The sequence below is a fragment of the Ixodes scapularis genome, unplaced genomic scaffold, assembly GCF_016920785.2.
Source record: "Ixodes scapularis isolate PalLabHiFi unplaced genomic scaffold, ASM1692078v2 PGA_scaffold1__304_contigs__length_218370807, whole genome shotgun sequence".
In the NCBI taxonomy this organism is placed as follows: domain Eukaryota; kingdom Metazoa; phylum Arthropoda; class Arachnida; order Ixodida; family Ixodidae; genus Ixodes; species Ixodes scapularis.
Genome location: NW_024609846.1, coordinates 105,913,191 through 106,044,173, shown reverse-complemented (window position 1 = coordinate 106,044,173; position 130,983 = coordinate 105,913,191). Strand labels below are relative to the sequence as shown.

Genomic DNA, 130,983 nt, shown 5'->3' with positions numbered 1-130,983 from the left:
ATGCACTGTTTTTCATCGTAGATCGCTTTACCTTGCGTTTGCCGGATGTGGTTGTGAAGTACCCAACTTCCAACCGTCACTTGGATGACTTTTAGGAAAGTCTCAGGTTCCAAAGTTTTTTTTCACAAGGTCGCCGGACTCCCATGTTGCAAGCACAATCTCTTCATCCTCCGGGATATCAAGTTCCTGGAGTGTAAGAAACTGGCCTTTTGGGCAGTGATCACAGTCTCCTTGAAGGCACAGTTCTGTTGCTGGGTCGCACAGAAATGCCGAGTTCATTTCACCAGTGTTGAATGTTGAGCCTGTAACGTTCTCTAGAGCCGCAATACAAAGATAATAATTGGCGCAGCGCACACAAACGCACCCTTCCTGGTGTGGAATACATTGGACCCATCTAGGGCGCAACGAATAAAATTTCGTTAGCCCAACGCCGGAATCGGGATGCTTGTCTTTGTATATACGGAAGGCCTCTCGTATTGAGCGTGTCATGAAGCGCTTTGGCACGAACGTTTTCTCTCCGTTGAGCATGACAGAGATGACGTCCTTCTGGTTGGGACTTTGGCGCGAACATTGTAGCTCGTCTTTCGTGAAGTACTCTAAGGCAGCAGACAGGTTCTCAGGGCTCACCTTGCACCTCGTGTAAGGATCCGGCTCATACCACACGCCATGCTTTTCCTTGAGTTTTCGGGATTTACTGATGAGGTACATTGAGGCCTGTGGAATCATCTTTTGAACCTCATTCTTCGTCAGTGTTGACGGCAGGAGTGTAAGCAGTTGACAACGTTCCCGGAGAGAGGGGGCGGTTTCAAAGGCCTGCCGAAAGTTGTCCACCCACTCAGTGCATGTGGAGCATGTTGGTTCGGACGACCCCGATGGTGCGTCCCTGTCGTACGCAATACGTAGCCTTGAGCGTATATTCTTGACAGCAACCTGCTCCAGTTCTGTCTGCTTTCTCTTGACATAGGCAGGCCTGTCCCGACTTCTTACGACGCTTGGTTGTCTCAGCGGCGACACATCTGTAGGTAGTATGCAGCGATTTAGATCTTCAATTGCTTCTTCAGCTGGCACAAATATGTCAGGGCACTGCTCTGAGCTTCGCATCGAGATCTCCTTAGTGATGTGCATGAAGCAATGGTAGCACAGGTAGTCCGTCGCACTCACTTTGGTGGAACAGTCAGGCGGAAGAATTTGCTTCAACGAGTTTAGGTCCAACTCGCCAACACTTCGAAAATTCCGCTGCTTTGGTAAAGTCTTTTTGTGTTTGCAAAAGTAATCTGCACAAAACACTCGTTCGGAGCTCCAGGACGTCTTCATAATGTATACATAAATAATAGAAATTAAACCCCAACTGATGGCATATAATTGCCAAGTGAAAGAACTACTGGGTGCACAAGTGACAAGTCCGAGGCTGAGGAGCTCACTCACTGCAAACGTACATTTGAAAAGAGAGGTCACAACTGAGGCTGTCGGCAAAGCTTGATCCACGTCAAAGGAAGAAAGAGGGAAAGTCTCCAGACAAAAAATTGTGGTCAGCGGCCTTCGAAAAAGACTTTCCGGAATCGCACTGTCGTCCCTCCACGCGCTGATATGAAAGCACCCGAGCTTCTACCACGTGGTTCATGACACAGCCTGAGCCATGTCGGCGACCGGTTCGCGAGGGGTTGGCGGTGGGGTTACGTTGATGGTCACTCGGATTAGCCCTTGCTGTACTGAGCTACCGCCTGCAGTGCCTTATCGCCGGCTGGTGTCAACAACGAGAACACACACACCCTGTCTACACCAAAACTACAAGCGTTCACCGCACACGCGTCGCCGCCGCTTTTAAGCTTTTGTGAAATTGCTTTCTTTTGCCGCGGAGAACCGCCTTATCTTAACTACGCGCCTGAAATCCTTCCAGGCGGGCGTACACAATATCAAGCGTTTCGAGAAATGCCCGTAGAGTAGAACTATGGGAAAATTCGGAGCCCGCGATGTCGATATCGTCGCCGTTGTGTTAGTACGCCGTCGCGTACTGCAGTCCCCCGTTGGGGGAGGGGGGGGGGGGGGCTGTCTTACGACGATAACATGGCGACAGCGTTTACACTCTATGTATTTACGCGAAGCTCGAGTATTTGGGGATAATGCTGCCGGTTGGTGTGCCCCTTTGTGCCTGATATTATCGCCCGTGACGCCAGCGAGTGAGATGGCGACAGGCATGACTGCTCAGTAAACAGGCGTCGGCGGCCATGTTTTGCTGGTTGAAGCGAACCCCCTTGTCCTTGACAGTGAGCGGGGAAATGCGAAAAAAAGATTTTATCGGCCGTTTTGCCAGAACTAGCGACGAGTGTCGTCTGCGGTTTCCGGCAACTATTTTGCCATAATCGTGAGCTTAGCGAGGAAATGATTTTTGCTAGCCACAGAACACTACCACGCAGAAAGGGAATGCTTGAACATGTTTTTGTTCTGGATATATATCAGGGATATATATGAGAGAGAGAGAGAGAGAGAGAGAGAGATGAAGGTAGAGCGGAAGAGGGAATAGCATATAGTGTCGCAGGAGAATAAAGTAAACAAAGTTGCTAGTGGCCGATGGCTGCATGATCTTTTCTCGGATCACTAGTCCGTAATATGATACCTCTTTGTACATAGTAGTTTCTCCTTAATTTAAGTGTGTGAACGTTTTCTTTAGTTATCATTGGCCTCATCTGAATAAAAATATATAAAAGATGTGTGTTGGTTTCATGAAACTGGAACTCAGAGTCAGTTCTTGTATAAAACACTGCTACGTGTAGGCTTTGAAAAAGGACCCTACTTTGGGGAGTTGTATCTTCTTTCTCAATAAAATGATGCAACATGTTTTTAATTGAAATGAATGCCGAAATAGAGTATAACAGGTTACCTAAATTTAAAAAAAATCGAGGGTGGTGTTTTTTTTTTTATTCGCATCGGAATTTTTCTTTGTTTGATTTTTTTTTCATGTTTGACTAAATATATCCTAACTATTGTATCACACAGATACCTTAGTTATTTTTTAAATATTAGCTATATATTAGTAGAATAATATTTGCAAATTATATCATAATGATTAAATTATTTCATGAGATACAGACCTCCAAAGTCTGCCATTTGTCGTTCGAGCAGGCATGTTTGTCAATTTTTAGAAAAATAAATAAATTTTAAATAAATATGATTACTTTATATTACAAACAAGCTATACCCATAGTTTGCGCCTAAAACGTATTAGAGTTCTCCTAATGTTATCGCTTTAGTTATTCACTCTCAAACGGGCCCCCTCCATCAGTGCGCGTTAATGCAACTGTCCACCACCTCATGCCTTACGATTTTTCCTGTCCCCAAGTATTTTTTCTAGTCAAAACTAAGTTTGGATTCGTTCATACCAGACACTAGACAATAACATATAAAAACATCAGTTGATTTGAAAATGTCGACTAGCCATCCTTTGGTCGATCTTATCTGAAATCACCCTATTATCACTGAATCAGCAGAATTCTGAAAAAAAAAAAATCAGTAGATCTACTGATAAATCAGTAGGAGTGGCAACACTGGTCCAGAAAGAGAAAAATCAAGAAAACAACGTACCGTTGCCAGAGTAAACGCTTTTCAAGTCAATCTCCCACCAAAATTACGCGAGTGAAAAAGGCGCTCGTCTTTATCAGTCCGCGCATCCGCGGACCAGGAGCGGATCGCACGAGTCGATGACGTACGTGCCGGTCACGTGGTACACGGTCCGCGGACAAAAATCGCGATTCGGTCCGTCGTGTGAATCGGCTATTAGCAACCGGAATCTAAAAACGCGTCCAAATGGAGCGCTTTTACAGAACGCTGTAAAATGCTGCCCGGCCTATATCCGACTAAGAATAGTTGATTTAGTGGTTTTCGATGATGCTCTACAAGTTTTAACTGGGTCCATATGCCTATTTTCACTCATTAAAAAAGTTAGTTAATGATTTTTATTAAATTAGCCGACTTATCGCAAACATTAGCCACCCACATAATGTCAGCCTGGCCGTATAACCCACCAGCACAAACCGCGTAAGTTTAGCTTTCACCCACCTCAGCGCAGCAGAGGTGGGTTGCACTATCTCTCCACGGGGCGCGGTGCCGCCGGGGCTAAGATGCGCTCCGATAGCAAACCGAAACTTAAAAACCCGTCGATTTTGTGCGGTTTTTCAGAAAGCCGTAAAATATTTCGCGTGCCTTCTATCGTTCTGCAATTTCTTGATTTGGTGTTTTTCGATAATGCTGAGCAATTTTCTAATTTAAACCATGCCCTTAAACACAATATTAAAAAGTTAATTACGCAAAACAATTAACAACTGAATTATCCCGGACTTTAATAATTTTCCTAAATGGGCCCCTGGACCATGACCACAACGTCAGAAGCCTTGTTTTGTTGCGATGAGTAGTTCTCGCAGGAGCGATTTGGCCTGCGTTCTCTAAACACCCTGTGTATATATATATATGTATGTTATGGAATGTTGTCTGAAACATGTTTAACTAACGCCTCCTGAGTATTTATACCAGTTTTAGAGTTGAGTAGCTTTCGACGAATATTCAAGCTTATGTTTGAAATTGAAAGTTTTTGAATATATGACCATGTTAGATGACATGTAGTAAAGTAATGATCTATGCCAGTTCAAGGGTGTCCACAAGAACAAATACTGTGGTTGTGTACATTAAATCTATAGAAGTAAAAAGAAAATCTGCCGTGTGCAGTAATAGTTTGTGTGATGTTCCAAGGAGGAAGCCTAATAGGTTTGGGATTTGTTGATGGTATCCATTTAAATAATTCTGTGTTTTTGCCATCGTTTTCCCGGCAGCGCCACTATATGAAAAATACGCTCAATGCACAATATTAGTCACTAGTACACAGTTGAACACCTTGGATTCACTCCGCCATCTATCACATCTACTCATTCCTTGACGTCACTGATGTCAGGGGCTGATGAACTATCTTTTTCAACGTGGCACGGGCTGCTTCCAAAGTCGTTCTCGCCGAGGAACGCCGTCCTCTTGACGTGACCCGGGTTTTTGTCGCAAAGCTGTCCGCTTTTGTGCGCGGTAGTTAGTGTGCGACGATATGAGAATTCAGCGATCGTCTCGCCGTCCAACTTAGTCGCCGCTCGCCCTGCCTGCACGATCGCGTAAGCCTCGTTGGACAAGACCGACGAAAGCGGTGCCGATCGCTTTTCTTTATTCGTTTAGTGTTCGCCATCGAGACGAGTCGCATTGCCAGATCGTGGCGATGCGAGCGTTTTTTCGTGGTAGTTTGTGTGACGATGTGAGAATTGTACAGTCGTGTTCCCTGCGCCCTGTGCCTTCGCTTGGAAAATCCCATCCCGTCGAGACTTCCCCTACTTCGATGCCTTCCCTTCGTTTATTTAGTGTTCGCCCTGGTGACAAAGAATATCGCAAAATCGTCGTAGTGTACGCGTTTGTTTGCGATGGCGTGAAAATGCTGCGGTCAGACCACTATCGATGCGATACGCTGCGTAAAATACTCGAGTGATGCCACCGCCGTTCTGCCTCACCGGACTAGGTCTGCTTCCCTGCTGTCTTTATAATAAATGAAGGATGCCAACTGGTATTGCTGTCTTTAATAAATGAAGGATGCCAACTGGTATGGCGCCTTCAAAGCGATATTTATTTATCCGTGAAGCTATCGCTATCGCCGAGTCTGGTCGTTCTGATCAGTCAGAGGTAACTCAGGTAAGCAGCAGTTGCCTGGTCCCACCAATGTCACACATGATCCTGCTGAGACAACGTAAGGTAGGAAATCTACGAGCATCTGGCTTCGTGCGAGATAGCAGAGGCACCTTAGCCGCCTCGCGATGATGTCGTCCCGTTCAAAGAGCAGCAAGCTCTCGTCCGAAGCCGACGTTGCCGAGGTCGCCATATCGCCCAATTGGCGGAGCAGACCACGCTCTGTGTGTTGTCATAACGCGCACGACTCCGCCGGCTCCGCAATCTCCCGGTGATATATGTCACAGCCCTTTTTGGGCCCTCTGACTAAACGAGGTAGAAACGCGTTGACGTCATCAAGTGTCGACGTTCATAACTACGGTACGCTTGGCCATAGAAAGGCCGATGACGTCGCGGGCAAGACAAAGGCAGCTAGCTTTAAATCTACGCACTAATCATTCGAATCAGAGCTCGGAGTTCTGACGTTCCCGCGCGCTCTCGCCTCCTCCTCTCCTTCACTTTCTCAGCGCATTGCCATGAGGCATTCGAAGCACGGGTCTCGCGGTGACTCGCGTTCGAATCTGAATGCAGATTGTCCTTTGTGCGATGAATGACGAGTGCGACTCCGGCTTAAGGCCCCTGACGTTTAGAGTTTCTATACAGAGGCCGGAGGCGATCTGTAGCATTGATCTGACGTTGTCAGTCCCGCCTCTTGGTGCTTACGTGTCGCTTTGTCACCAAAAGATTAAACACAAGCCAGAGGCTCTCTGCGACAGTCGTCCCTCGTTGGACAATGACGGGGACCACGGCTCGCTTGTTTAGTATCCCTTCTTCCCGACCATCTGCCACGGCCTCTCCGGAATATCGAGATCCTGTTCTTCGTTGTTCCTCGTGCTACTAATAAGCTACGCTTCAGAGTAACGACATTTACCCATCTTCCGGCTTAAAATCATGGTTGCCAGTAATCCTAAGCTTTATCTGAAATCACAGGAAACGATTTTCCGTCCACCAAAAATGTTTATACAGTTCGCGACAGAGACCAAATTTAATGCTCAGGAAATTGCTCCTTTGAATCATTACGATCAGCAGTTGCGTCTGCTCTGCCCAAGCACAAAGATGGCGTCACCTACTACAATATCGGGGAACAGAGTGCTGATACTCTAAGCGCAACTCATTTTGTGGCTCTAGTTGTTCCCTGCCGCCAAGTCCAGCCGCCTCTTCACGTTCATAGAGTCTACGTCCATGACCAGCTCATTGTTGTTGGTCGTTGTCATGGTTTTGAAGACTCCTGCAATCTCCGTCGATGCATCCGGCGTAGGCGTGCCCGTCGCTAAAACCTGATCTGCCTTTTCATTTTCCTCAGTCGCACCAGTAGGTGGCGAAGCATTGGCAGCCACTTCCGCCGCTTTGGTATTGTCTGCGTCGCCTGCTGTTTCGTCCTGCTCTGGCGCCTCTAGCGGTTTCGGCGACGGCGTTGCAGCCTCCTCCGCTTCCATCTCGTGCGTGACGAGGTCGAGGCTTACATATTGAACGCGGCTGACTACGGCGCTAATGTATTAGCGCACGCAATCTTGAGCCACATGGCCAAAGCCTTGACACAGTCCGCACCGTGGTAGATGACAGACTCGCCGTATGTGACTTGCCCTGTCACCTGTGGCACCGCAGGCATAGCGTGGTGCCCACCCGTGCACGACAACCAGAACCGTACCTCCGTGGAGCCTCAGCTGGTGAGGCAAGTTATCCAGTGTCACTCGATCCTTCTTTGAGTGTTAGTCTGGCGATCCTTGTATTTGACCTGGTGTCTTCAAAGCCATCAACTCTCCACGTTTTTCTGGTTACCTCCTGAAGAGCCCCAAACCCTCGCGGAGAGCGCCATTTGGGACGCCAAATGACGTTCCAGTGAAGTTCGACACGGATGTCTTTTCAGTTGGGAGCCACATGTAGTGAATGCGCAGTTTTCCTTTCACCGTGAGCCTGCCCAGTTTCAGCAGTCGTTCTTTTGCCGCAGCACTTTTTAAACTTCAGAGCCATACGTGAGCCATCTCGCACGCGCCGAGCCCTGCCACGTCCTTGCGTAAGTCTGCCTTGTTCAACGGTCCCTTGTAATCTGCAATTCGTAATGGCCTAGCTGGCATTAACAGCACAGTGAAGGTAGACCTGGTTCTTCGCTTTGTCTCCCACCAGCAGAGTGGCAGCACAATTCCGTAGTCTGCCGGGATGCAAAAAAATTCCGAGGACACCTAAGCACTTATTATGAGTTGTGAATACGAAAGCATATATGTCGTTCTTCCGCTCCCTTAGGTCGTCTGCAGTGTAGTGGCGTGGATGGCCACGTTTCGACACTGCCGAAGTTGCCGAGCGCGCGCTGAAAGCGGCGGCCGAGCTCGCGCTCTCGTGAAGCGGCCGCCAATGGCTATCTAGGAGCCGTTCTGCGCAGCCATTAAGAAAATAAGCATTTTTTTGCGTTTTTTTTTTTTTTTTTGCGGTTGCAGACGCCGCTCCATGGGATAGTTAATGCTTTCGCATTAAAGGCACCATCACAACGGTCTGCAGCGACCGTTATCTGTTAGGAGCGAGCTGGCACTAGAGCGAGCCATATCGAACGTCCGTTCTTCTCGGCGACCATGCGCGCGATCTTTCTGAGCGGTGCCCACTGCATGCGCTCTCTGAAAAGAAGAAAGAAAGAAAACAAAATGTCGTTATATCACTGTCAATGCCAAGAGCTCGTGCCGGGAGACGCGCGTTCACACGCTACGGAACAAAACAAGAACAAAAGCGTTGGGAGCATTTTCAAAATGGTCAGATGTCTATTTTGTTTCGAACGCTCTTGTTCACGCAGTCCACGGTGCGTGAACGCGACGCCGGTGACCAAGGACTTCGCCGTGACGTGTCGCAGCTATCGCTGTGACTGTATATCGTGAATTCACACAGCACTGCTCAATTTCAGTTGATGGGGAACATATCTCTCAAGCACAATACCTCTAGGCTGGGTGCGTCGTACGTTATTATTAGGATTCTGTACAGCTAGAGGATGTGATCACATAGCTAGTTTAAGAAGTTATTCTCGACACCGTGACGTGCTCCGCGTGGTCACCCACAGTTGCTGTTGAACAATGTCCACGTAACAAAAAGGTTAAGAAAAATTAAAAAAACGTAATCGCAGTGGTTTGCGATAACGCAAGTGTGATAGTTGGCGAACGCAACTCTTTGAGGATCAGACTGTACACATGCGTGGACAGGAGCTTGGAGACCATAAGGTGCATTTATCACTAGTTGCACAAATCGCCAGCAAAACCGCCTAAGCCTACCGCGGTATCTTCACTGTATTGTGGAGAATGTCGCGAGCCACCCGAGTTGCAAGAGTATCTTCAAACCGCCAATAGGAAGGGCTGACTGCACCCACTTACCGGCGACCCGTGAAGAAGACACTGCGTTGAATGCGTTCTCCAAGAATGAAACACACCGAAGTTGATTTTCTGCAAGTCTCCGAACAGGACAGAATTCCTCAAATTTATGGCTTATGTTTCGAACTTCTTCGAAAAGATGAATGCTCTGTTGTAAAGCAAAGTTAACTACTGTCGGGCAACAAGAAAGCCTAAAGTTCCTCAATCCTCAGCCAACTATTACATGCGATCGCAAAGGAATTCAAACGACTTTGAAAAGTTGAATGCCATGAATCCGCGTTTCATGGTGTTCTTCTCGTTCAATTTCACCGTTGCTCCGGGGAAAAAGTGGGTTGCCCCCTTCTGCAAGGGCAAGACTGTTCACGTTTCTGTTAGAATATATGGTATAGATGCTTCATTCACGCGCTGCTCTTCCCTGGGAGTAGCATACGTGGCACAGAGGTTACTTACCCCGGAGTGACAATTCCCACACCCTTTCTCTTCTGGAGCGCAGCACACTCATACGAGCCAAGGAGACCAACGATCCTTCGGGAGGACGAGAAAACGAAGCCACAAAGCAAGTTCGCACGGCTCCGTTCGCTAAAAAATAGGAAAAAGAAAAGAAAGTGGGAGAGCGAAGGCGGCGAGACGGTGAACGGGCGTCGGCTCTGACGCGTGACGTAAGTGGCACTTGGTTGTGGGCGCTCGAACAGCGGTCTCTGGAAGCCTTCGATGAGCCTTCGGCGGCCGTCGAGCGCCGTCCTGCTCGCCGCTGCTTCCCGTGACATCACGGAGACGACGAACCCCGAGCCGCCTTATTTTTGGCTGATCTCTTCTCCTGCCGAGCGGGTGGCCCAACAACAATAACAACACTCAAAAAGAAAGGACGGGGCAAGAAGAAAGGCCAGTGGGGGAGGGGGAAGAGACGGCGGCCAGGAAACCCCGAGTCGCGCACAACGTCGGCAGCGGTGCAGACGAACACCGGCGCGCAGACGACCAGGGGTCTTGCCCAAGTGGCGCGGTGGGTGCGTGCGCGCTACTCCGTGGGCGTCTGTTGAAAAACGGCTCTCTCCTGGCGTGACTCGCGGCGGGGCAACGTGTTCTGTTCGCCCTCGGGGCTTCCGCTCTCTGACGTTTGAGACGAGGGCGCGAGTCAACGGAACGAAAGAAGAAACCTCCCGAGTCCGCGTCCCGGCCTCCGGAACCACGAGACATGCCACGCTGCCGACACCGGTGTTCGTCGCCCGACGGCGTGCTCCGCGAGGCGCCGTCCCGCACCCGACACCTGACGCGGCAGCGGCGACCGACCAGTGCACGATGAGCGGTCCGACCAGACTAGCAGTGGCCGTCAGCGGTCCCTGAGTAGTCGGGCCCGGAGCGATCTCCTCCGAAGGGGTCGGCGTCGCCGTCGATCACCACGGGGGACCGGCGACGAGCCATGCGCGGCGGCGGCGGCGGCGGAGAACCACGATCCCGGTGCTCCAAGTGCCGCCACTACTGCCGCGCAGGCACCACGTCGTTGGTGTCACACTTTGGGCTGTGCAGCCTCGTGGTGGGCTACTGCATCATGGGCGCCTTCCTCTTCGAGTTCCTGGAGGCCGGAAACGAGAGCAACAAGCGGCAGGAGATGATGCAGTGGAGGTCCGGCCTGGCCGAGACGCTCTGGGAACTGACCGCTGCTTCGCCGCTGCTCGACGAGGCCAACTGGACGAGGGAAGCCGTGGCGAGGCTACGGCGCTTTGAGGTCACCCTCGTGCAGGCCGTGAGAAAAGAAGGTTACGACGGCAAAGAAGACGCGCAGCTTCAATGGTCCTTCACGGGGGCCCTGCTCTACTCCATCATTGTCATCACCACCATCGGTGAGTTGTGCCGGGCCGTGCAGCCCGTGGACGCGTGCACTTTGGGCCGGTTTGCTAGAGATTGCGTCTCAGTTGAGACTGGATGAGAGAAAGCACTGCCAAAGCCACCGCACGAGCTGAGCGGGACTCAGACCGCGTCTCAAGACGCTCGCGCACCCCAGCCTTTGCAGTGCTTTTTTCATCCAGTCTCAGCAACAAGTACAGCTCTGACCTCGCGCTAAGCGCGTACTGACGGGAGCGTTCACCAGCTTTGTATCGCACCGTCAAAACTGTTGCTCATGGCAGACGATAAGTAGCTGACGACACGTGAGCAGCGTTATATCAGCACTTCGCTGCGTGTGAGAGCCGGCCTTTAAGCTCAGACTAGAAGCTCGGCCTTCAGTGCGAGCTCGCTGGCTTCCGCAGTTTGGTGAACGAGTTTGTACCTCAGCAAGCTACGACTTTTTTTTTTTTTTTTTTCCAGCATTTCGCTTCTGACTAGAATGAGGTTCGAGGTTTAGGCACGTGGATAATGAAAGCTCTCGAGTTGATAGCTCGAACGATAGCAAGGCAACGTTGATTATCTTCCCAAAACCCAAATGTGCGGAGGAACGATCCTCATAAAGAAAACGCAATGTGCTCTAGCGCATATTGCATTCTAAGGAACAGTAGTAAAATATCGTAATTATGACATCGATGAACTCTAGGAATGCACATTTTGTCTTTTGGCACTCTTAATAGACCGATCTCACCAGCTAGTTTGAGTACGCCACCGCTGCCGACATGCATCGTGGGAGCTGTAGTCTTTCTGCACGCGCGACAACCCTGCTGGAGGTCTGCGCGAGCAGAGCACTAGGCGGCATGAGCTCTCTCGTGAGCTGGCGTCTGCCTCCTACTGTAGTCCTACGAACTACAGTTATGGCGGCGTCACGCATGCGTGGAACGCTTGGTGAGATCGGTGCTATTCTCCATCTCATGTGTGTTTAGAAGGAGCAGGTGCTTTCATTGCACGAGCGTTTGTTTGACGAAGGTTTTCATTTTAATGAGGCGCCTTTGATTGCTCACGTGTTAACGTTGAGCACGTGTTGACTTCACAGTCTACTTTCTTTACAAAACTTATCATCGAAGTTGTAGTCAATGATAGACAGTAAAGTTATCTAATTATTCACATGCCACTGCTGCATGAAGCTTCTTTACGGGGAACAGCTACAAGAGGTATAGGAAAGGAGCGGACGTAACTCAAGTCCCGACCAGGGCGCACCTAGCGGCACACAGATAATTTTCATCGGTTGATTCTTTTTGGCTGCTCCACTTAGATTACGTTCGCTCAAGTTTTGCGCCACAGAAAAAACTTGTGGAATTCGTAAGCACCTTATTAAATCCAGTCGTAATAATGACGGTTACACCCGTCCCGCGTCATTCGTCACAATTTCTTCCCGCTAGGTGGCAGCGAACAATTAGAGAATCTGTATTAAAGAGAGTTTGCAACAGCGCGATGGGGGTCACGTGGTTTATCGGCTGCATTTGCAATACGAGCTACAGGTGCCGAACGCGTTGGCCGTCCGCGAATGTCTCCACCTTTCGCCGGCTTTCCTCCTAGCCTCGCAATAACGTAGCGCATGAGCACTTGCGACCAATCTCCCGATGGAGGCGCCCGTCATTTAATTGAAAACGCTCCCCATGGTTTGAGTCATACCCTATCAACAATCTAGGCTCTCTACGAACAAACAGAGGCGACGCCGCCGGCATGTAGAAGATCGTGCATCAGGCGTGGGAAGGCAGCTTTGACAGGCTGGGAATTGCGTGTGCTTGCTCCACGACCTACTTGCTTGCTTAATCGAGCAGAGACACGGCGAATCACAAAACGATCCATTGGTCGAGTATTTTCCCTTATCATTACAGTCGGTACTCCAAATATTAAAGGAGCACATATTCACGCTCATGTCCACCGTGTAGCTCACGAGTTAAGTCATAACGACTGGGACCACGTGCACGGCCCTAGCCACATCGCAGCTGTAGGGCCCTCTGATAGTTCCTCTCTTTGATGTTACGCAAAACATTTGCCTCAATGTGACAGTGAGTAAGCAGACGTACGTATTGCCGGAATGGATTGATAAAAATTCTTTTAAACTGACTTGAAGGGTTATATCGGAATCTCTCGTTTAACAGCATCTAATTGCGACGGGGTGTGGGAGAAAAGGGCCGGAGGGGGGGGGGGGGGGGGGATAACAGTCATTCAATGTGTTCGTGGCTGCTTATATTCCAATGTGTCCCTGGCTATGTATCCTGTGTGGATAAAGTCGCAGTTCGATTGTGTATGGAAACAGCACTGTGAAATCTTGCAGTGATTACGCCTCCAAAGTAACACCATTGTGGAGATGACGTTCTGGCACTACTCTTATTCGCGTCGATGAAAATCGAACCAATACTACTAACGATGTCATGGCGATCTCTTGGATAATAGACGTTTTCTGTTTCCTGTCGTTTTAAGTGGCGTGGGTTCCGTATCTGGCATGCGGGACGAAAAAATAATAAAACATTTCAGCCTGGAATATGCGAGAAAATACAGGTGAGGCAAAACAAGGATGTGTGACAGTCACGCATTATTCGTAAACACCTTCCAGCGGCGTGGAGAGATCAAAACGATGTTTTACCACATACCAGAAGTGACGAAATTCAAGGTGGCTGCGCCCTTGTGGAAAAGGTGAATAGACCCCATGCCTAAAAAGACGCCCCTAGTGCCGCACAGAGGAACTAGGACAGGCCGCCGTGCTTACGTCACTACAGCAAACGGCACGCGCTACAAAGCTGTTGCTTCCCAGCATTTCACGCTCGCCGATGTGTAGTGTCGGCTGGCCACACCGGATGGCTAGAACGAGCTTGGTGCGCGAGCTTGTTTGTACGATCCCCCAAAGGTCACCCTGGTGGTATGCCGCACCGCCTGGTGATAGTTACGAAATGGCAAAAGGGTGAGCAAATGGGCGAAGGAAAGAAATCATCACGGCCTCCGAGAGTTTACGCGCGCTCTACTCAGACCTGTCCAAACGCTCGGCTGCCCAGCAGAAAAAAACGAGCTGAGTCAGTTCTCTGCCCGCGGCGCTTAGAACCAAACCAGAAACGGAAACAGAATCGCCTCACAGCGCGCTGTCAAGTGTGAGCCCACGTTAGTGCGAGGCCGCGGCATGTAACTTGCATCTTCATTCTACTCATCTTCAGAATAGAGAAAGGTAAGTCGATCTTTGTTGACTCGTACTTTTTATTCGCTGTTCCCGTTTTCGCAAAAAAATCAAGAAATTAATCGATAGTTGTTAATACAGCACGAGTTTAGTCTGTCAGGATATTGCGACATTCTTACCCACTGTAGATGAGCAATTTAGCCAGTGCAGTACGACTGCTAGCCTGGGGTCTTTATCGTGCACCACGCACGTTAAAGACCCCGCCACCGGCGGCCATTGGTGTCAACCAATGGCCGCCTGTGGCGACACTCGGCCCCGCTGCCGAGGCCGCGGTTCGCGATCGACTTCCGGGAGGAAAATTGAAGCAGACAGGAACCAGTCTACTTTTGCGGTGTTCCTGTTCATTCCTGTGGGAAAACGCGTAAGCATTTTGTCTCTTAGCAGGAAAATAGCATCGAACACTTTTGTTACTTGGGTCGTACCAGATAGTATGTACCTTTATTAACATTGTAAAAGTGTAATTGCTTTAGTTAGCACATTTTACTTCATTGGTGAACGATGTTTCACTTCGCTATATTTTAGGCAGAAATCTGTGTTTCACAGTAGGTGTGTAAAAACAAGCGACGATACTAAGCAAAATAACAACCGAAAGGAATATAGAGTGTGTTCAAGGTTCGCCAGCATTCCGGTGACGCTTATATATTGCTAACATGCCAGTCCTGACTGACATTATGTGCAAATGACCCCACCTTGCATTGCTTTCACGAGAGGTTAAAAACCTTCAAAACGTAACCAATAAAGTACGTGGGCTATGAAGGATGTATTTTTATGTTTTTTTGTTTTTTTTTTATGGCCGGCAGCTTTTATCAAGCGCTTGTTCTAAAAGATTTCGAGCGCGCGGGTGATGTTTTGAACGTAGAACGAGCATCTTCGCACAGAGCAGGAAGAATAAATTCATATTTACTTATTGAATATCGGACTATATGACATGGCCTTCAATTTATTTTGATCGTACATGCACAGGGAGTTACTGATCCAGTGTTACTGCGTAGTTTGCCGTCTCTCTTGGTTTTCCAGATGTCCTCCGTTCGTTTGGCACGTATATTCCCCATGCTGAAAAGCGCCGACGTCGTGTTCGCGCTTACAGTGTCCGACAATGCACATAAATACATGTACGAAGCCGTTTTAGCACAATTTTTAATGTATTGAATTTAAACAAAACAAGACCGCCGTAACTGACTACTCATTTTGTTTACCTGTTTGAGAAATGTTCCAATGTGTCTTGTGCGTACGAATTACTCGAGATATTTGTTTCTTTAATCGAGAGCAGGGAGAAAGTGCCGTCACTTTTTTCCATAAAAATGCATTACTGGAAGTCATTTTTCGGCTGGTTGCTGTCTGCTTTAATTTTTGACAGCCAGTTGAACCTCTAGCGCGAATTATAATAACGCTCTGGTGTCCTTGGATCTGTGTCCTTGCCGATCACTGACGTATACACTATAAATACATCGCTCGTTTTTAGTACTCGTGAGCCGTACCAAGTTCAGGCCGAACGGTGACGCTACCCTCCTTTCCAATGCATTGTTAAAGCACATGCACAAACATTGGCGGACCCGGATAATTGGCGTAACAGGTACTGTATAGGCGCACACTTTTGAAAAAAAGTTGTTTATTTCCGGTGATTTCGATATCGGTTATGAACATCTGTTGCAGCGGACGTTCTTATAATATACTTTTTTTGGGTGTGTGGAACTACCAAAGCATTAGAGAGAAAGAATGCCGGGAACGTATGTACACGCGCCGCACGCAAAGGCGTCTGCAGCAGTAACTGTTCGAAAGCAAAACGATAAAATAAATTGCACTTTGCACGTGCGTTCCTCGTCGAGTCATTTTTGTTTTATTTCCTTCGAATGTTTTATAGGGGGACACAAGCGCGCGCAGCTCGCGTACCTACATTCCCGGCATTCTCTTCGGTGCTCGGGTAGTTTAACGAAAAAAACAAATGCACTGCGTGTTTCACGCTGAAAGCCTGTAAAGACCGCAGCAATACAGCATTGGTCAGATCATTCCGCTGTGGCGGTGATACAATGTGGTGTATCTGAAGGCTCACTGAACTCCTCCCCTGAAAAAGTACGATATCCCCCTTCGCGAACACGCTATTTGTTTATCCATCGTTTTATAAAAAACCATGCGGTATCTCATGATCACTCAGCAGATGGAGTGCAAACATCCGCACTACCTACTCGTAGAGTATGTCCTCCAAACGTTTGCCGTGACCACAACCCAGTGCACAAGCTCCAGATCTCAGCCCGCTCGTGTTTGGGGGTTTGGAATGCGAGCAAGCCGTGCTCATAACACGCGTACGCTAGAGTTGGCATTGGCGTGAAGACCGCTTTAAAGAAGTGGTCTATATGCCATTCCACTAAAGGGCTCCTGGCATCTGCCATTCTATTCGTGACTCCAGCGGATCAGAGGGGTCGTTATTCTAGACAAATATGAGGGCAGAAAGTCGTGCCGTGCATGCCATGTGCTTCAGGGGTGGTCAAGTTACGCTCGCGAGCCGCATGCGGCTCTTCGCGTGTTAAAGTGCGGCTCGCGGCTCCCTCCCCTACCCCCCCCCCCCCCCCCCCCGCACACACACACACACACGTACCTACCCCGCTCCCCCGCCTCCCTCCCGGTCACACGAGCACTTCCCCAAAAAGAGAAATAGACCCCGTTTTAAATCGAAAGACTGGTTGCGGTTTGGTATACTCCGTTTCACCTTATGTTGTACCGCGGCGAAGGCTAGAAGCGCGAGCTCATAGCGTTGGCAGCTGCCCTTTTTGCACGAGAGCTTGTGCCGCCGAGATGTGCCATAGAGCAAGGAGCTCGCGCCTATAGCCCTTCCTGCGGTACAACACAAGGTGAAACAGAGTATATAGTCTTGTGCTACTACATCCTTACGTGCACTTGGATTGCTTTTGTCTCAGATAGATTGAAAGTAGTTCGAGTTTCGTTTATTGCTCCAAACAAAATTCCCCCTTCCACCCCCCCCCCCCCCCCCCCGCGGCTCTTGGAAGTTTCGTGTGTTTGTTTGCAGCTCTTAGGCCGGGTCGGCCTGGCCACCCCTGTGCTATGTCAACGCGCAGCTTTCGTTTTTAAGCAAGCGAGCATTGACCTCAAAATTTTTTCTCAAATTTTTTATCATTACGTTCAAAACCTGCGGCAGTATGTTGGCATAAGCGTGTTTTCAGAGACTTAGCCTTCATCTGGAAAGCGAGGGAAGGACTACGTACTGTCCTTTTACCGCGCTGATTAGCGTTGATAAATGCCCAATGTCTGGTTGATAAACGCGCAATGTCTGGCGACTCTGTAGTTACAAACTACAGAATCGCCGGGACAACTGTTTGCCCTACACTATACACGAAAACAGAGATGGCAGTAATAACATTACTGTAATGACATTACAGTAATTAAATTACTTTTGGGAGTAATGAGCAATGTAATTAATTACTTTTGTAGGCTAGTAATTTAGTAATGTAATGAATTACTTTCAGGCAGTAATTTGCAGAAAATTGCTCATTACTTTTGAAATTACTTTTGTACTAAATTAGAAAATTCGTTTGCAAGCTTTAAGAAAGAAGAGAAAAATTATTTTGCATGGTGAAATGTCGTGAAAGAGCATGAAAAGAAATAATCGACGGTCACCTTAGCACAACGACTTGGACGAAGAGCTCGACAGACGCACAATGGCGGGCTGGAAAGGCGAAGAAGAAAAGCTTGCGTGTAGACATCGCTGGAAGGCAACGGCTTGCGAACTCCAGGCACGACCGATTCACGGCGTCGCGTCATCACGATGATATTATACTTGGTTCATTTCTAAGCTGACAGTGCTGTGGGAGCTGCAAGCTAACCATATTCAATAGAACACCTTCTTTTAATTACGTGTCCCGTCCCTTTCTCTGCGCGTGGGTAGGAACGAGAGCGTGGTTAAATGGCGAACGATGGATGTGAGACTGCTCCAACAAGCACGTAGCTTCCACCATTCATTCCTACAGTGCGTCAGCGTAAGGATGAATGGCTCATAGGCTACAAGGGGACGGGCACATCAACAGCGAGTTAAACAGAATTTAAAACTTGTGAGGACAGAAAAAAACGGATCCCCAGCCTTGTACTTTCATCAAGCAAGGTCAAGCTGTAAGCTTCTACTATTGTGAACAACAAACGACCGGAATAAATAGTTAATTCCAAATGCCTTGTCAAAGCCCCAGAACGTTTAGTGCGTCCTCGAACAAAGCAGGTGCCGCTCGCAGTATGCCTCGCTTAAAGCCCCTCCATCCTGGGAAAAGTGGCGCCATTCATTGTTGTAGACATGCTCGAGGCACGTGCCGCGCGCCAATTCTGGGAAATTCATGGTGTCTGAAACCCAGCTCAGTGCTCCGCTGTGCCGCCATGATCTTCCCAAGGGCTGCACGTTACACGTACCGCGTGCATCGACGCACCTTGCGCTACTTTTGAAACATGAAGGGGCTTTACCGCCGAATTCAGAAACCTCACTCAAACTACACTCAAACTGAAGGGCCCCTCCACTTCCCCGAGGAAGGCGCAAGGGCCGGCGCTGGCCAATCGCGACGGCGGATCCGTCCTCGCGATTGGCCAGCGCCGGCCCTCGCGCCTTCCTCGAGGAAGTGGAGGGGCCCTCTGTTTGAGCGTAGTTTGAGTGTAGCTCGCGCCATTCCACAATTGGTGACGCTTCTGCTTAGCAATTATCCAGGCCCTTTGTGTGACAATGCGCAAAAACTTGGACTCTTCGGGTGTTTCGAAAAAATGCTCTTTGAAAGGTATGACCGCGAATAGGTCAACTATACTCGGCGACAACTTTTCTTTGGAATTCAGTGGGGGGTACAGGCACGCGTTCCCTCTTGCATTTTGTGCGCTGAATAAAGCTGCGCGCGGGCTCTCCTCCTCTCCTCTGCATTGCCAAGAAACGTTATCGCCGAGTACAGTGCACTCGGGAGAATAGAATTAGATTGCGTCCGGAGGCGTAAGGGAAACGTTTCACGTGACGCCTCCTTGTAAGAACGAACTACCATGACCCGAAGTAACAAACTGACAGGGACTACAACTTCTAAATCAGGAAGACTAAAACCTATCCCCCTTTTAGTAAGAACCTTCACTGTTGAAGGAACAGCGGAACCGGTGAGCCGACTGTCTTTCTGGGTCACAGCTAAAAAAGCTATATTGATCATGTTTAATGTTTATGCCCTATGCGCCAGCAAAACCACTGCTCAGCATGGTTCACTTTCAAGAACATAAGGATGTTGCGGTGTAAACACGAAGATCTGAGTTTGGTACATATAGACCAACTTAGCTTTTTGACGTGACATTACTGCGGTGGCGCTGCTGTCGGCGCTGCGCATGCGCAGCGCCTCGCTCCACCCGGATCTGGTTCCTGCATACGCTTTGTGTGGGGTTAACGAGGGCTTGTTTTGTAAACACTGTGTTTGTGTATATAGTAAATAAAATGAGCACGAATTATTGTCTTAATGTATGCAAAAGTAATGTCAAAGTAATTTCAAAGTAATTTTATTACTTTTGGAAAGTAATTGTAATTTCATTACCTTTAGTTTGTGATAATTTGTAATGTAATTTAATTACATTTTTGGAGTTTTCAGTAAAGTAATTAGTAATGTAACTTAATTACTTTTAAAAAGTAATTTAGCCATCTCTGCACGAAACACAGAGTGAGGCAGCTCATTCGTTATGCCATTATGAGTCACGGTTTTTCCTGCAGCCGTGTCGTTGCTGCCAATTTTCGTTGCCGTGGACACAAAAACTTCCCTCGCTTTATTTTCTTACCTGTCGCACCAATCGCTGACAAAACGCAATCACGGAAGTCACGGGAGAAAACAAGAAATCGCAAAAGGACCTGTTCCGGCCAATCGAGTGTTTTCCCGCTAGGTGCCGTCCGCTCAACTAGAGTGGCGAAAGGTCACAGACAGAATGAGAACGGCAGGGCATATCTCTCGGCTCATGAGGCGCATGCGAGACGCCGATGCGTTATATACGGGTAGAAACTGAGGGAGAGGAGGAGAGCGCAAGGGTACGTCGGAGCACCCCGAGCTCTGCTTGGAACGATTAGTGGGTAGACGCAAAGCAAGTTGGCTTTCTCTATACTCCTTGTTCGAACGCAAACGCCGGACATCGGTGTTCGACGTTCCAACGCGTTCGAACAGTGAATTCAGACAAAAAGAGCTAGCTTTGCGTCTACCCGCTAATCATCCCAACCAAAGCTCGCCGCCCTGGATGGACTGAGATGGGACAAGAAGAGGGATCGGTGGCCGAGTGGGCTAACGCGTCTCAGCTTGGAGAGTGGAGCGAAAGCTTGCGCTGCAGAACCTCCTGCGTTCGATCCCCACCCAAGCCGTGCCCGCTCCGATCTGAATGAGCTTCGTACCGGCACGCATTCGTGTAATCACTACTGCGTGGTGCACGTTACAGACCCCGGGCTAGCCGTTGTACCGCGCAGGCTAAATTTCTAACCTACAGCTAAGAGACAAGTTATCCGTTGAGGCGTATTAGCATCAAGGCTCTCTAAACGTACGTGCAACACAGTCTTTAAATGGAACGACTGATGGTACTCCCTGCCATTCTAATCCGCCCTTTTGGCTTGACAATGCCGCAAGCAGTCGCCGTTTGACTGTTTTAATGGCGCTTTCTGTACCTTTTTTTTTTTTGTAGTTTCGTCAGCTCCTTTTTGCCGACCGAGCGCGGAAACCCGGGGGAGGGGTGGGGGCATATCGTTTTTTGAGGGCTCGACATCGCGCCACCACAACTTTCGCTCCATTGCGGTGTGCGCCGATGTTGAGCTTGCATTGGGGTGTAACGATGGACGGACCATTTCGGCGTTTATAAATTCACAGATAATGATGACGATGGAAACTTTGGTTCCATCATCATCATTTGTGATGGTAGAAACGTTGTTCCCACCATCACAGTTGCTAATGATCTGCGCTTCGACAGTTCCCACTTCACCTCTCTTTGCCTGTGACCCTACCTGCTCACACGTTCCTTTTATCTTTATTTTCGCAGTACCCAGACGGTCGTGCTTCCTTGCAACTAATGATAATAATGTTTTCTCTATTTTTATACAACCACAAGATAGTCAGCTTTAATGGGTATGTGATGTCTTACCGCTGTATATGAGAAATTTAGTCAGCGCAGTACAACTGCTACCCTGGGGTCTTTAACGTTCTGCACGCAGTAGTGATAGACCGCCATACGCCGGTACGATGCGCATCCAGATCGAAACGGGCAGGGGTGGGGATCGAACCCATGATCTCTGTGTTCTGCAGTGCGAGCTATCGCTCCACGTTCTCCGAGCTGGTGTGCGCTATTCCAGTCGGTCACCGATCTCCCTCATTGCAGCTGGTTGTTTATTTTGTATTGAGAGGGAAGGCGCAAGGACTTAGAGGTATGACTTCTAAGACGAGAAGACTTCACCAGACGGCGACTTGGTAACTTTTCGACAACAACCGACATGTCAGTGAAAACAAAATACCACGTTTTTTTTTGTTTTTTGTTTTTACATTAGGTTATAAGATTGAATTAAGGGGTTAATTTGAATGTTTAGAAAGGTTACGACCTTTCGAACTCATTACGTTCTGTTTGGACAGTAATCAAACTTTAAAAATATTTTTTTTTTGCGCTATAAAGTTTTATTACTTTCGAACGTTCAAATGTTTTGTGCTAAGGAATTAAACGATTTTCGAAGTTCCGAACTTATGATGCCTATAAATTCAACAGTTTTCGAACTGTAGATTTTTCGAAGTTCAAAACCTCGAGGAACTTAGAACATCCGAACAAAAGTTCGACGAAGTTCGAACCGACCTTCCCCCAAAGACATGAATGTGTGGAGTGGAAATGGCACGGCAGCTTCATTTGGCCCCCAGGTGGTGCCACCAACGACTCGCTTTGGGGTGGCCTCGGCCTCGTTCCCCGTACCTAAGTTTTTTCTTCCGATTTTCGCACTGACCCTCTGCTGTGAACAACTTCGTTGGTTGCCCCGTGGTCAACGGATGCCTGGTCCGCGTTCGTTGTTTCTGAACGCAAATCTCTCAATTTTTGCGTGCAAACGGCTTGTCGGAGAAAGGCGTGCTACAGCAAACGCTGGATCAGCGCTTGTTTTGTTATCATTAGTGGCCGGCTGCATTTTCGATTGGCCAACGTCTTCATTGATCAAAGAACAATGGTACGAGAAACCGACAATGTCGTGAGTCGTGAGAAGTCGGCAACGTCGTGAGTAGAATACAGCTGACCTTGGCCTGATCTGCTGTATTTTAGGGAGCCGGGGTGCCCCCAGTTTTGGCTAGTTGCGGGCTCCTCAACCTTGAGCTGTGACGGGTGCTGTGGCTGCGTCTCCGTGCCCAGTGTTTTCTCCATCCCGCGAGCCATCTCACCAGAAATAAACGCCGAGATTCTAAAAACTTTCGTGTGGCCTGGGTGCCTTTATGTTCGCGTGTCGTTCACCAGACTGCCCCAAGGCTTTTCGCTGAGTCGCTTAACCAGCTCAGCGCTTGTTTCGTCAGTTACGAAAACAACAACAACATGTGGTAGTGGTTGTACCGTATGCACCACGGTGCATCATGAGAACGAAAAATCTTTACGGTGCTTATCTGTGTTTATCCGATAAACACGAATAAACACGGTGAAATTTGAATGCTTAAAACTTAAATTCAAAATGTCTACAATTTATGGAAGTTTTTCCTCAAAGAAGTTCGAAACCTTCAAATTATTCAAGCATTATTAAAAAAGAAAAAGAAAAAAAGCGCACACAGATTTTAAATGTTTAAAAGTTATAAATATTTTAAACTTGATCTAAATAAATTCAAAATTCCGAGCTTGAACTTCCCGAAAACTTCAAAAAGGTAGAGGATGTCAAGATAGAGTCTAATGGAAACATTATAACATATCTTTCTAAAGGCAAGAATTACAAGAATCGCGTGCTCAACGAAAGCCGCAGGAGATGCAAGGGCGACCATGATGCAAGGTGGAGATATGAACCATAGCCTTCTCTATACTGACAAAGCCTGGCATATCGCCATGAGACGCGGCCGCCGAAAGTGAAAAGATAGAGCGGCAGAACAACGGATGAGAGGAGAGTCATGTAACGGGCGCCCCGCTGCGGCGAGACGCCGAAACACACTTCTCCCGAGCGATGGAATCTGCGTTTGTGCTCCTCGCGTTCCTCGCGCCTCCTCGCCGCTGCAAAAGCTGTGCACTCACTACCAGCTTCCCGGAGAAATGTTCTGTGCTACAAAATCCTCGCGCTCTAATCTTCGACGGGGCGCTCTATAGCTCCGTCGTCGAACTGCCAGGCTTTGTGAGTATAGAGGAGGCTATGTATGAACCGATATGAAACAACTCGCGCTCGACAAAACCTGTAACCTAGCCAACGTATTGTGTGCATGCCTAAACTGGAACCGAAACGGAAGGAGACACGAGGCCACTGAACCGAAACACGAAACGTAATAATGTCCAGTCCGACTCCCCGCTTGTGTCATTTATATCAGTACGCTTCGGTAAGAAACCTAAAGTTAAAACTCACTATTGTTTCTGGGCTCTTCAGCGTAAACCGCGCACTATATATAGATTATAGACAACATGAAGCGCCCAGACGACCTAGCAGAATTTAATACAAAAATTGTGGCAACTGTATAGAATATTAAAAAAAAATATCAGTGATGTGTTTTTTTGGTTTTAATTGACCGATGTTTTCTTCTAAGATGGAACCTTTGAACTTAGAAAACATTCTAACATCCGGCCATGTTTGTTTTTTGTGGAGTGTAAATATAAAACATGGCCTTGGTCGCGCCATGTTTGGCTCAAGTAAGGGTGTGTGTCACTAACATATACCCTCTTCGTTGTTTTTGTTTCACAAAGGTTTTACAACATTGTTTAACGTTATCCTTGGGTTATCCGCCGACAGTGCCAACCAGAACAGTGGTGCGCTCAAATGCGTAAAGCAAAACTTTTGTAATGCACTTTTTTTTTGCATTTTAAGTGTTTTTTTTTTTTAATTTAATTTATTTTTCTTGCTTCGAAGCTCTTGAAAGAGCGCCTCCCTGCTCGATCTGTTAGCTTTTGCCGGCATTTCACCGCCATTTTCAATTCTGGACACCTTCTCTTGTGTTTCTCATTTGACGCCGAGCTGTCGGCATCGGGTCCTATCAGTGGTGCAACCACCCAAGAATCAGATTGAGAAATACCAAGTAAATTCATCATGTCCACAGGTCGCCTTATCTAATAGTAATATCCCGTCTGTATTTTGTAAAACATGAAATGCTTTTTAACGAAGTACCGCAATTCCAAATTTCGCCCTTCCGTGCATTTCCCGCTAAATTTAGCGGGGACGTTGACCTTACATAAGCTGACATCACGGAATCTAAACACCAGTTAAGTTTCCCTTCTAGGTTTGGCGGGCAAATTGGGGACTTTTCGTAGATCGGTTTTCCCGTCCCGCAATGCTCTCCGCAACGCGCTACAATACCCGGAACTGTATACAGTCAAGGCCATGGGTGCGCAGGCGCAGTAGCGGTTTCTTCGTTGCGGAGGGCTTAGAGGAGGGCGAAACGCGGTCTACGAAAACTACCTATTGACGTCACGTGACCTATGCACCGTCAGTTTCCCAGCCAATTTTAGCGGGGAATTTCACGTCATGTGACACAAACACCTTCAGTTGACCCGGTGAATTGCGGGGGAAAAAATTGGTGGTCATTCACTCTGTGAAGGTGGATGGATGACCAGCGAAGCTGTTCAGCACACGACACAGACGTGACACAGAATTTTGAACAAAGGTACGAACACATTTATTGTCTTGATCGGTGGTCATCCTGACGAAAGGTACACGTGCGCACGCCGCCGCTGACATTCTCGTTGCCGTTCCCGCCGTTGCTCTTCGGAGGCGCGTTGCTCTTCAGGAGTCCGGACTATACGAGGCATCCCCCGTACAACGAGAAAAGAGAAGTGAAATTGAAAATGGAGAACGGCAACGTACGTGTCCTGTTTTTTTATATACATTCGCATGGACGACTATTACCGCCCCGAGGAGCCGGAGGAAACAAGACACGCTGTAGTGCCTTCATACACACGCGCGCTTTTGCTTGAGTGGTGACATCTTAGCCATTTTTCCGCCCAATCGTTTTTATATGCATTTTTATGTGCGCGCAATCCGGTGTCACTCAGCTCGAGCGCGCAGCTTTGGCTAATGCATAGACGCCATTTTACCGCCCAAGTCACGCACCGAGTGCGCCAGAGCGTCACGCTCTGGCACATTTAAGGAAACAATGGATGTTTTCACTTTGAGACAGACAGACATGTAGGCACCCTAAGACACGCGCGACGGGACCCCCACTCCTGGAGAGCGGAAAGAAAGAAATCTAGGCACGCAAGCGGCTTGGAACGACGACAAAGAGAGGGCGGTGCGAGCGTAAAGCTTTTAAAGACCCTTCATGTTTCCAAAGTAACGCACAAGTCTGTCGATGCACGAGGGACGTGCAAAGTGCAGCCCTTGGGAAGATCATGGCGGCACAGCGCAGCACTGAGCTAGATTTCAGACGCCATGTTCTTCCCAGAAGTGGCGCGCGGCACGTGTCGCGAGCATTTCCACAACAATGAATGGCGCCACTTTTCCCCGGTTAGAGAGGCTTTAAATGTTTCTGGTCATGCACACGAAAATTACTAAATTAACCCAGCTTCAAGGAGAATGCGGGGAATGGTGTTCCACGCGCCGCACGCGCACGCCTTCCTCGTATAAAAGATTCCAAGTAAATAACCAAAATAAAGCGTTGACGAACGCGCTTGCAAGATGCCATTTGTTTTCGGCTTTTGCTTTAGAACAGTTACTGCCGCAGACGCCGGCACGTGCGTGCGGTGCGAGCGTAGAGCTTTTGGTCACGCACACGAAAAATTCACGGAAACCCTAGCCATAAACAGCTTCGCTGCAAAAAAAAGAAAAACAGTTTTTTTTTATTCTCTTAAAGGTCTAGTCTTCTGTACAAATTTAAACAATCCGTTTTTAAATACTGCACTTCATTCATTATGGGACTTTAGACACGAAGCTCGCTGTCATTTCTTTTGTTTCTGCTCTAAAAGCAATATGCAAAGAAAACACTTTGTTTCGCGATTGTCTCGTGAAGGTTGCCATAACCCTCCAAACAGCTGCTCGAAACCTTGGGCGAGCGACTGTGTTTGTGTAAGCTGGATCCGCTCGCGGGAAGAAAAGAGGCGTCTCTCAAAGAGCACCCGAGCGGAGCCTCCAGCTGGCGCGCACGCTGCGAGCAATCCGCGGGAGCCCGGGACCGTTTGCGCACCCATAAACTAACACGGGCGGCCCCAGAATTGCTCTTCGGAGAGCCTTCTCTCTTCCACAAAAATGCACGTATTCTAGGCGCTGCTGATTTGACCGCGAACGAGTTCGGCATAAAAAAAAGTTCCACTTTCTGTCGTGGACAATATGCTCGGAAAAGGTCCTTCCCGTTTCTTTGGCCTACCTGCCGGTTTCTCAGAAAGATGTGGTCCGAGCTAGAAATGTACAGCGAAGTCGAGGTTCCATATACTTTGGAGTACTTGGCAAATCGAAAGGTATGGGGACCGCAGACGCAGATAATGGCCGGTTCCGGTGTTTCAGCTCATAATGTCCGCGTGAGCACGCGTGAGGTCACGACATTATGGACTTTTAGCAAACCGTTACCGTGTTCCGCGTACCGCCCTACCGGAGCCTTTGAAGCATGCTTTTAAGCGCACGACCCCCGCGGTCACGGTATCACCCGGGCGGGCGCTTAGAAGCACGTTTCAAAGACTCCGGTCGTGCGGTACGCGGAACACGGTAACGATTTGCTAAAAACCTCTATTAAAGAACAGAAGCGATCGAAGCACCGCGGAACAGCCGCGAATCATGATTGCTTCACGATTGAACATTTCCACGTTGAAGAATCATGCGTCTACACTTACCTGGTATTCCGCGGTCCGTTTCCAAAAATCGGCTTCTGCGCACTCTCATTTTATTTTTCTGCTGGGCCAACAACCTTACCTACTGTAATCAAAGCCCGTGCACTATAAAAAATTTGGGTTGTGGGTATCTTTATGCAGGCTTGAAGTTAGTCTGCCTCAACGGGCGATTTGTCTCTCAGCTGTAGACGAGCAATTTAGTTAGTGCAGTACGACCGCTAGCCTGGGGTTTATAACGTGCATCACGCAGTAGTGATACACGACCGCACACCGGTACGATGCTCATCCAGATCGAAACGGGCAGGGGTGGGGATTGAACCCAGGATCCCGGGTTCTGCAGCGCGAGCTTTCGCTCCACGTGCTCCGAGCGGGTGTGTGCTAAACCACTCGGCCCGACCTTTTTTTTTTTTTTTTTTTATTACATGGGATTTGGTCAGAAAACACAAGGCACTTGAAATCACGGTACACGAAGGTTGGCGTTAGGTGTCATGTACTGGCGTCGACATACATTTCGTTCATCTAAAGTCACACCATCGTGGGGGTTTAGTTCCCCTCATAGGTTCGAGTGCGGTTTCACAACTCAACAAAGTATTCTGTATTGAATAATACGTCTAAAAATCCGGAAGATGAATGCATCGATTTAAGGGAGCATACCAGTCTGGGCGTTCACCGAGATGGTCAAATACATTTCGTACATGTGATACAGTTTCTATAAAATTCGACTTTGTTGTCCGGGGAACATCAGCATTTCTGTCAATCATTCTCGTTTTCCAGAGACTATGCAAACCCGTCGGCCACCGATCTTCCCGTGCACTATATCATCTCGACTCCATCACAGTGAGATCGAGCGCACGCACAGATTGGACACCGATTGTTGCGTCAGTGTTCGGCTGGGCCTCGTGTCCAATCAGCGCATCGAAGGACGCTCGGCGTCGGGCTCGGTTCCAGTGGACCTTTTGCCGAATTATGCAATTTTACGAATTTTGATTGTTCTAGGCAGTGTTAGCGGGGCTGTTGAACGCGTTCCGAGCATGCGCAGTAGTTCTCTTCTTCTGCGGATTATCAAGACGTCCACAGCTCAGTGACTTAGCATATTTCGCCTGGGTGATATGCGGTGCAGAGCTGAGTATTTGCCATTCTCCTGTTCCAAATCATGATATGGTTCACCACCAACACCACCCCGCAAGAATACGCCTGGTTAACAGCTAACGTCAAAAGAATTACCGACAAACCATACGCCCTAGTTTTTTGTTTGTCATTGCACATTGCTTATTGTTGTGGGCTGTCACATCTACCTTCATAGTTGTTTTTGTTTTATTTTTCCTTGGTCGCAATATTTGTGTAGAGTTTTTGGAGAGGGTAGGTGGGATATCCGGCAGGGGCCGATGTTGAAGGAGCTTGTCTAACTCGAAGATTCGGATCAGAAATTATAAGGAGCCCACACATATCTGAACTACATTTTTCTATATAGATATTAGGGTGTTTAAGTGCTCTTTATTTTTCCCGAGTAGATTCATTTTATGTTTACATTGATAGGTTAACATGACCTCGGTGCTTAATTGTTAACGCCGTTATTCGCAGTCTCATGCGCATTTTGGAGGATTTTTTGTTTTTACTTCGATCGATTAATTTTATCCTTGCATATTTATACTAATTATAGACGGAAATAAAATTATTTATTTTCATTTGCTTCCTATTACCCCGAGAATGCGTATCGCGTTCTCGGTAAACAAAGCAGACGCGGTGAAATCGTGTCCTTGGTTCTTCCCTGGCCTCCGCGATTGAATCCTTCCCTCAAGTTACTTTGAATTTGACCGATACATCTTCCTCATATTGAGCCCTTTCTTGCGCGCAAGATTCGAGTAGCCATAAGCGGCCTTCTGTTTCCTCGCCGACATGGGCCAGGCGCTGAAATAGTAACGGCGAATTCACATAATGACTGCACTGCGAAAAAACAACACTGCCCTGTTTATATAACCGATAGCACGTCGCGCAGATACAGTGACGAAGCGAAGCGAACAAAAAGCAAATGTAACAAACAGATAGGGATGTCTGCAACCCAGCAGCTGCGCACCGATGCACAGCTGCTGTAACGTGTTTACACACAAAAAAAAAAAAAAAAAAAAAAAAAACTGGGGAAAAGAAGGAGACCAGAGTAAGCGTGGATGTCAAAACACCAAGCTCCAGTTCGAATGATTAGTAGCTAAACGCAAAGCTAGTTGCCTTTTGTCTTCACTCGCTGTTTGAACGCGTTCCAACAGCGAGTGGGAACAACGGCAGTTGTAGCTTTACGCCTTCCCAGTAACTGTTCGAACCGGAGTTCGGTTCGCCGACCTATTCCCGCTCGCTTTCATTTCCTCCTCACCCCCGGTTTCTACCCGGACAGCTTGGTTCAGCTGCTATCGGGCAAAGGGACATGGGTAAAACACACGCACCGTGGGAGGTGCGTGTTTTCATCGAAGGCACGCGCTAACGGTGAACCTCCGCCGTGTTCAAAACCACCTCGGAAAAATGAAAAGCCGTCCAATCTACTTCGTTTTACTCCATGTCCAATACTGCAGCCGCATCTAAGATCCGTTGGGGCCAATGGAGCAGCGCCCAAAGTGCACCGTCACGGCGCTCGTCGTTTTTGTGCGTTTGGTACCGCCAACTACACGAATCACGCGTGGTAAATGCCTATTTGTCTTGCTTTCTTTTTTTTTTTTTGCAGGATTGAATGAGTTAGAGATTGCAATCGCTCAAAGACTACGATCGCGTGAGAAAGCACTTTTAAAGCTCTACTTGATTGGCTCCATGTCGAATCGTAGCGTCGGTTGGGGTCAACGTGCAACTAAGTATGGCATTTGAACGTCATCACAGGGCGATCGGGCACGGACGCAGATGTGACACGAGTGCTGCGCGTCGGCGTTCGGCTTGGCCTCGTGTCGTCGGGCTCGGGCTCGATTGCCGAGTCGGCGCCATCCGAGTGTGATGGAGAAGTTACGAGTAAGTCGAAAAGGCTGTTCGCAGACTTTGACAATTAAGGCCGGTACTGACTTTACTCGCTTTAGACGTCTCCCGTCGCGGGGCCTGCTTGCCCTACACCTGAGATGCGCGACGTCCAGCCTGCTAACTAACCGCGACCCGCAATACCTACTCGTATTGACGACCCGCAGCTGCCGTCAAAAAAAGACGCCGGTGTTTGAAGCAGACTCCAGGTGCCTCCTCGCTCTTGACACCAAGAAAATTATTTTAAAAAATGAGCGATTTTTTTTATATTACTTTGATAGTGGCGCATGGTACTTCGGCGGCATTTCCAAAAATCTGTCCCGCGCGCCACGGAAAAGGGTAATGGTCCTTTAGATTTTCGCGGTTGCTATCCTAACCTACGAGAAAGTTTGTTTTAAATTAAATAAAAATGCGAGACGTTTCTTTCGACCTTACGTGTCTAGACAGAGCACGTTCGTTTTGCAGCGAACGTTTTGGGGTTGCTAATTGCTCGTGCCACCGCTTATAACTCGTGTGTTGCATGTATGTATAGACAGCTCGAAGTTGGTCAGCCTCAATGGGCGACTTATCTCTCAGCTGTAGACGAAAAATTTACTCGGTGCAGTACGAACGCTAGCCTGGGGTTTTTCACGTCCACCATGCAGTAGTGATACACGACCGCACGCCGGTACGATACATATCCAAACAAGCAGGGGATTGAGCCTAGGATTCCTAGGTTCTGCAGCGTGCAGCTTTGGCTTCACCTGTACCGAGCTGCGGTGCACAAACACACTCGGCCATCGACCCCCCCTTCCCCCTGCCATCGCTTACGTGTCGAGACTCGTAAACAGCGACTTTTGACGATAACGCCGCTGGTTGTTGATCACATAGTTGCTCATGACAGCCAATGGGAATGAAGTGCAGCCCGCGAGGGTTCCCGCTGCGGTGCTAATCGCTGACACTATACGGCGAGCGAGTGTCTCAAAATGCATCTTCGGTGCGTCGGAACGCAAGGCGGACCGTGCCAATCAAAGGGCAGCATAGAGAACGCCCGATGACGAGGCAGCCAAGCGCGTTTTGTCCTTAGTCGACGTCGGGGGAAACAAAAGCAGGTGTGCGCGTTTGGGGGTTAACAAACGCACGAGGTGTGGAAGGGGGTGAGGGGAACAAGAGAGGCGTCAAGAACGCCAAACTCTGATTGGAATGGTTAGTGGCTAGACCTAAAGTTTATCTCCACCGCACTCGTCGAACACGTTAAAATGCAGAACGACTCCATCCGGCGTGTGGCTTTCTCATTCGAACTCGTCTTGCGAGTGCAGTGGAGACAAAGGCAGCTAGCTTTAGGTCTACCCACGAATCATTCGAACCAGGGCTCGGCGTTCTGACGTCCCTTCTCGTCTCCTCCTCTCTCTCAGTTCCTCGACGCATTGCAAAATTGCCCAAGCATCAAGGAGAATGCTGAGAACGCATGTCTGTGCGCCGCAAGCGCTCACCTTCCCTGTATAAAAAGATTCGAAGTAAATAGCCCAAATAATGAGTTGACGAAGGCGCGTGCAAGATGCCATTTGTTTTAGGCTTTCGCTTAAGAGCAAATGCTGATGCAGACGCCAGCACGTGCGGCGCTTAGACCTACTCCCCTTGCATTCTCCTTAACACTTGGGTAATTTAGCACTAGGTCCATAGACCTTTCGCTAAATTACCGAAGAATCAAAGAGAACGCTGGGAACGTAGATACACGCGCTGCACGCGCTCGCCATCGTTATACAAACGATTCAAAGTAAATAACATAAATAAAACGTTTGTGGAACGCGCGTGCGAGGTGACATTTGTTTTAGGCTTTTGCTTTTGCGCCCAGCGCGTCTACCTACGTTCCCGGCATCCTCCTTGATGCTTGGGTAATTCGGCAAAAGCTCCATTGCCGTGGCCACAATAATTCGAGATGCACCAAGTCATGAAATCCGCTGAACTTGACAGCCGATATACATCAGCTGCCAAACTTAGCGGACGGTGGTCACGTGACATTATTATCGTGACGGTGGTCACCCCAATGACTTCAGCGTGATCTCACAAGTGCACACGGTCACGTGACTGCCGTCCGCTTAGGTTTACTGACGTGAAACGCTTCGTTTAGTGACGGTATGATGCCTTCAACGCGTTTCTGACTGGTTGTGTTTTCCGTTCCGCGTCCTCAAATGTGATCCCTCGATTTGCGCATGATGACTATAGAGGTGCCATGCTGTTGTCCGCCGCGATCCTGGCGGTCAGTGGAGGTGGGCACGGCGGACGCCTCTTCTGCTGCAGGTCACTCCCCCGCTTGACAGTTCACGGAAGCTTTATCGGCCAGCAGTTGGGCCACTGCAACTAGGGTGATGCCATTTTGTTGTTGTAGCCGATGACGACAGCAGCCGCTCACGAGGAAAGTACAAAAAGACATAGTCGGTAACAAAACGCCACCGTATACCACAGTCAGCACCAAGAGCTCGAGCCTACAGAGACTCACGCACTGCAGAACAAGAAAGACACGAAAGCGTTGAGAGAAAAATGGCCATATGTCATCACCCTAAGCCATTGGAGGTAGGGAGCTTCTGGAGGCTCCCTACCTTTAATGCGGGGATGTAGTTTCCATACTACACATTCTATAAATTTGTACCGGTCTTGATCAAGTACAGCGGGATCATTTTTCTTAATTGTTTTGATATCATATACCTTTTTCACCCTGTTCGATCACCCACTTATCCCATTTGAACCTGTGTTCAGTTTTATTTCTAGCTCTGGCTTTTACAGTAGATTAAATACCCACGATAATGGCGAGCGACATCCCATTCTAACAGATTGTGAATGAATAACACAGTTTGGCGCACTTCGGCCTAAGTAGCATTTTGAGCCATAAAGCTTCCAAACATCATCATCATCATGCCCTAAGCAAAGCGCATATGAAAGCACCCTAAGCGCGACGAGTGCTCCTGGCTGAGTGAACATTCATACTTTTCGCCGGACCCTGTACTGTCAGCTGCCAGGATCGCGACATCCGACAAGATGACATGCCGGTTTCTAGGGGTGTCAACACTTGTTGCCACTTCGGGACCAGTTTCGATGCATGGGCGGGATGGGACGCTGAAGCACCAAGTCGAGGACGCGTTCCAGGCACCAGTAACGCTTGAAAATGGCTATCCTCGCTATTCTGCATTAAACCAAAACAAGTATCCTATGTCAACGGTTTACACACCAGTGTTGCGGAATGGGCACCCCCATTCCATTCCAATTCCATTCCAGGGAATTAGAGTTTTCGATAATTCCATTCCTTTCAACTCCTAGGAATGGAGACACTGGGCCCATTCCCACTCCTGGAATGGCTGAATCGTTCCATTCCATTCCTCTAATTCCTAAACGTTAAAAGTGTCACTTGACAGCTGCATTACGTTGCAGGGTTGGGAAGAAATATTCAAAAATGTATTTAGAAATACAAAAACTAGAATAGATGAAAATAGTTGCTAAGATACTGATAGTCAAGTCTCAAATATATCTGTAAAATGTATCGCGATACGTATCGGAAATACATTTTAAAAAGAGGCAAAAAGTCTTTGGAAATACAAATTTAAGAATACATTGTAGGGAGGGTAGAGATAAAATACTGATAATGCAATATATTTTTCAAATTTCTTTGAGACGCCAACTGAGATGAGGCTTTAAGTTTGAAGTGAAAGTTTCTTTCTTTTTTTTGTTCCCGAAATTACTTTTCCTCAGGCTTGGCACTTCGCCTTGATGGTAGTGGTTCCAGACGAAGAGTCCTCATGGGTTTAAAAAAACGTTCCATCAAGGATTGACCGTGGTCCCTTCCCTGGCATCCTGTCTGACTGACCAGTGATGCGAAAAGACGTCGACCCCTTAAATAAATTCGATCAAAACATCACCACTTCCCTGTCCAATAAGGGCGCCCCTGTCAGCACTGATGACATGACGTCACGGTGGGATGAACTAGTACTCTTGAATCTGTAAGTGTTGCCTTGAACATGAAACTTTACCCACGCTGCTGTATGAAAGGACAATACGTACTTTCGTTGTAGGTGACCTCGTTGAAGACCACGCAGGCAGTTGCATTTGGAATTTTTGAGAAAAGTGGACCACTGAAGCATCCTGAAGCACATGTCTTATCTTCTGTTACGGTGGAAAAATCGATACGGTGGCATCCTTCTTGTGACGGTCCTTCCTGCCGACTCTCCAACCTCGAACGCATGAATGGCAGTCTTCAAGTTTCGCCTAGCATCATTCAAACAGAGACCTCGTGGATTGCGACCTGGGATGGCCGGCACAGGTGCGAGCTCTCCGAGAAACAGCGCGCTCGAGACGGGTCGCAGGTGTACGATGTCTGGGTCCGCACAGCGAGGCCATGTCTGGCCTCCTTCCTGGGTGTCGGATCACCAGAGGGGGTCACGTTCACGTCGGCTGATGACGTACCCTTGAGCCGTGCAATATTACAGGCGTACACGAATTCGGATATGCGTTGAACTCAAGGAGGTTAGAAGTACTATGAGGGGGCACGTTGCAGTATTGGTGAAGCCTAGTCATAAAAAGTTTAAACGATTTTGTGCCCAGCGTGACCGCAGATTTCTCTGGCGATTGGTGCGCGTGACATGTCACGTGTGAGGTGGATGGTTGATTGTAGCAGGAGTCCTTGTAGGCTTGCGCGCGCTCCGTCCGGTTGATTTTATCAGATCGAAGGCTAGACCGTGGTGAGTTCTAGTACCCCATAGCAAGACGAAGGCTAGCTACGGTCACGTGATGTGGTCACGTTGGCATGATAAGTGAGGAGAGTAAGGAGGAAAATGAGAAAAAGGCGAGGCGTCAAGGGAGCATGGCTTGTGGAGGCTACGCGGCCGACGTCATGCCCTCTCCTACCCTTCTATCCTCCTTGGTTAAACTTCACTGGTAAAAGGCGCCAGCGCCGCCCCCCCCCCCCCTTTTCCCCCCTCTGTTTTTTGCTTTGACGCTTGTTTTTTGTATTGCATTTTTTTTTGCGTATAAGTCTGTTAGGGCTTTATGCGGGTTCGCAGTTTCCCGCTCATTTTATTTCTGAACAACCGACTCCCTGACTGGCTCGTTATAGCTAAACGTAAAAAAAATAAATAAATAAATATGTATATATAAAGAACCTGGCTCATTCCATTCCCATTCCATTCCGGGCAAAAGGCATCTAATTCCATTCCCATTCCATTCCGGGGTCGCGAAAATGCGGAATGATTCCGGAATCATTCCAACTCCGGAGTGGCAACTCCGCAACACTGCTACACACCGCCCGATCCGGCCGTCAGTGGCTTGTATGCTCGAAAGAGTTTTCACGAAACGTGCTGCGCCGTCCGCAGCGTCAAAAGGAATGTCGGGACGCTAGGTACAACCGGTTAGCAGATGACAGAGGCAACGCGAGCAGGCAACTGCAGACGAGCAACTGCGCTACCCTCCCGCTTTCTTCAGTGTCACGTGGTAGATGAACATCTGTCCGGCGTTCACGGGGCAGCAAGCGCTCAGCAAGTTCTGCCCTCGGTGCCCTCGCGTGCTCGTAAATGGCGCATCCCGAGCAGGCTGCTTGTAAGCGTGCGCTTTTTATCGGTTTTCTCGGAGAAGGGGCTTTTCCGATCGGTGGGCCGGTTCTTTACGACTGGCTTCTTTCTGACTCTGGAAGCTGGCACGAACGACGACTCTGGCGTAAACCGGGGGGGCTTCGGCTTTCAGCTCCTCGCGCTCGACCATTTATCGACTCCCTCTCTTTCTCTTTTCTTCCTGTCTATTGTATCCGCCAGCATGCACCTTTATTTCACAGCTGTTGCAACAAACCGCTCAAAAAGAGATACATATAGGGCTGGTCTGACGATCCTTCGACGTCTCAAACACAGCTCAGAGCTGTGTTTGAGATGTTGTGATTGTTCCGTTTTTTGCCTCCTTCTCGGGTTTTAGTATATCGATCGATTGAAGCTCGTAATCAATCAATCAGTCATGTTTTATTGTGCCCCAAACAGCCAACAAGCCTGAGGAGGGGTGCACGCGTAAACGAGGTAAACGAAACTAACGAGTAGTCATGAGTGAAACACTTCACGCAATCACGACGTAATCTCGACTTAATCACATAATCACGACTTACGAGTACCTAATCTTAAGTGAAACATTTTTTCTCGATTTCAGAACTAGGAAGAAATCCACGTCAGGGTTAATTATCATGTCACATATAAGTTGATTGCGTGTCAATGGAGTGGAAGATTCTAAATCACATGGGTAAACAAAAAGAAGCCGTAGAGTGTTTTGTCCTCATGGAACATGAAATGAGATTCCACTTGAAACAGAGGAGAATAAGCAACAGGGACGAGGTGAAAGAAACTAACTTATACATGAATACCATACAGCTCATAGGTAGTACCTTATACATGAATACCATTTAGCGAACTATTCTCTCCCCGAGACAAGCGAAAGACCAAAAGTGCGTAAGAGACGCATAAAATCATTAAAAAGGCACTCTCCATCTAATATAGCGATTATATACAATTCTTATAAAGCGTCCTTGTTCAGACACTGATCGAAGCGCTTGACTGATGGTTAAACCATGTTTAACAATTCATTACAGGTTTAATTTGTTTAATGATACTATAGCGCAATGAAGCTAACAAGGTGGCAATCTATTTTTTATGGAATCTCGTGACTTCCAAAGGTTGAAGACGTCTGTCAAATACCGAATAAATACATAGATAAATAAAGGATCTAAAATAAAATAAAGATCACTCCGGGTTACGGAACCCCGACCGAACGGGACAATTCCGCAGCACTAAAAATTATTCTAAAAGAAGGGCAGTTTGCACGCGAATTTGCAATCACCTTATTTTAATAATTTACTTCGAATATTTCATAAATACAAAGAACCGCGCGCAGCACATGTACCTACTCTCTTAGCACGGCCCTTGGTGCTTGGGGGACTTTTGCACCTGGGTCCCTAATGTGCAGAGTGTCCCCCCAAAAAATTGACAGGGTTTTTTTCACCGCAAAAATAAACTATGCATCGCTGAACGCTCATTCTGCACCCGAAGGTAGCGCTGGGGGTCCGAACCATATGCCAAAGTTTCAGCGGAAACCGATATCTTATTTGAAAGTTATAAACGATCTTCTGGAAATGTCAATGGGAAAATGGTGGCCGGCGGAACTCTCGAATATGGTGCAAGAAACCGAAAACGGGCAAAAATGGGACCCATTTTCTCATTAAAATTTTCAGAAAATCACTTCTAACTTTTGAGTAAAATATCGGTTCGTGCTGAAACTTTGGCATCGGGTTCGAACCTTTAGCTCTACCTTTCGGTGTAGAAGGAGAGTTCGGCCATGCGTAGTGTTTATTTTGACAGCTACCTTTCTTTTTGGTACCACGTAGCCAAAAATAGTCACCTCTGCTTTTAGAATGTTAGGGATCATATCACGCCTGACTCGGGATTTTTTTTAATCCGCTGCGTATCGTTCGATTGTTTTGTTCTCTGGTTCGTGTTAGGCTCGAGTTTTGTAGTGCCGTATGGAATTCGCTGACGGTAACTGATGCAGCAAGAATCGAAAATGTTCAGAGACGATCTATTCTCATTGTGTATGAGAGATATTTTCAGAGATATTTTTAACTATGAATACATCCTTAAAGAGCTTTATTTACGCGACCTGTTAAAAAGAAGAACTGCTCGGGATCTTTTATTTTTACGTAAAGTGGTTCATGGACGTGTAGATACTAATTTGTCGTCATCATTACAATTTTATGTGCCGGCTCGTGCTTCTAGATGTTCACGCATATTTTATCCATCTATTGAAGCAAAATTGTCACCATTAATAAGAATGCAGAACTGTTTGAAATCACCTGTCTCCTCCTGGTGACGTATTTTCAGATTTGTCTGTTTTTAAAAGGGAGCTTCAATAGCACCTTTTTGGTTCTTAATCTGCATGGCATTCTCGTCGAATGTGATTATTAACCTGGACTGTGTTTTGATTTTGATTTATGTGCCACCATATTCTGACCGGCTGGTTGTTCTGGGGCATCAAAGAAATAGAGCATTATTATCATCATATCATTACCATAGTTTATGTTTGCGAAAAAAAAAACTTTAAATGTGTTTAACAGCCTGTACACGGCGCGACCGGGTGGTGCACGATAGACCCCAATCTCAAAAGCCCCGCGTCAAATGCCCCCTGTGTCAACAGCCCACGTCTTCTATGCGTCAATGCACACTGGGCAAAGGACAGCAACTCGTTCATCAAACGAGTCCCTTTACCTATTTTTTTTCCTTTTGCTCCTTTTATGAACGAAAGCTAGGCTAGGGCAGCGGTTCGTTGGTAGAAACACTACTCGTACCGTTACAATTCGCCGATAGGCCAACCTACTTATTTACAAAGTCTACTTACAGCCCGTGTATGGTTACGGGGACACTTAGATTCCACAGAAACGTTGAATATTTTGAAGAAAGCCATTCAGGTTTTGGGCAACGTCCGGCAGTCGTTGCTCCAGATTTTTGAAGCTCTCGTCCTTGTCGTTCCACCTCTTGTGTCGTTTCCTCGCCTGGCCACCGTTGGATAGCTGAAGCAGGGACACCCGACTGGTAGAAAGCTAAGAAATTTCAGATATGATCGCCACGCCAACATTTGGATGAACTAAAACATATCTGTATTCCGAAGGACACTTTCTCCCTCTGTCAGGACTGTTAAGCTGCAGTTGATGGCATGATACTTTTGACAGCGCCAATCAGTGGTTCCGTTTTTGTTATGGCGGTGTAAAACATGATATATGTATCCATCTAGATAAAGCGCATCCTTGCCCTTCTGCGTTCGAAGTACCTCCATGGTAGCTGACGGTCTGAGACGCTTGCTAACGAAACGTGCCCTTAAATAAGTAATCGGAAATAAACAGCGTGCAAAAATACAGACAAGAACAAAGGGAAGATGCTAACGACGAAAGCACTGGACTCACTACTAAACATTTATTCAAAGAACACCAACGAAGTAAACCGCACTATCACTTCAGCAAGTGCCAAGATCAACGATTTCTTTTTTGCCTAGAAAAAACAATGTTTGGCTGACATATGCACCTTGCTCCTCTTTTATTATTTCTTACGCTTCCAATAATTCCCTGGTGGCTTTCTCTGTGCCCCTCCCGATGAGGCTGATGTTGAATTTGGGCTGACATTTACAAGCAGTACAATGTAGAGGCAAGTGACTTCAGCGGTCGACCGGAGTGACCAGTCATGCTCACGGGCTCGGGCATTAATACATCGGCCAGTTTGGCGATGTACACTCTTCCGCAACTTAGCGGGATCTTGTATACCACACAAGCCACACAATGTGAACGTCAAACCGCAATCATCGGCGGGGGGGGGGGGGGGGGAAGGGGGGGGGGGGGGCCCAGATAAAATTACCAGAGAATTATTGAAAGCGTATGCAATAACCACTACCACGGGGGCAAGTAGAACGGGGTCATTGAATGCGGGGATTTCGGCATGGGGACGAATTAAGGCGGAGATTTTGGCATGTGGGGCAAATAGAGCGGGGTCATTGAGTGCGGGGTTTTTAAAACGCGGGGCAAGTGACACGGGGCTTTTGTGATGGGGATTTTGCACACGGGGCAATCGTGCTACACTCGGCGCGACCAAGGGACTGCCGTGTAGGCGGTCCTTTTAGGTAATGTACCACCTAATGAAGCTGTTTTTCTTTTTTTACGTTGGAAACGTTTTTTTTACGTTAACTGGTGAACGTACAAAACGCTCCCGACGTCTAAAAAAACAAAAACAAAACAAAGCCGCAACCACACGAGGTGGTAAATTGCCTTGAGTAATTTTTCAGTCGTCAGTGTAACAGTATAAAACAGCGAAAGGGCGCTTATAATCTTGATCTCAGATGTGCTATTGTCAGTGAGTCATAATAGTCAAGCTATGTGCTAAAAATATCGCTAAATCCGAAAGCAAGAATCAAAAAGAAGTTGACCAGACATTTTGTTGTAGCCAATCGTTGACTGACTTACTTTACGCTGCGTCAACATTGACACAGACTTTTTTTTTTTTTTTTTTTTTTTTATCAGCGTCAAGTTTGCGCACGCTAGACTATGCAGGCTTCAAGCGGAAACGATATTACTTCAAGGACAACGTCAGCTCGAAATAATGCAATTTAAGCGCTTTTTTATGACTTTTATTTTGTGCGTTGTTTAAGCAACACTTTTCTTTTGCCTAATCAGCTCACTCAATGGGCGCGTTCAGTAGCGGCCCCGGAGTCAAGGAGTCACTGACTCCTTCCACTGGACGGCCAAAAGTCACTTCCGGTGCACGTAACTCCGGGGCTTCGGAGTCAAGCTCCGAAGCACGGAGTCCGGAGACGGTGCACGTAGAGTCAAAGGAGCTAAAATGACGTCATTTCCTGACTGGTGACGATTTCCGGCGCTAAAAGAGTAAAAAACAAACAATATGGCGGGATAAGCTGCTTCGGCTCTGTAGCGGGTGCGCGGTTTGCTCGCTTTTGTTAATGAAAAGTGCTCAAGGTAAGACGAATAACGCGTTCGAATATCTTTTTGAGGTAAGGCTCTTTCGGAAAATGCATTGGACCGTATTTTGTTTGGTCTGAATATGCTAATAAACAACGCAAACGTTCATTTGACGCGCCGTCTCTTGATCGCCGTTGCACGGAAACTCGGTAATATTGACGATAGTCCTGTCCGCGCTCAACAGAGAAAAACAGGGTATGAACGCGACTTTGGAAGCCGGTTGGACACTCACGCAGAGCATGATACCGATTAATGTTTTGTTTGCGTAGCTAAATCGGGGTGCACGTTGGCTGAGGCTCGCTTCGGCCGACAAAACCTTGATCGCCGAGCGCGGCCGAACTTCCCGTCTGTATACAAATACATTTTATAGGAAGTTCGTTACGAAGGGCAGAACAAACTTATGACAGTATAAAAGTATCGCAACCGGCGGGGTAGATTCGCTGAGCTCGGTATTTTGCGTGTACTGACGACGATTTTTGTCGGCTTTTATAACAGTAGCTGACTTTGCACCGCCAAGCGAGAGGCTCGATCGCGTTGCATTGCTTCGAACAGCAGCGCTGATGTGTACAATCACTCGCTTTTTCTTTAACGACCTTGTAAAGACTTCTTCGATACCGGCGTCAAATAAAAGCGATCGTGCTCGCCATCGTCTGCTTCCAGTTTATTCGGAGACCGTCTGGCACAGGGGAGGAAGCGGAAGTTGCGTAGAAGCAGGTTTGGAGCCGCGGGTTTTTTTGCCGTTCAGTAGGCGCTCCGATGACTCCGACTCGAGGCACTCCGTTCGGAGGCAAGGGAGGCGCTACTGAACGCGCCCAATGGCAAGACGATGACTACGCGTTATACCGAAGGCCCAATTAACGACATCCGAGTATTTTCTCTCGAATGCAAAATGACCTCGAGTCGTTCTGTTTGATAGGAAATAAAATGCGTAATCGGCGTATAAGTTTAGTATTCTGCATTGAGTTCGTTAACGCAGGGTCGTTCTAACGCCTCGCTTGGCGCTTTTACGCAGTTAACATTACTGTGTTGTCACAGTTAGAGCCGGATTGAGAGATTTCAGGGCCCTGGGCTAAACTAGATTTTGAGGCTCTCATGGTGATGAGGATGAGGAGGATGACGACAACGAGGATGATGATGGTATGGCTTGTAACTAAGTAAATTTGGGGGATATGACCCTTTTTTGAGCGATGTTATTGCTCAAAAAAGGATCATATTCGGTGAACACAGCGTAAATTACTATTTTAAGGTGAATGAAACGCAGAAATCTTAAGAACTCTACGATTGTAAACATTTTACGCATCAATTTTTTTACCCGACATGTTTCTTGGGTTTATTTTTTTCCCGCGATCCTCAACCTGGGCCCCCCTCGAGAGTTGGGGCCCCTGGGCTGAAGCCCCCTTACCACATACCTTCATCCGGCCCTGGTCACAGCCACAATTCTGCGTTCTTACTGTGACAAAAGAAATTTGGTGGTGCGAACGGTTAGTGTAGACTGTTGTTTGGACGAGCCTGGAAAGAACCGCCGACCAACAATACGAGATCAAAATGGCGTTTGTGCGTGCCCCGTATCCGCGCCTCCAGGCCGACGGGAACGGTCGTCCAAAATGGGAAACTGGTCGATGAGGGTCCTCCGCTCAATTGTCATCATAATTTGTCATCACGCGTCAAAAGAGTTTGACGCAGAGTCTGCGTCAAACCCTGGATGTGTGGCGGACAAAATAGGCGTCTAAAAATCCGAATGCCTCCTTTTTTTTTTTTTAATGACGTCGCACCTTGACGAAGGTGTGCAGGCGGAAGAATGCGTTGACGCACCACAGTTTGGAGCCCCACAGCTTGGAACACGTGGAGCGAAAGCTACCACTGCAGAACCCAGGGATCCTGACTTCCATCCCGACCCCTGTCCGTTTCGATCTTGATGGGCATCGTACCGGCGTGCGGTCGTGAATCGCTACTGCGTGGTACATGTTAAAGACCCCAGGCTAGCGGTTGCACCGCACCGGCTAAATTGCTCATCTACAGCTGAGACACCAGACGCCCATTGAGGCTGAGTAACTTCGGGCTGTGGAAACGTACACTCGGCATAATTACTTTGACATTGACACTGCGGAATCACCGATGAAGGAAAAGATAGTACTACTTCTGCAGTTGTTCGCACACTCCGGAACAGGTGACTAAATACCGATACCTCGTAAAATCGCTGCAAAGCCGTTACAAAAAAAAAAAAAAAAAAAGGAAAAAGACAGAAGTTCGGTGGTTTTGTGTGCAACGCGGGACGAAGGTTTGCTCCCCGAACTCATACAAGAGTTAAATTTCTCACCCCGTCAGTTGTTTCTGTCCTGACAGCCATTTTACGGGAGATGCACTCGTGCCATTGTAACTCACGCTGTTTGGTTCACATGAATACATATAGTGCACCTGCCAAACTGCACGGCAGAGACGCAGTTGACCTATTTGGAGGCAAAAAACCTTTTCTCTTTTTTGAACTAGATGCTGGCGTGGAAGAAGACACAAACATTTTCTACGCTTGTTTTTTTATTTTTTTGTTAGGAGTTCGAAACTATCTAAAACGAGTGAAGCACTGCTTGTGCAGTTTCTGCCACGCTAGTTTCAAACGCAAGTTAAGGACACAAGTATAGCCAACGCTCTTATTTTCTTCGCACGAGAAAGTTTCCCGCATGTTCCCTCGTGCGAAATCAAGCACGAGCAGATTTGACATGTTAGAAGATGTCAGTGATCTGCGACGAAATACACCTGAGCAGTATTCCATCATGATTTGTGTAATCCCGTCCATACTTCTTCGTTGGCGCGTTAGATCTAGTCCGCTCAAACTATGGACAATGTTGCGTATCAGAGTAAACCGACCTCGCGTCTTCCCGCGCTCTAGGCAAAAATCGTGCACTCGCTCTATCACCACCATATCCTCCATCGAGATGTTATAATGTTCGAACATAACAACCGATGCCAACGCCGCAATCTTCGTTGAATCCCCCCCCCCCCCCCCTTTTTTTTTTTCCTTTTTTTTGTTGTTGTTTATTTCCTTAAAAGAACCGCACTTATTCTTTGCCGCAGAAGGTTTATTTGAGCGCTTTTGTGTTTATCGCATTTCCTAAGCTCGACCTCGATAATCTGAAGGCCCCCTGTTGTTTTTATTTCGCGCTAGCGACGTGCTCTTCTACAGACCCCCTCTCCCTCTCCCCCTTCCTTATTTTTTGTTGCGACGATCCTTTGTGCGATTTCCTTCTTCCCGCCCCCTTCTTTCGTCCGTGATCGTGGCAATGCCAGACGCCCGACAGCAGTCCACAAAGGAGCGTCGGAGGCGGAGGAGGTGGGGGCCGACTTGCCGAACTCCACTAAATTTAGACCCAACTCGGCCGCCCCCTCTCCATTCCCCCCTTTAGCGAACTACATTTTGTTTGGTTTTTTTCTTTCGCCATGACGTCAGTGACCACGTCAGCACTAACAAGAGCTTCTTTCCTGAGCTGAGACCTCGAGGCAAGTGTTCCGGCTTCGAACCCCCACCCAGCACGCAACCTTTCTCTCTCTTTCTCCATCACTCTCGTCGTCTTCTGTCTTGTTTGTTTTTGTTTCCTTGTTTCCGCATGTGGTTTTTTTGTGCTCTTTTAAAGTTTTTCGTCTTAAGTTTTTTTTGTTTCACGTCTCCTTCGGCTCTCCCATTGTTCTATTTCACCTCTTCTGAGGACCACGAATTGTTTGTCTTCTGTGCACTGTTTAGCGGCCTACTTTGTTCGAGCTAGGTCGTTTTCGCTTAAACACAATTAGGTAAGGATAGCTTTAAACGAGTCAAGCTGCCACTGGAAACAGCTCTCTTTGCTGTCGGTCTTTATTTCTTTTAAATACTTGTCTCTCGGAAGCTTTATTGGATGAAAATTTGTGGACATTTGATGCTTTGTTACCCGCTGCAGAATTCGTCGCAATTCAATCAGCGAAATATAGCCTCAATAGAAGACAAAAAAAAAAATGCTATTGCATTTCGACGACGACGACGACGTACTCAGTTAGTCAACAGTCTGTCGCCGGAGCCAGCCAGAAGTCCGTAGTTTCCTTGGCTACGTGAAATCAACCAAAAAACTCCAGTTGAAGGTAGTGATGTCGCGCCTTTCAACCGGTTAATCGGTTTGCAACACTGGTCTTGGACTGAATCCTGTAGAGCTGTCTTCCCCTCTTGCACAGCGGTTAAGCACAAAGCACGCTTTCGGGGCAGCGCACCTTTTCGTCTTGATTAAATAATTTCTCTCTCTCTCTCTTTTTTTTTTTTTTTTTGCTTGAAAGGGTAAGGAATTTATAATGAGAATTCAGTTAATGCAAAGGTGCAAGCGAGCTGGAGAAGAAGGACGACTATAATTTCTGCAGAAGGGGAACAAGGGGTACAAATGACAAACACAAATCTCCGAACACAGCTAGGTGACTGGTGTGCTACCGAAAAAAACCGCTTGGTCCTGGTATCGAACCAGGGACTTCTCCATTTCCGGTGGGACGTTCTACCGACTGAGCTTACCAGGAGTTAGGCATCAGTAGAGCAAACAGGTTTTATCAGCTGCCACCCGTCTAACACCGTCCAAAGCGAACGGCCTGTATTGTAAGGTTATAATGGTAATACAAGTAATGCAATGGTGCAAACGATCGGGACAGGAATAACGACAATAATCCTTGGAGAAGGGGGAGCAAAGGGGACGAACGACCAGCACAAATATTCGAACACAGCTAGGTGACTGGCGTGCAACCGAAATGATCGGCCTGGTCCTGGGCAGAAATTGAGGGAGAGGTAGAGACGGAGAGCTCGCGGAGACGTCAGTACACCGATCTCTGATTGGAATGATTAGGGGGTAAACGCAGAGCTAACTGATTTTGTCTTCATTGTACTCGTAGAACGCGTCATAACGCGGAACGCCGGAGTCCGGCGTTTATCGTTCGCGTTCGAAAGGGTTCGAGCTGTGAAATAGAGACAAGGGAAGGTAGCTTTGCGTAAACGTTACTAGAACCCTCAGTTGGGAAACTCACCGTTGAAACCTGGGCCGTTGGCGTCCACCGAGACCGAGCTAAACCCAACAACAGCGCCACTCTTTATCATTTGTCTTTACTGTAGTCACCTTGAGCTTTTAGAAAGCATGTTTTTCCATAAAAAAACAACTGAAAAAATCATTTTTCAAGTAAATTTAATTGGAGTTAAGGGAAAAATGAAGGGCGCGTGATGTTTTCTAAAATATTTAGTTGGCAAGGTTTTGCAGCACAATTAATATTGTTTTTATACAACGATGCCTCAGCGGTGATTTCAGGTAGCGCGTCCTGACTTAGGTGCATCTTAACTTCGGTAGTAATTAGCGGCGCGTCCGTTTGGGCGAGGGGGTGGCACCTTAAAGCCCCTTCCACAGTATCAGTTTCGGCTCCAAATTGGCCGATTAAAGCCAAAATAGAATTCACGTGCAGTTCCTTGAGTTGCCGCTAAGGGAGAAATGGCGGCGTTGTGATCGCCATAGCTCGGTTCGCGAGTACGGATCGGCGCCACTTTTTCCGAGCAGTCTCTATGGCAGTTTCCTAACTGAGTGGTTTTAGTAACGTTGCTTTGCGTCTATCCCCATATAATTACAACCTGAGCTCGGTGTTCCAGGACAATAATCTACATGGCGGGACCAATCGGGACAGGGACACCGCCACCGATGCGACTGCTCAGCGATGGAGAGCTGGCCGGTCGCAGCAAGCCGAAATATCTCGGTCTCATGGTACCGCCGTGTAGATTAGAGCCTGTGAAGTTCTTGTGGGCCCCGTCTCCTCCTCTTTCTCAGTTTCTTTACGCCTAGAAAATTGCCACCCTTTCATGCGCATAACCAGCCTTGGATATACATTGAAAGCAGATTTATGACGCTGCAACGCGCACATTTCAGCGGCGCTCGAAGTTGTTCACATTCTTGCGAATAACTTCACACCAACCCAACCGAGTTGGTGTAAACTTCTGCAATACTCTATAGACCATGATAAGTGTAATAACAAAAACGGCTTGACATAAAAATAACAATTTAATTAAACGTTTCGCCTCCCATGCGGGAGGCATCTTCCGTAGAGCACAGAGCGAGTGAGAGTCGCACAAAAAAGTTCGGCTATTTAGGCATAAAGTTTGCGTACACCTCCGGCAGGGGGCCACGGTTCTTGTTTACCAGCGATGAATCACTTCCGCGTTTGTCGTTCTGGATGAACCAAGATTCCAGCAGCTTCCTTGGTCCCCACCATATATCCCTCGCCAAGGTCGATGCCTTGTCAAAGTCAAATTGATGTCCTGACGTCCATGTGTGGTCGACGAGTTCGGACTTGAAGCGGGTGGCGTTCGTGGAATTGGCGACATGCCGTGCGTGTTCTTTTAGTCTTGTTTTTCTTTTTCGTCCCGTCTCTTCAATGTAGGAAGCGTCACATTCCTTGCACTTCATCTGGTAGATCACGCCCCTTTCTGCCTCTGGCGGGTCGGGTCCTTTGGCTTGGAGATAACATTGGCAATTGTTCTGTAGGGTTTGTATACAGTTCGTACCCCTAACGGCCTAAGGGCCGTTTGGGGTTTCGGAGTCATTGGGACGCGCCCTTAGGCCGTTGGGGGTACGAACTGTATACAAACCCTACAGAACAATTGCCAATGTTATCTCCAAGCCAAAGGACCCGACCCCGCCAGAGGCAGAAAGGGGCGTGATCTACCAGGTGCAGTGCGAGGGATGTGACGCTTCCTGCATTGGAGAGACGGGACGAAAAAGAAAAACAAGACTCAAAAGAACACGCACGGGATGTCGCCAATTCCACGAATGCCACCCGCTTCAAGTCCGAACTCGTCGACCACACATGGACGTCAGGACATCAATTTGACTTTGACAAGGTATCGACCTTGGCGAGGGATCAAAGGTGGGGACCGAGGAAGCTGCTGGAATCTTGGTTCATCCAGAACGACAAACGCGGAAGTGATTCATCGCTGGTAAACAAGAACCGTGGCCCCCTGCCGGAGGTGTACGCAAACTTTATGCCTAAATAGCCGCACTTTTTTGTGCGACTCTCACTCGCTCTGTGCTCTACTGAAGATGCCTCCCGCATGGGAGGCGAAACGTTTAATTAAATTGTTATTTTTCTTATGCCAAGCCGTTTTTGTTATTGCACTTATCATGTCTTCGTCCGGCTTCTGGAGTATTTTTGCATCTATAGACCAACACGCGTCCCTTTACGACAGGGCGCTGCGGTGGCGCCGCTATTGGTGGGGCTCCACTTCACGCGAATATTGTTCCGGGGCACGGGCGGTGTCCACACATCGGGTGGGAACTGCGCGCTTGCCCACACATCGGGTGGGCCTGCTCGGGAACAGCGCGCTGGCCTTACTGGTCTCAATGGTAATAGGCTGAATCGCGTATCGAGGCTTGTCTTGCTGGGGCCGAGCGGCACCACCGGCTAGCATCGCTCGGCGCCAGCTAATACGTGGGACTCTATGGGAGAAACGAGGAGAACTGTAATGGGGCTTACTTTAATAGGTTGTTCTCGACGAAGATTCTTTTCTCGTGCTTCCCGGGAATGACTGTTAATATTCTGGGGGAAAATATCAAAAGCGTTAGAATACCGAATTTTTTTTTTTTTTTTAATAAGTGTTTTGTGGGTCGGTGGTTGCGACTTTGTTGGGCGTAAACTGTGATGCGGCTCAATGGCACGAGGATTGCCGAGAGTTGATGTGGAGTCGTTCGGGATCTCGAAGTCAGAAGTCAGAAGGCATTCACTGGAAACGTTCGCATCGTTTCAAGGGCTTGTACGGAGTACTTCTAGTGCGAGCTTTTGCTTTGAACTGCGCAGTGGGGGCTTCTGTGATGAAACAAAACTCGGAGCGTGCCTTTCATTTGTTGAACGTGTCATTTATTTAGCAACTGAAGCTAGCGACGCAGGTAGAGTCGGTGGTGTTTTGACACAACAGACTTTTTTAAACATGCGTTTTAACGATTGACAAATACCGATTTAATCTTCAAACACCCGATACAATGATCGCTGAACGTCATAAAATACTCGCCTTCGAGCACCGCGTAGAATGTTCAATATTCCTCCTTTTGTGTCTTTCTCCCACAGACTTCTGTGTATTACCTGGTGTCAAGCAATGGCCGCCGTTGGTGCCACCGACGGGATCTCGATCCGTGATCCAGCCTACTACAATACACATCAGTAATTGGCCTATAAACCGTTTCCGTGTGACAGTTGCCATGTTGAAATATAACGTAGTTAAGTTAAGCGACAAAAACTAAAGTAAATAGTTTAAGCATAACCAGGATGAGAAATAATAGCTCCCCCCCCCCCCCCCCCCCCGTCCCCTGAAAAGCAGAACTATTAGGACGAACCCCTTGAATTCTAGCGCCTTCCAATTTACAAATAAAGTTATTTGCTATTTGGCTCCAACTCACGCTACATCATAATTCAACATGACCGCTGCCACCAAAAAAACGGTATATAATAATTAAAAAAAAAAGTTCCCCGGCTGCTGCCCCTTTTGCGACTGTAGCGACTTCTATCAACCAAAATGTTCTGCCACCTGCCTGGGTTGTGGAAACCCGGCCAGCGCGACTCTCCGCCTGCGTTGTATTTGCAATCCGCCGGCCTTTTTTATGTTTACTTTATTGGCCTATTAAAGGTGCTTACCATGTTTGTTTTATCTTCCACTGTGAGACTCATAGCCTGCTTTACCTTCGCAGGAAACGAACGAAAAAAGCAAACGTCGACCGGCACGCTACGCGGGCCGTTCGACGTTCTTCGAGGATTATCTCCGCTTAGATAATATCTGGGAAGCCTTCACGATATTCGTGAAATATAGCAGATCGGGTGCGGGGTACGGGACGGAACAGACACATCCGTTTTTTTGCTTCAGGGCTGTGCAAAAAAACAACCTCTTCTGAAAACGTGTTCTGAAAAAAGTCGGGATTCCGTCCAATCGTCGTGAAGTGAATGTCGTGAACACTAGATTGGATATGCTGTATCAAGTGATATCTTTCTCAAATGAACCCTGTTCGGATAACGCGGCACCGTGGGATACGCGCAATGTCTAGTTTGATTGATAAGACCCGCTCAATTTCATGTTTTAAGCGGCGAGTACCCGTGCCTTTCGGCTATTTTTGTGTGGTGAAATATTTTCCACAGTTAAAACTTTTGCAGAATGACACGGCTGACTGTATGGCGTCGTAAAAAGTCAGCATAAAATGAAGCATACATTGGCATTTTATTTCGCTGTGTCGCGCTCGGACTCACTAAAAATATCTTTCATTTGTTTGTTTTTGTTTCCGAAATGGGTACAATGCTTTCTTACAAGCCTCGGGGAACTCTATTTTCGATAAAACACGAAAGAAACCATTAAACGCAGCAATTTCACTTCCACCAGTGTCCGGAATTACGCCTAAGCAAACTGCACAGCCTACTATGGAGAAAACTCCACAGTCTAGCGGAGTCTGGCAACACTGACGTACACCCGCGAGGGGGAAGAGACGGGGAATTAGGTCTTTAGTTTTTTTGTTTTTTTTTTCTCGATTACACAGAGGTCATCCTGGTGATATCCCACACCACCTGATGATAGTTACGAAAATTTCAGAGAGTGAGCAAATTGGCGAAGGAAAGAAATCATACTTTTGGTTCTTAATTTCTAGGCTAGGTGGCGCAATCTACCGCCCGATATAAAAGGTACAGTTTTTAGCATCCATCCATCCATCCAACCAAGGAAGCCTTCTGTAAACCGCGTTCACACTTGCTAAAACTCTCTTGTCGCCGGCCGAATTTACTGGGCAGAAAAAGGCGGCGCCGTTTACATTTGTTGACACCCGTCGCGTTCGCGCGGCTTCGGTCTCTCGCGGAGTGGGCGAGACAGCACCCGAGGCATGCGGTCACAGGCTAACAAGCTCTTGCTCGCATTCCAGATCTTTGCATCGTGGATTGTGCAGCCGGCAAGCGACAATGTGACGACAAGTCTGGCTCAGCAGTTTCTTCACAACGCAGTTCCTATCACCAACTGCGCTGAAGCCACCGGTCTTCCGCTGACAAAGAGGAGTGCTGGACTGTGCCCGTTGGCTTGGCCGGCGCTTTTGCGTGAAATACCATCGTCATCGACACTGACCGAAGCTGCCTGCGCCGCCCCTTCAGCGGTCCCGCTTAGTGGGCGAGACAGCACCCGAGGCATGCGGTCACAGGCTAACAAGCTCTTGCTCGCATTCCAGATCTTTGCATCGTGGATTGTGCAGCCGGCAAGCGACAATGTGACGACAAGTCTGGCTCAGCAGTTTCTTCACAACGCAGTTCCTATCACCAACTGCGCTGAAGCCACCGGTCTGCCGCTGACAAAGAGGAGTGCTGGACTGTGCCCGTTGGCTTGGCCGGCGCTTTTGCGCGAAATACCATCGTCATCGACACTGACCGAAGCTGCCTGCGCCGCCCCTTCAGCGGTCCCGCTTAGTGGGCGAGACAGCACCCGAGGCATGCGGTCACAGGCTAACAAGCTCTTGCTCGCATTCCAGGTTGGTAAAAAACCTTCCTACTCGAAAGTAAAAAGTAACTATGTTTGCCTTGTGGTGCTGCCTCGCCCGGGAGCGTTGTGTGAATGTGTCGCTGCTTGTTTTGACTCGCTTTGCATTCTTGTCCTTTTACTCAGCGGTGATGTAGAGGAGAACCCGGGTCCGCTAACTGAAGAGCAGTTAAAGGCGATTCTTGATGGCCAAAAAGCCCTGAACAGTATTATGAACTCGATCAAAGAGAGACTAGAACAGCACATAACGCAAACTAATGAGAGGCTCTCATCTATTGAAAGAAAAGTTGAAAAAATCGAAACTCAAGTTAAAGCTACCTCGGATTCAGTTCCCAAACTTGAAGCGTGCGAGAGGGTTGTTCACCACCTCAGTAACCAAGTCTTGACATTAGGTGACAGGATCACTGGACTGGAAAATTATAATAGACAAAATAACTTAATAGTGTATGGACTCGACGAGGACACGTCAGAAACAAACGATCTGCTAAAAGAAAAGGTGATAGTGGATATTTTTGAAAACAAACTTGGGGTGAAAGTGTCTTCTACAGAAAAAATACATCGGCTTGGGAAACAACATGAAACGAAAATTCGGCCAGTTATGATAAGATTTTCTTCACGCAATGAAAAAGCTGAGGTTATGAGGAACGCATACAAGCTTAAGGGTTCTGTCTTATCGTTATCTGAAGACTACACTTTTGAAGTAAGGGAAAAGCGTCGTCATCTCTGGGCATACGCGAAGGCTCAAAAGAGTGATCCAAGCAATAAGGTCAGATTAACCTATGATAAACTTATAATAAACGGTCAAATGTTTACTTGGAATGCTGAAATAGAAAAAGTCGTTGCCGTGAAGCGTGCATGACGTCCAAGTGCTGTTAGAAAAATTGCGCGAAGGAATGTTATAATGTTGCTGGTGAATTGCAGAAGCGTTAAAAATAAAGTGGAAGACTTGTATGGATTGATTAGCTCTGTAAAAGCCGATATAGTTCTGGGAACAGAGTCCTGGTTAGATAGCTCTATATCAGATCACGAGGTGTTCCCTAGCGTATTTAACGCTTATCGAAAAGATAGGTCATCACATGGGGGAGGCGTCTTTATACTGGTTCATGATTCCTTGAAAAGCTGCCAACTAGACGTGCCAGGCAATACTGTCGAATCAGTGTGGTGTAGTGTTGGGCTACCTGATAACAAGAAATTCACTGCTGGAGTGTTCTATTGACCCCCTAACTCTGACTCAGCTGTCATAGAGGTACTTCACGACCTAGTATCCAGTGTTTCGAATGACTGTGTAGTGCTTGGAGGCGATTTTAATCTACCAGATATGATATGGGGCGTGGAACTTTGTGCATGTGGAACCATGGGCCAGTTGAATCTCGATCTCAAATGCATGGTAGACAGCTTATCACTTAAACAACATGTTCTTGTACCTACACGGAATCAAAACACACTTGACTTGTTTCTCTGCAACTACCCTACCGTTGTTAAGCAAACTGATGTCATACCCGGTATCAGCGACCACAGTGCTGTTGTCTCAACTCTTGACTTTCGGGTTTCGCGCAAAAAAGTGAGTACGGGTAGAAAGGTGCTGTTATATGAAAAAGGTGACTATGAAGGGATCAGTTCTGAACTTTCGAACAATTTCCTTTCCTTCGAATGCCTTGCTGAGGAGATGAGTGTTCATGACATATGGGTGGTCTTTAAACAAAGAATTATCAGTTTAACTGAAAAATACGTTCCAAGTATAGACTCGTCGAAGTTAAAAAAGAGAGAAAAACCATGGATTACCGGTGGCCTACTGCGGCTGATAAAGAGGCGCAAGCGTGTGTTTGCACGGTATAAAAAAAAGAGCTCGGTGCGAAATCTAAATAAGCTAAAAGAACTTGCGTCATTGTATAAAATAAAGGCGAAGGAAGCCAAAGAAAATTATCTGCAACGGCTGGAGGACGGGATGAAAGCAAACAACAAACAGTTCTGGAAGTACACGAGGCGCTGTGGTAATGATCAGATTGGGATAGGAGACGTGATGGTCAACAACGAAATAATTACCGATGACTGGCAAAAAGCTGAAGCCTTCAATCAATATTTTCAATCAGTTTTCTTGCCTCCTGAGAGCATCGACTACGATAGATGTCAGGGCACGTTCAGTGCAATGCCACCAGTTGAACTTGCTATAGGAGGTGTGTTGGAACTTCTAAAGCATATAGATGAAGCTAAGGCAGTAGGCCCAGATGGGATCTCTCCGAGAATTTTAAAACGTTGTGCAGATGCGATCGCTCCATACCTTTTTGTAATATATAACAAATCGTTGAATGATGGTTCATGCCAGACGACTGGAAAGTGGCACACGTGGTGCCTGTGCACAAAAAAGGGCCCAAAAAAGAAATTACGAATTACAGACCGATCTCACTGACATCTATATGTTGTAAATTACTGGAGCATGTTTTATATTGTCACATTATGAAGCATTTAAACTGTCATAATTTTTTCTTTGACTCGCAACATGGGTTCCGAAAGGCGTACTCGTGTACTACACAACTAACTGAGCTTTATCATGATTTAATCCCCGCAGGGGGCACCTGTGAAAGCAGGTGTTTGGAGAGTGGCATCTCCACGGACCCCGAGCCATGCGGGTTCGCCCGCCCACGTCTGACTGTGCGTGGCTTTCCCGTGTCTGGGGAAAAGGGCATCCTGGTGGTTGAGCTGAGCCCGGGGCAGGGTTGGACCCTTCGGGGCCCCCCGGGCGAGGCAATACACCACTTCGGCCCCCGCTTCTCATAGACGGGAGTCCTGGTAAGGCCCGGCCAGGATGATTCAGTCTAGTCGCCTTTTCTTCTACTATCCCCTCCGATCTTTCGCTTTTACCTTTCCTGTTTCTTTCACTTCCTTCTCATTTCTTTTGCTCCTTTTTCACCCCTCTTTGGCGGCAAGGGCTAACCTTGGGTGGCAATAGACCTCTGTCTTGACCCACACTTGGGTATAGTTTCCCGGCAGCACTGTTAGCGTAACGTCTCCAGCCAAGCCCTTCTTGTTATGGTGCGTTACCTAACCCCTTGTTGGGCTCGGTGGTGGGTGGTGCACCGCGGATTCCGAACACTCTTTGCCCTTTTATGGCGCCCCACCCCTCCAAACCCCGTTCAGGGCACGCCCTTAAAAGGCGCTGCCCCGAACAAAAAACCATCGACAAAGAATATGAAGCAGAACCGTTCAATAAGTTTTTCATCGTTCATTCGCTGGATGAACAAAGACCTGTTTCCAAGCTGTCACCTTTTATTGTAGCAAAGGTGCTAGAAAACCTTGTAGGGTTTTCCTACAAGGCTAAAAAACAGCACACTGGAGACCTTCTCGTGGAAGTGAATACAAAAAAACAAAGTGACGCACTTCTTAAACTGACTACCATCGTTGACGTGAAGGTGTCGGTGAGTCCTCATCGCACACTAAATACTGTCCGTGGAGTCCTCTCTGAGGACGACTTCTTGCACACAAGTGAGGAAGAACTCCTCGAGGGACTCCAGGGTGCCGGTGTCGTCGCCGTGAAACGCATTATGTTTAGGAAAGATGGCGAACAAATTCCTTCGAGACATGTTATCCTGACGTTTGAAAGACATACCCTCCCCGAGACAGTCAAGGCAGGATACTTGAACTGCCGCATTCGCCCGTACGTCCCCAACCCCCAGCGGTGCTTCCGTTGCCAGCGTTTTGGTCATGGAACACGCAGCTGTCGAGGGAAGGAGACGTGTGCGAAGTGCGGTAGTCAAGGTCACGTTTCCGATACTTGCGAGGCGGCTGCGGCCCTCTGCGCTAACTGCGGTGGACCACATCCTGCTTATTATCGTGCATGTCCCTCTTGGAAGCTAGAAAAGGAAATTCTTACCATCAAAGTTAAAGAAAACATATCATACCCAGAAGCCAAGAAGCGGTTGTCCTTTTTGTCAAAGGGGAGTTTTGCCGAGGTGGTGCGCAGGGGCCCTGCACCACGCTCGGAGTCAAGGGCCACCCAGGTCTCTCCCGAGATCTTGGCGGCCGACTGCAGGGCCCCAGCTCCCCGACAGGAGCAGCGGCTGCTTCCTCCAGCCCCTGGTGGTAGCAAGCGTGCTGCTCCGAGTCCTTCCAGGGACAGGCCGGCAGCAGCCGCGCCTGCCCCCTCTCCTAGGTCGCCCCCTGGGGAGACGGAGCGAGTTTCTCGCTCTTGCTCGCTAGAGAGGGCCCCCCTACCGAAGGAGCAGCATGGTGCCCATGCAGCTCCTGTGAAAGGAGGGGACCAGACGAGCTCAGACGACCCGTCGCCCAGTTCGTCTGCAACCCCCCCAGCCGGTCGTGGTCGGGGTTTGCCCCCCCGCACACCTGGCCGGACAAGTGCTGTTCTAAAAACAACGGACACCTCTCAGGAGGTGGAGATGTCAACAGATGCTGACAATCTGTCCACTCCTGGGTCCGACCAGGACAATATGGAGTGGGAAACGCCCTCCAGTAAACATAAAAAGAATAAGAAGCCTGTTGTCCCACCCAAATGATGATCCCAATGTCTTCCACCTAGTTTATGTTGACTTTACGGTCTTAATTATTTTACTAAGTTTATTTTTAACTTTTATATTTACATACCTTTTATAGATGACTAAGTTACATTTTATGCAATGGAACTGTCGCGGTATTTTAAGAAATATTGATGATGTCAACTATTTTATGGATCAGCTTCGACCCATCGCTCTCGCCTTGCAAGAAACCCATCTTAACACAAATTCTTTTAATATTTTAAGACGTCATCAGGTTTTTAGAAAAGATCGCCCCTCTTCCACCCCTTCTGGTGGTGTTGCAGTGGTCGTACAGAGGGGAGTTGCTTGTTCTCAAGTCCCCCTCTGCACGCCCCTGGAAGCTGTTGCAGTACGTCTCCTTCTAGACCGCCTTGTAACAATTGTTTCCTTATACTTGCCACCTAATGCTCCTTTAAACCTTCAAAAGCTTCAGGGACTTATAGGACAGCTCCCACAACCGTTTTTAATTTTGGGGGATTTTAACGCTCATCATCCTATGTGGGGTAGTACCCGTCAAGACTCCCGTGGTGGTGTGATTGAACGTCTTTTATTGTCTTCGGGGTTATGCCTTCTTAATGGGAGAGAGCCAACGTTTTTTAGTGCGGCACACAACTCATTTACATCCATCGATCTTTCTATTGCTTCACCTTCATTGCTTCCTTGCTTTTCCTGGAAGGTTCTTCATAACCCTTTTGGAAGTGATCACTATCCAGTTGTTTTAGAGAGTACCGTTCCATTGCCTAATCTTTTAAAGAGGGTCCCTAGGTGGAAATTAGACAAGGCAGACTGGGCGCTTTTTAATCTTCACTCCACTTTAGATCCTTCGCTTCTTTCGTCTATGTCCCCTGAGAACGCTACACTTTATGTTACTGAGCAGATACTAAAGGCTGCTCAGCAGTCCATTCCACAAACATCTGGTAATATACCCAAGAAATGTAAACCTTGGTGGAATAAGGAGTGTGCGACAACCCGGGCGGACCAAAATAGGGCATGGGGCCGATTTCGTAGATACCCCACTCCAAGCAACCTTGTTGAATTCAAGCGACGAAAAGCCAAGGCTCGTTGGACTAGGAAGCAGGCAAAGCGGAAGTCATGGATGAAGTATCTCTCTTCTTTAACCAGCTTTGTCCCAGCTAAAGAGGCCTGGGACCGATACCGGAAAGTAAATGGGGATTACAGGTGCTTTGCCATTCCAACATTTAATGCTCCTTCTTCATCACTAAAAGATATTGGTAACATACTCGGGGAACATTTTTATAATTCGTCTAGTTCGGCCAACTACAGTGTTACCTTCAGACAGTTAAAAGCTCGTGCAGAACGACAAAAGCTTCTCATATCAGGAGAAAATTCAGCATCCTATAACCAACCATTTACGAGATGCGAGCTTGAGATGGCTCTTAATGTGACAAAGCTCTCGGCCCCTGGTCCTGATGGAATTCATTATGAAATGCTGCACCGCCTTTCTCCGGAGTCCCTTGAAAATCTTCTCCTGTTTTTTAATCTTTTGTGGGAAAAGGCATGTTTCCCTCAGGCTTGGAAACATGCACACATCATCCCCCTCTTAAAGCCTAACAAAGACCCCTCACAACCATCAAGCTACCGCCCAATTACACTGACAAGCTGCCTTGGGAAAACATATGAAAGGCTTATAAACAGGCGACTGGTCTACATGTTAGAAAGCCAGAGGGTCTTTGATAAAAATCAATGTGGATTCCGCCAAGGTCGATCTACCCTTGACCACTTAGTTCGCCTAGAAACTGTGATACGTGAAGCATTTGTAAACAGGCAGCACTGTGTTGCAGTTTTTTTCGACTTAGAAAGGGCATATGACACAGCATGGAGGTATGGGATTCTCCGAAACCTGTATGCCTGTAATATTCGTGGCCGTATGCTGCGAAGCATAAAGGAATATCTGACAGACAGGACTTTCCAAGTTCGTCTCGGCTCAGCCCTATCTGATTCCTTTGTTCAAGAAAATAGAGTCCCCCAAGGGGGTGTTTTAAGTGTGACTTTGTTTTTGCTAACAATGAATTCACTCGCACAACTGCTGCCACCCTCTATATCATATTCTCTTTATGCTGATGATATACAGATTTCATCATCGTCTTGTAACCTTTCTAGTTGTGAGCGCCAGTTGCAGTTAGCCATAAACAAACTGTCCAAGTGGGCCGACGAAAATGGGTTCAAGTTCTCTGCTTCAAAAACAGTCTGTGTCCATTTTTCTCTGCGACGCGGGCTGTCTTTGGATCCATCCCTGGAATTGAATGGAACTCCTATACCTGTTAAGAAGGAGCACAAATTTCTTGGTGTAATATTTGATAGAAAGCTTAATTTTATTTCCCACCTTAAAGCGCTCAAGCAAAAATGCCTTCAGTCAACAAACCTTCTGAAAGTTTTATCTCACAAGTCTTGGGGGTCTGATAGAAAATGTATCCTACAGCTATACAATGCCCTTGTACGATCCCGTCTTGACTATGGTGCAGTAGTGTATGGATCGGCTCGGCCCTCTGCCCTTAAGATGTTGGACTCGGTTCATCATCTTGGCTTGCGACTGGCAACAGGAGCTTTCCGGACATCCCCCGTCCTTAGTTTGTATGCAGAATCCAATGAGCTGTCCCTGAACAAACGACGTACATATCTTAGTCTAACATATGCTTACAAGATTCTGGCCGATCCTCAGCATCCGACTTACTCTTCCCTCACAAGGTCAAGGTTCTATCGCCTTTTTGAAAATAAATCAAGCATTGTAAGACCGTTGAGCTTCCGCATTGAACATCTTCGCTCCTCGCTGCATCTTTCTCTGGACCAGGTCAGCCTTGTTCGGAAAGTGAACGGTATTCCACCTTGGAAAACACAGCGAGTTGAATCCGACTGGTCTCTCGCAAAGTTCAACAAGCATGGCATTTCCCATGCTGTAATTAAACAAGAGTTTGGAGAACTGCAAAATAAGTATGATGGTTATCTTCATGTTTATACAGATGGTGCCAAGACTTCATCTTTCGTCGGTTGCGCCGTATACTCTGAAAGCTTCTCCAAGGTTCAACGACTTGATTGTATCGCCAGCATTTTTACTGCGGAGCTCTATGCGGTATCAATGGCGATTGAATATATTATCAATAGTAAAATACTGAGGGCAGTCCTGTTTGTTGACTCTCAAAGTGTGATTCTTGCAGTTTGCTCTCTTAAAGATACTAAAAATATGCTTGTACAACAAATTCGATATAAACTTAACTCTGCTTTGCATGGGGGTCAAAATATAAAATTTTGTTGGGTGCCCAGTCATACTGGCATTGATGGCAATGAAGAAGCCGACAAACTTGCAGGGTCTGCCGGGAACCTTCCACAATCGCTCTCCTGTCTACCCTATCAAGATATTAAACCCTTGGTGAAGTCCTCAATTCTTCATTCTTGGCAATTGGAATGGGACATGGAGTGCGATAACAAGCTTCATGTTACCAAACCTACATTGGGAGTCTGGGAAAGTTCTTCATGCAAGAGCCGACTTCATGAAACGTTGTTGTGCCGCCTGAGAATTGGACACTCATTTATAACTCATAGGTATCTGCTTTCGGGAGAAGATCCACCTGTGTGTGATCAGTGTGGTGACAGGCTCACTGTTTTGCATATCTTGTGGCAGTGTCCCGGCCTTCAGTCCAAGCGCCACATTCATTTCCCTGAATTTTTCCAATATCATATCCCATTTCATCCTGCTCTCCTTGTGGGAGAGAATCCTCTAGTCTCTTTTGAACGGGTAATGGAATTTCTTAGCAGTATTGGCCTTTTACACCGACTCTAGCCTTTTGGTCAATCTTTTGTAAAACTTCTCCTTTAATACAATGGTCTTTACAATTAGTTTGGCGCAGATGGCCTCGTAGCTTTTGCGCCATTAACCCCCAAAATCTCTCTCATCATGATTTAATGACGGGGGTTGACGGAGGCGGACAGATTGATTGTGTTTTCTTAGATTATAAAAAAGCGTTCGATACGGTGTCACACTAACTATTATTATACAAATTAGAGCGCATGAATTTTGACACGACAATCCTAAATTGGATAAAAGCATATTTGTCATCACGTCTTCAGCGTGTTGTTTTAAATGGTAAAACTTCAAATACCGTTATGGTAACATCTGGTGTACCGCAGGGGTCCGTTTTGGGTCCATTGTTGTTTCTGATATTTGTTAATGATATTAATGACGGTGTAAATTCACAGGTACGATTGTTTGCCGATGATTGTGTTGTTTATACATGCATAACAGACGAGGGGAGTTCCACGCGGCTGCAGTGTGATCTGAATCGAATAGAGCAATGGTGTAAAAAGTGGAAGATGGAGTTAAACGTTAAAAAATGTGCCCATGTTAGTTTTACCCGCAAAACCAAAACAAAAGTTGAAACATGTTACCAACTGAATAATGAAACCGTAACAAAACAGCAAACAGTTAAATATCTTGGCGTCACTCTGTCAGCTGACTGCACCTGGAACGCGCACATTAACGACGTTGTTATGAGGGCCGGCAGAGCGCTTGGATTTTTAAAACGAAATTTAAGAAAATCAACTAAATCTATCAAAGAGCTCGCCTATCTATCTTATGTGCGCCCAGTGCTAGAGTACGCCTGCACCGTTTGGGATCCTTCTCAGCAAAACCACATTGTTGCTTTAGAAAGAATTCAGAGTTGTGCCGCTCGTTTCGTTTTGGTGCGGTACGGCCGCTTTGAGAGTGTAACCGACATGATAAAAGAACTGGGATGGTCTACATTGGCATTAAGACGAAGAAATTTGCGCTTGAAGTTTTTATACAACATTTATAACAATAAAACTGGCATTAATAGCTCATTTTACTTATGACCACCAAATTATGTCTCAAAAAGAAAAGACCACATTCATAAGATTAGAGAATACCGCACCAGGACGGAATTGGGCAAAAATTGTTTTTTTGTTAAAACAATTAAGGAGTGGAATGCCTTGCCCAGTGCGATTGTGTGTGCCGCGAATTCAGAAATGTTTTTTCAGAGTTTATTCGCCCCCTGCGATAATGCCTGATGGCGCTGCAGGACAATGATGAATAAAGAATAAAGATGTCAAAGCAGACTGCCCCTAGCTCGAGTGGTCGCAGACTTTCTCTTGCAGTTCACGCTAACCCGCGGTGCCGAGAAAGCGCCCAACATTCTCCCGTCGATACGAAAAGGCAATAATAACATAACGAGCAAACAAAGACAACGTGCGTACGTACCACTCACGTTAATGTTGGTGGGCACTATCTTCGCTGCTCAGATGTTGCTTGTCGAGTAGGGTTGAATAATTGAGTCTCGATCAGTATTTCCGCCAACACAACGATACCAGCGAGACGGCGCCATTCGCACAACTTGGGAACTCCGACAACTCTGGCGGCAGCCGACCCGGGCGGCTCGGCCGGCTCGACCAGGATGTGACGCCAGAAAGCGCCATTTCCTCTGTGCGTTCCGATTGGCCGCGGCGACGTGGAAACGTTTTCTGCGTGGGAAGAATCAGTCCCGGACCGATTGCTCCGGCAATCGAATATTCCGTTGTCGGCTTGGGGATTCCCCCTCGCAGCGTCAATTTCCCCGCGTATTCGCCTGCGAATCCGCCAGTGTGAATGAGGCATAAAAATCGCTTCGTTCGAGACAGCCGCTAGAAACGAAAGCGTTAGGGCGTCTCCTTTGGATACCTGGCCTCGAGCACTCGCTCGTTGCCTTCCGCCGTGCGTTGGCTGTGCGTGCACGCTCGAGGCTCACGAGACGTCGAAGACTCATCGAAGGTAGAAAGGTCGCGCTGGAGGCGGGAAGACCGAAGGACCTCACTGCCGTTCTCCTCTTGAGCTATATGGCTATATGCCACACTTGGTTTGGTAGACGCCTGCAAGTGGGTTTGTACAGGTTTGTTGCTCACTGCCCCATTAGTAATTTTTTTCTTTTGTTTACAGAAAAATACGGCCAGTTCTTTACTCAAGGCGCCAACGCCTTCAACTGCGCTGACCACGATGCAACACTACCACCTCCAAACCCGCGACGTTTTTTTTTTTTTTTTTTTTTTTTTATTTTAATTTAATTTCCGCGCACAAGTGACGCGATCACCTTACGGGAGATTATGACAGGCAGCAGAGGGGCCGTTCTACAACCAAACTCCTGTTTCTGATCAGTCACACGATGAAACCAGCCGCGTTTATTCCAGTCGCGTTGCTTAACTTGGCGATACTTCTCTGTCATCATATAATGTAGCGCTTTAGAATAGGGGGCCCCAAAGCTTGGGGGCCCCAAAGCTTGGGGGCCCCAAAGAAATAGGGGCTCACCACTGCGCATGCGCCGAACTTAAACTCCGTTTTGGGTTTTGGGTTGGGGCTCGCCCCCAACGCGAAATTCGAGAAGTGGTGTGGGGCCCTATACTTGCTTGGGGCCGGGTTGCGTCGGCAAACATGGCGGCGCCTTTTCCGCTCGCTTCGGAGTAAATTCGTCATGGCCGCTGCAGTATTAGCCAATTACATTGACAATGAATGGTGCAACCGGCTTTTGCTTTGCTTTATCTCGCTCAAGTCACAAAGAATGAGCGGTGGGCTCGCCCCATATTAAAGATCGTCCCGTATCCTGGCCGTTCCTAAGCCTAAAGAGACGCGGTAATGGACCTTTTCCAAATACCGACGGCACCAGGCGGTGGCTGCACGAACTAAAGGTCGAGGAAGTGACCTACCTGCGCTACCATCGATAATGGGAGCTACGTTACCAGTTGCTTCGCTCCCTGAGCAGCGTCGCGTGCCCAACGCAACGAGGTAGGCCTAACGCGACTTTAAAGAGGGAAATCCGTAGCGCTCACCCAAACGTCGTGTTTTTCTTTCCGTCCACTTTCTTTTTTTGTGTAACACAATTATATATATGCTGCAATTACGTGTTCTACTCGTCGATTTACAGCCTCATTTCGAATTTCCTCGAATTTTCGTGCCGACTTCCACCGCTTGGCATCGGGCGCTCGCGCGTGCGCAGAACGCTTCTCGGAAAAGGTCCATTGTTAACATGGCGACGTATCGCCACTCCGTGGCTCGGAGAGGATTTCGTTGGCGGCACGTTACCTGAGCTTAAAAACAAGGCATCCAAGTCGCAGCAGCTCAGATCTAAATAAAGCAGCTGCTCGCAGAGTATGCTCGCTCGCGTTAATCTCAGTTGCGGCATAGTTGAAGGAAATCTTCGGCGACAGACGGTGAAAGCGCACACGAACGCTTCAAAAAATCCTAGAACGAGCGCCAAATTGGAGCTCTACGGATTCGATTGTTGTGACTGAATACAGCCAACAACATTTATACTGATTTTAGATTGTCTCTTGTTTTAGCCGGCGTGATTGGGATTGACTTTAACTATTATTTGCAAACCAAAAGAACTTACCAAGCGCATATGTTTTACGTTTTTTTTAAATATTTTTTTCTTTTTTTGAGTATTACGCTCGTTGGCCGCATTGGCGCTGCAAGCGGGAAACGTAAATGCGCTGCGCAGCATTGCAAAACCCCTATTCTATAAGCCGTCGACGCCAACCTTGTTGCGTTTGGGTCCCCCCATTTCTTCAGAAAACCCAAACGTTGGGGCCCCCTATTCTAAAACTTTCTAATATGCGCAGAAAAACGGCAGTCTTCCGAAATTGCTGCTAAATAATAAACACGTTGGGTTTTAATTTTGGCCTCATTATGTATGTCCCTGAGCGAGAATATGAATCATCATAAAATTATCAGCTTCGGTAAGGTGTATGATACGTAACCGTATTTCAGTATTATTTTGCGTCCCATTTACCTACGGCACAAGGAGACCTTTTTTTTCTTCTTTTTAATCGAAAGTGGCGGTCGCTGTTATGTAGCACAAACTTATGGCTTGGTCTAAAAGCTCCAATAATATTCAAAGTCTGTGCAGTAGAAGTTTGACGTCATCACAGTGAGATCAAGCGAAGACGCTGATCGGATACGAATGAGGCGTCACGTTCGGCTGAGCCTCATGTCCAAGCACGCTCTGCATCGTGCTCGGGCTCGATTGCTGAGTTTTCGCCATCCGACCGTGATGATGGTCCATGTAGGAAGAGGGAGAGGGAGAGAAAGAGAGGGGTGCTTCCTGTTTCAACTAGCTCGGCAAGCACCAGTGTTTGTTTGCCGAGGGATCAAAATAAGCCTTTTGGCCAATCGAGCGATCTTCAGAACTCCCGTGTGTTCAAAACCATGTTGATTTGTGGCGATTTGGTGACTAGTGTTTAGTATTTGTCAGCCTAGTGTAATTCATCTCCCAAAATTTCGAAAGCAATGAGACGGCCTCGGGAGCATGGCTCTCGAAAGAATCTGCTATCCGCGAGTGTTTGTGCTAACCAATCTTTTCGCAAAGCTACGCTCTCGCGCCCTCGCCTCCGCGAGTGCTGCACGCAACTTGGAAAATAAAGATAGACGAGGTACTTACGTCAAGCAGCAGATATTGGTTTGCCCTTACCCTTACCTCTACAGGAAACGTGCATTGCAAGCGCGCCAGCGAGAAAAACCAAACTACGTCAACAAACCGGCAGGCTGGAGGAACGGTGGCCAAGTGTGCTAAGGCACTGCAGCTCGGAGCACGTATAGAGTCAAAACCTGCTGTGCAGAAACCGGGGACCCTGGGCATGTTTCCCACCTCTGCCAAGCTTGATCTGAATGAGCACCGCACCGACGTGCGTTTGTGTAATCACAGCTACGTGATGCATCTTAAAAAGAAATGCAGTCGTAATGCACTGGTTAAATTTCTCATCCACAGAGGAGTCACCAGCAGCCCGCTGGGTCTGATCAACTTCCTGCTGTCTAAAACTACACACACAACACACTTTTTTTCATAACATGTGTGACCGTAACTAAAAGATTTAAGTGATGCAATCAGGGATATACGGGTTTCGGGTCACACAGCAATTTCGTTTAGTTTTGCCCTAGCCTCTCGGACGTTTTTGCCTGGAATAAAGAATATACACTAAAGCATATGAAATTAAGAATCAGCTGACATACAGTGGGCAGATATGTTTTTTCTGCAATTTTTGCCAACCCCATGTTTTAGCTCCTTACGTCCGTGATCACTGACAAATAGAGAGCGACACGGAAAAGCTTCGGTTGCCTCGCCTCCAGGCGAGCTTTCTACCTTCGGCAACGCTTCGAAGTCTCGTGCTACCTTGAGCACGCACGAGCAGACAAAGCACGGCGGAAGGTATGGAGCGCGTGCTTGATGTCGGACGTTCGAAAAGCACGGCCTTACCTTCTCACTCTGTCAGCGACTATGCGGACAGAAAGTGAGGAAGAGGAGGAGACGAGAGCGCGCGGGGACGTCAGGACGTCGAGCTCTGGTTGGAATAATCAGTAGGTAGACCTAGAGCAGCATGACCTAGAGCTAGCTGCCTTTGTCTCCGCAGCCATAGCCTCCTATATACCGACAAAGCCGGGCAGATCACCCCGAGAAGCGGCCGCCGAAATGGAAAAGGTGGAGTGGCAGACAACGAATGAGAGGATGGATGGAAGGGTGGATGAATCCGGCTGAGCCCTTTGGATCGGGCGGTAGTTTACGAGCTTAGCTTAGGACAGCCACGTGACTGGCGCCCCGCTGCGGCGAGGCGCCGAAACACACTTCTCCCGAGCGAACAAGTGTGTTTCGGGTCCTGGCCGCTACAAAAGCTCTGCGCTGACATCTAGGTTCCCGGAGAAATGGCTCTTAGATGCTCTGTGCTAGCAGATCCTCGCGCTCCAAATCTGCGACCGGGCACTCTATCGCTCCGTCGTCCACCTGCCAGACTTTGTGAGTATAGAGAAGGCTATGCCACAGCACTCGTCTGGCGCGGAACGCCGGCGTTTGACTTTCTCATTCGAAAGCGTTCTACGAGTGCAGTGGAGTCAAAGGCTAGCTTTGCGTCCAGCCACTAATTATTCCAACCGGCGCTCGGCGTCCTGACTTCCCCGCACGCTCTCGTCTCCTCTCTCTCTGTCTCTGCCCGAATAGTGTGCACACTCACGGCCCATTTGGCCTTTGCGCTTCGCTTCGAGACAGCGCGTTTTTGTCCATGGCACAGGCTACGGCAACATCGCCCCCAAGACCCCCCAGGGAAAGGTGGTGACCATATTGTACGCGATCATCGGCATCCCTCTCATGTTGCTGTGCCTGTCCAACATCGGCGACGCCATGGCGCAGAGCTTCAAGTTCTCGTACCGGTACATCTGCTGCTCCATCTGCCACCGGAAGGCCGTGCAGGAGGCGAGTTCATCACCGCGCGACATCTTGTGTTCTTTTTCTTCATTCGGCGTGACTATGCACTGTGTTTACAAGCCACCTGTTTACTTTACGCCGTTTCACTTCATGTCCGACCGCGGCGGACGCTACGACCCGATAGAGCCAATTACCGACAAAGAGCTAATCACGGGCCGTCAAAAGCAGTCTCAGCGAATGCGCCGATGTCGCGCGCTCTTTTCGGTACCTGGTTGGTCCAGCCTGTAACGGCGTACGCAGAAAGACAACGAGCGCCGTTTTGATCCACACTGCCCAAAACCAAGTGTGCGTGTGGGCACAGCGTCTGCTCAGAAACCAGGTTCCTATCTTCCCTTCACGTATATGGGATACAAAAAAAGAACACCTGCAGCTTAAGAAACACGAGGCGTGGCTTATGCGGAGCGAAAGTTCATCTGCTTCTTTTTCAGGGATTGTGGGGACGTCAGAACGCCGAGCTTTGATTGGCTCTGATTGAAGGATAGTGGGTCAGACCTCAATGCTAGCTTCCTTGAGGTATACCCACTATCCTTCACTCAGAGCCAATCAGAGCTCGACGTTGTAACGTCACCAGAACCACTAAAAAAAAAAAGCGAACGACCTTGCCCTTTTTATGGAAGGAAACACAAAGAAGAGATTACGAGAACTCAGAATTCAAACGTTTATTGCAGGCCAAAGGACGCTATGCCCGTCGCAGTTTTCACCACCAGCAACAGCAACAGCAGCATCAACAGCAGCGACAGTTGCAACAGCAGGCCATGAGTCTGCGCCAGTGTGGCCCTGCTGGACACGGTGAGTGGATCTTCCGATCATCCGCGTGCAACCGGTGCACCGGGTAAAGAGCAAGATACATGCACGAAAAAAGGCATAGCGACGCTTAGAGTATCGGCAGTCGATTCCAGATTTTCTTGTGGGCGCCGCCATTTTGGTGCTTATACTGTACTCTGTTGAGGGTTAAGAAGAGCAGAGCAAGGCTCCTCCCGGAAAGTCCTCCACTCTCTCCGCTTTTGCAGAGTGAACGCGAGACAGGAGGGGAGTCGACTCGCCTTCTCTCTAACCTTCTCTTTTAGTGTTCGTTCTGCTAAGTTGGAAAGAGTGGAGTGCTTTTCAAGAGTAGTTTGTTCTGTTTTCTTAACCTGCAACAGGGCATAGTGCTGAGCGGGAACAATAGACCTTTCTGAAAAGTCCAACTAGGCCTCTCGTCAATCCCACATTGCACCGTGCGGCGTGGCTTATTGTGGGGCCGTTCTGGTGCTCAGACCGAGTTCAACACTCGGTACGTCCTGGAAGTGGCTCAATTCCTTTATTGAAGAGCAATCCCACTTGGGAAAATTTGTTCTCTCTGACGTGTCATAAGCAACACTTTCTTCTTAAACTTCTATTTTTTCTTTGCATCATATTTTTCCGCCAGAAAAAAAAAATCGTGACATCAGAAGAATTCGTTTTTGGAATCAGACGATCCCGCTCCGCGAGCAGAGTGGTGTCGCTCGGCGTCCCAAACAAGGAGCGTTTTTCTTTGCATGTGTTGTCACCCACGTTGCACCCCGGCGCAAGACACCACCGCTCCGGTTTTTTTTCTTTGCGGTATTTTACATCGTTTTGAGCCCTTTGTTTCTTCGGCACAGCTAGCAACCACACAATATTGTATTGCTTAACACAGTACGCAAAACAAGAACAAAATAGTCACACTAAAACGCGCCAAGCCAGTCTCGCAAAATGGTGCCCAACTGGACTCCTGGCCCCGTTGTGACTGGCAGCTCCACCTCAAGCCCCTGCGGCAGAATTCGTCCACACGACTCTTTTAGATCCTACGGAGAGGCTGACGCGTTCTGCACACCTCCCAGTTCTAGTGCACCCTGCCCTGACTAAATCGCAGCGCGGTGAATGCGGTGTGTAACTAATTTCCCTATGGATGTTCCTAGGTGGTATAAATTATTCCGTTTGTTTTGCTAAGTAAAGTTTCGAAACTCATTCTTGTTTGTGTTATTACGGATAATTCCCTGTTGCAAGTTTTGTATCGTATGTTCAGCTACGCTTAAAACATACTGGTGTGCCAGGTAAATTGCATTTCATACAGCTAAAGCCGCATACTTAATCAACGGTATTGTGTGTATACGTCTTCACTGCCACTCGGACAGGAGCACTGGCGCCACCGCCCAGTTACAAGGAGCTGGGACCCAGTGTGGCCGGACCTGCCGCTGGAATCGTGGGGGCGGGCTTGTCGGGTGCCTTCCCGTCTCCTCGGTCCGGCCCGGCCCGCAGGCAGGCCGACTTAGAGGCAGCACGAGTGCCCGTCATCAGCAACAAGTACGCGCTGGGGGACGACTCCGTCATTGTCTCCAGCCCCGGAGCGCCGGACTTCCGATCTCAGGCCAGACGCAAGTAAATGCATTTTCGTTCGGCGCTGTTTGAGCACATCTCATGTTGTCACGTAAGTCCGCCAAGGGGAGCACGTCGATAGGGAGTGTTCGGCTAAAAAGCTTTATGCATTCCAGTGATAGCCCGAGATATTTTTGGTGGCGCCCTTTCTTTTTTGTTAAGACCAGGATTTGCCTCTCCGTGACGTCAACAGTTCTGATCCTGACTGCTTATCATCGGCTGCGATGGACAGGTTCAATGGTGTGTGTAAAAATCACAGTGTCAACTTGGAGCCATTCTAGTTTTAAACCAACACCGTCCAAGACAACAGTAGAGGCACCTTATTTTAGTCAATGAATGGAAAATTACTCCTACTAAGGTTGTCATAGCGAGCGTCAGCAGTAGTCAAGATAAGATCTAGAAGAAAAAGCTTCGCTTCCAGCCCACGTTCTTTGCCTTCCGTCGTGCTTTGGCTGCTTGTGCACCGAAGTATTATCGAGGGTAGATGGCTTGTGCTGGAGGTGAGCTTCTACTGCAGATGTTTTGTTGCAACAGACTTTGTCAACGCACTTAAGGCAGAACGCGGAGCCTTGGGGTACAATGTACGCGTTCGTATTATTTTGGGTTTTAATGTGTTGGCATAAAGGCTGGTTCACACATTGCAACGGTTACGATCGCATGCAACCGAAACGACAGTAACGACCAAACCACCGCAACAAAAGTGACTCATCGATTGCTTCGCGAAGCTACGCCTTGCATCGCTTGCCATGGTGTGTACGGCGAACAGCTGTCCCGGTGACTTTGTCGTTACGGTTGTTTCGGTAGCATGCGAATGCAACCAACGCAGGTGTGAGAACCAACCTTAAGAACTCTCGTTTTGACGAAAACTCGGTGTTGTCTCCCGTCTGCCTGTGCCGGGGAGAAAGGGGAAGGAGGGGGAGAGGGTGACGCATGCGACGCTCCCATTGGTTCGAAGCGCTGATGTCAGCACGCGTTAACTTGTGCCTCTCTTCCAGGCGCTGACAAACTGACAGACAACGTTGAGCTTTCGTCAGAAAGAGCCCTCTCGTTTTCGGCAAAGTAACGCTCACAGCTTTGCGCGGAGCCAGAGAAAGGGAGACGCCGCGTAATACCTCCTAGACAACAAAGCTGTAGTGCTGAATGAGATGGCGTCATCAGAGAAGGACATCGCTGGACACAGATTGGAAACGAGTGCTGCGTCAGCGCTCGGCTTCGAGTCAAGTTTGAGCCGAACGTTGACGGAATGGTCGTGTCCAATCAGTGCAGTGTTGGCCTTCTCTGATGGCGCCATCTCATTCAACGCAATGGCTTTGTTATCTAGAAGGTGTTGCGCCGCGGCGCGGTGGAATGCGGGCGTGCTCAGTTGTCGGTCTTCCGTCGCCGGTTGTTCTTTGCTCTGGGTTACGTAGTAGCAGTGCGTAGGCTGTGGTGTGTGTGTATAGTTAGGACGATGGATGAGATTCAGTCTACAACTGCTTTAGATGCGGTTCCTTCCACGAGTGGTATGAATCTGGTTCTTTCCACGAGTGATCGTATTTCAGGGCATCGACGTATTGACAGGAAGAATACAGAAGAGGGGTGAACAAAATTACAGGAAGATCCATTGGGGGATTCTTCAAGAATCCGTTATCATGACCCTTGGGAAACGCCACACACGACCCCTTTTGGGAAACGCTAACACTTACCCCGTACCGAGGCCTAAAAGAGGCAGAGAAAATAGAGGAAGCAAAAAAGAAAGCCAAAAGAGAAAAATGAAGGAGTCAGCGTTAACGTTTCCAAGGGTACGTGGTGTTTCCAAGGATCATGCTAACGCATTCCTAAGAATCCACCAATGGGTCTTCCTGTAACTTTTACCAGCTTGTTTTGGTTTTTAAAGATGAAAGGCGGTTACAAAATATTGTAACTTTTTTTTAATTGGTGTACCCACATTGCTTGCTTTAGTGTGTTCTGTTAGGGATCTCGATGGCAATGCACCGCGGTACTGTTCACAGCAGCTAGCTTGGAAACCTGAGTGTTTCATAGATGCCGCATTCAAACTCGAGCGCAGTGATTCTAATGACACTCTTTCGTATGTGATCCATGTGTCCACGCTTTTGAAAGATGTAAACTAAGTTTATTTGCTTGGCGTTTAATTTTAAACTGACTATTATGTGCGTCTTAGAAGTGCATCCTCCTGGAGCACAGTAGTGGATGCTCACAGTTCACATAATTAAATTGAGTTGTATGTATGCACATCCAGTTTAAATACTCCGAGATGTTGTGGCTGCATATCTCTAATCAAAATCATTTAGTAATTCGTATCTGTGATAATTCAGAAAGACCATTTCATCATCTCCCCTGTTTGGTGGGGTGGTGCTTTCTTTTAAGCGAAGCAGTCTCTTCCCGTTCGTTAGATGACGCATCAGGCAACCGCCATCCTGTGCTCGGCAGACCAGAGCATACGAAAATCGGGAATAACCTACAGTGATTATATGCAACCGTTAAAGAGATGATCTGGCACCAATCTCCACCTCACGGCTTTCCAGTCGCAGGGCATGGCGCGACGATGGTGACCTGGCCGATGACGAGTCGGTAAACACGTTGGACGACGACGATGACGAAGACGACAACGAGGCCGTCGGATCCGTGCCCATCTGGCTGTGCTGCGGCATCGTGGTGGGCTACATCTGCGGCGGCGCCTGGCTCTTTTACTCCTGGGAGGGCTGGGGGTACCTAGACAGCGCCTACTTCTGCTTCGTCACGCTCACAACCATCGGCTTCGGTGACCTGGTGCCCGGAACGGCCCTCTCGGACGACCAGCAGGTCACGCTTGCCGTCTGTGCCGTCTACCTGCTCTTTGGCATGGCCCTGCTGGCCATGTCCTTCAATCTGGTGCAAGAAGAAGTTACCCGGTCGGTGAAGTGTGTTGGCAGGAGGCTCGGGATTCTATCGGAAGACGATGATGACCGGTAGACCGGTTAATCTGACTAGTTTTCAAATGAACAGATGGTGTCCGCTCGCTCGGTCTCATGCAAGTTTGAATCGCAAGGACGACCTTGAAAAGTGTCGAAACTGAAGATGTACACAGTGGGCCATGAGAAAGACGTGGCTGCCCGCGCTCTGAGTTCCTTGAGGGGCATCCTGATCTCTCGTGCAAGCTGTAATAAGAGCAGTTGACGACGAAACATGTCCAGTTTCCAAGAGTGGAGAGTGCATCGAAGTGAATATTGGGAATGAATGCCCTGCGTGGAAAGTTTCGAACGAACCTGGGATCAAAGTGGCCGGTCCTTGTCTTGAAGATACAAGGCTTTGCGTTGTCAGCCAAACAAGTCAAGACGGCCCCAAGGAGGGAATGTGATGTAGTTTGTGCCGTTCAGTTCAGAATAATGAGTGCTCATAAATTTAAGCTCGTACTAGCGCGCCGTTGACGATGAACGTCACTGGGATTTGACTGTTCTGAATTCAGCCCAATATTCTGAGCTGAGTTTGTGTGCCCTTCGGTGCCTTTCCTTTAGTGCTGGCGTCCATGCAAACGTGATTGTGAACCACTGACCTTTTGTGCACAAGAGTGGACAATATGGACAGCATGGCTGTTACGGTGGTGCTGTGAAAGGGCTACTGTCTGCCTTATACATATGACTCACCCTAGAAAGCGTTGGTGAACTACAGGAACCAAAAGGCGACTTGTCTCATATATACCTCTTTTTATTGTTTGTGACGTCACCACAACATCGTCTGCAGTAGGAGACGAACTGGTCACTATTTTTCAAAGAGGAGTGCCCTGTATTTTACAGAAATAAACGGGTCTTAAAGACTGAGAATATTTTGCTTTAATATTGTTGAATTCTATTGCACGATGAGTGCACATTAGTCGCACCGCATTTCTTTCATCTATTGTGTTTACGTTAGATTTTCGAGAACGGTGTTTTACATCTGTTAATTTCTGCGGAGAGAGCAGATTCGATTATTGAGAAATTACGTTCGACATTTCAGCGGCCCTGGACCGCCGTTCATTACTCCCGTAGGAATTATAATATTTTTTTTTTTTTCCTTTTTTACCCTTATTTGTTTCTGTCTTACTATCATGATTGATATTTCCAGCTTAAAAAGGGTCAAGATCACACAGGTAATTAGTTGACAACAATTTTCTAAACAAAAGACGATTGTGTATTTTGGTTTCGTATAGAGCTTTCTGAGACACGGGTTTGTAAACAAAGAAATTGTAATGGCGGCGGATTCGGTACTGCGTACACTGAGCATTCGCACGAAATATTACCTAATTTGACCGCAGACTTATGAGGGGGGTCGCGCAACCTTCGAATTATCTTGAAGTAATAAAAAGTACGATTTGACAAAAAAAAAAAAAGCAAAACAAGATTGTCCATCAATCTTCAACATCGGGGTAAGGTAGGTTCGGTAATACCATCTTTATGCTCTAAATCCTTCCGTTGAATGCTTAGAATAAAAGGTTCGAGTGCGGTTTCTGTTTTCATAGGCTTCTGCATGTTTCTAGCGCGGGTACTCTTTAGGCACCCAGTTCATCTGCATTTCCGTGAGTTCATGTTGGGGCTTTGGTACGTTTTGCGAACAAGCAACTAACTTGCAGTGGCAACTATACGATGCCTAAAACGCGCCTCGACTGGTGTGTTTAGCGTCCTATGCCGCCCATACACCAAAAGTGCTCCCGAAGTAACGACGAAGGACATCACCAAAGCCGGAGTGTTATGCTGTCAGTTGTCACGATCCCGGCAGTTAGACGTATATGTTCCGAAAAACAAAAATCGCCAGATACACCTAAGATTGCTTACGTGTAAGAAGGCGAGAACATTCCTACACGCAGCGCATTCCTACAAGCGCAGTGCGTCACGTTTTCCTTTTTCACATGGCGCTCCGGCGGTGACATCACGCTCCCTCGCTGCGCAGGCGCGGCGAACCTCGACGGCTTCACGGCTTCCGTGACGATGCATATGTGTTGCAGTGCTTTGCTTTGCGTTTTATTTCTGATGCACGTCCGCTTTGACCTTGAGCCGGCTTTTGTGACGAAGCATTTGGGTTGCTGTGCTTTTGGCCAATGGGACTTTAGGTGCCATTTTCGCTGCTATGGACAAAACGGCTACAGACAATGCCTGCTTCGTTCCATGTGCAGTTAACGCTGAATGTCGATGTCACCGCGGCGTCCCAACTTCTGGTTGCCGAAGCTTCCGTGGACTGCCACGCTGGAGAGCGACCTGCAACGGAACAGGGGTCTGCCACATTCACCACCGCTGCTGGGACGCCGCCAGGATCGCGACCGGCGATAGCATGACACTTCTTTGACGTCATCAGGCGGACGAGGAATCACTTTTTTTTTTTTTGGACGCGGTAAACGTTAGTCAGAGACGCCTCCTGGGCACCACAACATGTCATTTCGTGTTTTCAATATGTTGCCCAAAGCCGTGCTTCACACTCTCACTTGCGATTCTAACAATGAAAGCTTGTCGTGTGAGATAGCAGATGAGCATGTATCTTCGCAGCCTGCTCATCCACTATCTCGCTGGCGCCTCACTCTTACTGGCTGGCATCAGTGATCATGTGGCCCTGAAAACAAGAAACGGCGTTTTATTTGTCCGAAGTCGCGCTGCTATAGTCTCGGCACATGAATGATTGCACCGGGATATATTGGCCCAAAGACGTATCCTACGTATGGCGATTTCGTCAGGTGGTGACCTATTTCTCCAAGAAGCGTTTCTATAGATTTAGCCTCCCATGATGGCTGCGTTCAACACTACCACTGCAACGTGACTTATAGAATCGTTCAACTTTAATTGACACATGTTGGAGACATCAGAACGTACCGGCTATCTCCGAAAGTTCACCGAGTCCTACAAACACGAAGAAAGACGGTGTCCACATGTGTTTGTTTGTGTTTGTCCGTCCTTTCTCGTTTTCTTCCTCAAGTTTAACTATCCATACCAACCCGCTCGTACTGTCCTTACGATGTCCACGTTTTAAGCGTTATCGTATTCAAAAGTTATTAGGGATTTCCTCAAATTCTGCCGTGGGAAAATGGGATCCGTTCCCGATAGTTGACGCCATTCAGCCCCATGTGTTCATGGGCGTCAAGGGATACCATTTTCTAATTTTCCAAGATCGCTTATAACTTTTAAATAAGATAACGGTTAGTTCAGAATCTTGGTCATCTGGTCCGGGCCGCTAGTTTGGGTGGAAGCTGAGCGTTCAATTAATGCATCATTTATTTTTACAATAAAAAACAAACAAATCAATATATATATATATATATATATATATATATATTTCGGATCGTTTCTGTGTCTTCACGTTTGTGTATTGCGGAAGTGAAAGGACAATGCCCTGGTGATCTGTGCGATGTGCGGTGAACAAACCCTGTTGTTTGGTTTCGGAAAGAATTGTATATAATAGGTCAATGATGTGGTGACTTTTTATGTCTTACTAATATGACAGCTAATAGCTAGCGACTCTAGTTTACAGTTACAGTTTTATAAATTCAAACAATATCCAACGTCTGTGCCTCTTCGATATTGAAAGACTACTAGGCCTGCTGATTAGATTTGATATGTTGCTAGTGGTTTCCCGCTGTTATCAAAACATAAATAACTATTCAAAACATAAATAACTATTCCAGTGTGAACACGCGGGCACGCGTAACCAGAGCACTGCGGAAGCCAGCAAGCTCGCGCTGAATGCGGAGCTTCTCAGCTTAAGGGTGAACGGGATGTAGTGTGCTGTAAGCCGGAAGACAGCGCTTGGGGACACACGGCTTGGGCGCCCGTCGCAGGTGGTGTGCAGTTGCCGCGCTCCGTGTTTGGCCTCGCGTCTCAACGCCGAGTTGGCCGAGTCGTCGTCGTCGGGGCTGGAACTCCCCCTGTCGGAGCCGGGGACACGCATTATTCTTTTCCCGTCCCACGTGCTTCTTATTTCTGTTTGAGACCAGCGTTCCGGAACTGCGCACGCGCGAACATCCATCATTTCTGGCGTTCCTCGCATCATCCGTCAAGAAGGGGGAGCCGGACCACGTGACTGACGCTCGTCGCCACGAAAGAAAACCCTCAAGAAGTTACGACGACGTTAAAACCGTGCACTCCAAAGAAATAAGATAAATAGAAACTGCGGAGCAAAGAGGAGGGAGTCGTTTCGACGACGACGTGGGCTCGGTCTTTATGATACCGCGAGCATTCAGAACGTGCGGCAAGCCAGGAGTGCATGGAAAGAAAAAAAAGCCGTCTGCTACGACTCCCTAGATGTCAGCCGTTCTAGATTTTTAAGAAGTGTACACCAACACGCTGTTTACAAACAAGCCCACGTTTTCCCGTACCAGTCTGGGCACTGGACATGCGCAAAAACCAGATTCGCGTCTTTAATTCGCGTGAGGCTTCAGCATCATCGTAGTGTCTAGAACTAGATGTTAGTCGAGTTGGCGTAGAAAAGCGCCGGAAAGAACAAGGACAAGGACGAAGTAGGACGACACTGATTCTAGCCATATGTAAAAATGAAATAACCCGAGAAACTTATGAGGCATGCGCGAATTTCGAAACAATGGAATGGATTACAAAATATAAACATCTATAGCCCTTTCAAAGAAAACATTTCGATGGTATTCAACGAGCTTTGTACAGATATGATAATAACTATATTTGTTGTCATGTCAAGAAAAAAAAACGCGTTTTGCACATTCCACACGCAGCGCGAAGCAGTGCTTAAAAGATGGGGTTGTCGGGGGACGAAACAACGCGTTCGGCTCTTGAAACGTACACGTCTTGATAACCCAACACATAGCTAGTCTAATATGCGGCTACAAATATCTTGATTCACCGTATAAAAAAAATAAAAAGAAAAGAGACTATGCACAAAAAAATCAATTTTTTTTTTATAAGGTTTTTGAGGGAAATACAGAGTATAGACACGCCGATAGGGCCTGTACGTATTATACTCGTTCTTTCCGAAGAAACAGCAGTTGAGAGTGCGCCTCCTTGTGTTGCCTCTCTAAGTCTTGGTCCTCGGTGCTTACGGCGCATTTATACTTTTTTATCCGTGAACAAACTAGCCAAATTATCCACTTCGCTGCCGTTTAGACTAACACACGCGAGCGTGTACCTCGCTTAGCAGCACATGCGAAGGCTCGTTCACTCTTTCCAGCAACGTCGACAAAATCGTGCTACCGCTATAGCAAAAAAAAAAAAAACAAAAAAAAAAAAACGCAGGGAGTTATGTTTATTTTACTGACACACCTCGGTCAATAGTATTTGCAGAATTTGCCCCTAAAAAGGACCAAGGACGAATCGCGAAGTCAATGGGCTATACTTTCTTTGTTGACAAATCAACTTTTGAGGAATTACTTTTCATTATGTATAACTAACCGGTAGAGATTTGATTGTTTGATTGTGTAGTAGTACCTATATTATCCGTGGATTGATGCTAAACAACTATATTACCATGCTGACCTTGCTGTATTTAATTTTTTTGTCCCTAACTGCTGGGGTATGTTGGGGTTGAGAGTTTGTCAAGCCATCTAGCGCGACTTTCTTTTTTTTCCTCAGTCTTATTATTACATGCAATAGGAAATAAAGAATATTACTGCACACCTACTAAACTCTCTGACGTCACGCTGCTGCGGTGGCGCTGCTGTCGGCAATGCGCATGCGCGGACGATTCACCCCACGCTAATCTGGTTTCGGTGCACCCGTAGCGCCTACATGTGGTATGGGCAAACGTCGACTGTTTGCACAAGAACAAAACAGCGTGCCGGACTACATGCATACCTACATTTTATTTACAGTCTTTAACGTGCAATCTGTGCCCACAAAAGCAAATAAGGCTTGTGCGTGGGGCGCGGAAGGTACGCTCAGGTAAACACACATTCGTGTTAAAACGAAATGTGTGCCTTTGGCACGCCCAATAGTTTCATTATAATAGTTGTGGGAGCGAGTGTCTCACCACGCCCAGGAACCGCTGCTGACCGCCCAAAGTGGACAGCGTCCGAGGCGCGCAACAGCGGACGTAGGACAAGCGCAGGACCCAACGTTACTAAAACACTCAGTTGGGAAACTCCCATAGAGACAGCTTAGAAAAAGTGGACCCAATCTGTCCCCGAGCACCGAGCTAATGACGAACACCACGCCACCATTTCTCCCGCAGCGGCCACTCGAGAAACTGCACGTGACTTCTATTTTGGCTTTAAGTACAGATACAGCGGTAGAGGTTACAGGGGTGCCACCCCCGTCTCCCCAGCGGACACGCCGCTTTCAACTACCGAAGTTAAAATGCACCTAGGGCGGGACGCGCTACCTGAAAGGCCCGCTGAGGCATAGTTGAATAAAAACAATATTAATTGTGCCGCAAAACCCTGCAAACTATAGATTTTAAAAACATAACGTGCCCCTCTTTTTGTACTAAACTCCAATAAATTTCATACAAAAAGAGTCTTTTTCGTTTGTTTTTACGCGAAAATAGGCTTTCAAAAAGCTCAAGGTGACCATAGTACAAACAAACGAAAAAAAGTGGCGCTGTTGTCGCATTTAGCTCGGTCTCGGTGGACGCCAGCGGCCCAGGTTTCGACGGCGAGTTTTCCAACTGAGTGTTTTAGTAACGTTGGCAGGAGCCTATAAAAGGGGGGACACACCCACAAAGAGGAGAGACGGACCGAGGTCACGGATGCGTGTAGTTCGAAGCGAACGCTAAAGCAATGTTTTACTTTATTACTAACAACCCATTCCTGTTACTCTAATAAATGTTTCTCGTTATGGAAACCCCGTCTTCGTGTTGTTACTCCCGGATGGGCATGCAGCAAGGCAACCGTACCACATAGTTTACATGTTCAACGCTGTTTTCTGAGTTTAAACCGAAAGCAAACCAACGATTCTATAATATTAAAGGTAATTTTAACGTTTATTTATAATTTGAGGTGGAACAATTAAATCACAATAAACAAAATATGTATAATAATACTCACGGTCGGAGGGGTGGTCCGCTTCGTTGATTCTGATTTTTTTTTAAACAATTAGTTGATTTTTAGATACTTCTTTTTGTTTCTCCTCGTTCATCAGTTAGTTAGTTTGCTTTTGTGCGAATTATTATATTGAGTTATATCTTCAGGCAGTTCGTTAAAAAGTTTAGGTGCGTCGTATTTTCTTGTTACCCCTCCATATTTCGTTTTTTACATATGGTTCTACATATATATCCTGCTTGGCTGTAACATTCTTTCCTTAACTGTTTCTTATTTTTTGTTTATTGTTTAAAAAGTTTTTTTTATCTTGTTCTACTTTAATTGATCACTAAAGCACGACCCCCCTAAATCTTTCTGTATATGCTTATTGAAATAATTTTCTTCGTTATTATATGTCCTACCTTTTTAAATATGTTCTTTCGAATAGCTTCGATTTTTATGTGCAGATATTTGGCACGGTGCCCGTAAACAGTTATTCCACATTGTAATACCGAGTTTCCCGAGGAATTATATATCATTCGAAGTACAGAACGGGGTACTATATATTCATAGGAAACATATGTGCCGTCGGTATTCTCAATTTCTTGCATACCTGTTGTTAAGTTTGTAGAAATCCTGCTTATTAGTTAAGGTGATTTTTGTTAGGAAAGTTTATCTTTCCAGAGTTGCGTCGGCATTGTTTTTTATTTTTTTTATTTCTATGTTTGTGTCGGCGGGGCCAGAGCGGCCGCAGTGCGGGAGCGGTTCCCCCCGCGGTCGTTAAGAAGCGTCTCGGGTTTCGGGAGTCCGCTCGGACCGGGACCGGGAGAGCCCCCGCCTGGAGAAGCGTGTAGCTTTTAGCCGAATGTGCCTGTACATAGAGGGTTTTGCCGCTTAGTATCAAATTGTCGCTTTTTACCCGATGTAATAATTTAGCTGTTGGCGCCAGCCCGTCTGCATAAAATGCAGGGGTTGACTCTAGAAAGAATTTGGATTTGGCGGTTAGAGTGCCAGACTGACAGCTCGCCGACCATTGGAGAACAGTGTACCACGTGGGAGTGGTGAAATTTGAAGGTATTGGTTGGACCCTGAGGGGAAAGGAGGCCCCTACGAGGCTACAAAAGGATCCCCGAGAGGGATTCTGAAGGATTGGCTTCGATTCGATTTTGGGAGACTTTGAACAAAAGTACGGGGTTTAATTTTGGGATTTTCACTCACTGTTGAGTTGTTTCGCTTCATAATAAACGTGGCCCCACTGGCCACCGTAAAGTCAACCAACGTCGCAATGTGTTCAGCGGGATCGAACAACTTTTAGTTCTCTTTTATTTTTATTATCAACTTCCCGGGGGCTGTCATCGGACGAGCACCGTCGTCATCGGTCGTCACCATCCGGACCAGGACGCGCCCATCCCCCAAAGGAAAGTTTAGTCCTGTTCTACATGAAGTTTCCATTTCAGATGATGATCTATGTACGGTGGTCACCCAACTTATACAAAACATGCGAACTGCAAACTATCTCAAGAAAGAGCCACCCTGTCACGAATTGAGCAAGCTTGAATTCCTGCTCACGACGAGAATGTGTTTCAAACTCGTCCCGGACAGCCACAAAACTCGACCAAGCCCGCCTGGATAGTGCTCTCATCTAATAATGCAAAGTTTCCATGTTCCGTACAAGTTTGGTGACCAGTGTACATTCCAAGGTATTTTACATGGTCGACGTATTCTCGTGCCGGGCAAGAATGGTTGTTACAGTTATTCTCGCGCATATTCATTGGTATTTCAGTTTGTATTTTTTTTCCTTGGGTCTCGTAAGCACATTACTTTTTTGGTTTTGGGAATATATATGATTATTTGATTTTTTTACGGTACCATCGAAGAATATCGAAAATGCGTTGGCTGAATCTCTCCTACGGCGTTTGCATGGGGCGCAACACTACTGAAATAGCATGGCCGCGGTGCTGAATTTTTTCGACGTCATCTAAAGTAGGCTTTCGCGGAGGCGCATATTGGACACACGAGTGCTGACCCAGCGTTCGGCTGGGACTCGTGTCCAGGCAATAAGAACGAGAGGTTCAGCCGAAAGCTGGCGCAACAATCGTGTGTCCAATATGCCCATCCGCGAAGGCCTACTTTAGATGACGTAAAAAATTCAGCATCGAAGACCTCTGTTCATACTCGTGTTCACCTAAAGAAAAACTGCATTAAATTTTTTTTTTTTTTTCGGAATGTTATAAATATTTTAATTTATTTTGCGTTGAATTAAGATATATGTTGGTGCATCTTAAATCAGCTATAAGCTATTTTACCAACACGTAGACGTCTCAAACGCCAAAAGTATCGTTTTCATCCCCGGAGACGACCAAATATTGTAAGGAATACTTCTCGAAGCGGATAAACAATGCGCAAAGCGTGTTTCTTTCTTTCTTTATTTTTTTGTCTGACAGCGAGTATAGGTGGTGTTGGCTAGGTTGATGCTGCACCGGAACATTGACTCCAGTAAAAGCGCAAGCGGATGGACGAAAAGGGGGTGTGGTGTGCACTGCTGATAGCGTGCGTTCGTAGGCAGTTTGTGGCACTGTGTCTTGAAACGAGCTTTGCAGGCGTTACCGAGGAAAAAAAAAAAAAGAAAATACGTTACTCGCTACATGCAAATAAAAGGAACGCTTTACCGAACTACGTTAGCTCTAATAAAATGAACTTGTTACCGTCACAGATAAAAAGTGACGCGCGTTACTTTTGCGTCACTTTCTATATCTGAATTTAAACCAAAAAAAAATGCTATTTTAAGGTTGAAGTTATTTATAAGCACCATATTTCAAGAAGCATTATGTCCACTGTTGAAAAATCATTTCATGGCCCGCTTGACGTAACTACACGCGGATACTTAACAAAGCACATAAAATAGTGTGACTTGGCGCCTAAAAACACACACACACACAAAATTAAGTATATCTGTTTTTGTTCAGTTTTGGGAGAAAAATGTAACGAGTAGCGTAACTACGCGTTACCCACCCCTCTAAATAAATACCCTGTTACCCGTTACCACTTTAATTAATTAACGAGTACGTTACTACGTAACCAAAAAAAGTAACGAGTCACCACCAACATTGCAAGTTGAACCCAGTCAAACCAATACCAAACCAACATTAAGGGTTTTTTACGGGCCAATCCAACGAAGCACATATCGCACGTCTCATCTGAGGGCTGCATACTTCATTTCATTACCTGGGAATTTTTTGACCTGAAACAAAAATATATTGGTTGCATGGCGCCTTCTCCGCAATATGCCTTCGTCAGATTGAAGGTATCTTGTCCAGAGTTGAACTGGAAATTTCGGTCAAATTGCTTTGGTCTCAACGAACTGGAGCGCGCTGCTAATAAGTTACAGTGATAAAAGGAAAGCGACATATATAGAATGATGACACGGACGAAGCATTCGGTTTTTATGGAAAGACACCGTTAATGACTAGAAACAACAAAAGCCCACCACAAAACAAGAAAAAAAAAAGGAGCGATGATTCTGCGTTTGTTTTCCTCACAGCGGGAACTCTGGCAACGTTTCCAAGTCCGATCACGAACGAGCTCGTCAAGAAGCAGGAACGGGTTGACCTAGAAGTTTCTTTATGCTGAAGGGCACTTTGACGAAATAGTCAGAGCCTCGCTCTTTTCCGCAGCGACGTCATTACTCGCCTTTATCAATACCGCATAGAACACAATGCCCGCCGCGTGACGCCATTGTTAAAAGATTACCCCTGCATGCGCCCCAAGCGGAAAACGTTAGTCCGAGAAAACTCTCATTCTCGAGGTGCCCTTCTCGTGATTCGTTTTAGGGTATTTGAATGGAAAGTAGGGTCAGCTATTACCTTATTATACGAAAAGCGTCAGAGAACATTGTAATTGACTCACCTTGTTTGTCCCGTTCTCTGGCGCTCTTATTTTCGTATGGGGTAGTTATTCTTGAAACTGAACGATGTAGAAACGGGGTATTAGGACGTCGACGTAAACTGCATGCTTCACTACACAGGTGATAACCGTCAACGTGACATTCCTACCATAAAATCCCGAATGAACGCCCACCCACGGTAATTATATCTATATATATAAAAAAGAACGTGAACAATTTTTTTTTGTTTTTGTTTTTAGTGTGTGTGTGTGGGGGGGGGGGTGACGCGTTTGTTCCGGAAATTTACGGAAGTTCCCTTTTCACGCCGTGAAAGGAGTGGGTAGACAGACGGCACTCAGGTTGGGAACCTGCCGCGCTAGATGCACTTCAACGGTGAATCTAAGTGTTTTCGGTTTGAACCACGCTTTTTGAATTCAACCCGCAACTCGAGCTTTCGCAGAATTTTGTTTCCTGTAAACCTGTCTTACACTTTTTTTTTTTTTTTTTTTGCGCGACGTTAACGTTTTAGTGACGTTTTAGAATAGAGGGTTTTAGGATAGGGTTCTAAACGCTTTGGGACCCCCAAATACCTTCGGGCGTCGCAATGCGCGTGATTCAAAAGTCCGGCGCATGCGCATTGCGCAGTGCGATGCCCCAAACTGTGTCCATGCCCCCTATGCTAAAACTCGCTACTGAAGTCTGCTGAATATGTTCGGTGTGTAATCGCTTGTCCAACTGCGGTTTGTTGGGCGCGGCACTAGATAGTATGGGAGCATGTTTTTCACAGTTCTGCGTGAAGTATAACAAGAAGAACGGCGCAACCAGACGAGTATCAAAAGGAAAAAAGAATACTCGTAATAGTCTCTCTTAGAACACTATGAAGTAAAGCAAGCTGGTTTAATACATAGTTTTTTTTTTCTTTTTTTTTTTTTACAATGACACAAAAAGTCAGTGATATAATAAAAAGAAATGAGGGACTTGACTTCAACATTACATTGTTTAAGTTTAGTCGTTTTACTCAGCGACTCACTTTCTTATAGAAGCCATGAATTGCTTGCTCGGCAAAACTTAAACACCCGAAAAGTATGGAATATATTATTAAAAATTAACGCCTAAAACTACCTTGCCTACTTAAAAAAAAAAAAAAAAAAAAAAAAAAAAAAGAAGAAACGCCGTATACGCGGTATTTTACACATAACCAGCAACAACAACAATCCGGTTATGCCAGAAATAAGCAGGGGCGGAAATCACGCCAAAAAGCTCGTGCGGCTTCGCAAACAATGATCGCTTAATGCGTCCCGGGCGCTCCTGCACATGTCAACGGAGTCCGGAACGTTCCGAACTTAAAATTGGCGACACGAATATGCACGGGCTAGCGAGCAGCTTCACCGACGGATCCCACACGGTGTGTCGGACACGACGGCGCCGTCACACGGCCCAGGCCGGGGAGCGTCTTCTCTTCGAGGAAGGCGGGAACCGGGACAACATGCGGCGCCACGCAGTCAGCGACTGGCGACACGACCGCAGGCCACGGGCAACACTCCCAAGACCTCGACGCGTTCCTGGCGTGCCTCAACTATCCGTCGATCGGAGATTTGAAGAGGGCGAGGGAGCCAGCGCCGCGGGGAAACATTCGTCACGGGGGGGGGGGGGGGGGGGGGGGGGGGGGGGGCTGCTACGAGCACACGCGCAAAAGCGACACACGCGCGCGCCCTTTGGAGACAAATTTCTGCTCGTCAGTTACTCGTCGCATAGACACTTTCCATAAACGTGGCGTAAGAAACCGCATTTTGCGTCCTCGGGAACTTCCAGGGAGATGGGAGGCCAAACAATGGCCACCATAGCTCCGCTTCTTACGACGTCCATATTGAAATACTATCTCCTCACCAATTGCCCAGGTGCTTAGCTATAGGATCGGTTAGCGAGGATTTTCGTCGGAGATATGTGGGTATTCCGGTGAGGCGGCCGACCACCGGGAATTGTCCAGCATAACGACCTTTCTAAATCTAAAACTTCGGAATTCTACGGCAGTTCTGCGCCAGAAACGAGCGCTCGGAAGTCCTGCCGAAACGAGGCGACCAGCAACCACTTCGGAGGGGGGGGGGGGGCGGGGGGGGCGGGGGAGCGATTCACTGGCGGCGATAGCCGTGAGCGCGACTGCTGAGCGCGTGCTGATGGCGAGCTTCAACAGTTATTTTGCAATGCGCATTCGCACACCATCAAGATTGCCGGTCTTAGCAAACTCTTAATGTGAGTTCGTTCTGAGCATGCGCTCTAAACAGCACCCACAAATATGGCGTGAGCGTCGCTAAAGCCACAAAGAGGATCATTGATCCAAGAGAGGAAGCAACTGATTCCACTTCATAAACAGGGCGATAAACAGAGTCCTCTTAACTATCGCCCCATTTCCTTAATCAGCACACCTTGTAAAATTTTAGAGCACATAATTTTCACTCATTTGGTTAACTACTTGGACTCTAATTCCTTCTTTTCTCCATCCCAACATGGTTTTCGTAAATTCCTTTCATGTGAGACCCAACTACTGACCTTCACTAATGAATGTACTTTCCCATTACTTGACGTGGATCCCAGATTGACTGTGTTTTTTTTAGATTTCTGCAAAGCTTTCGACAAAAGTTCCTCATAAACGTTTACTCTTTAAACTCAGTCAACTCAATCTCGATCCTAACGTGCTGTCTTGGATTACATGTTTTTTAGCTAATCGTTCTCAGTTCGTTCATGCTAACAATGTAAGAATTCTTCTATCAAACCTGTTACTTCTGGTGTACCACGAAGGATCTGTTTTGGGGCCCCCTGTTGTTTTTAATTTACGTAAATCGACTTACCTCTGTGTGTATCATCATCGATTAGCCTCTTTGCTGATGATTGTGTAATTTATCGAGAAGTCACTAATACTACTGACATCGAAGCTTCTTCAAAATGACTTACAAGCTGTGGCTGATTGGTGTGATATGTGGCAAATGTCCCTCAATACTAACAAATGTAAAGCGATGACTTTCTCCCGTCGCATTACTATATCTCCCTACGTTACTCAATCGTTGAAATGTCCTCTTGAAACTGTACCATACTATAAGTTACCTTGGGGTGCACAGCACTTCTAACGTGTCATGGAAAACTCATACTGACCACATTATCGCCAACGCTAAACTCCATGCTTGGTTACCTGAAGAGAAACTTTAGGCAGGCCCCAGTGTCCCTAAAACTACTAATGTATAAAACCCTTGTCCGTTCCAAACTAGACTATGCAGCAGCAATTTGGGATCCTGGTCTCTCAACTCTCGTGACTGATCTTGAAGCCCTACAGAATCGCGGTGCCCGTTTTATATTTACTAACTATCATCGGACATCTAGTGTCTCAACTATGAAAACTAATTTATCCCTTCCTGCTCTTTCATTACGCCGAAAAATATCTCGTTTGTGTCTTTTTTATAAAATTTATCATTCCAATACTCCGCTAAAAAACAAACTAATGTTAAATCCTGTTTTCATCTCGCCGCGCGTAGATCATCAATTTAAAGTCGGAATTCCTCATTGCATTACCTCAGCCTATTATAACTCTTTTATTCCAAGGACATCTTCAGAGTGGAATCGCCTTCCCGCGCAATTAGTAAACATACCATCCTTTGACTTGTTTAAAAGTGCGTTGACTACTTACCTATGTTAATATCTCTCGTTGTTTGTTTGCCTTGTTTTATACATTTCTTAATTTGTTTACATATTTTTTTTTTACATTTTTCGTGCTTGGCTTTTAGTGTTTGTATATTGTTTGTGTTCCAAATTTGTCTTGTACCACTCCCCTCTGTAATGCCCCAGGGCCTTGAGGGTACTTAAATAAATAAATAAATAAATAAATAAATAAACTCAAAACCGTGAAAAGCGTTTGAATTTCAACGACGGACACACCCTGCGCAAATCGGCTGATCCTCGTGCTTTCGAGTGCGTCTGCCCGTGGCAAAGAGGATGGAGAGCGGAGAAGGCCGAGTCAGGCCCGGAGACGCATCCAGACCATCGACGCTTCCGTCTGCAGTTTTGTGTTGCAAACTCGGTCCGTAAACGGCGCGACCCTCATCGCACCGTTGGACCCACTTTGAGATCGATGCACACTCTCTAGACAAGTAAGGGATGAAAAACGTTGTCATCTTGTCCGCGCATATAGCTGAAGTGCGCCCACGGTTTTCAGACTGGTGCCATAATGCCGCGGTCATACTGCTAGTAGATTGTACAAAATAGACAGCCTGCAGACACTGTCCTATGCCTTCTTTTTTTTTTTTTTTGTTTCTCCCTTGTATGACGGTTGCGGCACAATGTTCAAACAAACAACTATATATAGACGTGTTCGAAGCGTGCATATTATATGTACACCCGCCGGCAATATGAAGGTGAACACCTTACCTGGTTTCTTGCCTGCTTTATGGCCCCCTCAAGCTATATTAACTCTCAACGTCTCAAATGGTATGTGGCTTGGGGGTCTAAACTTTGCGTTCTAGCCCTCTTCTGGAACAGAGCTTGTTCCAAAACGTGCAGGAGCGTCAAAAACAAGAAGGGGCTGTTCACCTTCATATCGCTCACGGGTGTACGTCGCAAACATATGATTCCAACGTGATTGAATCGTGTACGTACATATTTCTGTCATCGTGGCCGTGTTCCAAAATTTACTCGATCTTACTTTAGGGTAAGCAGTTTATACCTTCGCGTTCTAAAACCTACCCGCGTGTAGCGTTTTTCAATATGTGTTGTCGCGCGACACGACCCGCCGGAGTAAGTCGGATCCGTTTGGGTAAGATTTGGAATACAGCCCGTGTCTCTGCAGCAAACAACGTGTATTTGGTAGGATGTATGAGCAGCGTGAGCATAACTTAACATGAATGTACGGATGTATACCCTCTAATGGTCATAATGGCTATACCCTTTATAGCGGGCGGTAGCTAGGGCCACCTAGCCGAGAAACCAAACGAATTTTCCTTCCCCTCGCCCTTCTCGCCAATTTGCTCTCCCTCGCCATTTTTCTAACTTCTAAGTTCTAACTGAAGCGTTTTTTGCCCACTCTGGTCAGGCCAGCCTTTCAAGCGTGGCAGGTTGCAAACGCCCACACGCGCGCATAATTACGTCTCGGCACTCTCGCTGAATGAGTCTTGCTGAATGATGGAGTAGCCGGCGCCGTTTTTAATGCTGCCAAGCTCTCCACAGACTTCATTTATTTCCCCCCTCTCTCTCTCCTACCGGATGCGGGAACTGGGGCCCGCGTTGATGGTGCGGCGAAAGGAAGTATGGCTCAAAATATCTGGGCGCGACATAGACACGCATAGATAAACCTTAGAAGTACGCATCTGCAACCCCTACGTAATAGATTTCTGCGCACAGAATCAAGTTCTTTCAGAGAAGTGTAAATGCGTTGACGATAATAATCCATGGAGAAGGGGAACAAAGGGGACAAAGGACAAGCTTAAGTTTTCAGACACAACTGAGTGACTGGTGCTCGACCGGAAGAATCCGCCTGGATTTTTTTCCGTCGCGCAGGAAGTCTGGGAAACGTTCCCAAGATTTTTTTTTTTTTTTAAATTGGCGTGGACGGTGAGATTAGAGTATACAATAAAAATAAAAATAACAAACAATCAACTATATTTGTGATATTTAGGAGCCCCCACTATACTTTTCTTGTGGTGACATTCACCATATTTATACGCGATAAAGTTGGATAGGAAGTATCAATGAGGCTATGTGCGTGTTAGCTCGCTGCGAGATGATTAATTTTGAGCGTCTCTGCTATGCCCCAAACTTTGTTTCTGCTTGTCTATTTTCCTTTTCGCGACGCTTCCCGGAGTTTTCATTGCTGCTACTTTGTCGTTCATGCCAGCTATGCGTTCCAAATTCTACCCTTTGCAAGTTTCTTTTCTTTTACGCGGACCGCGGACCCCCCCCCCCCCCCCCCCCCCTTTCAACACACAAATTAAACTTAAAGGATATTGTAGATTTCACCCAGATTAATATAGCTGTGTACCGGCCGGAAGGTGTACAAAAGCTATATTTTCAATCTCATCTCGATCATCTCCCAGGTCAAACAAATTTGATAAAGGAAAAAAAAAAAAAAAAAAAACTGCCCTTTACTATTGCGAAGGAGAGCCGAAACCGGCGGCGCCAGTCCCCTCCAGTCACGTGACTCTCGTCATTGCCTAACGGCCGTGCCTCTACCGATGAACTTACGAGGCTCAGCTGAGAGGTAGCTGCTACTCAGCTGCATGCAGTCGCACCGCTCGCATACGTCACACGAAAGACACGGTGTTGGCTGCACACATGACGACACAGGTATAAGCATCTTCGAAGCATCTTCGCTTCATACATCTGGTTCGAATATGCACGCAGACAGTTGCTTTTTTTGTATGACCAGTGTGACAGTTACACAAGGAAGAGACGCGCCTAACACGATGTCTGCAGGCAGACTGTCTTTTGTCAGTCTGGCCGCGTTTCAGGGACGTCGCGAACTTTTGTCGAACCCCGATTGGTTCGATGCCGAACCCCAAAGTACGACGAGTTCATCGAAGCTGAGTTAGGTTTTCTCGCCCTGGCTCCGTCAAGTTACCTCAGCTCGTTCTCCAATTTCCGTCCACGCACATAATGGATCGACTTCAATTGAAGTTTCGTCCATTTTTCAGTTCGAAGTTTGTAAAAGTCGAACCTGGTCTCGAAATCGAGCCTCGGCAGGTTTTGCTACATGGCTAGTTTTTGTGCGTCTACCGGTAGCGATATAGCAGCAGAGACTTGCGTGTTTCCGTAAGTGTGTTCTTTGGTTGAGCGCTCACGTTCACGTGCGCGCGTGTTTTCAAAGCGTCTAATTTGGAGCGCATGTGTGTGAGTATGCGTACCGCGCATGCTAATGTGCCCGTGTGCTTGCTTGCACAGTCTCCAAAAATATTAAGACCCATTCGACGACGCAGTTTGATGCGGCGGTGCTTGATTTTCACTGGCCAAGCCAACGTATATCTCGAGGTGAGGAAATAAACGAACCTTTGTTTCGTTGTACATTGATAAATAAAGTGCCTCTGGCCAAAATGTGCGTAGAGCGGCTGCGTAAACTGCCAGATGGATTGTTCATATTTGAGAGACTATACGTATTGTTTGGATTTCTAGGTGCTCAGACCTATACAGTTTCGTCATTTCAAGAACTCCAAAAAAGAGCACATAAGACTTGAGCGTTAACTTTCGACATGCACTTCTCTAGGGGATAGAGCACATAAAAAAGGGGACTGACACGCAACTTGTCGTTCCCTTTATAACGCGTTGCTTAGCCCGCTGTAACCGCTCATTCACGCTGGAAGCGGATCCGCGTTCGCAAAGCGGTTGCGAACGCGGTTGTATAAACATCCTGTACAATTGCACGTGCACTAGATGACATCAAGTGCGCGTGCAATTGTACTGGATCTTTATAAAACAGCGTTCGCAACCGCTTTGCGAACGCGGATTCGCTTCCAGTGTGAATGAGCGGTAAGTCCTTTGGAAATCCGGCCCGCGAAAGTCTTCTAACTGACCCGTGGCTGGCCGCGGTCTTTCTAATGAAGCCCAGCCCGCGGCCCCCATCAGCCCACTCGCAGCTATGGCGCAAAAACAATTAAACTGTAGTAAAGTAGTAAGTTGGGCGAGTTGGTAAACGTTGAACATGCTTAAAATTGCGCACAAAGAGACAAGGACAAACGAGAAAGGAACACACCTGTCTGTGTTCTGTGTTCCTTCCTCGTTTGTCCTTGTCTCTTTTTGCGTGATTTTTAATCATGTTCAACACGCTAAAAGAAGTTCGCGTGAAGAAACGGTGAGGCGACGCGCTCTAAATGCGCAAACTAAGATACCGGAAAGAACGAGAGAAACTGCGTCGCAACACGGCCACTCTCGCTATATATTTAATTGAACATTGATCAGTAGCATTACCATTCTGAGTCCCCTGCTTGATATCTGTGTAACTATGTTAAAATGCCATTTCGCTCTCACGTACATTCCGCATATATTCCCAACTTTTGCATATTATCAGAATAAGTTTTACGCTGTGGCTAGCGTTACGTCCGGACGGAGCACTGAAACGCGTATACCTAACCCTCCCCACCGCCCTCTTCTCTCTCCCCCGTGAACCTAGGGAAGGCAGAGATTTGGACGTAACGCTGGACACTTCCTAAGTTTTATCATTCTCGTTAATCGTTCGCCACCGCGCGAATGTGCCAAAGTTTCCATGCGCTTTGCTTTATACCTGATATGTTGTCTTGGTCACAGGAGCTGTGTAATGTAATAATTGGCTAAATATTAACTTTTGACTTGAAATATATACACACACATGCATATACATGGTGTTTCACGAAAGTGGAAATATTCGATATTGCAAAAACTACGCATCACACCAAAAAAAAAAAAAAGAAAGAAAAAAAAAAAAGAACAGGCTTATGTCGTTTTGGTCCTAGGCCAGGGGCCTATCTAAAAAAATGATTAAAGTTCAGGATAATTAATTTGTTAATTATTTTTGCGTGATTATTTTTTTAATATTGAGTTTTAGGGCATGGTTTCAATTAGAATCTTGCCGAGTATTATTGATAAACACTAAATCAACAAATTACGGAACGATAGAAGGCACGCGCGGTATTTTACGACTTTCTGAAAAAGAACACAACTTCGACGGGTTTTTAAGTTTCGGTTTGCAATCGGAGCGCTTCTCGGCACCGACGGCACCGCACCCCGCGGAGAAATAGTGCAACCAACCTGTGCTGCGTTGTCTTCGCGCAACGCAGCTGAGGCTGGTTGCACCATTTTTCCACGGGGCGCGGTGCCGTCGGGGTCGAGAGGCGCTCCGATTTTAAACCGAAACTAAAAAACCCGTCGAATTTGTGTGGTTTTCAGAAAGCCGTAAAATTCTTCGCGTGCCTTTTATCGTTCTGCAATTTGTTGATTTAGTGTTTTTCGATGATGCTGAGCAATTTTCTAATTAAAATCATGCCCTTAAACACAATATTGAAAAAGTCACTTACGCAAAAATAAATAACAATCTAATTATCCCGGACTTTAATAATTTTTCTAAATAAACCTCTGGCCCAGGACCAAAACGACAAAAGCCTTTTTTTTTTTTGTTGCGACGCGTAGTTTTCGCAATATCGAATTTGTCCACCTTTCGTGAAATACCCTGTATATATATATATATATATATATATATATATATATATATATATATATATATAATATATAGTATATATATATATCGTTAAAAAAAAAGAAAAATGCTTTAAAACGTATTTATTAGATGACGTTCCGAGCGGGGACCGCTCTTCATCAGGTCCTAATGTTACAGTGGAAGCTGGAAGCTCGCCACTTTAACACAAAAAAAAAAGAAAAAAAAAAAAAAAAAATCAGGGAAAGGCGAAGAACAATTTCATGGAACCGACCATGGGTGGACGAAGGACGCGGCCAGGGAAGGGACCATGCATGCATCCCCAAACCCCTTTCCGCTAGGCGCCGTTGGGGCTCGGCAGTGTCCAGGACGAAACAAGGGAAGAAAACAAAACCAAGTGGGCAACAACAGCGCGCTCCGGGTGGCCAAGAGGAGCGAGCAGAGTCACAGGAGCAGCGCGGACGCGAACCGACACGCGCGAAAGTTCATGTTACACACCAAACACCATCTACCGGATGTTTTTTTTCAATATTAACTCTCACATTCATTTTTGTTTTCAGTGATCATTTACTTAGGTTTTTGTTTTTTCGTTTATAATTGTTTTTTTTTTTGTTTTTTTTTGTTCGGCCGTTGAGATTGCAACAAATCGCTTATCCAGCTCCTTAGGCAGAAAGTTTTGAGACCCCCGATAAAGAATACGATCACGTGCTGCGAACCCCGCCGGAACGCTTCACACGGAGTCTTCAATAAATGCCGTTCGCTTACCTGCATAGTTCAGTTCATTGCCTCAGTGACGAACTTGCGACCTCGTTGCTTACTATTTTCTGCACATTGCGGACGTCTTTCTTTTCTTTATGTCTTTATTGCACGGAAAGTTAAAAACAGCCCCTTCAGGCTGACTAAGTTCTAGGCTGTATAAACATATACACGACCCGATCTTTTTTTTTTAAATGTACGAATACATTCCTCTAATATCATTGAAAACGAGTTGAATCCAGGGTCACCTCGTTCACAAATAAATGACGCAGAAAAAAAAAACAATTTAATATGCCGGCTTTGAATGGCATGATGATGATGGATGGCAGTAATTTTGCACATGGACTATTCTCCCGGTTTTCTCCTTCCCCTCGCTATTTTTCTCTGGTACCTTGATGCAAAAACGTACAAAAAACGTAGTGATTTTTTTTTTTTTTTTTTTTTAAGATTTGAAGAATTTTGTTTTTGTCTTTCCGCAACGACGTGTTTTATAAAGTCTCTAATGCTATTCAAATTTCTTTCGACGTTTGTAACCCTCGATCGAAAATCTTTTGTGTGCACTCAGTTCGTGCCCCGGAGTAAGAAACGTGGCCTTCTCTTCCGGAAAGCGTGTCCCATCGTTGCACGCAGAAACACGTATACATGGCTCGCGTGCAGGGCCGAATTAATGTATGGGCTAAGGGGGCTGCAGCCCAGGGCCCCCGACTCTCTGGGGGCCCCCATGCAGCTCGTAGAAAGAAAAAAAAAAAAAAAAAACACGAATCTTAAAAATATTTTGCAAAGCGATGCTGCTTTGCCGCAGCATTCGAGAAGAGGGATATACAAAGATAATGGCGACGTCAGCGAGGTCAAACGCGCACTTCGCATAGCACACTTCTATCCCTGTACGATGCCGGCCCTTTGGGTAGGTGACCGGCCCCTTAGGGTGCTTGTCCGCTTTCTTTTCAAAGCGGCTTCGAGCAAACGAAGGAAACACGCGAGGGGCCCCACGATCTGGGGTTTTTTCGCTCCTCTTTTTTTTTTTTTTTTGTTGTCAGGAAAGGAAATGTCATAAACACCTCCCCCTTCACCCTACTCAGGCTCGTGTCTCGTGCGCGCAAACACGTGTTTTTGAGTAGCGCTTACACTTTGAAAGTGCGGCCTTCGACGCTGATGGGGAAGGGAACGAAGCTGCATGCCGCCTCCGCGGTGGTCTTGCCGGAGTGCTCCTTAGTTGAAACCACACGGGAATGGTAAATTTTTTGTATTTTGAGGCTTTTTTGGAGCGTTCGTTTTACGAACAATGGTGGCCCTCTAGGCAAGTGCCCGATTGTTTACGCCGAAGGATGCACACATGGTTCCACTTCGCGAGATGCTGAGTCCGGGTGGCGCGGAGTAATTCCTTTTTGATCGTCATCATCGTCGCCATCATCATCATCATTAGGGCACCTGAAGCGTCCTTAGCCCAGGGCCCCGAAATGCCTAAATCCGGCTCTGCTCGCGTGTGACGTCGTGGCATCATGTTGGTGATCAGTCCTGCTTGTTCCAAGTAAAAACAACAAACTAAATTACGGAAAATCCATGCTGCAGAAAATGCGCATTCAGCAGCGAGGCCACCAAATGACCGCCGATGCGACGTCAGTGCAAGCCGTGGTGCAAGCCACACGTCCTAGATATTTCTCGGGCGCACGCACTGAGCCCTACACCCGCGCGGGGGTCGGGAAAGTGGCAATGTGGAGCAACTCGAAGCGACCGCGGGGTGGTATACCGTCGCGATCGGATATAGCTGTGGTCTCGGGTCCCGCCGCCAGCCCCATCCGTTCCCCGGGGAAACTGCAAGTGCCCGATGAAGAGGAGAGATTCGGCAGAGCATGCCGTGCCACGCAGCGCGGGTCGGCTCTATTTTGAAAGACGACAAAAGACGCCTGGCGCGATTCGAAGCGAGACAAGGGAACCAGCGAAACAAAGATGGCCGCCGCGGGAACAAAAGCAGAAAGGCAACAGCCGCGCAAGCAGACGACGACGCGGCACCCGTCGTCGGCTATTCTGGAGGCGCGCGCCAATCCAGGCGCGCCATCATCCGGGGTATGTATAGGTTGACGCACCTGTCGACGACATTCGCGCTCGCGTTTCCCTCCTTTCCTGAGCTTAAAGAATAGCGATAAAAAAAAATAAGCTCGGAGGTGTGAGCTTGGATTTGTATCGCTGGTAGCCCATGTGGTTTACTTGGGTGTGGACAGAATGATTCTAACATTCAGTCCACCGTACGCCTTTTCGCGGATGATTGCGTCATTTATCGCCACATATCGACTCCTTTGGATGTGTGCGTACTCCAGCGCGACCTTGAAATAATCAGCCAATGATGTATGACTTGGTTAATGCAAATCAACATTACGAAAACAAAGTCTCCAACTTTCACCACCAAATTAAATGTTGATCGCCCCGCGTACACAATTGGAGAGAAACAGATTGAAAATGTCAATCAATTAAACATCTTGACGTCTACCCTTCAGCTAACCTATCCTGGAACCTTCACACTGAGCATATCATTAGCAAAGGGTCTAAAACTCTAGGATTTCTTAAAAGTTCATTGCACCAGGCTAATAAAGCAACTAAACTTCTTGCGTATACATCTCTCGTAAGATCACAGTTCTTCATTATTTGGCACCCTCATCAGATGTATCTATATTGAGGCACTTCAAAATAAAGCCGCCAGGTTCATAGCTAAGGATTACTCCCGATATTCGAGTGTGACTGTGTATTAAATTGGATTCATGCCTTTTTAACTAACCGCCTACAATACGTTCCAGCTAATAATACAAATTCGTGTACTGTTCCAGTGACCTCGGGCGTCCCACAGGGATCAGTGCTTGGTCCGCTCCTCTTTCTTATTTACATTAATGATTTGGTGCAGAACTTGTCGTCTTCTATTTGCCTCTTTGCTGACGATTGCGTAATCTACCGGAAAATAACTGACATATCTGACTCTATTCTTCCACAATCTGACCTTAATAGTATATCACTGTGGTGTAACCAGTGGCTAATGGAACTTAACACTAACAAATGCAAATCGAGGAGAGTGTCACGTGCTCAATCGGTGTGTCATACTTATCATCTAAACAATAATCCCCTCGCTTCAGTTTCTGTTTACAAATATCTTGGTGTTCATATAACTTGTAACCTTTCTTGGAAGAGTCATATTGAATACGTAATTAACAGTGCTAACCGTATGTTAGGATACTTAAAAATAATTTTTTTCCTCGCTCCGTCTTCATTAAAACTAACCATGTACAAAACCCTGATCCGTCCAAAATTAGAATACGCTGCTGCTGTGTGGGACCCCCGCTCACTCGTCACTAATTGCTCATGTTGAATCCATCCAAAACCGCTCAGCTCGTTTTATATTGACAAACTATCATCGCACTGCCAGAGTTACTACCATGAAAAATACTTTAGGTCTGTCGTTACTAAGTCACCGCCGAAAAATCTCTCGTTTGTGTCTTTTTCATAAAATACTTCATCAAAATGTTACCTTTCGTCATAAACTAATTATTCCACCATTCTACATATCTGCTCGCATTGATCATAGCCATAAGGTTGGTATTCCAAATTTTAAAACTTCATTATTTCAATATTCTTTTATGCCACAAACATCTATAGACTGGAACCACTTCCCGCCTCAATTGCTAACATCACTGATATTGTTATGTTTAAAAACGCTATTACTAATATGTGCACTTTATATAGTTAATATTTTACAGCTCTCTCCCCTCTTCAATGTACTTACCTTGAGGGTATTTGAAATAAATAAATAAATAAACCTTTTGCCACTTCATTGTCGAAGGTATATTGCCCGCATGTCCTTCTTCCACATGCTATACCCTGGTTCATCTGCTTTCAGAGATTCATACATGCAGCCTCCTCATCATGTGTCATCCCGCATAGATCACCCCTTCAAAGTACGCCCCATTTTTGCTCGCACCAACCTATTCAAAAACTCGCCTCTCCTCCTCGCTGTCTCCGATTGGAGCAGCCTACCCAGTGATATTCTGTCGATCACCTCGGCCCAAATGTTTACCAACGCCCTAACCAATGTATAACAATGTATGTAGTTTTTGCTTACCTAGTTCTCTGTAAGCATTTTTTTCCTGTTATTATATGTTGCGCCAACGTCAGCACCTTTTGTGACTAAGTGCATTACCTGTGTCTATGGTTGACCCCCCCCCCCCCCCCCCCCCCCCATGTAATGCCCGAAAGGGTCTTTAGGGTAAATAAATAAATATATAGATAGACACCTTGAACGCGAAAACTTTGAAATCCTCACATTCGTTGTTTCTGTCGGAGTTCTTGTTTGTTTTTGTTTTTTTAACTAACTAGCCAGTAAAGGTTATTTAGATGCTGTTGACGACGAATATATCGTCGCTGATGGACGGTGCTCGTTGGGGAGCCTCCGAACATCCAGCGATTCCGCTCGCATCTATGCCCTCACTTCCAGATCATCAAACTACTCGGACGTTTGCGAGAAAAAAAAATTCATGGAATAAAATGAAGATTTTCATTTAAGCGAGGTTACGAAGTAATGAGGCGGAAGACATCGGCGACCTTGCTGCCTGAGCCTGGTTAGGGGGCTGTTGCTGAAAGGTCCTTCTCCCTCAGCTCCCAAAGCCATACTGACGAATTTCCGCGTGAAATGTATCCGAGCAGGCGAAAAGAAAAAAAAAACACCTATCAGGAATGCACAAACAAGGTCTCGGTACGACACCCGGACAGTACGTGGAGATATCCCTGGTTCGTTGCCTCAAAACGAGACGAGGCCAACTCCCCGATTATGATCGCCAGGGTTCAGAGGACCCCAATACTCGCACTTGGCGAGTGGGTGCCCCCGGACACCGTGCACCGGAGGCATCTTTGAGTCAAGCTCGTGGGCCTGCAGCATGTCCGTAGGCACCTGTACTCTTTGCAGCGACATAGTTTTCGTTTTTCAGCGTCCGACTTCCTATAAAATGGGTCTTATTGAACGAAAATAAATTTGGTTTACCCGCACAACCTTACATAGCTTCCCTGTTCATATTATAAGAAATAAAGTGCGTTATGTATGTTCACACAGTGGGAACTTAGTCAGCTCGAGTGGCCGTCTGGAGTCTCCGCTATAGATGAGAGACTTAGCAAGCTATGTCTGGTGTCTTCAACGTGCATCACGCAGTAGCAATATACGACCGCACGTCGGTACGACGCTCATCCAGGTCAAAACGCACAATGGTGGGGATTAAACTGGTATTTCCGGGTTTCACATTACTGCCGTACTACGGGCCAAAACATGTATAGCCCTCAGGAACAGCAGAAGATGGCGGCGCCCTGAGACCGGACTTGCAAACGTGTATAGTGCCTGGTTATTCGAAAGAACTGTTCAAGCTGTGTTATTGAACCTAAGCACCGGAAATTTACACGTGCCAAATGTGCAGTTTTTTTTTGTTTGTTTTTTTGACACATGGTCGGTGACAGGGTAAAAATTCCGTAGTCTCCAGCGCAATTTTTGTTATAGTGCTTAAATTTGTTGCACGCGCAGCACAAAGTTCTGCAGAAACAAACGAGCGCGTGCTGGAGGCGAAGCTTCTACTAAATTCTCAGTTTGTCACCGATTATAATAATTAAGCCAAAGTCACACTGGTTATACATCATACAAAAGACAGTTTGCAAAGAGATTAGAACGCGAGTCACCGCGAGGCCCGTGCTTCGAATGCCGCATGGCAATGGGTCAAAAGAGAAACTTGGGCACGCGGTGTTTTAACCACAGATATTGCGGTGACTGGTGTTTGCAGACTTTATTTGGTTTCAAGTATGAGCAGTGTGACCCCGGCTTTAGGTGCTAAACTCTCTGACTCCTTACATTACTTGCAGCACGTATCTCCCAAACAAGGTATCTCGTTACATGACTTACTTACGCCATGCCTTGGTCTTCAAAAGTTGACCAGCAGTATCTTCAAAATTAAATATGAATTAATAAATAACTGATAAATTTGATGGTCACCGAAAGCTTAAGGAATGCTGGGCGTGGGGCGTCCTCGCGCATCATATAATTGCGACAAGATTATTGTGGGATTAGCCGATAAGAAAGCGGGAGAACCAATCAAGAACTGAGAAGCTTCAGGCATCATATATGATGCTCACGCTTCTCGCTTGCACAACCTATAGACCTCGCCTCTTAAGCGTATTTCACATGCAGCGGTTTTCGCCCTAGAGCGGCGCGATTTCTGCCGTCGCGGCGCTCTGGCCAGCACCAGCGTTTGAGCGGCACCAGCGCCACGACGGCAGAAATCGCGCCACTCTAGGGCCAAAACCGCTGCATGTGAAACACGCTTTACACGTGGGAGGAGCAACCGCTCAAGCTGAATAGATGGATGGATGCATATACGGCTCGATCTTTCTACATCGGGTGGCGGTTACAGGTTAAGAGTTCGGGGCGAGGGAAAAGAAGGCTGCGAAGGGGGAAGCAGGCGGACTGCTGGAGCGAGGGGGATGTTTCCTCCAGGTACTCATCTCGTCTCCAGCAATCCATCTGCTTTCTCCTCCTCAGCCTTCCTTTTCCTCGCCCCGGACTGTTAACCTGTCGCCGACTATAGCTATTATTTTTATTATCGGCGCTTCGCGTAAACCCAGTAAGTACAGATACATTTAGGAATTGCTACTCTCCCTTGACTGGAAGACCACATCTCTCTGTCTCCCCCTTTCTTTTCACCACAAAATGAACACCAAAAACCTTAATTGAGAGCACCGGCGGAGCCTTTTCTGGCATGGTGAACCAATGGCTGGAAGGCTTCAGTACAGGCAAAATAAACTCACTGTCTAAACACCCAACACCTCATTTTCTTCTCTTCGGCAGATGCCAAAAGCTACCGCGCACTTCTGTAAATTTGGCAGGGCAGAGGTATGGTCGGCTAGAAGGAGCTAGGAGGGTGGGCTGGCAGGTTACTTATAACCTAATTTCCAAATTATTAACTGTTTTTGCCGTTCTGGCAATGCTGCCAGCTTATCCAGCCAACGCGGTCGCGCTTGCTGCTACTCATCCATAGCTGAGGGATCGGTGGCCGAGTGGTCTAGCGCACACCAGCTTGGAGCACGTGGAGCCAAAGCTCGCGCTGCAGAACCCATAAATCCTGGGCTCAATTTCCAGCACTGCCTGTTTCGATCTGGATGAGAATATACCAACGTACGGTCGTGTATCACTACTGCGTGGTGCACGTTAGAGACCCCCGGCTAGCGGTTTGTACTGCACTGGCTAAATGTCTTATCTACAGCTGAGAGACAAGTCACCCGTTGAAACAGACTGAGCTCAGGCTGTATAAACATACCCAAAGCTCGCGCTGCAGAACCCAGGGATCCTGGGTTCGAGCCCCACTTCTGCCTGTTTCGATTTGGATGAGCATCGTACCGGCGTGCGGTCGTGTATCACTACTGCGTGATGCACGTTAAAGACCCAACGCTAGTGGTTGTGCCGCACTGGCTAAATTGCTCATCTACAGCTGGGAGACTCGTCGCCCGTTGAGGCAGACCAAGTTCTAGGCAGTATAAACATACACACAACCCAATTATTATTAAACATACCCACACGCCAATTTAAAAAAAAATCCACAGTTTGAATCAGGTTAGTCTTCATGGCTCTCTTTTCTTCAATTTCTCCCTTAAGACACGCGCGCGCTTAGATGAGCTTGGACGTTCGGCGAAACCGTAGTGACGGCATCCAGGGAAAACGAAGATGTCCCTCGTTGAATTTGAGGATACTCACCCCGTTGGTTCGATGTAGATAGTCTCTGGGAAGGGAGGAGGCCGGAAGTCTCATGACCAGTACAAGCAAACAAAACTTTGTCGGGAACAGGCCAATACGTATCGGACGTATCGTCTACAGGCGTAAAAGTTGATCCCCCCCCCCCCCCCCCCTTCAATACCTTCACCCAGAAATTTGGCGTCCGTTACTCATGTTGTCATCTTTCTGCACGTAGTCTGAACGAAATTGTTACGCGTATTGCGCTTTCGTTTGCGTGGGTTAGGAAATATGGCCACGTTGCGTCCGTGTGAACATTACCGGTGGCACAGTGGTGATGGGAACACGGGGGGCATGAATTGTGGTACCGCTCTCGGCTGCTGGGAAAACAAAGCAATTGCTTTCGTTCCCCAAAGATACTGTCTTTTCGCGGCTTCGTAGACTTTGATAGACCCTTTCCGAAATTCAATCTGGCCAATTTGATAACTATCATCATCTGAGGAATGGCAAATGTGTCATACTAATGGCGGTCTTGTGGTTCCTGATTATGCAAGACGTTAAAGAAGGTGATTTAACGCGGATGATGCGAGGCCTATACATTCCAGACGATAGTACGATGCGTAGCAGGCATTGAATACAAGAGCTGCGTAAGCGTTCATTTCGAACTCGGGTCGAGTCAGTCTGTAGACGGATCATAATCGGCTCTAAATGTGGGATTGTGCTTCGTTCTTACCGCTTGTATATGTGTCACAACCGAAACTGAGAAATCCAGAAAGAATTGTAAGGTAAAGCGCACATTCTCGTATGGTGTTGACTAGCGAAAGTGATGGTGCCCGGAAAAATACTGCAGACTGCAGATCGATCACCGCCATTAGTACGGTCAAAGGTAAAGTGCTATTGGAGCCAGCAGATGGCACTGAATGTATAGACGCTTTGCAGCAGCTGTGCATGGGCGCCGCCATAACTGACCTTCAGTTTTTGTTTCCCCGTATTACGTTTACTTCACTTCATTATTATCACAGCAGGCTTGGTCATTGCCATCCTAGATTTTATTCTGTCTTTCTCCCCAGCATTGGCCTTTGTGGCGGCTCGTCCACACAAATTTCAGTGGCTCGGTATCTCGGTAAAACTAAACTTTAGGTAAAACAAGAGAAGGTCAGCAATGGCGGCTGTATTCTGGCGCGTGTGTAAAGCGTCTTTCGATTAAGTACGGTTCATTTATCTGCATATTTTCGAAATATAGACCATAAATATAAAACAGTCTATTGTTTAGCTTAGCGCACATGCTTATCTTGAGCATTCTGCCTTTCTTATAGCTTGATTATTTGAATAGGGGTAAAGGAGGTCCTCCAACATAAAGTTAAGGCATTACAGCACGATAATGTTTGTTTTCCAGTGAGCCTCTTGGGAAAAAGAAAAAAAAAAGCTATGTACTAAAAAACGTGCATGGCACGCTGTGCTTGTCACGCGATTGCCCATAATAACGCGCTCGTGTTCCTCGAGGTTCGGAACATTCGGAGCCGTTGATCTGTTCCCTTTGTCTCACCGCGAACCTGTAACGCGTTGTTCTTTCTTAATCTGTCTGAAATGGCGCCAGGGAGACCCCAGTCAGCGCCAAGCATGTCGGCAAAACAACAAGGCGATCAGGAGACGTCTCAGAAGGTAAGGATATAGATAGTCATAGCTCTCCCCAAACGTAGGTAATAAGATATCGGCATCTGCGTGAAACATCGCGCACCTGAAAAAAGGTTGCAACAGTCATCGTCGGAGTTTATGCAATTATTAAATCAAGCAGGTAAGCAATTAAAATGAAATGTTGGTTGGTTTTACGAGCTATCCCATCGAAAGTCATCTAGATCCCCCCAACAAATGATCGAGGCTGAATTTCTACAGCTTGGGTGCCATTACCCTAAAACGGAAATGTCAGTTACGCAGCAACTAAGCAATAAAGCCTTTTCCACTTTTTGGGCTCGTCGGTCGGCACGTGAAACCGCTCACTTGGAATTCATACGCCAAGCCTTCTGCTTCGTTGCCATATTTTTAGATATTCTGATAGCACCTAAGTTGGTCACTTTATTAACAAGGATGCCTCCTGAAGTTTGATGATCTTTGAGCTCTAGTCATAGGCACCATGAAAAAACAAGAAAACACATCATTCTTACTAAAAATAACCCCAAATCAAAAAAGAACAAACGCGCAAAATGAATGTTCGAGTTGGAGAGGTTTTCTTGATTGCAAGGGACTTCATTTAGCGGTGCTGATTGTTACTACTGCTTAGTCTGTGCTTCAAGTAATCGCTCATTTTTAAGGAAGAAATATAACTCAGTAGAAATAACATCTTCAGCAGACAAAAGTAACAAAAAATGGTAGTCAAATCGGCGTCAATCTAAACCGTTCATGAGGTTTAAACTGCAGACGACAAGCTGAGAGCAACCGTTATTCCAGTTTTCGATATAAATGGAGTGTCTCTTCAGTGACGCCACAAATGATCCGCATGGTATAGTATACCGGCTGTTAGTGGCACAAAACAAGTTTGGAAGCGGGAGACAAATCAAAGGAAACCATGCATATTGGGTTTAGCGTACAGACATAATGGAAAGAAGCAGGGAAAGTTCCTCCTTTCCACATCACGCTTTTTGCGCAGCGGGAGAACGGCGGCCTCCTCAGCCTACAATGCGATTTTAACATTCGCAACGCTTGCCTTTTTACCTGTTTTAAGGTTAGTGTGTTTGGTGTGTGGTTTGCTAGGTTGAAGAGTTTTTTTAAGTGTTTATGAAACTGGTGTTTTTTTGTATTATTATTGTTTGCATTGCAAGACGAGGTGCCACTACCACAGCCCGCCAGCATCGCGGTGGTAGGGGCTCCGATGCAAGCATTCCTAAGCTAGTTGTCGCTGGGGGAGGTAATCTTCAAAGCACCTCGCTAATTCCTAAAACAAGGGTCCTCTTTTATAAAAAGATATAATTTAAAAACAAGCTTATAAGGATAATCAGCTAATTCAGACGCAGGGGCCTTTCTTAAACTGAAGCTGAAGCGGTTTTGAATTTGATTAAAACACTTGATCTGTTTTAATCCCACTCGAAGCAGCAGGAACATCTCAAAAAGTAAACTATTTCATGCCCGCATTACCTAGAAAGACGCCTTTGAGGATGCATTAAAACCGCGCCCCTCCGCAATAGCGGGAAAAGAGAGTAAAGGGAGAGGGGAAAACATGACGTGACGAAAGGTTCCTTGCGCGTGCTCCTCGACTCGCAGAGCCAGCGTCGCGTGCATCGTCGATACTAAACTAGTTGGTGATTCATAGAGTGCCTTCATACACACGCGCTTTTGCTTGAGTGGTGACATCTCAGCCATTTTTCCGCTCAATTGTTTTTCATGCCTTTTGAAGTGCGCGCAATCCGGTGTCACTCAGCTCGAGCGCGTAGCTTTGGCTAATGCATAGACGCCATTTTACCGCCCAAGTCATGCACCGAGTGCGCGAGAGCGTCACGCGCTGGCACATTCAGTGCAACAATGGATGTCTTCACCCTGAGACAGACAGACATGCAGGCACCCTAGTGATTCATGCTTCTGAAAGATGCCATATGAATCTATAGGAAGATACACGAAGAGAAAGAGAGAGAGAAAAGACAAGCACACTGCTGGACAATAGCAACAATAGCAGCAACACCCGTTACAGTTCCATATCTCGGAAAAAATGGTTGTGGTAGATGATGTTTATCTTCAGTAAATGGTTGCTAGTCCAGCAGTTCCGAGCATATTTCTACAGAAGATGCAGGCACCTCAGTGAATCCGATGAGCTTACGCGAAGCGTGGACGAAACGAGGTAAGGTTTTCCAGTTGATAGTTGAGCGACAGAGGCAATTAGGATCGCGTCTGCTCATTTTATGACATCATGGCTCGACCAAGCAATGAAGCTTGGCGGCGGCGAGCAACTGCATAGTTTTTTCAACCTTTAGTGTTGTTGTGAGAGCAAATAATGGTAATATTTAGATTCTCAACAAAAAAAAAAAAAAATCACGCCAAAAAGATGCATTACCTCATTGTTTTAAACCGTTTCAGCTTCCCTTTAATGTCTCTGAAGTATACTACAATAATTAGTTAGCAAAAGCAATAGCGGGTATTCACTGGACGTCATATTGGAGGGCGCTGTTTAGAGTGCATGCTCAGAAAAAGCTGACATTAATAGGTTTCCATGACCGGCAATCTTTATGAGATAGAGTGGACGTTGCAAAATAACTGTCGCTACTGGCTGTGTGCGCTCAGAAGTCGCGCACACAGCTAGTAGAAGTTTTAAGTGCACCTTTTCTAGAACCTTCCATAGGCCACAGCGTACATTACTTTTCCACTTACTAGCTGCATCCTACATTCATAGTCTCCATGTCTGCTTCAATCTTTCCAGAACATTTACGTGAACATGGCCACACTCAGGATCCCTCCGAAAACTGCATCTTACAGCATGTACATTTTGATCGCGGTACTGGCGGTCGTCATTTCCGGCGCTCTGCTTGTCGCGTTATTTGGTGGCACACCTACCCCCAAGATCAAAGCACCTATGGACATAAACAAGGCCAGGGAGCTCCTGTACAGCAGGATAAAGCGATCCATGAACCCGGGTGCAGACCCTTGCGTGGACTTCTACGACTATGTCTGCGGAAATTTCGAGAGTGCTTATCCGGGCGCTACAGACATCATTGACGCCATGAAAAAGGAGTTGTTCCTTGGCTGGGCCGACGAAATTACACCTGACCAGTCGCAGCAGAGCATCGTGGACAAGATCGTTATGGCCCTACAAATCTGCCAGGAAGGGGGCGCAAAAGACCAAAATCACTGGTCGGACCTCACGAGTTACATCGCTCAGTTTGGACTAGGGGTCGACGTCCAGGGGACCCACAGTCATTCTCTGTTGGACGTCTTGGTACAGATGGCCCTTATGCACCATCTGCCTGTTACCATGATCGTTCAGCCAAAACTTAACTTGAAGGATACCAGGCGGCTGATCCTGCATGTCTCCTACGGAGGGCCCATTATTGCGAGTTGGCTTCAAGTAAGTGATTCACTTTTTATTTCTAGTTCCTGGTAAAATTCCGTAACGCCTGACACTGCATCTGAGCTTTGAAGCGAGCAAGCTTAAAGCCGCGCTCGCGTTGTTAACACATCATACGTAATACAGTCTGCAGACACTGTCTGAGGTCTTCTTTGTATGACGGTCCTGTGACATTAGTAATACAAAAAAGTTCTGGAGACATGTTCGATGAAGCAAACAGACTTCGAACAGGCTTAATCCGTGTTCGCAGATAAGTCTGTCACAATTTCTACGGCGAAAAGACTATTGCAAGCAGGGCGACTGGACGACGCCATGTGTCTGCTCGTGCGGGCACTCCCATGCGATTGCAAGCTCGTCAAAGCATAGCCCCCTGTATTCTGACAAAGCCTGGCAGACCGCCACGAGATGCGGCCGCCGAAATGGAAAAGGTGGTTGTAAGGTTTAAAAGCGCAAACAGACAGGGATGATAGGAAATAACACGAACGACAGGGACAAAAGATGGTGCGGCAGACAACGGATGAGAGGAGAGCCAGGTGACTGGCGCCCCGCTGCGGCGAGACGCCGAAACGCAGCGCCTCGTCGCTGCCGCGAGCCTCTGCGGCGAGACGCGCGGACCCGAAAGTGTGTTTCGGGTCCTGACCGCTGCAAAAGCTGTACGCTGACGTCCTGGTTTCTCAAGAAATGGCTTCTTGGTGCTCTGTGCTACTAGATCCTCGCGTTCCAAATCTGCGGCCGGGCACTCTATGGCTCCGTCGTCAAACTGCCAGGCTTTGTGAGTATGGAGGAGGCTATGGTCAAAGCTATTGTCCACGCTCACGGTGCACGTACATGAACCCACGGGGCACCAGAGCTACGCTCACGCCGGACCAGTCAACCTTCATCATCTGACCCTGCTCTTCACGCGAGAATGTGGGCGAGAGCGTGATCACGTGGCGAAGGATCAACGTATGACTGGTCCAACGCACTCGTCGATTCCACCGCAGTATCAGCTTAGGGGTTATCGGAGGACAGTGTGATGCACGAACAGAGTGACTGCAGCTTTAGTGAAGAACTACCTCTATTGTCATTTAAAAGGTAGTGCCATTAGTGTCACGTGATTCAGTAGACTTTACCCACCGCCTGTGTCATCAGTGTAGTGACTTCATCTAGCAGCTTCTCGCGAGCACAAGAGTGCACAGCAGCGTTTCACGATAAAGACTGTTTTACATGAAACGACTGTGTGAAGACAATCGGTGATATTTTCAATTTCGTGCGGTAAAAATCCTCTGCACACGAGGCACATAAGCAACCGTCCACGGAGATTTGTTTTTATTTGCCACACAAGCAACATTGGCAGTGCTACTGCGATTTTAATCACAAAACGACGGATATCAGATTACTGACAAAGAAAAAAAAAAGAAGAAAACATCGTATTGTGTTAAACGGCCTTCACTCGTCACTCACATTGAAGTTGATGCTACTCACCACAGAGTAGGAATTTGTTTGTTTTGCTTAGAGTTACATTTGGAGTACCGGCACTCCTTTCCCCGATTATTTTGTGGGCATCGCCAAACAGGCAATTCGGCCTGTTTTGGGACCTACAAATGAGGGACATCCCAAAATAGACAAACAATCGCTGCTGTGCTTTATTATTCCCTGTAAGTCATCTTCCTTAACTTCCATTGTCTAGATTTATTTATTACTAGCTAAAAGTCATGTTCTCTTCTCACGAACATTCCTTAAGCCATGCACAACTCTTTTTGTTCACGATCCGCCCACTGAAAAGCACGGCGAGAAAGCCGAAGCAAGACATCACTTAAAATAATCAACTCATGTCCGCAATAAGTCATCACAGTAAGATCGAGCGAAGACGCTGATTGGAGACGAGCGCTGTGTCAGCGTTCGCCGATGACTCGAATCTAGTCACGCGCTTCCTATCGAAGCAATCGGGACCGCCCATGTTTCTTGATGAACTTTAGAAAAGGGTGTATTTCTGATTTTGCATCATCCGACTCTGATTACGTTTCATGGAGGAAGATGAGGTTGATCGCAGGTCTTGATTATTCTAGGTGGTGTTGGCCAAGACCGGCATTTTTGATGGTGTGAAATACGCACTCCAAAGACACCGTGGAAGCCCCCGCCTTCAGTTCACGCTCAGCTGCCCCGGACTCAGCTATGGCTAACAGTAAATACCCCTTAAAAAAAAAAAAAAAAATATATATATATATATATATATATATATATATATATATATATATATATACATATATATATATATATATATATATACAGGGTGTCACAAAAGAAAAATTTACACGGTCTTTTTTACCGCAAGAATAAGCTAGGCATCGGCGAACGCTCATTCTCCACCCGAAGGTAGCGTCAAACCAGATGTCAAAGTTTCAGCCCGATCCGATAACTCAATGAAAAGTTATAAGGGATTTTCTTAAATTTTCAATGGGAAAATGGAGCCCATTTGAGCCCGTTTTCGGTTTCTGGTGCCATAGAGCCCCATGTGTTCGAAAACTCCGTCGGCCACCATTTTCCCATTGAGATTCTTTTAGAAAATCGACTTCAAACTTGCAACTCTTTCTTTAGAAAAACTTGCAAGTTTGAAGTCAATTAAAAAAAAAAAAAGCTTTTATTTTTTTATTTTTTGTTTACAGTTAGGTAATATGGGCTCTGCTAGGACCTACCAGCAGAAATTGTAATATATTGTTTGTATGGCGGCTATTAGGACTCGAAACTCGTGCTGTAAGAATTTTGAACGGGATTTCGCATAGACGCTAAGCTGAGCAGAATTTTGACCTATGTAAGGTTTTCTATTTAATATTAGTACTTACCTCAATATCTGAGCGTAAAAGCCAGAGAAGCAACAATATTTATCCCAAGAATATTTATTTACTTGGCACTGGCGTGATTTGCAAGGTGTGTGAGCTTCGCCTTATGTATTGACGGAGTCGGAGAAGATACGTATACCATCTAGACTCCCGGACAAACTTAAGTCAAGAGAAAAAAGTCTTAAAAAGGGGCCCTGCAATCATGTTTAAGCGTCTACCTTTTTTGCGGTTTCCACGTCTCTTGGGGTTCGGGCAATCCAGCGGGAACGGAGAGAGCAACTAAATATCCGTGCGTCATATTATAATCGGACGACGCGGAAACCCCCTCCACCGACGGGGGCGACCCGCGGTACCGAAAGCGCGCGAAATGTGACGTCTTTGGTCCTGGGCTTACTACTGGTCAGAGCCGCTTAAAGCTTCTTTTTAGTTGAAATATAAAACATAAGTGGCGCGAACCGTTTAAATTATTTATAAAAGAGGTTTTTGTTCAGTATTTTACATCAGAAAAGAAACAAATGCAATTTATAAAGTACGGAAACAAGAAATGACCCGTCGACATACCCGCCACCAAGCGGTGGAAAAGGCGGCGCATACTAGAAAAGAGTAGTGGGAGCAGGCACCGACGCGGAAAGATCCCGGATGTACGCGGCAGCGCTGCGGTCGTTTACGGACTGGAAAATCCGACAGGCTCCGAGCGTTCCGAAGGCCTTCAGCGAGTAGCTTCGTCTTGCGTTTTGGCCATTTCGCGGTACGGCAGCGCGAAGTGGCTCCCATTCTGAACTGATCTTTACCCCGTGTTTGCTGTCGTTTGTTGCCAATGAAGTGTCATGTCGAATTAGTGTTTAATCACGCAGCAAATGCAATGAGAGCCGCCCTGGCTGCCCGCTGTATACAGCCTATCCAAAACACGCTTTAGTGGCGCCCTCTCGCGCCGACGACACGCAGTGCGGCAGCCGTGAGCGCTGGCTAAGCTCACTACCCCTCCTCTAGTTCACGGCCACTCAAGCAACCAAGGACGTCATGAGGGAGGTTATTTTTTGCTTGTTTTTGTAATTCTAATTTGCCTATAACTTTTAAAATAAAGCGAAATTCGAGAAAAGAAAAGTTGCATTAAGTTACTACGGTCAGTGCGCTCAGGTTTGGTGCAAATTAAAATTCAGTAAAAAAGTGCTTGCAAAGCCCCTTCAAGTAACCCGGCATGAATCACTGAAAAGAGAAATGAAACCTAAACACATGGCTAACACGTTGGAAGCCTTACACGCTACGAAATGCTTGTTATTTTACGAAATAGTCCGTACGCGCACAAAATAAACCGTACTTCCTAAGCATCAGATACTAAATCGTACATATGTATATGCACTGCATATCTGTTTGACATAAGAAAATATGGCAATTACATGTCAAGTTCGGTATTTCAAACTCAAAGCCGAAAGCAAAAGACCCCAAGGAATTCTCTGACGATCTGCATTCCCCAGTATTGGGAGAAAGTACCTAAGCGCTGGGGGGGGGGGGGGGGGGGGGGGGTGCCCGCTTTTGTGGATACGGACTTCGAAGTAAATTTTTAAAGTACACTACTCCAAATTTTATTAATGGTTATGGTTGGATATTGAGGTAACTTCTAACGATAAATAGAAAACCTTACATAGGCCAAAATTCTGCTCAGCAGAGCGCCTGTGCGAAGTCCCGTTCAAAACGCGCGTAGCACGAGACTCGAGTCTTAATAGCACTATACAAACAATATATTACAATTTCTGTTAGCAGTTTCTAATAGACTGCTATATTAACTAACTGTGAATAAAAAATAAAAGAAATAAAAAGTGGGGTTTTTCAGAAAATCGACTCCAACCTTGCCAGTTTTGCGAAATTTCTGTTTTTCAGGAACCCATGTAGCGCTATATACTTATCAAAAAATATGAAATTTATATTCAAAAGAAAGAAATGAATTGGTGCTTTACGGTGATATAAAGATCATAAAATATGTTGATTAGGTCACACAGCACAGCTTGCTGAACTTCGTCAAATATCGTCGCAGAGAGGCAGTTTGACATATAAAGAAAAAAAATCATTAAGAATTTTATGACCGAGACGCTTAATTAGCATGAAAAAGCCTATGTCTAGAGTGTTCCAAAAAGGTTATATTGATGTAGCGTAAAAAGTAGGAAAAAGGGATGGAGTGAAATATGGCACTTCCGATAAGCTGGAAAAACGTCAGTTTCCACCTTGGCCGCTTCAACGGTCCATAACTTGAGAACAAAATATCCGACGAAATCGCCGTTTGCGTCTTCTTTTAATATAGGAATTGCCCCAAAACGTATACTTTGTTCGTCAAAATTAAAAATTCGACCCTAAATCTGTGCCTGAGCTGAGATGAAATCACCCATATATATTATATCTTTTTTGCAGAACCCCGCAAGTGAGGTACTTGCCGCCGTGGAAAAATTCCAAGGGGTCAACGAAGGATTCGTGAAGGATGTTAAAGAAGTGGACTTCAAGGTTCGAACCTGGGTGCGGGGCCTAAGCAGCGAGTACCCCGCCTACAAGACGATCGCGCAGATGTCGTTCCACACGCCCCAAATCAACGCGTCCATGTGGGGCGAGAGGTTTGCCCACTACCTCCCGCTGACCCTGAAGCCCAACGAAACCGTGTATGTGCGGAAGGTGGAAGGACTCATCCTCACGAACAACCTCGTGAACGAATACAGGAACAACCCGAAGGTTGGCCTCCACTGGGTCACGGCGGTCGTGGAGTACTACCTCTTCGCTGCCGCCATGAAGGACACCAAAGAGCACGATGTCAAGTGCCGCGGCTACATCCAGTATATGGCGCCGTTCGCCCTCAACGCCATCTACTTCCAGAGGCACCTCGATACAACGCAGGTGGAGCTGGGAAAGCACATGTACCGACAGTTCCGCTGCTCGATTCGTCAGTTCTTCAAGTGGATGATGCCCGAACCGACGGCGTACGCTCAAGACCGATTTCAGCTCACCCGTCTAGTCTTGGGCGTTCCGGACAACCTCAACTCCATTCTAGGCCTGGAGACACAGTTTCACTACGTGCCTCAGTTCAAGGAACCCTTCTTGACGTCGTTTCTAAGTGCCCTTAAGATGAGGGCGGAGGAAGACCTCTTCAATTTCCAGATGACGCGGTACCAGGGGTCCATGGCCCTGGATCGCTGGCGGCTCCTGTACAACCTGGAGGCTGTCGAAACCGAGGAGATGTCGTCTTTCTCGACGTTCAGCCCGGCCTTCGTGCCTTACAGCATGGTGGTCTTCCTTCCCGCCATGCTGATGCTGCCTCCTTTCATGGACACGGAATCCGTGGCGTTCTCGTACGCGGGTACGGGCCGCCTGATGGCGCAGACCGCAATGCACGCCTTCGATAAGGACCAAATCGAGAAGAGCCACGAGGGCGACAGAGAGCCATGGGGCTACGGGCAGGGCAGAGGGTTCTACGAGAGGCTGCTGTGCCTAGAACGGGCGTTCGAGAAGCGCATTCCAAACGTCGCCTACGGCAGGAAAACGCTGTCGGAGAACGTGCCAGACATCGCAGCCCTCGAGCTGGTGCTGGCGGCGTTGCGGAGCGACTCCTGCTACGTCCCGGACCGCCAGTCACACGTGGAAAAACTCACAGAGAAGCAATTTTTCTTCGTCGCCTACTGCCACGGATTCTGCGCGTCCAAGCAACACATCCAAGACTACAAAGCTGGCGAGGGCAAAGGACCCGCTCGTAGCGACCATCGCTGCAATGTTACGGTCAGTTCCATGACGGAGTTTGAGCAGGCCTTCAAGTGCAGCTTCAAATCACCGCGGTGTTCCTTTTTGTCTTAGTAGAATTGCAAAAGACTTAAATTGGCGCCTTGGCTTCTACAGAAAAAAAATTACTAAAAGTGTTTTTAAGCGGTTTTTTATTCGAAGGTTTCTTGGGTCTTCGAATTATATTTCTCAAACGCGCGTGTATATGACGTGCTTAGTTCTAGAACGAATATATCACTTTTCGGAAAGTATCTTACGTAGCACAACGCATTGAGTAACAAGCCCCTTAATTTATACCAAGAAATAAATATAAAAAAAACGAGTTCGTTTTGCATCGGTTTCTGCGTTTTATGTAGTATATATTTTCCTTAAATAATTCTGCTTGTCGTCTTAATAAATAACGCGAGTAAGTTTTGCATAACATTCAACGTTATTTTGAGGTCATGCCTTTCAAACTGACTTAGTCACTTTTCGTCAAAACCGACGAATAGCGGGGAATTCTTCATCGCTGAATAATCATTCAATAGGTGTTTCAACGTACGGGATGCGATGTAGCGAACTGATACGAGGTTTCCAGAGACGGACAACGCCGAATTCTTTCAGACTTTTAAATCCATAGAGTCATTACAATAAACGCTAGAGGCTCAGGTGGCGCTAGTGTGCTGTTGTATTTTGAGCAGACAGCAAACAGTCATAAATTGACTGCCGGTAATGCATTTCTATGGGAAAAAGCGAATGCATTTTTTTTCTGCGCTCGATTATAAGAGCAAATATCACGAATAATTTGTACGTACTAGGCACATTGGAACATTTCTCAGTCACGCAGACGAAATAATTGGTCCCTTACAGCATTTTTATTTGAAATTTGTGGCATGAAAAACGGTGAAACCGCTTCGTACGTGTATTTATGTGCACTGTCGGACACTGTTAGCGCGAACACGGCGTCGATGCTTTCCAGCATGGGGGATGTACGTGCCAAACGAACGAAGGACATGTGGAAAACCAAGAGAGACGGCAAAAACTACGCAGTAACACTGGATAAGTAACTCCTTCCGGGATGGCCATGGTGTACGTTCGCCAGGACTGGCATCGGCACCAAATAGACACTACAAAGTTTTGCACTGAGAATCAGGAGGTGGTTGCCATCAGGGTATCGTACCAGCTCCAAAACCTGGTAGTCGTCTCGGCGTACTACAGACCAAGGCGAGGAGGTACTCCACGAGACTACGGCTGAGTGGCCTATCTGCACAACTTGTACCCACGGGACCACAAGTTGTACGAAGAATATTTCAACGCGCAGCACACCCTTTCGGGTTACGCAAGCAGCGGAGGCGGAGCGGAAAAGCTCATCGAAGAGATGAGCAACTACCAGATGCATCTAACTAACAAAAAAGGAATCAAGACGAGGATCGGTGGCTTCGGCCAGAAGGACACTACCCCGGACCTTACTTGGGTAGCAAATCCTTACATACAACATCACAAATGGAAGTGCCTTCCAGACAACTGGGGGAGCGATCATTTTCCAATCACTTTTCAATTTTCGTTGACTCGGAAGGCACGCGATGGGCCAGCGCAGAAACGACAAGTTAAGACAATATACTGGGATAAGTTCAGGCAAACATTGAAGGACGAGACTATGGTGGCCACCCCCCTAGATCTAAGACTTCGCGCCCTAGTGAAAAAAAAAAAACTATCTGAATTTATTTCTGATATATTTATTAAACAACTTTTCATATCAGAACTTATTATTTCATATCAGTTTCATATGGCGCATATCAGTTACACTGGGCTAGGTGGCGCTAGGTACCGCCCAATTCATGTACTACAAAAATAATTTTATTTATTCACGCCACCATGTAGATGCATACCGCATACCACTAGCATCAGCTGATACACATACACGGCACAACAAACATGAATACAACAGCACACCTAATAACTACTACTGAGCTCTGCGTTTCAGCCTTTTATACAGGTCGTTTTCTAAGTACGGAGTTTTTCGGTGACCACCTAAGCAATAAATAATATTCTCAGCGTGTTGAATTTTTTTTCAGTAATGTCATACCCCTGCGGTTCCAAGCCACGTGTTTGTTTGCCCGCGCGACACGTCGTATGCCAAAAAAAAAATATATGAATTTATTTCTGATATGTTTATTGGACACATTCATATCAGTTGGCACATGCTGTATATCAGTTCTTACATGTCACATATCAGTTTTGGTGTATTTCATATCAGTTTCATATGCCGTATATCAGTGTTTGGATATTTCATATCAGTTTCATATGTCGCATATCAGTTTTTGGATATTTCATATCAGTTCTTATATGAATTCAGATAATTTTTTTTTCAGTAAGGCGGTGCGCCAATTGAAAAGGCCGCAATCAAGACCAAAGTGGATGAAGATGCGCCTACACCCGATTTGGGCCTACTGCAGCTCTGGGGGGCTATGTTGCGCTTTTTGCACTCCCAGGAGACTAGGGAGAAGGAAGTGACGTCAACAACGCAGCAAATGCAGATTGGATGTTGATTTTGTTTTCTTCTGTCAACATCCAATCTGCGTTTGCTCTAGTCGTTGACGTCATTTCCTTCTTCCAAGTCTCCTGGGAGTCCAAAAAGCGCAACATAGCACCCCTGGGCTCACCGCCTGCGAGCGGTGCAGACTTACAGAAAGGGACCACGCACTCCAATCAAAAGACGCAACATTACGCGAGCGACGCTTGAGGCTGAAGTCTACGGCCAGAAGCTTGGGCTTCAGCGGTGGCTAGATTACAGCTCGACGCTTTCCGAGAAGACGTCGGTGGCTCGATTCTGGGCCACCAGCCGCTCCATGCTTGGAAAAAAGAGGACAAAGGCTGCTACCGGCACCCTTGCACTCAAGATGGGAAAGGCGGAAGAGGAGCTGACGGTCATGGCGGGTGACTTGTTCTTTCCGCAACCGGCCAACCGGCGGCCGACTCCTCTACTATGACTCCTATGCGCAAGAAGTGCTTGCACCAGACTCAAATCTGGACAGACCATTCACAAGGGGAGAACTGGAGAGCGCCCTGCACTCTGGGAAAGTCAACACCGCACCAGGGCCCGACCAAGTCACCAGGAACATGCTACGGAATTTACCGGACCACATCGGACAAGAGCTTCTGCGCCAGATCAATCAGATCTGGGAGACGGGACAACTACCGCAAGATTGGAAACACTCTGCAGTGATTTCCATTCCTAAACCAGGGAAAGACAAAGGTGACCTTGCAAACGATAGACCCATCTCCCCCACGTCGTGCACGTGTAAGGTCATGGAGAGAATGGTTCTGTGGCGTATCGAATGGCTCCTTGAGACGACCGGGGCTTTCCCTTCGTGCAGACTGGGTTCCGGCCCGGCCTAAGCACGCAGGAGAGCCTAACGCTCATATCTGCGGGAGTCATCACAACAACCACACGCCAAGCCGTGCGTACCATTGTTACAGTGGACATCAAGAAAGCGTTTGATTCGGTTCCCCACGCCGCACTCATACACGAGGCACAACTCGGCCTCGGTGGGAGACCGCTCAACTTTATACGGGCTTTCTTCGCGGGAAGAACGTACTCGATTCAATGTGGCTCTAGTCACAGCGAACCAAGGGCGAACCGGGTAGGGGTACCTGAAGGATCTGTATTATCGCCTATGCTATTTAACATATAGTCATGGCAGCACTCTCACACGAACTTGACAAGGTGCCACAACTTAGGTTTACGATATACGCAGATATATCAATCTGGACGAGAGAATCGAGCCTATCCCAACAACAAGACACGCTGCAAGCCGGCCTTGACACGATAGAGAATCATCTTCGTCGCGTCGGGCTACAAGCGTCACCAGAGAAGACCAGTTTCGTTGTTCTTGCCCCGAAACGGCCACGCGAAGCCAAGATTTCCGACGCCTTCAAGCTGGTACTGGCAGGGAAGAGGATCGTCGCAGCGCCATCAGTCAAGATCCTAGGGCTTCTAATAGATGAGACCGGTGGAGCAGACCTCTGGCTTCGACAAACTATTAAGCAATGCAACTCGGCCCTGAACGTTATTCGCCGCATCTGCTCGGCACAAGGAGAAGCAACAGAAGTGGCCAGGCGGATGGTCAAGGCGCTCGTGGTGTCGCGCGTCTGCTACGGCGCGACTTACTGGAGGCTCATTAAAGCACAATGTAAAAGACTGGAGACGCTAAACCACCAAGTGATGCGCGTAATCACCGCTCTACCGGCATACACGGCACTTCCAGGACTCAAGGAGAAGGCTCAACTCAACTCACTCTATACGACACGGTGCATGCGCGAGGTCGGGCCCACTGGGACCGACTGAAACAATCTAGACAAGGCAGAGAGATTCTCTGCCGACTCGGCAGTAGACAAGAGGCTTGGCCAGCACTTCCGGAACAGCTTCCCCCCTGGGAGGATTTGCTGGACATCGTGGAACACAAACCCCATGGGGAAGCTAAGGAAGGGCGACACACAGAAGCAAGAGAGACTTGTAAAAGCCCACAACAAAATGGTCGGATCCTGAACAAATCCAAGTACCATACTCGCTGCGTACACAGATTTTGCTCTCGGCAACGGCAGCCCCGGGGCGGCAGTAGCCTGCTTTCCGGAGATCCAGGTCGCTGCGAGCACGCAACTTCCAACTAGCATGACAGTTCGAGGAGGGGAACTAGCGGCCATTCAAGTGGCCCTAGAATCTGTCCTGGAGAATTCCACCACTAGACCAAAAGAACAACACATCTTTTCCGACTCTAAGGAAGCAGGCACAGAATGTAAAAAAGCCAACAGCCAGTGCCGAAGGGTGAGGAAAATAAAGAAAATTGCCGCTCATCTCCTGTTGGAGGGGACGAAAACTATAATCAGCTGGGTTCCGGGTCACGCCGGAATCCAAGGTAACGAAAAGGCACATCAGCTTGCTCGCGTCGCCGTTATCTCCTTCCGCGAGCAATCCGCTGTGCCCTCACACCAGCTGGACCACGGCTACTCCATCGCTGGTAATCGAGCACAGGAGTCTGCGGACGAAAACATCTACGACCCCGGTGAAGAAAAGCTTCGCATCAAAGAGCAATACAAGCATCGCCTGTGGGAAAGCCTGCCCTCGGATCCGGATCCCCTTCCAGGGGGATTAGGACGAAAGGGACGAGTAATCCTCACTCGCATACAAGGCAACGCCAATCCCACTCAGGCCCGGATTGCCCGGTGGGGTAAAGGACGTTTAGGCACATGCGTAAAATTCAATGGAACAGCAAAGGCGGACACTGTCCACCTTCTATGGAACTGTCCATACTACAAGGACGCGAGGACATAGCACAAGCCCACAAACATCACATCGCTGGAGGAATGGGTGCGCCCACCTCCAAGACCACCAGACAACGTGAACGTTCTGAAGAGTCTCTTGGACTTTATCTTTGAGGCGAAGCTCGATGTTCACACGTAGTGTATATAGTATGTAGCATAGTGCCAAGAGTGTCCAGGTCGCCGTCACCACCGACACCGCCCTTATTCCTCATCCCTTAGTTTATGGCCAATAAACGTTTTCAATCAATCCTGCTCGGCTCGTGTGCTGGCTTTGGCAGTGCTTTCTTTCCCGTCTCGGCTGAGACGCTGTTTCTAGCAAGTCGGCCCTGGTTTGGAGCGCACGTTCGTTTATTCTACACTTGGATATTGGCGTGACTAAAACCTCACATGCACAAAGTTTTGAGTCACCGAGAGCTAAACCTTTTCACTCTAGCGACGCTAAAACGGCTCAAATTAGTCGTGCCACATACTTAGACCACACGACCACCACTGGGGATTGTTTCGTGGCCTATGGGAGGACCCGAGATGCTCCCCTATTCAAAACAATGTATGGTCAAACTCTCTCAATAAACGGGTCTGGCTTTATGACCTTTTCATCTCAGTAGTTACCCAACCAGTTGACAGAGGGCGCTGACGCAGTCGGTGCCATTGGGTGGCTTCTATTTGGTTGGTTTCGGTTTCAGCGCGCTCTCGGCTGTGTTGGTGTGTTAGGTCATCCTCGCCTAATTTCGTCTCACAAATGTGCCCGTTATAGCGCGCAACTAATAAAACTGTGGTACTGAACCAATTCGAGAACCGCGAAGTGGTTTCGGGTCATATTCGCGGACTTTTTTTCGAACGCTTTACGATGCATCTGATACTTTTTCCAGATAACTTTTACATTAAACCGTCAATGTTCACTGAATGCCGAACAGGCATCCGTTTTCGTCTCGGTTTATTAACTTCTACACAAAAAATTAATGAAATATCGACTTCTTCTTTCTCTCCAACTCACCGCAAAACAAGCCGGAAGTTCTCTCGGAAGTAGGAGAATGGGAGCGTGAGCGGCGACGAGTTGGGGTGCGCCGGTAGGTTTTACTGCGCTGATGTCACCGACGTATTTTCTGAATCGGCGCCTCTCATCGCCGCATCGCAGCTGAGCGAAATTCAATGATATGTTGCGCTACAGCGACAGCATGGGACTAGTCCCATACGCCGGTATGCCTGTTGGGAAGTGCAGCGAGTCTTCCGGTGAAGACTCCAGAAGTCAACCCAACTGTCATTGTTGGCAAAAGGCGGCCCGTGGCGTTTTTTGCGGCCTCGGAGATGCAGGAGCGAGCCGACGTTAAAAAATATACGTTTGAACTACGAGTGTCAGCAAGAGCCACGTAAATACCTGTTCACACTCGGAGCGGATGCGCGCGTTTGATGGAAGTGCTGTATTCGCGCTGTTGGTAAGCGCTTCGGGACCGATCTTTTACGATTGCAACTCGATACTGACACGACACTTGGAAAACAAAAGGTTGGACCGGCATTGCATGTATACCTCCCACGAACTGTTATAGCTTGACAGTGACGTGCAGTCTGTCAGAATAAAAATGGCATACCAATAACAAAGTGTACATACCGTGTTACGAAGGTAATCCATACGGCGTTTATTTCAGCTCTATGTCACACAAAACAAGAAGATAGAATCGACGAGAGTCCCTTTTCGACGAGTCGTCAACACTGCCTCGGAAAACAAGGAGAAGAGATTGACCTCACCTCTTAATCTAAAATTGAGGTCAGCGATCAAACTATAATACGGGAAGGGTCCACAAGGGTAGCGCGGGCATATTCCATTCAGCAAGCCAGCCGGTTGTAGGCAGACAGACGGTCTTGCGACGAAGCAACGCTGCGCCGAGTCGGAGTGCCTGCTAGGCCTATATTCTGAGCAGCTCGCTTCGTCGGAGTCGTTGGATTCGTGGCCATTGTCGCTCTTCTCGGGTGTTTGTAGATCCAGCGTTCTTGTTCGTCGTGGTCTGTTTTAAGTACTTTCTTTCTTGCTGCTTGAAGTCGGCACGCGCGAGAAGAACACGTAGAAAAATAAACGTTCAGTCAGTCAGAGTTTTGAGAGGAAGGAAATCAAAGGCACGATCAAAGGACATAAACGTCCGTCGCGACCCAAGTAACTCAAGTCGGCCCAGCCCTACTGCGCACGCGCATAGTTGCTTCGTTTACCACACGAGAGATGGCGCTTGGCTCTCAGCATTATCAAATTCGGCAATTTTCGCCACACATCTCTAATTATGCTACAAAATGTGGATCTGAATATTATTTAACAAAACTTTTAGGAAACATTCGCCGGCTATTTATTGTTTACGATCGCGGCGCTGGTGAGGTAGGCTCTTACCCAATAGGCGACGTGGATTCGGCTGATGTGCTCCGTTTCCCCGGATGCATCGTAGTGAAAAGGCGAAGGAAAGAAGGCGCAAAAGAGTCCAGTTTTCTTTTAAAAGTTCTATAGCAAATAATTTTTTTTGGCTCCCTATTTTTGTGTTTTTGTGTTTCTTTTAACACATTTTACGACGTGCGGTGGATGAAATTCGATTTTAAAATCATTTCATGGTCCCTTTAATTTCGGTCAGGTTTGGTGGCGAAACGACTACAAGGAGGATTCCCGTCGTCTACGGCCTGATCTACTGACCCTAGTTTTTCAGAGAAATAAATTAATGAAGAGACTAATTAGTAGATATATAGTAAAATGCAGTCCACAACCTAATTAAAAACCTCCTAAATCGCGAAAAACACACGAAGTCGCAAGTTCACATACTGATATTCGCGGACACCAACTTTCTGTGAACTTTAGGAACTCGAAATTTCTCCTATAATACGCAGATATTCTAAGAAATAAGTAATATTGTCTCGGGTTGTTTTCTTAAAAAAAAAAAAAAATTAAGTACTCGAGATATATTTCGATAGTCCGTCCTAGGTCGGGTGGGAAATTCCTTTGGCTATTGACCTTGCTAAAGTACTTATTAACAGTATTCCAGAACGTGGGCGTTAGAAGAGTAACTATTTGTTTTACTGACATTTGATTACGACGTGCTTGGTACATGAGATAAGTGAGGTCTATCAATTGAAATCTGAAACTTTGTCTTTGTTTAGACTTTGCCAAATAAAATTAAGGGTACGAGAGAAGTGGTCTCACGATATTTGGTTGAAGTAGAATTCTAGGCACGACTTCATGAACCTTCACGACAGATATCAATGCAAAACTGATGTGATTTAAAATCAACAACCCTGAACTTGGGTGATTTCCATATAGATGGCTTCTTTTCGGTATCACATAATGCGAGCCCTAGGCACTCTCAAGCTGCCTGTGACAGATTATTTCACAGGGGGTCTTTGTGTTTAAAATAAATAAAATGCATTAATTAAATTTTGTGTTAAAGCATTTTAACACCCTTTAATGACTGCAAATGTGTGACCGAGCATAGTGCACAGTTTCTCTAAATTCATATATAAACAAATTAAGCAAACGTTTCTACTGGGTGTATCAAAAATCGGTTTCTTAACCTATCGCGCTACGACTTTGTGCAGCGTTCCCCACAGATGGCTCATTTATTTTGTTAAATTTGCAAAGAGTGAGCTTACGTGAGGAAATAGTAAAGAAAGAAAAAAGGCTTAGCTCCTATGGAAATGCAGCAAAACCAAAGATTTTCAAACAATACGGTGCCGTTTCGCACGGGAGACAAGAGATGGCGCAAGCGGTCGGGATGCCAACTGCGCCAACGAACGAGCATACGGCGCCGAAAGCCGGCGTCTTTAGCGAACAACCTTTTCGACTCAAAAGCGGAGGGCGTTCCGTAGGCGGCGACAGTCGCAGAAACAAAAACAGGCGCGCAACAAGGAACTGCAAAGCAGACGACATCGGTGCCCCGAAAAAAAAAACAAAAAAAAAACAGTCAAAATATCCCAACAAACCATTTTTCTAATCGATTGTGTGTCCATTCAATATCGTTTATCCCTAAGGATGATAAAATGATGCATCGGCAACTCATATCAGGAAAGTTCGCGCCGCTTTTGAGTCGAAAAGATTGTCTGCTAAAGACGTCGGCTTTCGGCGCCGTATGCTCGTTCGTTGCCGCAGTTGGCGTCGCGACCGCTTGCGCCATCTTTTGTCTCCCGTGCGAAACGGCGCCGTATTGTTTGAAGATTTTTGGCTTCGCCGCATTTTTATAGGAGCTAAGCCTTTTTCTTTCTTTACTTTTTCCTCAGGTAAGTTCGCTCTTTGCAAATTTCACACACACAAAAAAAAAAAGAGAAAGCACCATCTGGCAACGCTGCACAAAGTCGTAGCGCGATAGGTTAAAGGCCTGTTCACACATACAGCGGAGCGCTAAGTTAGCGCTACGTGAGCACTCCAAGGAGCGCTCATGTGGCGCTTCCTCGCGCGTGATTTAGTTCTAACAGCGCGCAATTAGCGCTTCTGTAGCGCCTTGTTAGCGCTCCAGTAGCGCCTTGTTAGCGCTCCAGTAGCGCCTTGTTAGCGCTTCAGTAGCGCCGTGTTAGCGCTTCTTGTACTGCAGGCTGCGGATTAGCGCGTGCACTGCGGTTCCAGTTCTTGTGGTTGGGTGTGCATCAGCAGCACCATGGCGAACATGTGGGATGCTGAAATAGAAATGCGACAAGTGCTCTTAGATAAGCGATTAGTGCATATCTGTGGACGGCTTAACGCCCAGGAGAGCCTTCTGGGTCCGCGAAATCTTTCGCCACCGAGATACTGACGGGTACCCGGCGAACCTTGTTCATAGGCTGAGGGACCGAGACACAGAGCTCTTTCGAAGGCGATTATTTTGAACTGCCTGTCTTTGAAACCAGGGTCACGCATCTCGAATAGAAAGCGATGAGGTCGTACCCAATCAATTAGTCGCTCAAAGTCCATAAGTCTGGATCGCCTGCCCGACCCTTTGCTTGGAGAGCGGCTGTTTTACTTCCTCTTCTTTCAATGCCAAAGGAAAAACAACAAAGGAATCGCCGTGCACGCGCTGTTCCGCAGCAGCACGCACGGCACAAGGAGCGTGAGAGCGCTTACAAAGCGCTTCTGTAGCGCTAACAGAGCGCTAACAAAGCGCTTCTGAAGCGCTAACAGAGCGCTACTGAAGCGCTAACAGAGCGCTACATCACGCGCTATAGGAAGCGCCGCATGAGCGCTCCTTGGAGCGCTCACGTAGCGCTAACTTAGCGCTTTGCTGCATGTGTGAACCGGCCTTAAGAAACCGAATTTTTCGGTACCAACTCGCCTAAGAATCCGCATTACTCGAATTTTGCGGTCGATTTAAAGAGCCTGGCCACTCTTTGATACACCCAGTATTGCAAAAACGATTAAGACCGTCTAACCGATTTATGTGTAATGTCGTGAACAAACAAATCGCCCGATGTGGACGTTACCATTATCCCAAGCATCAGATAAAATGTGAGTTAAACGTTCGTCACCTGCATATCTAATATCTCCTATATAATCAAAAGCAACTATTTTAAATTTGTTATGAAGGCAAGGCCGGAGGCTATCAGGAGACACACAAAGCTTCATATGCTGAGTAGTATTTTGCTCACATATTCCTTAAGATTCTAAATGCGCAATTGTACATATACATTGCACTAGACTTATTTCGAATAATCCGTCACTATCACTGTGCAAACTTCAGTTTTCATAAATAATTGGGCTCAATATGCGCCAGGTCTGACGCTGATTCCTGTACTTCCTCCCCCACGCGTAACCGGTACGCCGACGGTTAAAATAGTACACATCTGTTACAAATTTAACTGCATATGTCGTCGTGCACATAACGATGACATGCAATTATGTTGTAAATGTAAACATCGGGCGGCGATTTACAATAAGGCGAGAAACGCGGTGAAACGCGACCAAAAAATTACCGCATCTCCACGTGGTGAATGATGTTGATTGGGGCGAAGCTCGGGTGGTGCTGATGATACTGATTTTGGTCATAGGTAGTGCTGATGATGCCGTTTTCATTCATGTCAATAGAAGAATGTGTGGTTTTCTTCTTTTTCTTTTTGTAAGAAGACAGATGGGATGGCAACTCAGAACCCCCTACACTTTTTTTTTCTTCTTTTACCTCATATTGATTTTGGTCATAGGTAGTGCTGATGGTGCCGTTTTCATTCATGTCAATTGACTCCGTAAGTGTGACGTCATGGGTCCAAACAAACCGTTGCTAGGGGCGTTGTTATGGACAAATACATGTGGCAAGGTTTCGCAACGAAAACCCGACCGTTCAAAAATCGGGAGTAGGATTTAAACTTCTAAAAATCACAGATATAGAAAGCTTGAATGTCATATATGTTTCGATAGAAGTGTGCCGGTAATTGCTTGTATCTGAAATATTTACGACTGCAACTTCCGGTCCTCAAGATGCCTGCAGCAGACGACAAATGCAAGAAGTATGCCGTCTGCCACACGCCCGCCGGCCAAGCCGGCACCGGCGTCTGAATCGTGTGAATAAAGACGGTATTCTGATATTGCATTTGTTTGAAATATAATGAGTTTCAGACGCTTTTAAGAATTCATAGTGGGGTGCGATGCAAAATATGGTTTATCGAAAGTCCGGGAGTCGATCAAGTCGATCGGCTGCTAAAAGATCGCATTGCACCTGTGAGAAAAGCACTTCAGTTGATCGGTTTAGATCACAAATTTTGTTTGCGGACTCGCACATGGGAGGGTGCTTCGTACCTGGTTGTAACCATCGCGTGGAGAAAGATTCTTGCAGTTTCTACAGAATCCCGCAAGACCCCAAAGCACGAAAGAACGGGATAAAAAAAAAAAGAAGAAAACATAAGGTGACTTTATGACAGGTTGTTCTCGCATCGCGGGTTCGATAGAGATCTTCACCAAACGAGCACAGCCACAAACTTTGATGTACACCAAGGAAAAAAGATATTGCGAAATAGCGATAGAAATGCAATTCTTTAATAACCTGACAACCTCAATTATAATAATAACAAACGACTTACCTCGACGGCGTACGATTTGTTTCTCATGCCGGCCTGTACGCCGGTAATGCACTTCAGGTCGTCGTCGTAACTGATCTGCATGGCGTGGTTTGATTTTACGGCATTTTCAACCCTCTGAACTAAACTGGGTTCTTCACAGGAAAAAAAAAAAAAAAAACGCACATTGCGGAGGTTTCTACGGCCATGGCGATGCACTTGTTTTTGTCACTCGTTTACCGACTCAATTCAATGAAGACGCCCGCTGCAACAGAGGCCAGCGAACCTATTGTGTCGTCTGCTACCAAAGCAAAACGGAGTGTAATACTTCAGAAACGGCTTTCATCGTTGCAATACGACACTGAGACGACAAGAACATCTTCGTAATTAGATATCAAGAAGTTAGGTTGCTTACAAAAAAATATTTACTTACTTGTAAGCAAAAGTATAGCCTCATGTGGAGTCTCCATGCATTAGTCCATAGCAACGTCCCTAGCAACGGTTTGTTTGGAACCAGACGCCATGTTGTAACGTCATCACTTACGGGATCAATAGAAGAATGTGTGGTTTTCTTCGTTTTCTTTTTGTAAGAAGACAGATGGGATGGCAACTCAGAACCCCCTACTTTTTTATTTTTCTTCTTTTTCTTGAGACTGATTTTGGTATTAGGTAGTGCTGATGGTGCCGTTTTCCTTCATGTCAGTAGAAGAATGTGTTGTTTTCTTCGTTTTCTTTTTTTAAGAAGACGGATAGGATGGCATCTCAAAGCCCCTATTTTTTTGTCTTATTTTTTCTTTTTTTTCATCTTTTTTTTCTTTTTTTTTTTTTCTTACTCTCGCTGCTGAATTCACGAGCAGGAGCTCGTGAGCTCCTGCTCGTGAGCTCACGAACAGGGGCACGCCGGACATTTCTTTCATTTTTTTCTTGCTCTCGCTGCTGAACTCACGAGCAGGAGCTCGTGAACTCCTGCTCGTGAGCTCACGAGCAGGGGCACGCCGGACGGCGGACGGACATACGGACATGGCTAGCCCTAATGGCCCTGTCACACTGAGGAAACACGGCGGAAACATCAACAAAACATGTTTCTCAACAGTCGGGAAACATGTCGGCTGTCGGCTCTGTTGCCCGACAACCCTGTCACATTGAGGAAACAGCAACGCAACATGAACGACAGCGACAATGTTGTCTCGGTGTGACAGCTTTTGGCAACGGAAACATCGGCAACCTGTGTCGGACGACACGTGTTACCCATTTCGGTGGCTGAGCGAATTTTTTTCCAGCAACATGGCAACATCTAGATTTTTCAGTACAGATAGTCGCACGAGAATACTTCAATAATTGACAACTCCCCATTTCTAAGCAGCCCCATCACTATTGCAATTAGCACATCCCTTCTTGCACTGTGTGGTTTGTCGGAGCGGTCGAGTTTATTCGATCAGTTCAGTGTTTCGCTCGAAATGCCGTCGAACCCTTGAACTGTGCCGTTCACTTCGACTGAAGAGTCGAAAATGATCACGATGGTCGAGGAACGTCGATTTTTTTGGGACGTGCGAGATGTGTCCCTTTTTTCGTTGCGCAATTTCACCCTTGCTAGGAGATCCCCAAAGGAGCCGGTATCCATCCGAACCCAACGCCGGTAGGCCTCGGAATCTTCCAGAGCCAGCTCCCGAATCAAATTCTCATAGGCACCTTGTTGATGCACTCTTGCGAGCCACTCGCTGGTCCATTTTGAGCGCGGCTTCTTGCGCGGCGGCAGCTGATCGTCAGAATCATCTGAATCGATGGCACAAAGAAGCACCAAAGCAGAAGCTGCTGCTGTGGCTGGCGCGTATGCCATCCTGCAAAGGTTTAGCCCTGTAGCAGAACGCAACCGCCAAACCCAGAGAACACGAGATGGTTCGCGCGGCTGATGAATCGACTACGGTAGAACGGCGGCGATGAGACGGCGATCCAAAATGGCAACGATTCAAGGGGCAAGCGGAGCCAGCGGATCTGAGCCTAGCCGCCTATACTTCGTTTCAGCTTCGGTCCAGACGCAGCCGATGCTACAAGCGCGAGCATGTGGTACTTGCACTGCACGAGCGCGCGTGCTTGGCAGGGATGCTGAAAACCCGGAGCTCGCGCTTGTAGCTTTGGCTGCGTCTGGACCGAAGCTGAAACGAAGTATAGCCGAGCCGAGCCGGCCGGGCAGACGAGGGCGAGAGAGAGGCAGCGCGCAGGAGAGGAGGCAATTTGTGTTCTTCCGACACGCTTTCCCGGTGTGACAGGATGTCCCCCGAGTATCGGAGATCAAGTTGGGAAACATGGTTTTCGGACGACAGCAACATGTTTCCGGACTGTAGTTGTTTCCGCAATGTGACAGGGTCCCCGAAAACATGTTTTCCTCGCGTTGAAGGACAAAGTTCTCCAACTGTTTCCGCAGTGTGACAAGGCCATAAGGAGCTTCGCCCCTAAAACTCGAATTCAACGCCTTCGCCAAGTCGCGGAGAGGAAAGTGGAGCGACGAGTTGAAGCCACCTTATGGCGGCCGCGTCACGTGATTCCAAGATGGCAGCGCCCATGCGACGGAGGCCGAAAAGCTCTAGTTCTATGATGGCGAAAGAGACGGGGATAGATTTTCCAGGATTTCACGTGCGCCTGCTCGCTGAGGCTGCACAGCGCGCTAAAAACGATTTATTTGTCTACAAATGCGAAGCGCTTAGGGAGAAATCAAATTACAGGTGACGGAAACGTTGATGCACGTTAGGAATACGAGCATGTTGATATTAAAAAGTTCCAAAAACCTTAACTGGCAAAGCTTTGTGGTGGGTGAGCGCGTTTTAGGCACTGGCCACGTCACTGTTTGTGGCAGAATATTTTTCAGGGTGATGGAGATATCATGTTTGCGCTTTGCCTGGCCATTAGCGCTCTAGAAAGTGAATCGTGAACGGTGACCGTCAACCTTCGGAAGAGCAGCGTTCACAGTAGTGGTGTCTTCGTGTCACAGGCTCATAACTCGCTGTTCACCGTCTCGGTTTTAGTGTATTGCAACACCTGATCAAACTGCTCTATGGGGGAAATGTTTCTATGGACTAATAAGAACGCTTTGAAAATAAACATAAATAAAACAAAGGCTGTTATGTTCCGTCCTAAGAATAAAGTTCTCGAATCTATAGAGCCAATTATTCTTGACTCTACCGAAATCGAATTAATCGACAATTTTAAAACGTTGGGAGTTGTTGTCTCTCAGAATATGTCATGGGACTTACATATTCAGGATTTATGTAGGAAATTGTCAAAAACTATTGGATTAGTTTGCCGCCATCGATATACATTTCCACCATCTGTCAAAATGTTGTTATATAAATCACTGTTTTATTCATACCTAAATTACTGCTCTTTGGTCTGGGGCACAACTACGGCAACGAACCTAGAAAAAATATACTTATTTCAAAAAAGAATGCTACGGATTATTGCAAATACAAGTTATTTATCACACACAGAAAGCTTGTTTAAAAGATATAATGTACTTAGTGTTCATGAGCTTTACAATTATAGACTTTCCTTAAGGCTTAAGGCAGAAGCACAAAATAATAATTCATTCTTGATTGATCTATCTTGTTTGCAGCAACATGTAGCACCATATACGCTTCGAAACTCTGATCCTTGGCAAGTACCTACTTGCCGATTGAATTCCGGGATGGAAATGTTGGCCTACCGTATCCCAAGGCTTCTCAACTTTTTGCATTCATGTGATGTTTGCCTGCATGAAACACCTCTGAAAGGGCTACGTATCACTTTGCTTAATTTATCAACGTAGATATTATCACGCTTTATTGTCAAACCCTAAAAAGTATGCGTTTTTTTCTTGTTTTGTTATTATCTTTTGTATAAACTAAAGTTTCCACTGCTGCTGCAGAATGTACTGGGGCCGAGAGCTCGTCAAGCCGCCTAGTGCGGCTTTTTTTTCTCAGCTCCGCCATTACCTGTGATGGAAATAAAGCTATTATTATATATAGAAAGTTTGTTACCGCAGGCTACCGTGCGGTGTAGCGCTATAACCGGAAGCTCGCACTGCATATTTGAAGCGCTATTCTCAGCGCGTGCCAGAAGCGTTGCCGTGCTCATCACTCAAAAAAAAAAAAAAAAAAGTAAAAAAAAAAAAAAAAGGTTGTAGTTTTTACACCCTCTTTCACATATACAACACCTCAAAATTTCAGTTCGCCGTGCAGCGCATTGACGTCAAAATGACGGCCCCAATGTTTGGGAGAGGCTTGATGACGGTGTAAAGTACTAAAGCAAAAGTGCGTATCAAAGAGTACAGAAAAAAAAAAAAAAACACACCAAAAAACACCGAGGTTTCGTAGTAACTTAAAGAAACCCCAATTACTTTTTTTTACAGTCATGTACACTCACTTAAACTATTTTAATAGGTTGTACAACTCAGTTATCAAGCTGCTTATGACATTTGGTAGCTTCGATTGAACGTAAGTCAGTGCGCTGTACGTCCAACTGAAGTTTAGGTGTATCGTATGCTATGCTAAAACTTCCTATGAACATAATTGGCATGTTTAGGAAACTTATTGCTTTACCAAAAATAAATATTTTAATATACCGTACATTTTTTTTGTACCGTGTTATTGACAACGTTGCGGCCCCTCTCGCCAAAACTGCGCGTTCTAAGCTCTCGTCATGAACACTACGCTAACACTAACGCTAACACAGACGCGCTTAAATTGCTTCGAGTATCTCTTTATTTGCTTTTTAACTACCTGAACGCAACTACGCGTATTCTGTTTTTTAAAGTGTTTGGAATAAATGGTCATGTTCCTTGTCACGGCCTTAAAACACGAAAACCTTCCCAATGTGTATTGCTCGACATACCGTTGCGCGACGAGTTTTCTCCTACTTTTGGCGAAAAATAGACTTTTCATAGACGGTACTATAGAGCTCTTCATTATTAGCGGGAGCGTTTGTCGTCACGTTGAGCACAGATTGATCTGGCAACCATGCACAAGACCAGCGTATGCGGTATACGAGAAGTCCCTAATAAAATTAGACACCCCGGTCTTTCGTGCAACGCTGTTGCAAGGCGGAGCACAAGAATTCACATTTTAACGCGCTCACTTTTTTCGTTAAAACGACTTCACGCATCAAGGCCGACAGTCCCTGCCACCGTTTCCGCGCCGCCGCCGCCGCAGCGCTCCCGACTCCTCTGGTTCTCCGTTCGTCCGCGAGAGGGAGTGTGGCGGGCTGGAGTTGCGAATAGGCTCCCTACGGCTACGTATTTTCGGCACGGATTTGAAGTGCAGGGGGCGTGATTAATGACGTCGCGTCCGTGACGTCAAAATGGTTTATATTTGTTGTTATTTTGACGAAGAAAAAAGCGCTCAAGTTTCGCCATGAGTTTCGCCGCTGACTACAACGCCATTCCAGCCCCTCGCGGGACGCCCCATTTCGAGTGGCTTGTTGTTTTTCGTCTCGCTTCTCCGCCGTAGGAGGTCGGGTACGCTGGTCAATAATAATAATTGCGATAAAAAAGATATAAAAGCCCGGCTAGCACAAATATTTCGTTGTTGATTGCAGTACCAACTTCCGATATTGTTGTGGTTAGTCCTTAAATTCTATCGCTTCCCTGAAAAGCCGTACGAGACTCGAACGGCGCCAAGCCTGAGCCACGGCATGCAGTGCTCCAACAAAAGTAAGTTTCTCGTTCGTTGGAAGATCAGTTTTGCTAAATACGCCTGAAAAACGAAATGAAATTGATGTCAAAACAAGAACAGCATGACTAGCGAGCGCGGGAAAGTCAGTTGGCGTTTCCGACGTTTCAAAACGCTACTGCGTGATGCACTGGCTAAATTTCTCATCTACAGCTAAGAGACCGATCACCCGTTGATGCGTACCAACATCAAGGCTGTATTCACCACATTCGGTGGGCGTTGATACCACGAGGGCGCCACAGTATTTGGTGCCCCAGTAGACTTCCGGTAGTGTATTTATTTATTCTTCAGCAACGCACAGCGGTCGTGTAAGAAGAGTTTTTTTTTTTTTAAAGTTTCTGTAGTATGTTTGTAAGAACATTAATGCATTGTAGAAAGTAGTGCAAATAACAAATGGACAAAAGACAAATGGAAAAGAAGAGGAAAACCGGAAGCGCGCAGGGGTCCGCCAATAGGGGGTGGTAGTGAGCTTGTTTGCAAACAAACATCGGTGAATAAACATGCAAAGCACGCCTTTTTTTTTGTCGAAATAACAACAAATATAAACCATTCTGACGTCACGAACGTCAAAATAACAAAAAGTCCACCAAATAACGTTATTCTGACGTCCGTGACGTCATTGGCCACGCCCCCTGCTTTTCAAATCTCTGCCGAAAATACGCAGCCGCTCCCTACGGGAGCCGGAGTTTCGCGTCTGTTTTCCACGTGCCGCCACGCCGCTATTCGCCGAGATTCGATCACGTGAGGAACCGGATCAAGTGCCGTGCAGGAAAGTAGACGTTGCACGCGCCCCGCCGTACGTGTCCCTGCTTTTGAGCGCGCCGCGTGCCTCGAACGCGCGGCGACGCTATTAGCCAAATTCAGTCACGTGAGGAGTAGGATCAACAGGCTGTGCAGGAAAGACGGCGCTACGGGGATGAACGCGCAACTCTGGCTTCTGTAGGGAACTCTAGCTCTATGGAACGCACAGTTATGAAACAAAAATCTAGATGGCGCTTCGAATGACGGCAGGTGGATTGAAGTGAGTGAGGGGGGGGGGGGGGGGTGCCCTCTTCCGCGGGAGTTCCAGAACTAAGGTAGTCTAGTAACGTTGGTTATAATGTCACGTGACGTCACAGTACCACGTGACGTCACAGTGGCACGTGATGTGACGTCATCGCTTCCTCGCATGATTCCGATAAAAAGTACTGCTCGTCGAAAGCTCCACCAAACGCGGTATCTCCCCCTAAAGGCCTGTTTAAACAGGCCACTACGAAAATCGTCAGGCCACAAAATTGAAGCGTCCGGTAGTCGCCGGTCGAATGTCTGTTTGCACACCGGCCAAACTCCTCGCCTCCTCCACTTTTCTTTGACGTCGGTGCTCGTCTGACTTGACGTCACACACCACCTGCCAATGAAAACGCCCGCTCGCTTTATTTTTGTTTATGGATACGATGGCGATGTTGATGCGGCGATAGTCGTTGCTTGTTAGTTCCGACCAGTTCCGACCAAGCTCATTTTACGCTACGTGAATATGCTTGTTTTAGTCGACTGAAATTCAAACTTTCAATTACAGAAAGCTGTTTCAACATTCATATAATTATTTGTAATAAACCAGGTTGTAGTGCATTGGGTACTAAAGTGAAGCTTGGCTTCGTTTACTTTTAACGTTGCGGAGACCACCATTTTCTTGAGTGCCGGCCATGCTCGACCTACTCGTGA

At 47.0% G+C, this 130,983-nt stretch overlaps 2 protein-coding genes across 2 annotated transcripts; both read left to right on the top strand.

The window, feature by feature from the left end:
* Window positions 1-10,019: 10,019 nt before the first annotated feature.
* LOC8036193 (TWiK family of potassium channels protein 18) lies at window positions 10,020-72,048 on the top strand. Its single transcript, XM_029973956.4, has 5 exons — window positions 10,020-10,924; window positions 65,666-65,847; window positions 66,528-66,648; window positions 67,995-68,238; window positions 70,761-72,048. Exons 1-5 carry the CDS (start codon window positions 10,504-10,506, stop codon window positions 71,185-71,187), a joined length of 1,395 nt encoding a protein of 464 aa, XP_029829816.1. The 5' UTR covers window positions 10,020-10,503; the 3' UTR covers window positions 71,188-72,048.
* Window positions 72,049-101,308: 29,260 nt separating this feature from the next.
* Window positions 101,309-111,382, top strand: LOC120838972 (endothelin-converting enzyme 2-like). Its single transcript, XM_040209146.1, has 3 exons — window positions 101,309-101,350; window positions 104,091-104,735; window positions 109,958-111,382. Exons 1-3 carry the CDS (start codon window positions 101,309-101,311, stop codon window positions 111,380-111,382), a joined length of 2,112 nt encoding a protein of 703 aa, XP_040065080.1.
* Window positions 111,383-130,983: the final 19,601 nt, after the last annotated feature.

Excerpts from the sequence above, each read along its gene's own strand:
- LOC8036193 (XM_029973956.4), top strand. The coding sequence starts at position 10,504 with ATGCGCGGCGGCGGCGGCGGCGGAGAACCACGATCCCGGTGCTCCAAG. Across the intron at positions 10,925-65,665 it reads CATTGTCATCACCACCATCG|GCTACGGCAACATCGCCCCC; the intron begins GTGAGTTGTGCC and ends TCCATGGCACAG. Across the intron at positions 65,848-66,527 it reads ACCGGAAGGCCGTGCAGGAG|GCCAAAGGACGCTATGCCCG; the intron begins GCGAGTTCATCA and ends CGTTTATTGCAG.
- LOC120838972 (XM_040209146.1), top strand. The coding sequence starts at position 101,309 with ATGTCGGCAAAACAACAAGGCGATCAGGAGACGTCTCAGAAG. Across the intron at positions 101,351-104,090 it reads ATCAGGAGACGTCTCAGAAG|AACATTTACGTGAACATGGC; the intron begins GTAAGGATATAG and ends CAATCTTTCCAG. Across the intron at positions 104,736-109,957 it reads TTATTGCGAGTTGGCTTCAA|AACCCCGCAAGTGAGGTACT; the intron begins GTAAGTGATTCA and ends TCTTTTTTGCAG.